We start from the raw sequence: 103,521 nt of genomic DNA, 5'->3' as shown, positions 1-103,521 counted from the left end.
TTGAATGACTTTATAAATGTTTCTCACAGTTTAATGAAGTGATGGAGATGGTCACAGTACGCATGCAATATCCCTGATTTTTGTCAGTCACACAAATTGAATATTTCTAGTAAGGTTTTCCATAAGGAAAACCTTACTAGAACCTTGCTTCCTTTGGGTGGCGTGGCTCAGTGGGCAGCGTGGTCTTCTTGTAGCCTCAGGGTTGCCAGTTCGATCCTCGGCTTGTCAAGCTCATGCCCCTGAGCAAGACACTGAACCCCAAATTGCTCCCGATGGGTCGTGGTTAGCGCCTTGCATGGCAGCTTCAGCCATCAGTGTGTGAATGTGTAAATGTGATGTATATTGTAAAGCGCTTTGGGTAAAAGCGCTATATAAATACAGACCATAACCATTTATGGTGTCAATATTTTCGTAAAACAAAAATTATACATTGCCATAACGATATTTGCTGTTTTTAAGATTGCTGTGCAGTCCTATTTTAAAATTTTAATGATTTTTAAAGCACTCAGTGATGAACAGAATCTAGAAAAAATATCACTTCATCTGGAGATTCTGGGTTCTGTTTTCTATGTGTATACAGCAAGATATGGCAAGTAAATGACACTGCAGCTCCACTCAAAAACTAAATTAGTAAAAATGAAAACAATGCTGCCTTGGAGGAATGAGAAAATGAAAGAAAAGAAAGGAACTGCAGGAGAGCAGAAAGGAAATTGAGGACAACAAAATTAACCGTTCAGTTAGAGATTTTTTAAGAACAACCAAACAACACAGTAAGCATGCAGGAACACAACACTTTTCAAACCTTATCATACAAAACAAAAACAATCCTAAATTTCTTTTAAAAACAATAGATTTTTTCAAATAAACATATATTTTAACAAGTCCTCCATGACAGCATCAGACGTTGCATGAGAGGACTTTGCAGACCACCTCTTCTTTTATCTCAGCAAAATGTTGATTTTAACATAGCTGAAGCATTGTTTTTACTCAAGGAAACACTAGAGCTGTGGTTTTCAAACTGGGGGTCAGGACCCCCATAAAGGTCACAAGATAATTTCAGGGGGTTGCCAGATAATTTTGAAAGATATATAGCCTACGTTTATCTAATAAATTTGGGAATTTTATCAGGGCTGTCAAATAAACCATTAATGAAGAGATAAATTTTTGAAATTAGCACCTTAATTTTTTTAACACGTTAACTCATAAACAACAAAGTTATTACACATGCCACATTAAAAATCGGAATTTGACATTATCTTCATGACAGAAGCTGATTTAGGGTGTGTAGGCGCCTTGTCACAGCGATAAAGCACCAAAAACACTTTATCCTCCTTATTTATGACAATTCTGACAGTTTTTCAGCCTTACATTTAGAAGATGGCTGGAAGATGGCCTATTTGATACATCACATAATTAATCACAAATATGTCGTCACATTGGGGTGGGGGTCGCGAAATCCAATGCATCTTATCTTGGGAGTCGTGGCTCAAAATGTTTGAAAACCACTGCGCTAGAGTGTATTGTCCTGATGTTCAGATACTTGGTTGAGTTTTCTCCCAATTAAAACCAACAACCTGCCTTTTAGATCCCATTCCCACGCTGCTGTTAAAAACTTTCTATGGTTTCTTTGAGTTTGAGCTTTTAAACATCATAAATTGCTCTCTTCAAACAGATGTTTTCCCATGAGTCTTCAAAACAGTAGTAGTGAAGTCCCACCTGAAGAGTAATTTAGATCCAAACAGTCTTGGTAATTACCAGCCTGTATCCAACTTACTGTTGTTAAGTAAAATGATAGAAAAAGTTGTTTTTATCCAGTGAAATGAGTTTTTAAATAATCTGTGGGACAGCCAGAAAACCTAGGGGCTGCAGACTGTTTTGGAAGAGGCTAAAGAACTACCCTTTGAGTATTGTTTTTAGGTTTGTTTTGATCTTGGTTTTTAACTTCAGTGTTTTCCTCATAAGGGTTCCCTCACATCGGGGCTGTGCCTACTCTGTCTGTGGATATTGTCCTGGTCCAGGCGGTTGATGTTTTATCCTTGAGTGTGTGAAGGTTTGTGTTTTTTTAATATTAAAAAATGGTTGTTAATTATGCAAAGCACTTTACACTGCTTTTGTATGAAAAGTGCTTTATAAAAAATAACATTTTATTTGATTTGATTTGAAGAGAAGCTGCAGCGTGACACTCAGAAGGACTGCACCATTATATGAGCTAGGCCGATACAACAGTGTTGCTCCAAGCTAGGGACAGCCAATTATTTTCTCCTATAAAATACCCAAAAGTGTTTTATTAGACTTAAGCAATAGAATTTACTTTATAATAGGTTTGTGCATTTTCTACTGCTTGCTGTAAGTTTTTGAAGATGGCTCATTTAGCTTTAGGCTTGGATGTATTGCCTTTCCTTTATTCCCCCACCCCAGAGTACTGCTGTGTTAAACCTGTTTAGTCTGATGTACTTATGTATTTTATATATATTTTTCAGTCTGAGTTTTATATATTTAATTAGCCAAATGAAAAAGAATCTTGTATTAGACACAACCAGGGAAGGACCAACTAGTAAAAGAGAAGAGGAAAAACAAAACAAACAAACAAACAAAAAAAAACCCAAAAAAACAAAAAACCTGTTGGTCAGCCTCAGTCTGGGTACATAAACTATATTTATGAAAGTATAATTTATGAAGACCAGCGGTTTGTATTGTTTTACAATTTTCATTTTGTTTATTGTATTTCAGTGGATTAATATACTCAACAAATTTGACCTTTTAAAAGTATGTCAAAAGCATGATCTTAAGCATATTTGTGTTTTTTAAAGATCAAACTGAATCCAGTCACAAGCACACACACAATTAATTCAATCCAACATCACTGATTTATGCTAAATGATCACTTCCGCTTACAAATGATGCCTGCACAATTAAATACTGAGCAACACAAGCAATTAATTCAAATCATCTTGCTGTCAAACAGCATAAAGGTGATAAATGATCCTGGCTATCACCTGAATTTGAATTCAGGTAGCCACATGCTGAAAGGGCAGAACTCCTCGTTCTGCATGGCAGGAAGGGATCGGCCCTGTTATGTGAGACACCGGAGGCATTTAAAAAAGTGACCCTCATGTTAACCTTAATGAAACATGCACACATATTTTGAGAATTATATTAGTGAAATGTTTATAAATGATCACCAAAATGGCATTAGAGTGAAAACAATCAAATCTATGAAGATGATCTAACTAAGGTCAGTAGGCAAACTGATTAAAGCAACATACAGAAATAAAACGGCATTATAAATCAAACTCAGCTGTCAATTGTGAATGGGCCACATGGCACCCTCACACTAATATTACTTTAAATGAACTGCAACTCTGAGAGGATTACATCCATGTACTTCTGCTGCTTACAGAAATGCAGCGTTGTTTCACTTTTCTTTTGTTAAAGAATTAAATATAAAATGTCCATTATTTCTGTAATTAGGTTTGCTTCATCAGCTTTAAGATGATTTAGGCCATATATGCTGACACTTCAAAAGTCTGTAGGGATTTAGTAACTTTAAGACACCCCTGCAGTTGAACTATATATTTGGAGACATGATGCTTCATCTCTTCCCTCAGTTATGCACCAAGCAGATTTCATGAAGTTATCGCAGAACATTGAAGTTAAAAATCTTTTAAAACTGGAAACTTGAGAGAGGCTGGACACGTGTGTCGTTGTACATGCACTGTGCACACACGACCACGAACTGTAGAAGGCTAATACGACAGGGTGTCCATTTTGAAATTTTAAAAGAGATTAATTGAAAATGACTTAAATGTTTATATTTCAACAAAGGCGTGTACCTTAAGATATAAAAATGTACTTAATCACTGGCATTTCAGTTTCACAGATATCTTTCCCATGGTATTTAGATTTGAAAACAGGGAGCTGAACCATGAAAATATTTATAGTGCAGATGCTCATGTAATAAGACCAGTTTCACAGTCAATAAGCACAGCAGCACAGTTTATTTCATATTTGTTTTGTCAGTTTTATTGACTTGGTCTGTAGAAAATTCAGTTGTTTAACTTGCTTAACCACTAAACCATTGTTATATTTGCATTTCAGTTTGGCAAAAACACCCAAAAACAAACATGGAGTCAAAACCAGTACAAGAACTACACAACTAACTAACGTTGCAGTTAAACACAAATTCAATTACTGACTAAAGGGCACCGTATAACACAGAAGCTACTGATCAGTTTTGAAAATTCCATCACTTACATGGAAAATAAATAAATAAATAAACAGCTTAAAATCCAATATTTACTATGGAAAAGAAATAAGACCTGGAGCACATCACATTCACAGCCAGAAGCTACTGACTGATTGTTTTGGTATAATTCTGAATGAGACCTTGGAAGTACTGCTGTGTGTTTTTGTGGGGCTGAAAAATAATGATGTAACATTTTGGCAGGAAGTACCACAACAGAAAGGAGTAGAGACTGGAGAGAACAGCCAGCCCATTAAAAGTTTGGATGTTCTTTCCACGATAAAGCATGAACACAGTGACAAAGATGATCCAGGTGAAGATCAGCAAGAGGAGGCAGAAAGTTATCGCTTTGGCCTCATTGTAGTTTTTTGGGAGATCTTTTCCCATGTAGGAGAAAATAAAGCAAAGACAGCACAATAACAAAGGCAAAATCAGAGCACAAGCTGCTCCAAGATTTAAGCCACAGAAAAGTACGGTTTGCTCTGGGTACCATGAAGTTTCATTGTAAGGTCTGGGGGGATCATAAAAAATGCTAATCAGGAAGACAGCCTGAGTGACAAATGCCCCAGCGATAAGTAGCCATTGTCCGTGATATTTCATCCACCAGCTGTGGAACTTGGGGATCTTTGCAGCCATTTTGAAAATGCAAACAATTTGAAAGGAACGCACAACAAAACATGCCAGACAAACAGTGTAGAACAAAATAAACGGGAAATATCTCAAGACACAAGAAACAGGTGTTGGCTGACCAAAGTAAAAAAACACACTAAAACTACACACACCGAGGCAGATTAAAATCAAGAAGCACATTGGTCCTCCAGCAGATCTGACAACAGGCGTGTTGTAGTTGATGGCAAAGAGAACAGACACGGCCAGACTGAGGCCCACCAAGACACAAGTCCCAACCATGATCACTATAGCACCAGTGTCTGTGAATGGTATGTACTCCACCAGCCGCAGACTGCATGATGTGCTTCCCGCTGTAGACCACTCTGTGTCCATACAGTTAATGCACTTGAAGGGATTCTCTGTTTTCACAGAAAGACAGAAAGGTAAAGACTTGGTTAAGTTAAGTAAGTAAGGTGGGTGGAGGGTGACGGGGTCTAGTGGGCATATTTGATTGTCCATCCCTCTCAGTCTTTGAAAAAAGCTTGGTATGAGTCACATGCCATCAAGTTAATAATGAAAGCCCAACTTTCTTCAACTCCAGCCCCTCATTCGTTATCATTTACCTGTGCTGTTGACATAAGTGTTGCTTGGACAGATTTCACAATTGAAGCAGCATTTGTGGACTCCAGTTTGCTTTTTTACATGTCCTCCTTGACATTCAGGGGAACATAATGCAGTTGGCACCTGTATGACAATCAGCCACAAACAGTAAGTAAAGCAAAAAAAAAAAAAAAAAAAAAAAAACCTGAAAATAGGAGCAGAGACTAGAGAGTGTAGAAGATGATGGCAGATGGGAGGGTGGTGGTGGTAGAATTAACATAACATCAATTTTTTACTGAATAATCACAAATTTGAACACATGAACAAATAAACAAAACATGGTATCCCATACATGGAACACATTAACAACTTTATTCTGAATTTTACATCATCTCTATACATATTTCGACAAAAAGAGTACTTACTTCTCCATCAGAGTACCACTGAACTTTGGTGGCATTGATGTAGAATTTGACTGATGGGTAAAAATGATAAAAGCCAATTTCCTCTGCACCACCACTTTGGTTCCAGAAAACAATAGAAAAGGATCCGAACTTTGGGTCTCCATTCTTATCAAAATGAACTGTCTGGTTTAACAGTGTAAAACTGGACTTTTTGAGCTCTTTTAGAACCTGACGTAGATACACAAAATACAGAAGGCTATTATCAGCATGCATTTACAATGGACTTTTAGGGTAGTGGTTAAACTGATATTATAAACATACTGCAAGGAAAATAATTGCTATCTGATGCTTCTCTTTGGAGGTTTTTAAAATCTGGTGTAGTAGACTGGAAACTAAAATAATGCATTTAAATTACGATTCACATTTACCAGGGCAGTGTTAAAGATAAGCGAATTGAGGTGGAGGTAGAAATCACACAAAACGCTCTCCATAAACTAAAGTTAACAGGGATACCTAAATTACAACAAAGCTTGAAAATGATTTCTAGAAAATATCTAATTAAAATAGACGGAATTATGTAGACTGTGGCTCCACATTTCAAAATTTACCCAAATATTTGAAAAGTTGACCTGAACTGCTGTGTGTCTGTTTGTTTCTATTATGTTTGGAAAAAAAGGTTGATATTTAATCAAAGTACCCCAAACCAGCAAACTGTAAATGAAAACTCACCATGTGTGGGTGCACTGTAATGTTATCACATTTGCCAGCTCCACATTTTAAGGTGTTGTGTAAAGCATGAGCAATGGCATACACAGCAGAGTAAACAGGAAAAGAGAAGGATGGATCTGGAGCAGTAATATAATCAGCACTCAGGTCACTGCAGTTGCAAACCTGATTACAAAATGTCTGTGGTTCTGCATTTCCACTAGGTGCCCAGCTTTTAATGGAATATATGTATTCATTAAAACCAGGGATTGTTATTACTGGCTGAGACACCCCAAGAACAGTTCCAATCCTTTTGATTTCTTCCATATTTTGCAGCTTTTTGTTTAAGGACCATCCATCGTCTGCTATCCACACCTTCTGGTTGACATTCAGCTTAATTGCAGATTCAATTACAGCTTCGGCATATGTTTTTGGAGCAAAAACAACGATGATTTTAACATTATTCCCCTCTATCTGTTGGAAAATTTGAGAGTGATTTGTGTTGCTATTGAGGCCCTTGTTGTAGGCTAGGCAGATCTTGGTGTCTTTAATCCTTTTAATGAACAGTTCAAGTCCATCAATGCCAAAATCATTGTCACTGTTAAGGAAAGCAACCCAGCGCCAGTTGAAGTGCAGTATGATATTGACAATCACATCTATGGTGTTTTTGTTTGGATACACTGTTCTTAGGAAAGAGGGATATTCAATTTTGTTTGAAAAGACACTGGCACTACCTCCGTAACTGACCTGTAGGTACAACAAGGGGATAGATTGTTTTCAGTGACAACACATTCTTGAATTTAGAATAAAACAAAACAAAAACAACTTTATTCATTAGAACTGCTAATGTAAATTGATCTGATTACTAAAATACTTGCAAAACACATTGGTAAATTTACCAGTGGAATGAAATCCGCCATGAAAAGTGGGGCTACAGTCAGAGTCTGAGTGCTCGTGAAAGGACCGACGACTCCAATGACTTTAGACAGATTTTTGGGTTGTTCAGCCCAAGGTTGGATCATGTCATTGACAGAGATGAGTTTTAAAATACCAGGAAAATTTTGTGTATTTGAGCAGTAGTCAAACATCTCATAACCGAGAGATACATTTGGCAGCAGGCTGGTAGAATTATTTATTTCCTCTATAGAGAATCTCATCAATTGAAACCTCCGATAGTTTGCAAGCAGGAAAGGTTCACTACAAAAGAAAAGGGACAAGATAAATGCAGCAGTTTGGCTCAAGTACACTGTTAGTTTGGAACATTTGTATAATACAAAGCTATTCAGACATTATATAACTTGCAAAATTCCTAATCTATAAGTAAACAAGATTATCTAGTGCGCATACGTTTGTAGCAAACACTTCAAAATAACTTTTCCACAAGTTAATCTACTTTTTGTCTCTTACATGCACTTAGAAATGTTCATATATATTTCAAACTCACCTGGAGCAGCTTAAGGCTTGTGGTCTGTTTTGATGGAGAGGTGTGCTAACTTGGTGAATATCAAAAAGTCCACCTATCAAATAATCTCCATCCAGCTGAAACTCTGAGGCTGGGACAGTGCATTGAGTCATAGCAATTAGGAAAAGTCCCACAAGACAGAGCGGAGCAACAAAATGTTTCATTTTTTTTAAATTAGTGTTTAACAGCCTGATGTTACCTCTAAAGGACTTTGCCTCTGCTTTAGTAAGAGACACTACTCATAGTTAGCCTCATCATTTCCATGCTTGTGGGAAAAAAATCCATATGAATAGATAGTTGGTGAAGAATAAACAAATTACTATGCAAAAGCATTGAGACTTGCTGTACTGACACGTGGTGATGTACATAAGGTTTAACAGTCTTAAAGATTAAAGATGTTTTGCCATTAAAAGTTTTCTCTTTTAGCTAGGGAAACGGTTTAAATTCACTCTATGGGAAATATTTAAAACGACTTAGAAAAATATTTCCATGTTGAAAGAAATCTTGGAGATAGGTTACTGTTGCTACCACATACAGGACGTCCAAGTAGTCACAAATACTCAAAACATCATATTATAACACTGAAGTATATGGCAGAGTTGAGCTAAATATTTTGATGGCATCACACAGATCATCAACTCGATTGCCCCAGAACACAACCCTTTGCTTCCATGAAACAGTCAGATTTTATATACACTTAATTTATTCAGTTGCAGAAATATCCAGATTGTGATATTCAATCAAAACTAACCACATGGCTTTGCAACAAAACTAAAATGAAAACCACTATACATGTACTACTTCAGTTTGCCTTGTATTTGCCAGTTGTGTCCATGATAACCAGTTACTGAAAAAACTAACAAGTTACAGTTAATAGTTATTCAAAAAGTAACTCTTTTTTGATTACTTACACCAAAAAGTAATGCATTTTTTTAGTAATATATTGAATTACTTATATATATTTAATATATATATTTAATTACTTTTTTAAAAGAACATTCTTAAAAAATTAAGTTATGCTAATAACTTAATTACAGTGTTGTATGAAATAAGTCAGTTAAAAAATCTTATAAAAATATCTAACCTTGAAATAGGGATGTCTTATAGTTATTACTGAATTACTTCATTCAGTGCATTAATAGAAAACAAGGCAGTGACATGAATCAGAAAGCTGCTCAGCCTGCATGTTATAAGACACAGAGTAATAGAAGTTTACAATAAGAGAGGGGTACAGTAGAAAACACGACTCGTGTTTGTTAGTGAATCCTAGCAAATGGATTATTGCATAGCAGTCATATTTAATGAACCTTTCAGTACCAGTTTAACATTGTAATATGTCAGTATTAGCAATGCTTAACATCATGAACCACATGGCCCTTGGTTTCAGACGCAGCAGCAGGTCCATCATCATGTCCAGATCATATCACTGAGGATGTTAAACAATGTGAACTCATGCAGGCAGTGAAGTCATTCAGTTCACAATCATCTATAGCTGATTCAAATGAAAGAATCCCAGTAACACTTAAATCAAGTTTTATTATATTGTATTTTATGTTATAATCAAGTCAAGATAATCTTTTATCTAGCTTGTATAGTGTCTGTCCTACTTGTGGCAGATAGTCAGGTCAGGTCGGGTTAATTTATATAGCACATCATAGGTCATGCTGCCCAAAGTGCTTTACAAACTACAGTAAGAGTGTGATATAGAAAAAAGACATGAGAAGAAATGGGAATTGATGGTTGCTCTGAAGATAGTGAGGAGGTTGAAGAGAAGAAAGAAGAAGAAGAACAGGAAGACAGTGAGAGGCGGAGCACTGCAGAAGAGTTTCTGCCAGACGAACTAGGACTATGGCCAGAGGAGCCATTATGTCATTTTCAGGTTAATCTAAGATCATATTTATTTTTCTTTGTGTTATACCATGGGAAAAGTATGCGGAAGAACTAAGGTGAACATAGAGGCCCACCAAGATGGTTTGTACACAGAGCCCGGAACACTGCTACACCCCCACATCCCTACAGTGTACTTTTTACAGTGTACTAATTACTTAACCTTGCATCAAAACTTTGACACAGCTGACCTAAAAGGTATTAATAAACCTTCATGCACATTTACAACCACCTTATGCTTTTTTATATATACATAGGCATGGAAACCATGTACCCTGCCTCATTCATCTACAGTCATTTTTAATTTGTGTCTTTAAATGATTCTCTGGGTTAAAAAGACACCTGGTTAGCCAAGGAAAAGCTTTTATGATAACAAATCAGTTAAATGGGGAAGGAAAATTCCTTTGAGAGGACAGTAAGTTGAGAATGATCTCCTCTATGAAGGCAACATATGTTTTTGTCATTCACCAAGAGAAATGTTTACAATTACAGAAGACTTGTCACAGAAAAACAAACACAATAAAGTCTAACAAAAAAAGATGTTAAAAATTAAATAAAATCAACAAAAATATCCTGACATCAGCACCTCTTTTGCCATCATACAGAAGAAGAAACGCATGATTGTAGGGATGGAAGTTGAAGAAGATTACAAATATGCAACTTTGAAGTCAGTTGTGTCAACATTATGTGTCTTTTTATTATTGTGAAACAATTTAGAGCCGTAAACATCTTGTGCTTATTAAGGGAAACGTTTTAATAATGTAATGGCAAGGTTTGCTGGATGAGCTGTAAATGACAGCACTGACGCAAAGATTGCATCAGGTTGCAAGCAAATAAACACAGTGTAACTCATTCATTCAACCAGGTAATTTTGGTTTAAGCTGAAATGCGACATCCGCTTACAAATAAGCTCTGCATGAATTCATCTTTGGCCACACAGGTTGTTTCAGAGAAATTCATTTGCAATCACGGTGTGGTTGACAGTGATTGATGAACAGAGCATGAGCTGGTATCTCATCAGAGTGGGTGTGTAACTCCTCTGTTGTGTAGAACTATGGGGATTGCTTTACAGGTTTATGTAGTAGTTTTGGTGCTAAGAAGTCATTGTGACATGTTGGATTTGTGCCATTTTGTTTATTTACTAGGAGGGATGTTTCTTTTTTCTCTCATTCACCTCATGCTTTAACTTCACTCTAAAACCCCCTTTCTTGGGGGAAAAGATGGAGGAGATGGGGTTCAATTATGCAAGTTGACAGATATTCTGTTAATTTTTTTTATTTTTCTGTGTAGTTCAAAACCAATATCAAATTGGGCAGTGGAAGGTAATTAAAAACAAACTTGACAGTTATTTTACAAGTAATTAGTACAGACTCAGAATAGAGTTAGTTAAAGTCAAAGCCCTCATTCTATACAGCACTTTTTTCTGTGCTAAATCATATTTATATTCTATCTGCAAGAACAATGAGTTATTCAAAAATAAAAACTAAATTTTTTTGCAAACATTTCAGTCTTCTATGGACCTTACATGTAAAATTAACCCTCTATGGCATGACTTTTTATTTAAAAAAAAGAAATGACCACTTATTTTTGGAGGAGCTTGGTGGTACCTAATAATATAAATATCATACAATTGTACAACTATTTATACCCTTGAAGTTTGTACCCTATAAATACCAGTATAGCTAAATTAGGGTACAAGATGGCCCACACAGGTACAAAACTCATAAACAGCAGTACCTTTGAAAGTACTACGTTTGTACGACTTGTCCTACGACTTGCTCACTGTCTGAAGGAATGAGTCGTAGGCCAACGATATCCTTGTTTTTTGATCTTGCATACATGTATCCATCTGCCTCTATTCTGAGCATATTTGCTCCCCTACTTGTTTGTGTTCTATGTTTATTATCAGAGAATTAGGGGGCAGCTTAGCAAACTGTTATTGGATGGAGTTGCTGAATTTGGAGAGTTTCTATAAATTTTACCGCTGTCAACTCTGTGACCTTGCATCCAATTAATTTCGTCCTTACACTCCCTGTACTAGTTGCTTTCATGATGGACGTTGTGAAAACGTAGCACAGATTTCTGAAGATGTGCACAAACAAGCTTAAAAAAAGGCAAAACATGTGAGGCAGCCATGATGGACATCCTTACATGTAATCAAAATTATATTCCCTGCCAAACTCCTCGATCATGAACATTCGGCTTCCAAAATGTTTTTAAGTCCACCTCCTGTCAGTGGTAAAGTAAAGAAAAAACTCACTATGGTCATTATTTTGCAACTAAGCACATATTCACTGTAGAATGACGTCTAAACAAAGTGCCCTAACTGCACATTGTTGCCCTTAGAAAACGAACAAAAAAAACAAAGTTTTAATATACAAGTAACAAAATTAGTTTTAAAATGCTCAAAAACACTTTTTTACATGTTCATGCATGTTGAAAAGTGATGTGCATCCTGCCAAATGGTAGCAGTGTGCACTATGTAACTGCTCCCTGAAAGGACTGCTCCACGCCCAGCTAATACGTCACAGCCCCACTTTTAATTGGACACAGACATGTCTAGTGATATTTCAAAATTTTTTCCTCCTCAAAAAACCTAAACGGGCAGTGTGAGGACCTGGTATGTGGTTTGTTGCCTGAGGGCAACACCATGCCATTGAGGATTAAGAAACCTGAGAGAGCAGAGAAAGAATTTCCCAAATGGGATAATAAAGTAATAAATAAAATTACATGAAATAAAAAACACTTTATTTAATTTTTATTCTGGCTGTTTGCCAATGATATGCATGCTGTAGGGTAACTATAAAAATATTTACTCTTCAAACAAAGTTAAAGAACTCTAAACTAAGTGATAACAGTAAAAATGGCACAGAAATCTATATGTACCGGGCTCTAGATTCAATCTATATGCAAAATGTTAGAAATTAAGTTAAGTGCTGTCTTGATGTGATGAAAATAATATTCTAGCCACTTAAAAAAAAAAAAAAAAGAATCACCCACCATCCAACAAGGGTCATGTGTTGCATGATATGTATATAACAGAAAACAAAACACACAAGATATTTTATTAAATAGGTAATAGCAATAGTAATAGATAGGTTTTGTAAAACTAACCTGTAAATATTCACACTAGCAAAATGCTTAACAACAGCTACTTCACGTCCGGGTCCATCGTACATCATTTTTAGGTTAAGTTTAGGTTGTGAAGTACTATATCAATTATCCTACAAAAATAAACCTAATCTGTACTTACATTGTGAAAGGATTTCTTAAAATAAACAGCTTATTGGATGACTGCATATGTTTAATTAATTATTTCTAAGGCTTTGTAAGTAATATGAGAGCACACTTAAAAGGTACACAGGTGTAATTTTAAATTCATATACATTAAAAAATCAGCAACAAAGTTAAGTTACAACAGAAAAAGGGGAAAAATATTAACTTCTACACACTTGGTTTCTTTTTCTCTTCTACTTCTGCAAAGCCAAATTATCACATCATTAAAAGTACCAACAAAGTTTCAAACTCATTTCTAAGGGAAGCTACTGGCTAACTGTTTTAGTATAACTCTGAATGAGACCTTGGAAGTACTGCTGTGTGTTCTTTTGGGGCTGGCAAATAATGATGTAACATTTTGGTAGGAAATACCACAACAGAAAGGAGTAGAGACTGGAGAGAACAGCCAGAGCATTAAAAGTCTGGATGTACTTCCCGTGGTAAAGCATGCTTGCTGTGGCAAAGATGATCCAAGTGAGGATGAGCAGGAGGAGGCAGAAAGTTATCGCTTTGGCCTCATTGTAGTTTTTTGGTAGGCTTTTTCCCATGTAGGAGAAGATAAAACAAAGACAGCTCAACGATGACAGGAAAATCAACGAGCCAAATGCTGCTTGAAGATTTAGGTCACAACCAAGTATAATTTTGTCTGTATACCAAAATGTATCACTAAAAGGTTTTGGTGTGGCAATGGAATAGCCTACAACAAGTATGAATGCCTGAATGATGAATGCCACACTGATGAGAAGCCATTGTCCGTGATATTTCATCCACCAGCTCAGGAGCTTGGGGAACTTGGCAGCAACTTTGAAAATGCAAACAATCTGAAAAGAACGAACAAGAAAGCATGCCAGACATACAGTGAAGAACAAAAGAAAGGGCAAAAACCTTAAGACACATTTACAAACTGTGGGCTCATCAAAGTAAAAAAACACACTAAAACTACACAGACAGAGACATCCTAAAATTAGGAAACACATTGGTCCTCCAGCAGATCTGACAACAGGTGTGTTGTAGTTGATGGTGAAGAGAACAGACACAGCCACAATGAGACCCACCAAGACCCAGGCCCCGACCATGATCACTATAGCACCAGCGTCTGTAAATGGCACGTACTCCACCAGCCGTAGACTGCATGATGTGCTTCCTGCTGTAGACCACTCTGTGCCTTTACAGCCGATGCAGGTGTAGGGATCCGCTGTTTTACACAACACATGGACACATGAGTACTTTAAAAGGAAATCAAATAGCAGCATTGTGCCTTTCACCTTTTGGCAAGCTTGACACACTTTTAAAGGTCATTTTAACAAGACTGATATATGCAGTGATCACAATAAAAAAAGCCAATATAGCTGTGTCCATTCAGTGTAAAATGAGTGTGAAACCACCAGACTTTAACTCAACTGAAAGCCTCCACCTTTCAAGCAATTGACACATTCCACATTAGTTCAAATTCATGTTGCGAAGATTTTGAAGAAAGAAAAACAGAAATGACAGATTTAGCTTTTCAAATTCTGTATTTGACCAAATGTGAAATATTGCCAATCTCCTCTTCTGTTCAGGCATTTAATAGAAAACAGAAGACATTAACGTGTAGTTTTATTAATGGCCAGAGATTTACTTTGGTCACAGTGATGTTCTTTAAATTCAGTTGTACATTTTTGCTAAATTTAGAGATTTTCTTGAAAGAAACTATTGCATCCATGAGACTCGACTAAAAAAAAACCTAACAACACGATGCATCTGTGCTTGCCACAGTTATGTTTGAATGCATAAAAAGGCTTAAGAATCAGAGGTCTAAATTAAACAAAAGGTGGCATATCCTCTCAACCTGTCTTCTTCTTGTATCCAAAACCATTTACCTGAACTGTTGACATAAGTTCCATTTGGACAGATTGTACATTTGAAGCAGCATTTGTGGATGCCTTCTTGTGTTTTTGAATATCCTGAGGAACATTCTTTGGAACAAAATGAAGTAGGCACCTGCATAAGTAATGCATTAAGCACAAAAGAAAAGGCAAATCATTACTAATACTGTTAAGGACAGCTAGTTAAATGAGACTCAAGTGTTTACAGACAATTTATTTAATTTTTAGTTTGCAAAAACATTGCACATTATATGAAGACATCTGAGTTACATTAGCATTAGTTGATATTCCTGATAATGTGGCTTGCTTCTCATAGTTATTACTAGATGTATTTTCTTTTATGAACATTTTATTTAAAAATATCCTCCTACATGTCATCACAAAAAAAAAAAAAAAAAGAAAAATCTAATTGTACAAACTTTCATTTGGGGAGGAGTGAGGGAAACTATTTACCTCTCCATTTGCATGCCATTGAATTTTGGTGCTGTTGAGCAAAAACTGGAATGACGATTGAAAGTTATAAAACCCGATTTCTTCTGCATCACCACTGTGGTTCCAGAAAACTATTGAATAGAGTCCGAACTTGGGGTCACCATTCTCATCAAACTGAATGCTCTGGTTTAATAGTGTGAAGTTGGACTTCTTCAGCGCTGTTAGAACCTGTGGTTGGAACACAAAGTTCAGATTACTGGTAGATTTTACACCCAGTTAGTGGTGGTGGGTTGCAGCCTGTATGAATTGGGCTTTCATCCCACAGATGCCATCAGATCTCATCAGATTAGTGAGTTTGGAAGCCAGGTCCTACTGTTGTGTTAAAGGTGTAAGATACTACTTGGTGCAAATGTCAGGATGCAGGTTATCTGAGCTGAACAGTGGATGTATGGGGCTGAAAATCTGAACTTATTCAGACATACTTTAAATTACATTCTTTCTAACAGCCAGCAGGGAAAAAAGTGTAGAAATCAAAGAAAAAGTCACCCTGCTAGATTTGGTTTATTTACTTTTTCTTGTAAATTTAATGTTTCAGTTTCTTTCTATTTTTTTTTAAATTTCCTCCAATAAACAAAGATGTTTAAAGCAGAATTTAATTTTAGGTGAGGCTACCTAGTGATAGACAAGTCATTACCCAGTTAGAGAACGTAGTTTTTGGTGATCTTTGAGAGATTAACACTAGAGTCCAGTGTGCAAAGAACAAAATGGCAGTTATTACTAACAATATAAACAACAAACTATAAACCAGTGGGTGATTCAATATTTACTCTATTTTTTCTTTGTACTGTGAATAAACCCTCAGATTTTTTTAACTGGACAAATTTCTTTAGCAGCGAGCCTAATCAAGTATTTTAGTATTGTGCAGGTTAAATCAAATCAGTGTAAAAGAGGAACTTTTCTTTTACCAATTTGTTTTTCTTAGAGCCATTGTCTCTGTGCCTCACATACTCTCCAACACGCTCTTTAATGTTTGAACCGTGCATTCATTACTGAATGAACCAAACAAGAAACAATCACTTTCCAAGAAAAAGGATAAATGTATCATAAACAAAACCTGAAAAATAATTCATTAGTGAATATGAATTAGATAAACTAAGTAATTTGTGCACTTACCATGTGTGGGTACACTGTGATATTTTTGTCACACCTTCCATTTCCACAATTTAAGACGGCGTGTAAGGCATGGGCGATGGCATACACAGCCGAGTAGACAGGAAAATTAAACGATGGGTCTGCTGTAATGACATCTTCAGCGCTAATGGTGCTGCAGTTGCAAATCTGATTACAAAACGTCTCTTGTTCTGCATTTTCACATTGATCCTGGACTTTGGAAGAATAGATGAAATCACTGAAACCAGGTATGGTCATTTTTGGCTCAGCAACCCCAAGTACAGTGCCGATATTTCTGATTCCTTTTTCCTTGGGGAGATCTTTGTGTAAGGACCAGGCATCCCCTGCTATCCACACTTTATTGGTAAAATTTTGACTTATTGCAGACTTAATGAGCGCTTCTGCGGTCCATTCAGGAGCAAAAACAATAATAATGTTTGCATTAAGTGTCTCCATCTGTCTGAAAATTTGAGGATAGTCTGTATTAAGATTAAGGCCTTTGCTGTATGCCAGGCAGATCTGAGTGTCTTTTATCTTGTTTATAAACAAGTCCTGACCATCTCTTCCATAATCATCATCGCTGTAAAGGAAAGAAACCCAACGCCAGTCAAAGTTTAGCAAAATGTGAAAAACCACTTCTATTACATCCTTATTGGGATGCACTGTTCGTAGGAAAGATGGGAAGTTCTCTTTATTTGAGAAGACAGAACTAGCTGCTCCATAACTGATCTGTAATGGAAAACAGAGACGTCACCATCTTCAGGACAAATGTAAAGCAATTAACATTCTTATGTGTATATTTTCAAAAAAATTTAATACATTTTCTTGTACAAAGATGCGTTTCAGGCCAGTATAGAGTTACCATAGGAATGAGATCTGTCATGAAGAGAGGTGCAACAGTCCGAGTCTCGGTGCTTGTATAAGTGCCAATCACTGCTATCACTTTAGACACATTCTTGAGTGATTCATTCCAGGGTTTAATGAAACCATCAACAGACATGAGGTTGAAAATACCTGGAAAACTCTTTGTGTCTGAGCAGTGGTCAAATATCTCATAGCCAAGAGAAACATTTGGCAGTAGGCTGGTAGAGTTACTAATTTCCTTGATGGAGAATCTCATCAACTGAAATCTCCGATAACTTGACAGAATTAAACGTTCTCTGTGGACAGAATATAGAGAGTGACACAGAGTGAGAAATTACTTTCAATACTGTTTTTACACACTTTGTATGTTTTGGGCTCCTCGGCATATTTGATCACTTGTCACTTCATAACAAACCAATTCATTTGTTCATAGTATTCACTATTTGGGGAAACTGTTGCCTCTTAAAAATAAAAATAAAAATAAAGAAATCATCAACCAAGACTAGAAACCTTACCTGGAACAGCTGATGGTTTCAGGTCTGCTGCTGTAGAGAATTTCACTAACATGATGGACATCAAACAGTCCACCTAACAAATAATCACCCTGCAGCACAAACTCTGAGGGTGTGACGGTGCATTCAGGTAGGACACGCTGAAGATATCCCAGCAGACACAGATGTACAAGAATCCCCTTTGGCATCATGGTTTGCCCCTCAAACATAAACTATTGTAGAACTTGCTTCGTCAGGGCACGGCTGAAATAGGTGGGTGGTTGAGCTTCTGTGATCATTTTCATGATCTGCAAATGAACCGGGTGCCCTAAGTGCGTAACGGTTGAAAGAAAACTTACAAATCAGTATGCAAAAGATATCATCTGATCTGCTGTTTCCAAGTGGCTGTGATGGGAGTTTGATGCCTCAATTGTGAATTTCAATCGAAGGTGAGAATATAAATGTGAAATAGGAAAAAAAATTCCACTGTAATGGTACGGTGGCGTGTTTTGAGGATGTTATATAAAAATGTGCACAATGTTATTCAGACAGGAGAGAGCATAAAATATTCATGATCAGTGTAATATCCAAATATAGTGTTATTAAGGTGTATTAAATAAATACTATAAAAAATGTTAATGTACAATCAAGAGGAAAATGTAGCTGTATCCACTTTATTGTGTCCCCAATCTTGAAAGGTGAATTAGAGGATTTAATTTGATGTTTAAGATATGCAGGCATGAGAGGTTCTAGACTGACCCAAGCAAAATGTACTTTCTGGATACACTAAGTGTAGTTTGTAATGATATTTTGTCCTTGAAAGAACTTGGAAATGTATAGTGCGCAATGTGTTTATTTTCTTTTGTGTAGCGTAGGCAGGCAGCCTGCTGCAGCTTGTCAATGATGAGTTAACGCAAACCCTTGGAGCAGTGAGAAAACTGAAACAGTGCTTCATGCTGAATTGAGACTGATTGTTTATGTACCAAGTTTGAAGACAAATTATTTTACTCTGAACAAGTATTTTCATTAGAGTACAGTTTTCTGAAATTGTTGTGAAAGGTTGATGTTCACAAGACACTAAAAGACCTTTGTCACATTTCAAATCAACTTAATTTTTTTTTCCTTTTTTAAAAATATTTGAGTAGTTGAGAAATAAAGACCCTACAGCATAACTTTGTGTCTGCTGTAACTAATTTCACCAGTTTCTACATATACATTACCATTTCCTTTTTGTCAGTATATACACTGATATTCTTGTAATAGAAATAATTTAATTCTGTGAGAAGGTGTGGTTATATGGATGAGCTGTGAGCAAAAGCACCCACGGATTTTTGGTGGCGCCTATGCTAAACTTTTAGATCCTCTTACAAATGAGCTTTGCATGACTGCAATTTTAGCCACTCAGATAATTTGAAAGATAATTTGCGATCACTCTGTGGGTGTGGGTGACAATGGTGGGTGTGCAGAACATGAGCTGGAGTCTCTGTAGGAAGAAATAAAAAGATGGGTTAACATGATAATGTACATTTTATTAATGTAAGAATGGCAGGTAAGATCTCAGTGTTATGGAGAAGATTCACACTCTAAGTCTTTTTAATATGTTCTTTTTCCTCTCAGCCTTCAGTTTGATTCTTTGGACCCAACATTACAACATAAAGTCTGTCCTCCCACCCTCCCTGGACCCCTTTTCAGTTTGCATATCGGTGGTAAAAGACATGGGACCAGCTATTATAAGGAGCTCTTGACTTGTGCTATTAATCTAATAACTCAAGTGTTACAGCTAGCAACCGGGGGTGCTGTCAAATATGGATAAATTACACTTTCACTCATTTAACAATTAGTTTATTCAGAGGCGGAAAACAAATCAGTGCCACGAAAGTAGTTCTTCAGGTTTTCAGAACAGGCTCGGATTGGTTACAAAAAAAAAAAAAAAAGAATTCGTAACACAGTTGAGGTCAGCATGCACAGTTACCACAGGTTTGAGGTCCGTCATGAAGAGCAGCACTGAGGTGCTTGTGATCATTACTGCTCTCTTTAGACAAATACAGAGATGCATCTCAGGGTTGAATGATACCATTTACAGACATCAAGTTTAAAATCCTCAGAAAATTCTTTACATCTGAACATTGGTCTAAGATTTCATTTGTTTGGTAGTAGGCTGTTGAGTTATTTCCTCAACAGAGAATCTCATCAACTGAAACCTCGGATAACTTGACAGATTAAGACATTCACTGTAGACACTGAAGAAACTACCATTTTAGTTTCAATACTGTTTGTACACTTTGTAAACAGTCCACTGGAACAGATTTAATCACTTGGTTTTCTTTTTTTTTTTTTGTACAATAAGGAATGATCTAAATAATGAAGACATGGTTTAACAAACCTGATAAGATTTTTCATTTGAATGGCTGAACAAAGATTTTCAAAACTTATAGCTGCTATAGACAGATAACCTTTAAGAAAGTACTTTTTACTTACCCTGAGCAGAAAAGGGTTTCTGGTGTTTTACAAGGAAGAGTTCAGTCACCTTATGTATATCAAAAAGTACTCCTATCAAATAATCCCCTTCCAGCTGAAACTGATTTCTTAACAGTGAATTCATTCAGGACAGACTGACTCTACCCCAGTAAGTAAAGATGAGAAAGAACTAGTGGGGGGTGGTTTTCCACACTCAATATAAACACGACAAAAACTTGTCTTGGATTTCTTCATGTTAAACCTGAGCTGGTGGATAGTTTAGAATATATAAACATAGCTTAAAATCCTGTTGAACACAATCTGGTCTTCTGTCCCCTAATAGATACCCAGGAGCAAAAAACCACATTATATTTTTAAACTATCACATGGTAATATATAGTAGATATTGCCCCCCCCCAAAATAATTTTGTTTTGTTACATTTTGTTAAAAGGTCAAATAAAAACATATTAAAAAAATTGGACTTTTCTTACCATTTTTTCATGGGTCGGGCCTTAATGGGTTAATGCTGCCCAAGTCGCTGTGAAGCACACGGTATGAGATCTAGTCTAAACCTGTTATATGCACTATACTTTTTAATATACAAATAACATTTATTAAAAACAAAAATTTTATTTATCTTCCTCACAACTGTTTACACCAACTTAAAAAATAGAAGATAATAATTAATAAATTAATTAATAAGAACAAAGTAATGAATTAAATTGATTTTACAGCAAAACTACAGTAAGTCCTTTTGGTCAGTCCTACAAAAAAACTCTAAAAAGACACCCAAATATAAGCCACGACACATTTGTACTGTTTGAAGGGACACAGCCTCTTTAATAGCATTTGGAGTGGAAAAAAAAAAGATTACACTTAAATTAAAATTGACTTTTTTCGCACAAGAAAATAACATGCAATCCATGAAAAATATTAAATTAATCATTTCTAGAACCCAATTTACCAGTTTAGCTTTCATCAGTTTCAAATGAAATTGATTTTAACACTTGCAAACATGTTGGTGGTTGGATGAAAAACAGGAAAAAAAAAAACTAAATAAAAATTATCTCAAAAAATTATATTTTAAAATATATATACTGTATATACAGAAATCCAGACAACCCTTTTGGAACACAAACTTTTTACAGGAAAATGTTCTGATCCCTTACTACAGTGCTAATCAAAGTTTAGTAATGACAGATTCCCAGCATTGTGATAAAAGAAAATCAAAAGGTTCATATAGAAAAGAATGTGTGATCGCCACCCACTTCATCCATTTGTTATAATAAAAGCTCTCAATCTTTGTTTTCTTATGTTTCCTCTGCAAAAGAAAGAGAACAACAGTTTGTTTGGAATGACTAAATTTACCATTTTTCTTCTTTCAAAGTAAACACAGATAGTAAAGAACAACATGACCTAGTCTACACAAAGCAAATGGACCTCAGTCTTTGGGGCACGGATGGGTAAATGCTCCAAAGAGAAAAAGTCAGTGGGATAAGCTTGTTTGCTAGACTGCAGCCTCAGGCTGATCGTGTCTTTAAATAAACTTGAATACCGGTTGCGAAACTTTGAAGAGAAAATATTTCTGGAACAATTCTCCACATGGTGTAAAAATCTGAGGTAAAGTAAGTTTATTTACTTGACATTTCAAGCTAAATACACCCCCCCACCCCGAATCTACTTATACACAGACCCAAAAGATTTATTTTTATTTTAGTTTACAGAGGTGCTCCACAAAAACCATGTCCCATTTCTTAAACTCTAATGGCGCAAATGTAGAAAAACTGATTTAAGGTTGATCACAGACTACAGTAGACTTGGGATTAGTAACACCCTCCTGGAATTATGCATTCAGTCATGTTGTAGGGGGCTGAAGATTTAAATGTCATCATAAAATAATCCACCTTGACACTTCTAAATCAGAGGAAACAAAAAATATCTGTGCCAAGTATCACTGATTCTGATGTTTCTGTGCCCATCACGAATGTCTTAGTTACCATAGAGAGCAACTGCCTTGGACACTTTTTAGGTAGAGCAGCATGTTTAATCACAAAATATTAAATTGTTCAATGTGAAGATTTATTTTAAATGAAATTTTACCTTACATCTAATCACATTTTTCTGCAACTAAACTTCACTAACTTTCAAGTTGTTACAAATAGGAACATGTTAATCAAAAGTTGGCAGATTGGGGGGAGGGAGCTGTACTAGAATCATCAATGAAAGAACATAAAATTACAAATTTTACTACAAGTTTTTTTCAGTGTGGTTCCCTCTTGATGACTGTTAACTTAACTAATGAGGTTAAAAGGCAAAAGGCAGCACTGAGTCTCACCTGCTACTTAATAAATGCAAACCAATCTTAAAAAAAAAAAAAAAAAAATTAATAGGCAAGGCAGTATCTGAAGATTATTTCGATCCATGCTGCTCATACTCTCATCCAACACTGTGAAACATGAATCAAAACTTTTTCATGTTATGTTTTCATGTTACTGTCCAGCTTCAACAAAAAATAAAATAAAATAAAATAAAATAAAATAAAGGAAAAAAAACTCTAATCCTTGTCACTCCCCCACTAGTTGTGACCAATAAATTTCAAATGAGAATGAGATGAAGGGTAAGTGGGAGTTCTTAGCTAGCAAAAGTTTTCCCTGTGTCTTCCTTGCCTTTATATGTCCTCTTCCCATGTGTGAAGGGCAGGTATCTGTACTTGATCATATGCTAGAGATGGTTGAAAAGAAAACAAAAATTAGTAAAAAAACCAGGGTTAACAGGCACAGAGACTTTGTCAAACGTATCTATGAAGGAAAACAAACTGCACAAAAAACAACTTCCCCTGTGTAATAACATGTAGTTAAAAAATGTACTGAAAAAAGGAGGAAACTTCATGAATATTAAAATATTCCGTCTTATCAAAAGGTTTAATGATTAATCCTTTTGTTTAATTTGTTTTCTAAAATGACTGCATATACTTCAACATTTTAGATCTAGTTAATGTCCATAGAACATAGATGAGCTTCTTGCTATTAGCAGCTAATTTTATAACCTTCTAATAGACTGCAGTGTTTTCATTACACTGTCATTGTTAGCCTACTGCAGCCAGTCAATTTATACAGAGCATGTACTGTAGGTCTGTCAGTGTTTTACCTTAATCTGCCTCTTCATGGTGATGCAAAAGAGCATGATGAAGTACATTACAAGTATAGGCCAGAACACTGGCACATTGAAGGCATCAAAAAATGTGCAAATCATGGCGATGACGATGCCTTTTGTTGCTGAGTGCCTGGCGAGAAAAGACAAATTTCAATTAAATCAATAGAACCAAATTTATGCTATCAAAGGAGCATACTTTGTCAAGAACCGTGAACTCTAACTCAGTTATCCACTGAATGTGTCAAATTCAGCACTTCAAAAGCTAATTAAAAATGCATTCAGAAAAACAAGCCTACACATACAGCTAGCCACAAGGACTACCTTAAACTTTTAGAAAAACAAAGAGTGTGTGGTGAGAAACGCTGCATTTAAGCGTATCAAGGTGATTCCACAGTAACAAGGCAAAATGATAACTGAAGATGATAGTAGGATAGTAGGAAGAATGGTGACAACGCAAATCTCCCAAATCAGGAGAAGAAGCTGAAGCAAGTGCATGAATAGAGTTAAAATCTAACTATTCATTAAAACTCTAAAAGGTCTGGATTTATCAGCTTACTTTTTAAACTATATTGCATAGTGGAGTGTCTGATAACACTGACAAATGTTTGACCTTTTTTCCAAAAAGGAAGTGTGGAATTTGCATAAGCACAAACACAAACTTTAAAAACATGCTACAATGCTGAGCTGCAGCCTTAATGCAAAATAACAGACAAGTTCCTCTATGTACACTTTTACATAACCACTCAAAAAATCATCAGCTGCTGTTGTGAGCTGCTGGTTTCATATACATATCCTGTGTATAACAAGGACACACCATCTCTTAGTGTCAAACGCAAAGACACCAACTATCTCTGGTTTATGCTAAGAAGCTACATCCTCTTCCAAATGAGCTCTGCATGACTTATTTTTCACCACAGAGGTCATTCTAAAGGAAATTATTTGCAATCACTCTATAAATGAGGATGATAAATGGCCAGACCCTGCGCTAGACTCTTACCAGAATTTGAATTCAGGCAACCTCCTGATGAAAGGGCGGAACTCCTCGTTCTGCTTGGTAGGTAGGGATGGGCCATCATCTGCAGGAGAAAGAGGTTACAGGATGACAGAGTGCTTTCCATATCCTGTAACTACTCCAGTATAAAGGACAACACTTGGTAGCGTACATTTTTACTCAGGCTTCTGATGGAATTTAAATTAAGCATATCTGAAATTAATCAATAACCTAAAAAAATACACATCTTGGGAGCACCCCTAATCTCAAAGAGCCTACAAATCATGACTTATACAACAAATAAAGAAAACTGCTCTGATGTAATTCTCTGATGTCAACTTGCCTTCATCAAGCAGTGAGGGATCCACTTTTGGCGATAGAAATGCAATGAACAGGTTGAGATGGTAGATTCCCAAAGCGTATGTTACAATATACCACCCCTGAAAGGCAGCAAAAGAAATCACCATTAAAAGTATTTCTGAACAGGCAATAAACACTGACAGTGTTACTAAAGTAGAATTGGATACACCAACAAGCAAGAGTATTTTCCATAGACAGAAGAAGTACAGCATCTAACACAAAAATACAAGGGCTACTGTTTTGCTTTGTTATCAAGAAATATTAACCTACAACCACCTATCACTTTGTTTAAATAAATGAATGTATGAAGTAATAAATTAATAAATATATAAATGTTTAGAATTTTTATATTCAAACCAACTTTTCACCTTGGATGACTAGTGCAAAAAAACAAAGACACTGAAATCCAGTTGAACAGAGGAAATGATTAGTTAAATAATTAGCAGAGGTGAACTTATACCTGTATGAAACAAAAAGGGGCATTCCCAAGTTAACATGTAATGGCAGCATTTATTGGTGTGTAATGTATGCAAGACTGCCAGTATTGCTTACATTTTCCATCTTCTTTGTGAAAACGATGATGTAATAAATTAGAGAAAAAAAGTACCTGTAGTATGTACACTCTGATCATGTAGACAAGAGTAAGTAGTAGAGTAACTGCCCATCGCACCGCATAGAATGGTGTTGACTTGTCAAGCCATGACTGATAGACCTGTTATAAGTAATAAACAGAAAGAAACAATGCTAATAGATAGAGAATACCACCAAGATTTAATCTTATATAAAACACCACATCTAAAAATGAGTGTGGAAGCATTCCCACATGTTCAACATGACTTACACTTAATAGATCTTATGATGCATTTAAGATTTAAGTAACAGACACATTACCTGTCCAATCCCTGTGAAAAAGGCAGCGACTACAGATGGTTTGCCATGGATTGACTCTCCAACACTGTCCCCTTCTGACATTCTGCCAATGCAAACAAAAATGTTTTGTTAAACAGTAGAACAGAGGTAAACTATTTAAGATTTAGTTTGTCATCATCTATTATGCACAAGTCTAGTGTAACCCACTTTTTTTAGCATAACTTTACAACAAGTACATTTTACTAGCTACTTAAAACAAAACCCATTAATTAAAACAAATCAACAAATTAATTGAAAGGAAAAAGGTGTTCATTTGAGAACACCAGAAAATAACTCATCCACTAGAGAGGCTTAGACGGTAATACACAATATATTAGCAGAAATTGAGTCCATTGTTTGTCATTTTACCATATACCATGGTTAGTCTCTTGTACTCCATTAGTTATGAAGAAGTGAAAGCAGATTGCCAGCTATCGGAAATTAACTGCATCACTGGTATTTATTTAGCCTGGTATCAACCGTAGGTTATTGCTCCAAACTCCACATATAAGAGACATTTTTATAGTCTGAGCAAAGGGTCCATGTCTAGCTACTTAATTTAGGGACTCTGGAATTTTTAGATTTTATAGATTAAATCATTAATGTTTCGGTATCGTTAATCCCCAAAAGTGCAATTCCCACTTTAATCTGAGGTCATCTTTTCGATTATTTACTAATCGTGTTGACGTGTCACAACGATTGTGTAACAATATAGGTTTAATTTTAATATTTTAACCAACCCGTGAAAACTATATGATAAAGGACAATCCTGGTTTTAGCTAGCTAACATTGGCTACATTGCTAGCTAACGAGCTTAGGTTGTCAGATTATCTAGTAAATGTATTTCTCAAACTCGGTGACTGGCAAACCAAAATTAATGTCAAAAACATTTTTTTTGAGTGGTACTAACGTTTCGACAGCTATATAATTTTGAAACATTTACATTGGCTTACAAATTAGCCATAGAAATGGCTAACTAGCCATGTAAATGTGCGTTACCCTCTGGCCCGAATTACAGCTTATATGGGTTGTGTAGTTCTTGTGAGGCTTCCGTAAAAGACAATCGACCCGAAAATGAATAAAAAAGAACTACATTTCCAAGAAATCACGGGGAACGTTTAGTAAAGGCTGGTAGAAGAAATTGTAGTCCGTCAGTGTCTCTTTCCTTTGCAAGCATACGTTAGCAGGACATCTTCAAACTACAAATACCAGTACTGCATTTGGTGGGTTGACAACTCACTTCCGGTGATGCGGTACTACGTTGGCAACAGCTAGCAAGTTAGCACGGTTACAAATAAAACTACCCTCTAGTAATGTGTCTGTAATGACTAAATTGCGAAATCGTTTAGAATTTATTTCGCTGATCCTAAACCCATCAGTCAATGTTAGTAGTGTAAGCAATTAAAGTGGAAATAAAAAAATGACGGTCCTTTCTTACCTGATACTGCCGCTGTGTCACTACCCGGCTCTACCTAGCTAGCTACACTAGCCACTTCTTTGCAAACTGGTGTGCACACGTCAGTACTTCCGCAAGAATCAGAACATAGAGCAGGAAGGTTAGTAGAGCCTCGAAAAATGCAGCACTGAAGTTCGACTGCACGTTATCTTGTGGACTGGGAACGAATACACCATGCAGAAAAATGTAACATTTTAAGTCTTATAAAATTAAAACGAACAAATATACATTTCGATGCACAGCTCCTTAAATGTTGCAATTTACATTTCACATTTCTAATAAAGCTCAGACCATACGTCGAAACTCCTTTTATTATTTTGAAAAAGAGACATAAAGGAAGGCAAATATTTAAAACAAGCAATGTGCTTAACCACAGAAACAAGTGACATTTATGAACAATACATAAGTACACATCATACATCTCTTTACAACAAATAATTATAAAAAGAAACAGGACTTTTAAAACAAAACAGTTTCTATTTACATACTTGAAATCAATAATACTGATAATCCTATTTTAGTTCACCCTTTAAGCATTAAAGTGCTTCTTGTCTCACCAGTTTGTGGTTAATGGGTGACAGTATGGGTTTTCTTTATAAGAGGGGTCCTTAGAAGATGGAAAATAGTTGGAAGTACTACAGACATAAACATTTAGTCTTGATTATTGGGAACATAGAAAGAAAAATGGAATGTTTTTATTAAATATCTACAGAGGTGTCATTAAAGACATGGTACACAATTTGCCATAATCAATACAAGAGGACCTTGCCCGGCAAGGCTTTTCAAATACAGTGAAAGATAAAAATGTCCTTTTTTATAATGTCTTGATGAAAAGGGATGCATGCAAAATCTATTTTCCCACATATCTAGTTAATTCCCTGATATAACAATATAATACTGTTTATGATGTCTTGTCTTTAACAGTTTGCTAGTTTGATACTACTCAAAAATTAACATCATAATCTCTACTTTTGATCAAAAACTGGAAGCAATACTCAATTTTAATATGTGTTAATGTATACACTATCAATGCCAAGGCAATCAAACAAATCGTAACAGTGAAATAATAAAAAACATACAGAACCAGAGCTCTTCATATTGCTATTACAAATACATGTCTTTGTTTTTTGTAGCTATGAGTTTGATTTACTATTTGGTTCTATACATTTAGTTCAAACAGAATATTATTTAAGATCTAAATATTCATTTCAACCACAGCTAATCCAAACCATTTACAAGATAGGGTTAGGGTTAGTATATACATCTGTACAAGTGAAAGGAAACTGAAAGGAAAAATAAATAAGTGTAACCTTTTTTTTCCCTTTACTTTCTTTTTTTTCCAAACACAAAACTAAATCTTGCAAACTGACTGTGGTGGCATGCCTATTCTGACATTTGTACACTGTTTAAAAACTAAAAAAGTGTCACATTTTATTGCACAATGCACCCAGACATAATTTCTTCACACTAATCAGTGTCCCAAAAAGTATTGACTGGATCATTTGTGATAGGCATTGCATTAAAATGCTATTACAGATGTGAGACAACTTTTGTGTGGCATCTAATGCTCTTGGCTGTAAATAAAACAATTGCTAAAGCCGAAAAGTCAAACTGCACAATAAAGCGCCTTTTCACTCTGAAAGTATCAGACATGCAAAATGGAAGTTGATTCTCTGGAAAAATCACTGCTCTAAAATAAGACAGTGACACCTAAGAGCACACTGAATGACACTACTTATTGGTAATAGGATGATGCTGACATAAGTAAAGCAGTCAGGTTATCCTTTGCTGTCAGTGAACATCGCTTTCCATGAATTCCTCCTTGATGGAGTGCTTGCTACGTGACACTTTGCAGTCAGGCATGTCGAAACCAAAGTCAGCCCATTCATCAGCAGCTGCTGCCATTCCTGACGGCCCAACAACACCAGACCTGTTGGGGATAGTGATGGTGTGGCGAACTCGAAAGTGCACAGCCTCCATGACACGTTGACGTTGAAGTTCCCCACCCGTGGTGCCAATGGCTGCCATCGCAGAGGCAGCCATGTTGTTGCTGGAGCGAAGCAGCTGCTGGCCATGATAGTCATGGTGATGAGTAGATGTGGGAAGCTGAAGAGAAGCACCTTGTTTCATGTCCTGCAGGCCTCTCCAGATGGCAAGACGGGACTGTTCGGGTATCTTCAGTGCACCCAAGTCCTGGTAAAAGCATACAGTTAGCCATGAAACTAAGGGTGCCCTGGCATCCTTTTGTGTTCAGATACAACATATATTTGGCTTACATCTCACGACACTGCTCTGGATTATATCTAGTAATAAAAAGACATACAGATTACACTAAAAAATATTTCTACCTTTTTATCCTTTTACATTGTCAACATTTTACTGGTTTTCACTCTTTGTTTTATATGAAGCTCATTACACAAAATTGTTATAACACAATTATTATTTCTAGTGTGAGATTCAAAGTGCAGCAACAGAGTGGTTACCTCCAAAGAGAGAGTTTGGAGATGGTAGACAGACTGGAGGCCTTGTGATGTGAAGTACTCAATGAAGTTCTGACAGCCCAGACTGGTGAGAAAACTGTGTGGGGAGAAAGCAGGGCTGCTTAGAGCACAGCTACAAAGCTGCAAGTAGGACTAAAGCATGAACATCAAAATCATGAGAACTGATGACATCAATAGATAATATCCTAACTTGACAGTTATCAGTTATGACTTTAGACTAAAGCAGGACACACTCTTTTGTCACATCTCATAATGCAATCAAACATGTTAACGTTTATTTTAAGACAGAGTGACAGATTTAGTGCATAGCTCTAGCATCAAGTGTTCAGACATTCATTTTGATGGATGCAGTTAAATCAAAACCATAAACATGCATTTACATGAATGATTCATGGGGCCGTTCTTGCTTTGGTGAAAAACCTTTATTATAAATACATGAAATGTTAAAGTTTTGATAACATACAAAGTAAATGGAAAAAAGTCTGACTGTACAATGTAACTGCTCAATTAACAACAATCTAGAAAACAAACAAACAAAAAAATGGACAAAGTCTACTGTAAAAAAATGTCAAATTTTTGTTAACAGGTCCAGTGACTGGATTGATACATTATCTTAAAAAAATATATATAAAATGGAAATAAAAACAGCTTTAACTTAAATAAGATTTAAACATTTCTTTTAAAGAAAAAAAAATGCTGTAGTGCATTGCAAAGGGTGGCCATATATACAGTGACAGTGTGAAGGATTTAAGATCTAAGTGTATGACATAATAATCCCTGTAGCATTGTAGTCAAATTACGAGCACAAAAGAACCAAAATGAACTCTTACTTAAAACAATATTTACTTAACTTACTCCCATAACACAATCTTTCCTTTACTGCTTTTTCCCAGTTTAGTTGCAATGTGTATATACAATATAGTCAAACTGTCATTTCACCAGCAGACCTGCATTATGGCAACAACTAAAGAAGTAAGGAGTAATGCAACTGCAAGTCTTTACAACGCAGCTACTATTACTTCAAACTGTCTGTATAACACAGCACAGTCTAAACATATTTAATGGGATTAAGCAAATTTTAACATGGCCAAACAAAGAAACTGTTTTGGAATCAACATGCCACTGATTAGCATTTAATTCAACAAGTGCACCTGATTATCTGCTGGCCTTTTACAGGATAAAGGAAGGAGTGTCACTGCAGGGTGAGGTACCTGACAAGGCTGGGGTCAGGGTTATACGGAGGGGGTGGGCTGCAGTGGGAAGCAGACACTATATTCTGACTGCTGTGGCCACCGTTCATCTCACCATTGGCCTGCATGTGGTTGCTGTTGAGCATGTTTGGACCTGTGGAAAAAAGGGAGGGTGCTTAGTAACAGATGGGTTTGAAACAAGGACCATATTAGTGAATAATTTGATTTGAATCACACACCACACACATACATTAGACTCACCCATATGAGCTATGGAGGGGTTGACGTTCGGGTGTTGCTGAGGATGTTGTCCCACCATCTGATTGACTGAGGGTGGCTTGCTAAGGCCTCCGTGCGAATGCATCTTGTTCATGCCGGACAAGGGAGAGTAACAGGAGGGGGATGTTATATGGCTCCTATTGGAAAGAGAAGGATGTGGCAGAAGTTATAGAAAGAATATAAATGCTACTGAGTTCATAAGACCAGTTTGAGAAAAGGAAAATTTAAAGTTTCTTGAGAGAGTTGTTCTGTTCTTATTAAAGTAAATAAACATATTATGAATGTGTATAATCCCCCCAAACGCTGAGATACAGTAAAATACAAAAAAAACATAATGCAGATATGATCAAATTAATAGAAAAAAGCAAAGACAATTCTACATGTGTTCCTTCCACCTGTTCTCTATAACTGCTTGGTCAGTGATCAGTCCATCACTAGGTTAACACGTGTATCTGCGTGTTAGAATGACTCACGGTCTCTGCAGCAGCTGCTGTTGTGTCTGTTGTCTGTAGGACTCCACCAGTGGCTGAGGCACCAGCTCCACCAGCTCCAGACTGTCTTTAATTTTCATCAACAGCTCAAAGTTCTCCCGACCACGAACCTGATCACAAACACAGGACATACAGTAATCTAAGCAAGGCAGGGAGAAATAATTGCTGAATCTTTGTTTTCAAAGTTTGAAGAATATGTTTTTTGTTCTTAAACATTATTTCTTATTTTAGTATTTCTTTAAATTTGTTTAGTATGGTAAAGAAATTCTTACAGGAATATAGTAAATCTCTTCTTCTCCATGCCGCCGTTTCCTTATGTTAATATTTGGACTGGGAATATTTGGTGGACTTTGTTTAAAGCCTGCAGGCAACAGAAACAGAATAAAGGAGGCTTCATACAATCTGATTCATTTATTCACCCAACAACCATCCATAAAAATCACTGGATAAAAGGCCACTGGATCTCCAACTGTTTAAATGTGTTGGCAATTTGTATGTATCCATTAGTTTCTTTCAACTCACTGCGTTTGCTGGCAGTGCCATTTTTGGCCACACTCTCGTTGAGAGCCTGTTGCTCCCTGAAGTGGTCCTCATCAGCTTTGCGGTCTCGGCCAGGACATGCACATATCCGGCCCTCAAATGATCTTCTGCCCAACACTTGGCCACTGCAGAGATGAGTTGAGACAGAAACATTTTTTATTAAAGACTGGTACCTCACTTCTTCTGTGCTCTGGTCAAAGCTGTCACCCTGAAAGAATGGCATGAGAGTAAGAACAGTAGCATATGATAACTTTCTCTTTTATTATGCTCACATCATTTGAGAATTTGTAAAAACAAGCTTGAGAAAGAATGTTTCAAAGAGCCGAAAATGCCTTGTTTAAGTCAAAAATGTCTCTGAAAGGAGGTGTGTGAGTCATTAACTTACTCTCTTGTTTCCAAAGTGATGATGATGAGGATGGGTCTCCTGTTCATGCCACCCACACAACTGCTGTTACACATAAAATTGTAGAGGATAGTTGTAAACTCAGTCCCCACCTGAAACACAAAGCAGGACAGTATCTAAGCTGACCTCATACTTATCGAAGAATTTCAGCATCTTTTTTGTTCAAGTCTTTTTAAACACCAATTCACCACCAGAGGGACGTGTTGTAGTGCACTTTGATGTGAGAAGAGACAATTGTTCCTTTCATTACCCTCCTTAGGTGCAATCACAGACATGATTATTCTTATGCTTGCTCAGACATGCCTGGCATCTTTATTTTTAGATGTGCCTACTTCACAAAAATAGTTTCTTTGTGCTAAATGTGACGGCTAAAATGTTCAAAATTTGGGGGACTTCTTTTAGATAGCGAGATAAAAAAGCAAACAGAACAGAACAAAACAAAACAAAAAAGAGGGCCTTTAATTTTAGTTAAAGGCCCTCTACCCAATTGTACATTAATAGCACAATTCAACAAGGATCCAGCTCTTAAGTTTAATAGTAAATATTCCAGATAATTATAAATTGTGTTCAATTCCTCATGGTATTACAATGTGTCTCTGATGTATAGAGATAGCGAACTGCCAACCTGGGGAGCTTCATAGGGCACAAAGACACTTTGCCTGCCCGTGACAGGATCATCCACATACTGACAGAGGTTGTTCCCCTCCACCCTGATCAGGTGACTGGCTGGGGCTGTTTGACCTGAGGGGGGGAATGATGAGAAACAGGTGAGTCAGTTGATCTAAGTCAAATCAAAATTTAGATAAAGCACCAAAATGGCTAGTCTGAGGAAAGACAACTTGAGCATATTTTTTATATTTTAATCTTGGGTAAAGGTGTAATATCGGGGTACAATCAGTTCAGGTCAAAAGACAAGTCTTGTTGATCATACCATCATTGAAGTCTCGTCCTAGTTCATGATTGGGGCATCGTTTGACCACTTCAGTGACGTGCTCAGCCTTTTTGTAGACTGGCATGGCTCTGATGATGCTGCCATGTGGAGGAGACGAGGACAGCTTAATCTGGATTGGGCATGTTTTGGCAATCTGACAGTAAAGCTTCTTCAGCAAAGGAGAGTACTGGAAAGAAAAGGAGCACACATACAAAACCCTTTTAAATAAGGCATTTAACTCGTACTGTAAATAATCATTTCATGTTTGTGAGTAAAAGTAAAAATTAATGGGTAGAAACAAGAGTTCCCTGAACCAGACATTTTCAAAACGTAAACTGGTCTCTTGCAGTCAGTTGATAGACATTTTTCTTCCTGTGAATGTTAACTCCCAGTTTACAGTTTATGCAGTTTGCGTTGGCTTCTACTCAGAAAATCTAGACAATGCAGGACGATGGGAACAGAATTAGTATTAGTGCAGAATGAGATATGCACTAGTACACAGTATGGTATTTTTCTAACAACATCTGCAAATGATTCAAAACATTGACATAAATCACCAATTAGTCTAACATGCATATTTCTGGGCCATGGTCGGAAGCCGAGGTACCCAGAGACAATCCATGCACGCACATGGGGCATGCAAACTCCATAAACCAGGAGCCTTCTTGCTGTAACCACTATAGTGCCGTACAGCCAAAATTATAGTTTAAAATTTTGTAAAGGTGCTTCTGTATATACAATACCGATATCGGTATGTATATACATAACGGATTTGTGGATATTATTGTCAAATCCTGCAAATGGTAGAGTGTAAGTAAAAAAAGGGTTGGAAAAAAACACAACACATATCCTTTGTTGTCATTCACTAACAGGTTAAATTGAAAATATGCTGATTTGTGTAAAAGCCAAGTCTTCAGTTATTCCTCAGTTTACAAGCGTTTATACATGCACATGCATGCATATGTGTGTGTATGTGTGTGTAATTGCCAGAAACAGATGATTCAAAAGAAATCACGAGGAATGGATTAGTCTTAACATGCCCCAACACAATCTTTGACATTGCAGGAAAAACCAAGAAGTCTCTTATGTCCTGTGCAGACTTGCTTTGATGGGCCTGAGCAAAAGTGCAACAGCACACCCAATGGCGAAATGATAGTATATTCAGCTTCAATGCAGCATATAAAATAGTTTCAGAGAGGTGAATTGAGCCTTTTTTTAAGTTTAATAATTGGGATAAATAGCACATATTAAGAAAAAGAGGGAAACAAGGCACCTTATCAAGATTAATGTCCAAAAAATAATCGGCATTCAATTTAACCATAATCAAGAGTTAAACTAAATCCTTTTTCAAAGTCTTTCTTTTGCAAATCCATTGAGACAGTGCAATCTCTCTTTTGACTTACTTTACATGAGGCACAGAAGCTGAAAGTGCCAACCACTTTAGGCTACAACCTCACCAATGAGTCATTTCATTCAAGACTTAAACCCAATAAGAGTTCAAATTTTTATGATTTAGAAATTAAAAGTAGAAACTGAAGTAATAAGTTCAGAATACTTCGTGTTTAAAATGTTTCCACTTACAGTCTAGACACAGATTTGCTTCTAGCCCAATGATGACTGGGAAGAGTTAGTCCTATAAGTACAGATAATATTATTTGTTGTGAAATGATTACTAAACCCTCTCACAACCACACACACACACACACACACGGAGCAAACTCTCATATGGTGCACTCTTAGTTATGAGCACTGCCTTTAGGGTAATGGAAATACCTGTGCACAGCTTTGCCTGTTCCCACTTAACTGTCCCTAACAAGTCTCAACAGCATGTCCATACCATGAATAAATAATTTTCTGGCAGCAGCCAGTCAGACGTCTTATTTAGAGATCTGGGGACTTTTCATGTTGCAGCAATCACATCATGGGAACTAATCCACTGGTTTGCTTTCCAGCAGAATCACAATATAACATTATCTCCTTTACCATTTGAAATGGGAAATATAGAAAATGTGAATTAATGGTGTCATGATGAACATTACTGGAACCAGTGGTTTATATAGATATGATGGCTGATTAATTCAGTGAATAAAAAAAAAAACAACAAAAATAAAAACAGTCCACTGGCTTTGTGTTGCCATACTTGACTTTACTGGGAAGGAAAAAACCCTGCAAGGGGAACAAAAAAAGTTTATTCATAATCAAAGTTTGAAGAATGCAAAAAACGGCTTTGAAACATTTAGCTTTCTTTAGATTCAGTAAAGTTATATAATCATATTATTGCACTCATATACACTACCGTTCAAAAGTTTGGGGTCACTTCCCTATTGAATCCCATGGCAAAGTGACCCCAAACTTTTGAAAAGTAGTGTATTATGTAAATAAATCAGTACTGTTATTTTGACTGATATGAAATTCCCTTTCCCTTTCTGCCCTAGCATCTATTAGATGGCTATTTAAAGCAATATTGTCAGAGAAGATGCGGTCAGAGGGGACGCATTAGTCAAAGATCTGAAATATCTGATGTGTATATCTGATTCACATCTGATTAATAAAATCTTGGGCCACTGACAAAATTTATACAATCTAAATCATTCAAATATATTGACAGTTTTATGTGAAGTCAGACTAACTCTGATGATGTATCACCGATGGCTACTATCACCAAAAGACTTTTAACTCTTTTTCAACTTAGTATACTGGGAGTACCTTTTTCTTTTTCTTGACATCATCATAGTCTGTTTTAATAAAGAAACTAGAGTTCATACTGAGTTATAAAAATACATGGCTATATGGGAGGCCCATGTAAACAGTAAGCTGAATGCTTTTAATGAAATAAAAAACGTCAAGATATTATCCCAAGAAGTTTATATTTGCTCTTAACTTCACATAAATACTGCATAATGCTCTAACTAGATGTAGTCCATTTTTGCAACTGTGCCACTGATTGATGCATCAATCCATGCTTCTAGATGGAGGACCAGTGGAGACAGGTTGGGACAGGCTCCTGCAGACAAGGTGATAATTGTCAGACCATCACCCATAAATACAAGCAACAACTTGCCTGCTGCAAATTTATTTAATAAATCTCAAATACATTAATGCACATGCATACACACAAAGAGCTGACCAAGTGTGAATGCTGCACACATCCATAGATTTGCTTTCTCCACACTCTGCAGTCATACTTGATTGAAATCATGAAGTGCCTCTGTGTTGGTGTTGAAGGAATCATACGAGCAAATTAAGATGTGAAAATGATAAATCCATTCACTTTACCTACTTACACTTTTTGAATTGTATTGGCAGTGATTGCACAGGCTGTGAAATCTGTACAAGGTCTTTACCAGAACACAAATTTACTGTTTTTTCTGGACTGATAACAACCCAGTCTAGAATATCTCCAAGCCTGTGCTTAAACTGAACACTTTTAACGAGAGAGGAAATAAGTAAAGGCTGATCTCTTATAGCACTAAGTCTCAGCCAAGTCTAATAGCCCTTGTACATGCAGTGCAACAGTCATACAATCAGGAACAAATTATTAATTTTTCCTTGTGTGTTGCCACTGACAAACCACATCTGAGAAACCAAATATGTGTGAAAAATCTCTCATCTTGTGAGTTTTACCAGATTCCACGTTTGGCAGGAAGAGTAGTGGTGATGTGGCTGTGGATGATGCACTGGTAAAGCAAAGGAAGGATGAATTGTGCAGGACGTGTTAGGACCTGTGTTCTAACGGAGAGACGCTAATAGCCGGGAAGAGCAGCTTCTCACAAGCCACTGTGCAGTGCATGCTCAAGCCTGCATTTCCAGCACATCACAGTCCCCCCCCACTCCTAACACATGCGCAGACACCCACATAGGCACTGAATCTGAGAGTTGGATAGAGGTCTAATAATTTGGCAATGCTGAGGTGTTACTGTAGACCTCATTTCCAACCCCAGTGACGCTTGTCTGCATCCAAGCCAGGGCATCATTTTTAAGGGGCAGGAGATCATCAGTGTTATTATCACTAATGCGTGGTGTCTTGAGTAGACAAGGTGGGATTACCAAACTAGCTTAACATGGACTTGGATGGACTTACTGTATGTGGAAACATTATGATGAATGAGAAAAAAGGATTGCGTGTTTTTTTTTTTTGAATGGTGAATCATGTGTGCATTAAAACTTTAGTTAGCCCTGAAGTAAGAAGAAGGGATTTGATGAGAAATGTTAGATGCAATTGATGGTTAAATTTCATGTAATCTTTCAAAACAATACATGCCACCCATGGCTGAAGGTAGCAGGGTGGGAAGGGGGGCAGCTGGGAAACTGATTATAGTCAAAATGCCCCTGTGGCATTTGGCATTCCCCACTGCCTAAGGCAACAAGGACTGGGTATGAAACTCAGAGACTTGGTGACTCAATCTTATCCCTTCATGACAACCCTTTTTTCCAAGCAAGCTTAAACCTGAACCTACTGAATTTGGCACAAACACACACACCTCTATCTACATGCACATTTCAGACAGACGCACACAAGTCTTCATGCAAACATATCCTTTCTGGGCTTCCATAACGTAACAATTATGTGTCTCCTCCTATTCTTAACCAATCATATAATCAGGCATAGTGGATGCATTTCCAGCACATCGCAGTGAACTCCATAAAACTTAAGATTTTTCAACTCATCTCCCCCTCTTTTTAATTCTCTATACTTAATGGCAGATGAAGCAGCCAAATAATCACAGGTTTACATTCCTTTTATTGCTGCCTCATCATCTTTTTGTTAATCTGTGTGCCAGTCAAGCCTCATTTGTTTCTTCTCTAGTGGTTTAACACAAAAAGCTGCTGTGAACTGAACAACTCAGGTAGGGGAAACCAACGTTTTCCTCTTCGTTAATGAAATTATAATAATTTTATAGTATTATTCAGGCAAATCCATTCAAAGTTTTTTTTTTTTTTTTTTGTACAGCTGGATCGGTTGGCAGCTTCCCTTTAATTTGAATCAATTTAAATATTTTGGTTACCTTTTTGATTCTGAATTTTTAAGTGTTTTAAATGTATCTGTGTGCCTTCTGTGTCAGTGAGCTTAGGACAATGTTCCACCTCAGTGGACAATAAAGATCTATTCTATTCTATTCTATTCTATTCTATTCTATTCTATTCTAAATAATAGTATTAATTGGCTTGGCAGAGTAGTCATGTTCATATTAAACCGAGCAGGTTAAAATAACTCTGACGCAAGTTTAATGTTGATATTGTTTTGATCATCTTTATTAATCAGCCAAAAGTTAAATCACATTAACGTGATTCGTATAAGTTTTTATTAGTTATTTTATTGATTTTGGCAGATTTTGAAAAAATGCCAGTAGGTCATTTAATATATTATAACTAAGAAGAAAAAGGTGAATACAAGTATCTGGGTTGTCTACACCTGAGCTGGCTTTACTTTGTAGTATTTAGGTGGCATATTGCTGCCATAATCCTTAGACTAAATATTGTCAGATACATAGTCCAATAGATGGAAAAGGTTCCAGCAATTTTTAATTTCCACTGAGGTTTGTATCTTATTTACAGCGAATCTCAGTGAAGTACTGGCCATATCTTTCTGTTTTTTTGTTTTTCCTTTAAACAACATGTATTTTTGAACCAATTCTGTCAGAATTTAAATGTACTTTTTTCTTTAACTAAAATCTCCACATTTGGCTCATTGGATTGATTCCTCACATACACAAATGTTTCTCACTGCCTTTTTCTTTCAATTCTGTTTATGCGGAGTGGCTGTGAGAAAGATCTAAGTCAAAAGATGTGAGGGAGACAAAGGAGATGATAGACATATTTCAGGACAGGACGTAGAGAAACTTTAGGCGACAGAGGAGACAGCCATGAGTGTGTGCTAAGACCAGGAGGAAGAAAGAGACAGAAAAAGAAAAGCACCAGGTCAAAGACCACCACTCTAATGTCTAGAGGGAGATCCTGTTACATCATGAGGGCTGAGTAAAGGAGCCCACCACGCATGGTTACTTCAAGCAAACACAGCTTTGGAGGACTTAAGTTTAACACAAAGTTCCTCACCAATTTGAACTCACACAGACACTTCAAGACACACACACACACACACACATACACACACACACACACACACATAGAGGGAAGGAAGGGCAGTTTGCCTCCCATTTCTCTTGTTTCAGGGAGGTCAACTGTGTGACAGTCAGAGGTGACACCTTTCCAGAATGAAACTTCTTATCAGGTCATGACAAATTGCACAGCTCCTGTTTCACCGTTCTCTCACCACCATCACATTATTTGATTGTTTATATCTTTGTTTAGGTTACTCTGAGTTGTGCAGCCTCTAGTGCTATAATAATATTTATGCTGTTTGCAGATATGCATGATATTCTTCCTGATCAACAAGTACATGCCCCTTCAACAAATCCTATAAAGTAATTCCTGCTATAAAATAACAGACAGCAATAGCAAACAAGTTACATATTAACAGTCGTCTGTTAATGTCAGTGTTAACAGTTTTATATTATATTATATTATATTATATTATATTATATTATATTATATTATATTATATTATATTATATTATATTATATTATATTATAATAATATATCCATGCACTGATTTAAAAAAGCAAGAACTTCTAAAGATATATGTCCTTTAAAGCAAAAATACAGCCTGCATCAATCTTTATTTATTTATTCTTAAATTCTGTATCAAACATTGTTTTCATTTATGGACTGTTGAATAGAACTGTCACAAACACTAACACACACAAAATAAACTTTCTAAAAAGTTACCAGCTCAAACTTTCTCTTTTATGTGCATCACACAGATTTAATGTGGTGAGTGGAGAAGATCAATCACTGAATCATACTCAACTTTCGCTTGCACACAGCACGCCTGCACATGTGCAGACTTGAATGAGCGTGTGAGAATGAGCGTCTTTGTGTGAATATTGATGTGCATGTGAGGTAGAAAGAGAGAAGGCACTTGCATGTGCAGACACAGACACAATCGCTGCTCATCAAGGCCACAAAAGTATGAGTACTCACGGTCCATGTGGCGGACTTGGCAGTGCTGGACTGCTGGAAGGACACCTGGAAGTTGTGCGGCCCCGGGTAGTCGGTATTGGAGGGGATTGCTGGGGCAGGCGAAAGGCCCTCAAAGGTGGAGTTGGGCTGGGAGTAGGGTGAGGGGGTGGGCACGGCTGATGAAGAGGCGTTTTCGGAGCTGTAGGGGCTGGCAGATGTCGCACGGCTCCCCAGGCTCTCCATGCTGCTGCTCAGCAAGTTGTACTGGGACTGTGGAGAAATGAAGAAGGAACAGTATGAAGCAAGCAAAGAGGGAGGGAGCAGAAAGACAGAGGGAGGACACAGGTAGAGGTGTGAGAGAGACAGGGGGCTTGGAGGCTTATGGAAGGTCAGATTACAATGGGAATGGAGTCTTGAGTGCTCTATGAGTGTGATGATACATGTGTAACTTTCTAGGTAGGTGTCTAGGACCAGTACTGGGAATTATCTTATCACTTCCAAATGAGAAAAAGCATCATTATAACACTCAAATGTGTGTGTCAGTGCGTAAATAAATGAGTTTAAGTGAATGGCAGCTGTGGTGGGGTCCCTACAGTAGTCTCCTTGGGGCTATATGAGGCAAGTTGTAAAACATGGACATAATATGCTTTCTGGGTAATTGCCTGCCATTCCACAATTTTCCTCTCTGGCATGTTTGTGAGGAGTGAAGCTTTCACACAGTGAAGACAGACACTTGTCAAAGTTAATGCTTTCTGTGAGGACCATAGTAAGTTGTAAACAAATTAAACTGTTAAATAAAAAACTGTTTTCTGATTTCATGTTGCACTATCTGAACAAAAAACATGCACACAACAAAAGAAAACACACCAGTCCACTAGTCATTAACATCAAATGGTCATTTTTCTAGGGAAAAGAAAATATAGTCCAGTGTCCTAATATGAAAAATTCTAATTCAAAATCCAGCAAATAAGAGAAAATAACATAATAGATTTAGATTATGATAACAAAAAAAGTATATAAATTTAAAGATTAATCTCTGCTGCTTCTTCAGTGCACAAGTCAAGACACTGCAACGGCTGGCAGTTTCAGGCAGTGCATTACAAGCAGATACAGTAACCCAGCAAGCAAACAAAAGTCAGTCTTTACCTTCTTTTTCACGTAGTACATCCTCTAGTGCATCAGCCTCATTTGTCAAAATCTCCAGTGAGTAAAAAGTCCAAACACAACAAAGTAAAGCGGATGCAGGAGCATAGCCTAACCACGGAGTTTAAGCAAGGTGTGCATCAGTGGACATACAGTACCACACACAGACACGTGCTGCCAGGACAGGGAAAAAGGTGAGAACTGGTGTGGAGAGAGAGAAACGATAGACTGAGATGAGGGGAGAGAAGCAGAGAAGGAAAGAGGGATGGGAACCCAAAAAATGGTACGACATTCTAATTATGACATGCCCGGACATAGACGGCAATGCCGGGGTGCATGTACACACACGCTCCAAAACACCTTGTAAAGGCCTACGCTAAGTAAACACTGTCTGCTCCGACAGAGAGCACAAAATTGAGAAGGAGAGAGAGAAAGGGTAAAAGCAAAAACTCATGAAAGAATAAGGGTTCAAAGGTCAACCCCCCCACCACGTTGTACTGAAAAACAATAGATTAAAATAAGCTATGAGGTCTCAATGGTTTTATACACAGAGACTAAAAACTGTGTAATCCTCAGGATGGAAATCACTGTCATTAATATCTAAATATGTTGTATTAAACTGGAAATATGCACCTCTTTGGCTGTTTTGTTTTCTTGAACATGCAACATTGTTATTTAGCTAAAAGACTATGTCATTGTGAAGGAACAAAGATCTTGATGTTTAGTTTGGATGCACAGTTTTCCAAAATTTCTATTTGCTCACACTTTGTCAAATAGCTATAAAAAGGTTATGAAAATCCTATTTCACATTAAAGTTGTCATGGAGAGTAACAAAGTGCATTTACTCAAATACTACACTTAAGTAGCTACAGTTATAAGATACTTGTACCATGTAACAAAACTACTTGGTCATGGCTTGGTGTAAAATATGCCATGTTGGCCAGGCCATGCTTGTAACAGAGATAACTGGATCTGATGAATCTGCCTGGTAAAATAAAAGTTAAGTAAAATAAAAATAAATATAAAATTTGAAAATTTGAATATGTGATGAAGTTGGAGACATGCTGGACTTTTCTGGTTTGAAAACTAAGAAACACTTAGATAAAACGGCAAGCACTTGAGTTTAACAAATGCTGACGTGACATATTTGTGGCGTATGGACATGTACATTAACAACAATTTCTGCTGATGACTGGGGTCACTGAATACAGATTTTTTTTTCACCCTCACCAAATTCTTGCTTCATTGTTCCCGCAATCTAGCATATTGATGAAGCTCAGAAAAAGCTGTGATAAACAGCTTTTTTCCCAGAGCGTCACATCCTTGAACTCTGCTTCCATAAAGCATTGAGCCATTTCCTGTGAAACTGAGTCTGTGCAATAATTTTTGCTGTCCGTGCAATGTTAAATTTATTTAAATTTTTTTTTATTTCATTATTATTTTATCAGTAGTATTAAATATAATTTATATTTAATTCCTATGTTTGGATAACATCAGATTTATTTTGTGCCCCCGGTTCATGAAGCAAAATATTTCAATCTATCTGCACTTTCAGCAACTTGGTGTAGCTCCGTCTCCAAAGCCCTCTGAAACCAAATGATTATATTGTGTCTAAAATGTGATACTACAGGTTTTTTATAATCACATTTCACCAAATGTGAATGACATTGCCTTCCACTACATAGATATTTTTATATTTATAAAAGAATGATAAAAAAAAATACACACATATATAAATATATGTATATATTTATATGTGTGTATGCAACCTTCTTGTGTATATATATATATATATATATATATATATATACATACATACAATAATATATTGTTTTCTCACAGCTGCATTAAGCCAGATGTTTCATTCTATTGATATTTTATGCTTACAGCCAGTCAAGAGGCAGTAAGTGTGTGTTTTTAAATTACTGCTATATACTCTGGTGTGTGAGAGCTTTTTACATTTTGTTTCTAATATGCATAATTTGATTTTATTTTATAAAGCACTATGTTTTGCTTTGTGCATGAAAATTGCTTTACAAATAAAATTTGATTTGATTTGATCCATTGACTCACTTATGTGTGCATGACACTTTAGAGCTGGGTTCAGAACCATTAATGCCTGACAATCTGTTGTTTACTTTTTAGACATTCAGGGAACATTTCCCCCCAAACTGTGCATACTGAGCCAATCTCATGCACGACAAAAGCAAAGCTGAGATAAAATTGTGCTTACTCCACTCAGTATCTCGGCTGATATGTGGGGATGTTCATCATTCTGATGTCCCTCTAATATCTTACTGTTTTTTCACTTTGAAGTCTTCCTGTAACGGGTATTATGAAAGGGGCTTTATAAGCACAAAAGAAGCCCAGGTGTATGTGTCAAAAAAAAAAAAAAAAAAAAATTAACACACACATACACACACATCATCATACACACATGCACTCACAGGTGTGCTGAGTCTTACCTGAATTCAGTCCACAACAAGTTGAAACAGAGCTAAAACCTCCACTCCCATCGCGTTAGCAAATGTGTGTGTGTCTGTATGTGTGTGTGTTTCCCTTCCCAGCAACATCTGATGTCCCCTATGGGCTGTCATCTTGGTATCTGCCACTCAAACACAAACTTAAAGGATCAAAACATTTAGAAAGGCAGAGAAGCCTGTTGCAGCTACCTTCACCTGTCAAAATGAGTGAAATACTGTAGATAAAGGGAGTATCGTCCTTCTAATGGTCTGTTTTACAGCCACTCATTATATCAAATTCTGTGTCAGAGAGCACAGCTTCTGTCAACACAATTAAAAACATGAAATCCCATTTTGTCACGTGGCTCTATTAGAATAAAGAAACATGTAGACCTGAATGAATGGCATGGCATTATATTAAAAGTAGACCATGTCAAACGGATGTCAGCCCTGATAATCAGAGGTGAGGACGAGGTGAGGTAAATGTAGAGTTGTGTGCAGGAAGATTGCCCCCTGTTGGGAATATTTTGCTATGTACAAGAAAATATGTACCATTCATTTTAGGCTCTCCTAAAGAATATGTCTTTGTTTCATAAATTTGAGCTAAAAGGTTCCACCATACTGCTTCTGGTACAACATCCAATTAAAATGTCAATTTTTACTTAAGCTTAAGTTCAAAGTGAAGCAGCCATGGTCACTAATGAGTGCACTTTTAAACATCACGGTGAGTCATGAACATACCAAGATTCATTCTTTCATATATTTAATTTTCCATTCATCCATCCATCCATCCATCCATCCATTGGTTATACCCACTTACCCCAATGCAGAGCCATTTAATTTTGAAGACTTTTAAAGAGGAGTTCATTGTCTACCTTGCAACCAAATAATATGTAAACTTTTCCACTACTACACCAGTACAACATAATTTTTAAACATTCATAAATTTGCCAACTTGTGCACTTACCGCATCACATAGCATTGCAAAGCTTCTGAAAAATTTGAAGTTTTTCTGTGATGCTTCTGTGCCTTGGCTCTCTAAAGGCTTTGGATGTCAAGTGACTGTAAGAGCAGAGCTCTATATGGCCAGATGACCTTTCTGCAGAACAGGACATGATGGAGAATGGAAGACGTCCTGCTTCTATTTTCCTCCACTTGTTTTACTTAGACTGGGCCTTCTGTGCTTGCTGAGCATCTCATAAATGCTGTCTCCGCCTCTTTTTTTCTGTCATTACTATTCATTAACCCACTGGGCATGCCCAATCTTGCCCATTACAGATTAAATTTGACCAATATTCAGGACTGATAGGGGAATAAAAAAGTGGTTTGGTTGCTAGAGACTTCTTATGTCATATTTGATAGACAAAGATTAATAAGTGTAAAAGATGAGCCACTGAACATCAGTGCTCCTTCCTTATTCATAAAAAGCTCTTTGTCTCTCTGTGAATGCGAAGTTTAGCTGCAATGCAACCTGTGCATTCACCTGCAACCATATGTGCATGTTTGTTAATGCATGCACACACACACGCGCGCGCACAGACACACACACACACACACACACACACTAACCTACAGATGTCTCTAAAGAGGAGCAGCAGGGGATCTGGGTTTAGGATTTAATGAGCCCTCACCCAACACACTCACACACTTGTACACAACTCACTCCACAATCCCAACAGGCCACTCAGTAGAGACACAGAGAGGGAAAAAGCTGCAGAGGAGAGGGAAACTATATAGGAGGGAATCTCCTCAGCACTGGAGGGAAAAAGCAATGAAATGAAACAACAGAAGATCAGGGGGAGGGGGGTTATCCCCTGATGTGTATATGTGTGTACGCTCAAAGTAACAATGAGATCCTATATAGAGAAGAAAAATCTTCAGGTAAAAGAAATAAGTTTCAGCTTCTCAAGGGAAGATTGAAAAATTGAGCAGCGCGCAGCACAAGCTCATGCACCTACCATGACGTTGTCGTTCATGTCTCTCATGTGGTAGACGTCCATAGAGACCTCTGCAGAGTTGCGGTGATTCCCCGGTGTGCTGGTAGAGGGCAGTGGGTGTTCACCTGGGTGGCTGTTTGGGGGGAGCTCAAAATAGGTGCTGTCTGGCTCCCTGTAGCAACAAAATACCAAGAATACAAGCTGATCAAAGAGGTGAATTTTAGAGTAATCAGAACTTAAGTGTGCCTTTGTGTCTGCACAGAACTGCAAGCAATTTGGTTAAAGAATGTGCCAAGATTTGTCTTTTACTTCTCAGTTACACAGTTAATCAAATGCTGCATGTGCACAAAGATGAGAGGTAGCAATGAGTGGCTGAAAAGGTAGACATTATAATATGTTTCAACTTTATAATAAAACCAACATGCTTTTAAAATAATCTGTTTGGTGATGACACATTCATATGTGATTTACAGATAACGGCCTGACATGCGTCGCCTTTTTTAATAAAACAATGAGGCAATTTGCACAATAGAATGGAATGTACAGCATCCATTAGCAGATGTTGACACTCACAGGGAGCTCCACAGATGCTCAAAGGTCCCTCCTTCTTCAGCAACGGTGGACTGGGACATCTTAGAAGGTAGGTAGCCTGACGAGGGGCAGATCACTCTGCAGAGTACAAAAAAATCTTAAATGGTTCCTTCATTGTCTTTGTGCAAATTGTGCATTTGAAATAAGAATAAGTAAATAAACAATTAAAACAAGCAGGTTTCAGTTCGTGGTCATTTCAGATAAGAGGAAGAAGTTCAAAACACACACACTCATCCAGGTGTGATCACACTCATGTAGTCCCAGGGAGGTGGCAAAAGGTACCAGGGGGGCCTGAGCGTGCCCAGGCCTGCCTCTCTCATTGCCAACTCATTCTGAGGGGAAGGTTCACCTCCTCAAAGTCTGAACATCACATCTTCTTGCCCTCTTTCAAAATAACGCCTCAAATACGAATCTAAAATGAGTTCACTAGCCATCACGGACTTAACAAAGAATACAGAAAGATAGGTGCTGCAGAGGGCCCTATGAGGCTATTTTTCATGTGTGATAGAAATGCACTCACACATCAGTCTTTAGATGAAAATGAGCTGAAAAATATTTCATGAAGGAAAATTAATCCATGTGATAACAGAGACTCAAACAGACAGGCCTACCGCGAAAGATGATAAAGAGATGTCATGGGGTTCCTTTGAGCCTCCAGTTTGACATGCCGATGATCACGTTCAACAGAAAATCCTGTCGGGCATATTTAATCGCACAAAAGTTTATTAGCCTGTATTCACAGTTGTGCACCACAGCGAAGCGTCACATCTCCTTAGTAACCCCTCTGCAGTACTGCGCAAGCAAAACTGTGGCAAAGGTGCCCGGCTAGAAAGATGCATACTGCAACAAATAAATACGTGCAAAGCCTTAATGATTATACAAATTCTACGAATTTGCCAAAAGTGTGGATCAGTTCCTTCTGTAATTCCTTCGGCTACTGTAAACTTATCTCTAAAGAACAGCGGTCTTTTCACTTTGGTCTGTACTGAATCGATTGAAGATATGCACTCCAGTAAACATCTAAAATGACGTCATGGCTGCTGAACAAGGGCTGTTTTCCTTCTGTTCTTTAAACTGTTATTTTGGCCACTTAGTTTGCAAACATTTCATTCGTGCCATATCATCCAATATATGTCATAAAACAAGCTTTGAACAAACACGCCTAAAGGCCCTGCAGCATGCACACATCAGTTCCGTTATTCCAGGTTTTCTTCAGCAGCTGTCTGGTTACGGATTCCCGCTGTTCTCCAAAAATCTGTAGCAGCAGAAACAGGTCCCAGAGCTGAGCCCAGACCATCACGACAGCAGAAAATAAAGCTCATTTGTATTCATCAGCAGACACTAACTTTAGAATTATTTTATTGAAAACGTTAATCAGTTTTGTTGTGCTGTAGCAGGTAAAATCACACACCACACAAAACAAGAAGTTTTCGATCTAACACTGGCATCACTGGCATGAAATAGGCTATGCCTTGGTTATTTATTTCTTTTTGAATATTAATATTATTGCACTTTTCTGCATTAAATTCCACGCAGACACACCCGTTGTTTCGTCTATAAAACACGTCCTCTGCTGGTTCTTTGCACCACACCATCCTTTTAACGTTGACTTTGTTCTTCTGCGATTTTCACCTGTCTCTATTTTGCGCCTCCACTCCCGGGTTACAGCGCCCATGACAACACACATACATGCACACTGCCTTCCCACGGGCCATTTCATGCGAGAAATACAGTCCCAAATGACAAGAAATTAATTTGAAAAATTCTATATACCCCATTCTCCTTAGGCCCTAGTGAAACATCTCATATGAAAATTGAAAATGTTGTAATTGTTGATTCTGTGTTGTTCGAAATTGCTTACATAGAACCCCATAATGAAATGTATTGAATACATAGTTTTTAAAGATAAAACAGACATTTTTTATGTGAGTTCTACTTATAGCCTATTTTTAAATGATCGCCAGCTTCTAGTTTTTTTCCTTTGAAAAGACAGAGTTATTAGCGAGAAAAACAGACGAAAAGAACCAATAAACAAACAAAAATGTATAAAAAATAAAATAAAAATCAAACAAAATCCACATACATATCCCTGTGCAATTAGTCACAATTTAAAAATCTTTTGACGGTATTAATATGATAACCTAGATCTTTATCTCCAGGCATCTTGTCTGTATTCTGCTCTGACACTACATAAAACATCAAATCATCATCTATAACACAATAAGTTATAACACACACACACACACACACACACACACACACACACACACACACACACACACACACACACGCAACTCATTTCAATATAAATGTTTTAAACAAAAATCTTTGATTGTGCCATTTGGAGTCTTACAGGGTGGATATTTTTGTCGTTATAGAAAATAAAGAAAAGAACGCCCAAACAAACAAACAAAAAAGGTAACTTAGCCTATTTCTTTCTTTCTTTTATTTTATTTTTTACATTTTAAATAAATACTGCCCCCAAAAAAAGAAAAGAAAAAGGTTATGTCTGAAAATATATAAGCCTACTGTCTCCTAAATTTAAAACCCAATCACTACTTAAATCACACTGATCATTCGATATAAACAGGCCTACCTGAAGGTTATTCTTATTCCAATCCAAACATCCAAGAATAATGTTGCACCGAGCACCTGTCTGTTTACCGAACATACCAAGAAAGTGACCCTCCATAAAAAAAAAAAAAAGCTTCAAGAAAAACAGGAAAAGAAACAAAGAAAAAAAAAATAAGAAAAAGAAGACAAAAATTGACCGAATTTTAGTTTGATAACAGTGACTGGAGATGATTGACTTTTCGGAGAAGTAATATTAACCGGAAACAGGAGCAAAACTGATTTGCATGCTCTTCAGAGAAGTGTGATCTTTGCTGAGCCAGACGGAGGAGGAGGTGAAGCGTTTTTTTTTTTTTTTTTTTTTTTTTTTTTTGCTCTGAAAGGTGCAGAGAGGCGGTAGCGCGGTTTGGTCGCGCTCAAGCGGGAAACCTTTTCAGCTTAGAACACTTATAAAATGTGATTAACACTCAGGCTATTAGATTTCTGTAACCTATTAAAGCAAATGATCTAAGCCAGGAAATAATATAATTAAATAAACTGTGAGGGTCTGAGACTATGTAAAAAATTAAATATGTATTACCTACAAACAGCAAAATTAGAAAATAAGTAGAATGTAAGAGAAAATATATTAGGCCTAATTTCTGTAGGTTTGTTTTAACTTGTACACTCGCACGCGCGCACATACATTTTGACGCTGACGCACAGACCAAGGGAAGATTCGTTCGTGAACTACATTTCCCAGAAGGCAATACGGCTACTGGTCGATGCTAATTGGACAGGACCAGTTTTTTTTTATTCATACAAACAAACCAGCAACAGTTGGAAGTAAAGTGTTGTGTTACCCAAAGACAATCATGTGGAGAAAAGCACTTTTGTGAATGATCTGTGGAACTTGACGCGTCTTTTGATTAATCAACGCCAACAAGGCATTTGATTTCAGAATGTCAGAAGTAAGTAAGACTTTGACGGTTAGCTAGCATTATCTGCTGAATTGTAGCGCTACATGCTAGTCGTCCAAGCCGAGTCACAGATAACAGGTTACAACGGTTAATGAGCGGTGGGCTATACACTAGCTTATTTTAGTAACAAGAGAAGAACACATTTACGAACAGGTTTAACAAGTTTTTGAACGAGGTAAGTATGTTTTTGTTGTTTTAAGGCAGCTAGCCAAGCTAATAATGTTTTCTCACATTTAGATATTTATTGTTGCTCACAGTGACCTGAAGTAGGCTTAAACAGATTTATATCATTACACAGCTTCCCTTTATAATGTTTCTGTTTATTTTGAGAAGAAAATGGCTTTATATCCCCATGTACCCAAAATGCTTTGTGTAAAGGGAAATTATTTTAAAGACTTGTTACCCCATCTTGCGTCAGTACTTAGAAACTACATATGAAAAAAAATGTCCTGTTTAAAATGTAAAAGAAAAAGCAATTACTTTATACGTATATGTGTGGGTGTTTGTAGATATATGTTGGTTTGTATATGTGTATATGTATGTTGTTTAGGGGGGTTGTTTAGGGTGATAGAAATTATGGCATATACATTTTATAATTGCTGTCATGATTGAAAAATAAAAGTAAAAAATAAATGTTTTAAGATGCAATGAAAAACATTTTTCCATATAAGAACGGTGTTGGAAGATGAATTTCTCTGAGGTCTTCAAACAATCCAACCAGCTTTGCAAAGTTTCTCCAGATGGCAAATATTTGGTAAGTCTTTGAGTTGTGATTTGTTGTAGTTGTGTGATTTGCTTAGTATAATGCAGATTGACATCACCTTTACCTGTTAAGTTTGTAGCGAACATATGGATGAAATTAAAGAATTTTCTTTACCTTTTCTGTCTTTCTGATTTTTTTTTTGTTCTTTCTCTTGGTCTGCATTCATTAGGCTACCTGTGTGCAGTACCGACTGGTAGTACGAGATGTGAGCACCTTGCAAATCCTGCAGCTTTACACGTGTCTGGATCAAGTATCACACATGGACTGGTCCTCTGACTCTCTCTTTATTCTCTGTGCGATGTACAAGCGAGGACTGGTACAGGTAAATTATGAGAAGTGGAGGGTTATGTGATGTAGCATGTGCTACTTTCAGGCTTTTAAAAATGCAATGATAAATTAGCTCTTCAGACAGAAAATTGTTTATACTTTCTTCATTAAAGTATTAGTATTACTGACTGATGCTGATGTGTTTACGTATGGACTTTGTATGCTTATTTAGCCACTCAGATTGTGTATGTTTACCATTTACGCTTTCCAAGTAAAAATGCACATGGAAGTTATGCCTACAGCAAGAAACATGCATGTGCCAAGATAACACCATTAAAAGGATATATGCCATTATTGTCAGTTTCCCTTAGTTGTGAAAAAGGTGAATGAAAACAGTTAAGCAATAATAATCACATTTATTGCAAATAAATTTAATTGTTGACTGATGACCTACTTGTTGGGTAATTTGCTTTAACAGTTTTACTGAATGTGTATGTTAAACTGTTAAATATTAGTTAAATTAAACATATAATTTGTCAGTGTGTTAAGTTTATTGTTAAGTTAATTTGCAAAGAAATTCTTACCAGGAAATGTTTTGCGTGCCACTTAGGAACTCTGGTCTTTGAGTTTTTTCCAAATTATGTGACATGTGTTCTATTTATATTATTTTAAATTGTTTAAAAAATAGAAAAAATGTAAATCATTGAATTTATAAAAAAAAAAAAAATCAATAAAGTAACAAATTAAGTAACTTAGAATATTATTATTTTTGCTGTAACAGGTGTTAATGTTTTAAAATAGCTGTGTATGCTTATCATAGCGTAAATACCTTACCTATCAATTGGTATCCAATGCCAGTCTTTCATGGTTCCAGATTCCTGTGTGTTTCTTGGTGGTTGAAATCAAGTCAAGGAGGTCATGGGATGTGTGCGACTGATGTCTTTAGTAAGGTCTGATCACTACCCTTCTGTCACTCCCTGGCCTTTCCCTGTCTTCTTCTCCAGGTGTGGTCTCTCGAACAGCCGGACTGGCACTGTAAGATTGATGAGGGCTCAATAGGACTAGTCTCCTCACGCTGGAGTCCAGACGGACGTCACATTCTCAATACCACTGAGTTCCATGTAAGTGCGAAGTTGGTTTGTGCATGTGTGCATGCATTCATGCACATGGAAGTGTTTTTAAACATATGCTTGTCTGGTTTCAACTGTTGCTGGCTCATAAGGAAGGGGAACCTGAAAATAGCCAGACACCAGAGCCTTTCTTGACTGACTCTACAGCCCCCACCTGCTGCATGTATTCAGCCTGATTTCATTCCACCCCTCCTGTTAGTGTCCTGTCATACATGGGTCTCAAGTACCTCTTAGGCATGGGTGCAATGTGTATGTGCCCTACTGATGTAGGGTTGTTATTTTACTGGACCACAAGTCCTTTTAATGATGTTATCTTGCCAATAGAAATAGAACAATACAAAACTTGACAGTTGGGGGAAAAAAATCTATCTATCTATCTATCTATCTATCTATCTATCTATCTATCTATCTATCTATCTATCTATCTATCTATCTATCTATCTATCTATCTATCTATCTATCTATCTATCTATCTATCTATCTATCTATCTATCTATCTCTCTCTCATCAAAAATGATCATGTTACTTTAATTTTATGAAACCTTGAGCTATTTTGTGCAGTGATATAAATACTAGGTCGCTCTTTAGAATCATTCAAAGGATGAAAAGCAGTTTCCCTTCTTAATGTTTGTGATGTAGAAAATACCACTACACGACTTAAAGCAGTGATTCAGGAAGTGTATAGTTAAAATAGAAGAGTTTTAAAATAAAATGTGAACACACTGATTGCGGTGCAAAATTGATACAAGCCATTGCATTAATTAATTTAATTAATATGGGAAAAAAATCTTTGATCGAAAACTCATGTATAAAAAAATAAATAAATAAATAAAAACATCAGTTAGAATGGAAACGGTGACTCCAGTGGTGAAGCATTGAACTGAAGCATGATTTCGTAATGATTCATTCTAAATTAATTTGATTTTACTTCATACCACATTGTGGCTAACTTTACAACCTAACAGCCTCTTTGTTTGGTTTTAAATCTGTTAATGGTTTTGCACTGACACTTTAAGGTTATAATGCAAGTTATAGAGAGAAAATTACATGAACACATTACATTATTTTCTCAATTAGATTAGTTTTGAATCAAATCATTTATGGTCTTTTACTCAAAGATAAATCTTTTTATATGTTAAACCAGATTTATGTAAGACCTTCCTTTTTCTATTTTTGGTTTATGTCACGACTTAATGTATGCAGTATAGCGCCCGCTTTAGACTTTTGAGGATTTCATTTTAATTTCACCTTATCAGATTTTTCATTTGACGATTAATAGTATGTCTTCATTTGATTCTTTTATTTTTTATTTCATTATGCATTGGAAATAGATCGAGTATTTCAATCAGGAAAAAAGAGGAATATTTACATTCTAAACTTTGTGATGGAAACTGTATTCAAATTGTTTCATGAACACCTGGACATAAATTAATATCTGCATATGCTAGTAATGGCACAGAATGAAGCTTTTTGTTTTTCTAAATTGGGATTAAAGAAATTATTTAGTAAACAAATCAGTCTGAAGAACCCTGAATCAAATCTTGGGCACAAGAAATGCAAAGATAGATCAAGTCCATCCGTATTGTTGTTATATCTTCTTCTTTTTTCTCTCTTTCTCTTTTCTCTTGTTTGTGTACAAAATGAAATTATTGTCAGGTTTTGGTATCTAATGTGGAGTTCTTGCAAACTATTGTATTAACCTTCTTAGATGACAAGGACACACGTCTACATAACTGCAACCAGACAGATTTATTCTGGGACACTGAATATGACGTCATCAGAATTATGTAAAAAGGATAGATTTATAGATAGATATTTGCAGGAAAATCTCACAAGCGGTAGCCCAGCTTATATGTTCTTCATCATATATATATATATATATATATATATATATATATATATATATATATATATATATATATATATATATATATATATATATATATATACACACATACACACATACATACACAGACGTGGACAAAAGTGTTGGTATCCTTCGGTTAATGAAAGAAAAACTCAATGGTCACAGAAATAACTTGAATCTGACAAAAGTAATAATAAATAAAAATTCTATGAAATTTAACCAGTGAAAGTCAGACATTGCTTATCAACCATGCTTCAACAGAATTATTTAAAAAAAATAAACTCATGAAACAGGCCTGGACAAAAATGATGGTACCCTTAACTTAATAATTTGTTGCACAACCTTTTGAGGCAATCACTGCAATCAAACGATTCTTGTAACTGTCTAAAACTTCTGCACCTCTCAGCAGGTATTTTGGTCCCCCCCTTATAAGCAAACTGCTCCAGTTGTCTCAGGTTTGAAGGGTGCCTTTTCAAGACGGCATGTTTCAGCTCCTTCCAAAGATGTTCAATAGGATTTAGGTCAGGGCTCATAGAAGGCCACTTTAGAATAGTCCAATGTTTTCCTCTTAGCCATTCTTGGGTGTTTTTAGCTGTGTTTTGGGTCATTGTCCTGTTTCAAGACCCATGACCTGCGACTGAGACCAAGCTTTCTGACACTGGCCAGCACATTTCTCTCAAGAATCCCTTGATAGTCTTGGTCGTCTCTCATTAAGTCCACTTTGGCTCAAACAACGACGAATGGTGCGATCCTTTAATCTATTTAGAAGTTTTTCTGGGCTCTTTTGTTACCGTTCATATTATCCATCTCTTTGATTTGTCATCAATTTTCCTCCTGCAGCCACGTCCAGGGAGGTTGGCTACAGTCCCATGGATCTTAAATTTCTGAAAAATATGTGCAACTGTAGTCACAGGCACATCAAGCTGCTTGGAGATGGTCTTATATCCTTTACCTTTAACATGCTTGTCTATAATTTTCTTTCTAATCTCTTGAGACAACTCTTTCCTTTGCTTTCTCTGGTCCATGTTGAGTGTGGTACACACCATGTCACCAAACAGCCTTATATATAGGCCCACTAACTGATTACAAGATTGTAGACACCTGTGATGCTAATTAGTGGACACAACTTGGATTACGATGCCCCTTTGGTCACATTATTTTCAGTCTTTTCTAGGGGTACCATCATTTTTGTCCAGGCCTGTTTCATGAGTTTATTTTTTAAATAATTCTGTTGAAGCATGGTTGAAAAGCAATGTCTGACTTTCATTGGTTAAATTTCATAGAATTTTTATTTAATATTAGCAGAGGTAAATTGTCTGCAAAACTACACCCTGACTAATAAAGACATGTTTAGTTATTTTTTTGTGACTCCTGATTCTCAATTTTATATTCACTCCTTTGCAAGCATGTGTGCTGTAAGGGGTGAGAAGACATAGTAGCTTTCCGTGTGGAATATGACAGAGGCACCTCGATTGGCCATGTCTGTCATACTGAACCTGACTCCGGGACTCATTTGACAGATTGCTATGGTTCAACACCTAACTGTGTCTGGTCTGGAGAAGGGAGCACAGAGTGCAAGTGTCTGTGACCTGACTCATTTATGTCTGCTTGCATCTTCCAAGATAGAAAAAAAATATATGGATAGAAAAAAATCCTTCTCCTTCCTGAGAGATGTTGTTTGCACAGAACAGTACAGCTAACAAGTCTGAGTGTAAATTTACTTGCAGTCATAGCATGTTGGAGCATATGCTCAAGATGTGATAACAGCAATTTCTTCACTCTGTGACCTCTGAACTTTTTACTGTCATGTTTTACTGAGATATATTGATCAACGAACAAGTAATGTTTTTTACTAGAATATCTTTGACAAAATCGTTCTTCCAGTTTCTCATTTGCTCACAGTAACTTTCTTTTTCCTCTTTGGGTTGCATCCAACCAAAGAGATGCATTTGAGTAAAAATACAGTCTGATGAATGCAAGCTTGAAAGATGTTAACTTATCTTGACATTCATTAACTTCTTAAAATTCTTAGCACATTGTAATAAGGACAGTTGTTAGTTGCGGCTCTATTGCATTGTTAGAACAGCTCATTGGGTTTTCTGTGAGGCTCATTTTTACAACAGTTGAGGCATCACGTTGTTTCTTGTACTTATCCAAAGTGCAGACAGTTTAAAGCGTTTAGAATAATCATCTAGATTTCTTTTGCATTTTCTCAATCATTTTGCGATCAATTTTCCATCTTTGTAATGAATGAATAAAATATTTCTTTTAATGTATTTTTTCCTTTACCAATTAAAATTATTTTATACTATTCTTCCTCCTGAATTTGATGTGAAACCCTTTTAAATTGCCATTGTGTACGAAATATGCTATAAATAAACTTGCATAGCCTTTATGTATCAGAGGAAATTCAAATGCATATAAGATACCCAGGCATATTTTTAGGCAGTGGAAGTGGTTGTCCAAGGAAAATAAAATCACACGAGTTTTTGAGGCTCAGAAATGTCAGTATATTTATGGCTTAAACTTTTCTTTAAGTCACTGGTAGTTTAGCTACATATGATTAGTAACTCACACCACAATAACTAAGATTTGGCATTATGCTTTCAAAACGAGTTATCACTGGATTGTTCATGTATTGCTTCCTCTTCTTTGGTTTTGCATCCTTTGCCACAAATGTAAAAGGAAGTGGAAATAAAGAAAAATAAACAGGCATTTATTAGGGCATTGCCAACTGAACTTACCTTCACCCCAACCCAAGATTTCATTAAGGCATTGCCAGGCGGGTGTTCATTTCAGGCTTATATTTCAGCCTCACTCATAAACAGCCTGCTATATTAACTTGTTTAGGGACAGCTGCCTGAGGTGTGGATCATGCCTCTGTGTAAGTGTTTGTCTGTCTGTCTATGTGCCAGTAAATCTGTATCGCTGGCTCTGTGTGTGTCTGGCTGCCTCTGTTTCTTACTTTTTAAAACTCTAACTAGAGTGATTTGTTGGTACACAATAACTTATCACTTCACAACTAGCGTTGTGGCAGTGAGAGAATAGTTTATTGGTCTGTAGTGTAAACAGAAGACTTTGGGGCAGCGTTGGACAGACTACAAGTTAGGGCTGTTAACCAGTTTGCTGGAAGTGTTCTGGAGCACCGTTCCTGAAAGGCCTCAGGATATGTTGGTTTCAGTGACTGTGTTTTTGCAGAAGTTATAAAACAGATGTTGTAAATTACTGGAAGGCGCCATATCACAGATTTAATAGAATGTCATTGCTCTAACCAAGCCTATGTATAGTGAGACTTTACACAAGTCATCTCCTATTTGAATTCCAATTATTTATCTGAGGACCTTGCAAAATACCACTGGCGCATCCATGTTAATCTTTCTTTACCAACTGAGAGGTGACAAACCGTGCGTGGAAAAACTTCAGCCAAGGACGTTGCTGTTGTTGACTTCTTTAATGGTTTTAACATCGTTGGGATCAGATTAGCAGTAGAATTCTTGGCTGGTGCAGCTGAAGCTTTGCTAACGTGGAGCATTGTTGGCAGGAGTGCTACTGTAAACTGTAAACGTGGGCAGCTGATGCTCTGTGACATGGGACAATAGCTCACCCATACCCTTTGTGAGCTGTTAGAGGCTCCAGTTCCTTGGTAGAATCATGAGACTGTAACAGGAGAAATGGGCTATATTGGTTTGAGATAGCTCCCTATGTGGCATGCCAACAGTCTAATCCTCTGCTGACAGATAGTCCTATATGGCATCAAGTGCATCTGCACATTCTCTTGCATTCAGATAGGTGTGTAATAAAAATGGTTGGTGGATATGATTTAGTCCAAGTTTCTGTCAGTAACTTTAGTATACAACTTATTATAGTGTATCATGTTGCTTACAAGTTGCTCTGTTGGGAATGTTCCCTATTTGTGTTCTGGTTATGAATATGTGCTAATCAATACAAAGAAGATGTAGTAATCCAAACTGGCATCTGGTAAAATAGTCTTGTTAACGTACATCAAGTCAAATGTAGTACTTTTGAATACCATCACTCCTTTATTAGAAAACCCTTAAACCTTAGCTACTTAATAAAGGTTTAAGGTAATCTTTGGAAACATCTTGTTTTTTTCAATAGCCCTTATTCATTTATTTAAGGAGTAATCCAACTACTACAACATAAACATCTGTTTTTTTAGAGGTAGAAATGTCCCAATTCCTAAACTTCCACTCTTTGGTGAGGCTACTTAATTCTAACTGTAGCTTTACCAGTTTGGAATTTTATTGCGTACCAACCCATATGTCCCTCCGATTTTCCTCATGCTGCTTTTTTCTTTAGCTAGTTTAGAGTTACAGTTCCTAACAGCCTTGAAGTCTCTGCATCCCCCGTGTGTTGGGTTCAAAGTATCTAGGAAATGTAAGTGTGTTTGTGTTTCAGTCATGTTGTCACTGGTTGTCATGGCACCTTGCCTGAGGGGAAGTCCAGAAAGTGTGCAGTGAGGTGTTATTACAGGGCCTACGCAGCTGGGTGTCTTGACCCAGCGGAAGGGTCGACACTTTAGCCCAGTTAGGTGACAGACTTGTTCCAGTTCAAATTTCTGTCTGCATACTTTGATGAAAGCCTACTCACTTAAGAAGTTATAGCATTGCACATTTATAAAAATAAAAGACAGCATTAATGGTAGGCTGCAATTTCCTTTTTTCTTTCACTTTTACTCCCTTTTAGAATACATCCTTGTATTTAAAATAAGTTAGTAATGTATAGTATTGTGTGCCAAGATGAAAGTTTTGAGAATAACAAAGTCTAATACTCCAAACTTTAAATAACCTGTTGAATAAACCCAAGAAAGTTTTTTTTCTTTTTCTTTTCTATTACTTGTTAACATATTAAATGTAAAATTGCAAGAATCAGCTCTGTTACAGCTACTAGAAGGAAATACTCATTGTCTTGATTTATCCAATAGAACAACATTTAGCTTTTTTTTTTTTTTTCTTTTTTTTCTTTTTAGGAAAAATCTGATATTTTTAGTATGCTGTCAGATATATTTAACTTATAGTTACTATGACCTTCATGCAGCCTAAAAGTACATAAGCAAAAGGAACCCAACTAAAAGTTTAAGTACAATGTTTGAGCTTTATAATTAGGGTAAATATATAAAAAATAAGAAAGATAGTAGTTCTTATTTCCCAATTTACTTCTTGGTTGTTTCCACAATTTGCAACCCACTACATATCTACATCATCCTTTCCTGTGCAGAACAGTTTGAGGCACGTCAAAGCATACATGTGGATCTCTAAAAGAAAAAAAAAAGGCATTAAATTTTTGGCAATGCTCACATTAATGTTGTTTGAGAGATGGCAAAAGGAAATGCATATATTAAATATTTGACAGTTTAATGCAGAAACTTCAAAAATACCCATATAAGAGCTTACTATTAGCTGGTAAATTATTAGTCAGAAGTAAAGGTGCTCTGGTTGATTGGGCACTGATTGCTATTGCTTAATGCCAATCTTTAATAACTTGGTTGGCTGACTGACGAAAGTGGAAAACTATAAGATTGTGTAAGTTAATAAGTTAATCAATATCTTATTTTTTACTAGTAGATCTAATGGTTTACAATTACGTGTTTCATTAAATGAGTGTGTTGAGGTGTATGCTTGAGGTTTGTGACAATGAGGTTTGTGACATCAGGCTTAACTCTGTCAGATACAACACAGCTGTTGCACCAATTAAAAGCTAATATAGAAGCGATTTAGACCAGTCAGTGGATTTATTGATCAGTCATTTTCTGATGGGAGTGCTGGGTCTTATGTTTATCTCTCTCTCTGAAACTAACCTGTTTTACAGCAGTGAGGGTTCCAGCATGAGGGCAATATTTTTATGCGTCAATTCCTTCTTGATAACCAAAACTGACAGCTTTGTATGAAAATAGCTATGTTGAAAGATAAGGTCATGATTTGTCAGCTGCTCATGTATAAGCTGATGACCTAGAATTATGTTAAAAGTAGTGCATAAGAAGAAAAAAAAATATATATATATATTTGTGATTGTATCTGTATCTATTGTAAATTCTGTGATCAGTGATAGGCCCAAAGGTCCTCATCAGACACCCCTTAGTCAGGAAATGGTGTCATGTTTAAAGATAAATAGATAAATAGTTTATTTAGCGAGTGTCTTGTATCATTATTTTTGAGAACCATGCATTGTTTTATTGTTTTTTTTTCTTTTGGAAATGTATTGTATTTCTATATTAGTGTAAGCCTTTTACCCGTGAAGACAGATTAGACCAAACCTTACAATAACATCTAGAAATCTGTAGTAGATAAAACCAAAGATTATGTAACAGTGTTTTAAGCTCTGCTTGGTGCTTGTTGTCATCAAAAAAAAAGATCCCACCTATCAAACTGGTACCTGAAGAGAAACAACAGAATGATACCTGCTTTTCTGACCATCAGTGCTGCTACTTTGTGTTTGTTGCTCTTACTTTTGGTGATTTGTTAATTTATCACACTTCTAGCAAACATGTCTAACATTACGTCTTGGTTACAAAACAGACTTATTTTATATTCATGCTGTGCTGAGATGCTGTTTTGAATTTGGAGATTATTTTAATTGCAAATCAAATTTCTAGTTTAACCAATGCATTTGGTCCTTGACATTGACTGCAGTCTTTCTACATATGTGTTGACTTTCTGTGGAAGTGCCCCAATATACAACACTCTACACACTTAGCCATACCATCATCGGATGGAAGATGTGGGAGTCTCGTATTGCCTCTTGGGTATTAACCTGCTTAAAGACATATGACAGTCTGTCTGCAGCCTTTTAAATGCAAGGACGTCCATGTTTCTGGATCTCCATATTTGATGGATACATTGAGGTGTTGATGAGCAGTTTAGAGCTTTTGTGAAGTGACAGCATCAGTAATAATTTTTTTATTAAAGGTCAGTGCTTAGTTAGTTTTTATAAAGACTAAGGTCTGCCTTGCCTGCAAGACGCATGAGTGTATTTATAGTCTTATTTTTTAAAATTATGTTATTAAATAACAAAATAATTTACTATATATTTTTTCCACTTTCTTTCCTCTGTTTCTGGCACAGCTGAGAGTTACTGTCTGGTCTTTGTGCACCAAAGCTGTGTCTTACATCAAGCATCCCAAAGCATGTCAGAAAGGTGAGTATGAGAATAATATTGAGTGTACACTGAAAAAACTATCAGAGTACCTGAGGACATGGCCAGCTGAGTGCCTTGGCATGTCCCATTAATCACATGCTGTTCTTCACCTTGTGGCACAACCCAGGATACGTGGCCAAACTATGGTCGTCTCTGCTGACAGCTGTGCCCCTCTTCAGTAAATGGGGCATGCTCTTCATAACAGGCCTGTCAGCAACTAGTGGAAATATGATTGTCACTGACTCCTCTCTTTTCCACATGCAATACTATGCCCCTCTGTGACCCATGTTTCTTCAGAGTTGTCATATAAATAATACTATTACAGTTAGATGCCACAGACTTGATTATGCCACAAAGAATCTAATAATTACATTGGATTAAATACACAAGAGACATTGAGGCTATGCATTCAGTTATCAATATAGATAAGGATGTTTTTTTACCTTTTTCTCCACCGAGACATAGGAGTGTATTGATTAAAGATGCAAAGGCTTTTTACTAGATTTATTTTTCCTCAATAAAAAAATCTTCTTTTGAAAATGTATATCATGGGAAACTAATCAAAAGAACATAATGAATTCCTGCATTAACTGCTTTATCATTTAAGGTTTATGCTATTACTGTGAACGTTGGATCAGCATCGACCAACTTAACTTTTCATTACAGTGTGCTGTTTCATTGACATTGTTGTCGTAAAATATTTATCATTCTTGTAATGGCATGCAATGATCTGAGAGGGTCTAAGTTTTTCGACGTGGGTCAGATTTGATAATGTGACTATGTTGAAGGGCTGGCTGTGCCTCCCAACACATTTTTGAGCCATAAGAAAGATCGATAATAATTTTATTACCAGCTGTGACAAGTCACCCTGTATTGTTTTCACCTTGTGACCCATGGATTCCACCAAGGGTGAATGTGTCTTCTTCTGCTTGTGACTGCTGGTAGTAGTTGTTGAGACAATGCTTGCCAACTGGGAAAAAAAATTTTCCACAGAGTGTTTAAGACATCTGTAAGCGATGGCTTCCTATTCCACTAAAAATACACTTCATGTTGAACAGAAGAAATGAGGCAGGCAGGAAGTTAAACTCAGGAAACTCAGGGTAGGGACTCTGGCCATTTTCAAAATTACAACACAGTTCGGAGCATTGCATGACTTTACTTATAATTAGACAACAAAACAGGTGGCGCAAGACATTCAACCAGTTAGATTATCTCTACTACACATTCTTAGTTATCTTTTTACCAGAATTTATTGTCACAACAGTATTACAACTGTGATGCTGCAGGCAGATTTTTATGTGGCTCAAGAACTCATGGTGGTTGTACCTGGAGTGATCTCGTCCTTAGAGGGTCTATAATTTTGACTTACTTAATAGTAATCAATTTAAGACATGATTTAACCAAATATAAACCACACAAACGTCTCAACACAGGCACATTAAATTAGAATTTTTTTTTTAAATTTTCTTTTTATATAATTTTAGGACAGCCACAAGCTCTGAATAATTTGACTTGTTATGATAACTGATGAATTTGGATAAAATGTTATAACTTGTGGTTATGTGTAATTGTGACTGTCACACACAGGTATTGATTTCAGCAAAGATGGATGCTATATGGCCTTGGCTGAACGTCGTGACTGCAAAGACTATGTTAGCATATTTGTGTGTGACGACTGGCATTTACTGAGGGTAAGTAGGATACTACTTCAATTTTTTCTTTTTACATTAAGCTTTGCTGTTATCGCGATACAAATTTATAAAACATTTAAGAATGATAGACAAATAAAAATGGAAGGAACTTTGAATGTATTAGCAAAAATGTATGTGATGATCAGCCAAAACATTTTGACCACCTTCCCACTATGGAGTTGAATGCAATTTGATATTTAAAATGGCCCCAGCTCCCTCATGGCATGGAGTCCGCAAGGATTTTGCCCAATTGTATTAAGTCTAATAGGTTGTAAGGTTTTGCACTAGAGATCGGATATATGTTTCTTTTTAGCAATTTGGAGCTGAGGCCTCAACTTGAAACATTGTGTCATGATCAACAAATTGTCTCTGTTTTAATCAGATTAATCACAGTTTACAAATTAATTGATTTAATAATTAATAATTAATTGATAATTAATTTATCACCATTCATGACTATGCATGAAATTTGACCATTTTTACTGTATTGGGTGATGCATACTTGGGTTTTTCTTCACATTTTTACATTAAATGAGCACTTTAGTTGTAATAATCAGTTCAGTATTTAATAAAATCTAGACCTTAAAAATGATATATATATATATATATATATATATATATATACTTTTTCTAGACTCAACCCTGCATGTCTGAAGTATAAATTTATCTGTCTTCATAGATGTGTGCTTGTCTGTCTTAGATTTTACAGCTGTCACTAGCAAACCTCATTAATACTGAGAAGTAATATGAAATGAAGGCAAACAATATCTAACTCAAACAGGCTGCTGCTATCATCATGTTTCATTCTTCAGCTTCACGTGACAGTGACACGGGTCTGATTGACATGAGACTGATAAATGTTGCCTACTTTTGCTAGTGCATCCAAAAACAATACTTAGGGGTAAATATGTGACGGTGTGAACCACCAACCACTAGTTTCCTCCTTCTCGCCTGAATTATAAACAAACGCAACAAGAGAGAAAAGCCAATCAGCTGATCACGAACAGCCGCCATGATTCACAACAGGAGAGGGAGGGGGAGAGGAGGAGGCTGCCGCAGATACGAAGAGGAAAAACTACTGAAAAGTTAAAAAAAAAAATAATAATTTTTTATGCAATTAATTACATAAATTAGTTACACCTTTAACATGTTATTTTTGACAGCCATAGTAGAATTATAACTTTGTAAAACTATATTTGTCATAATTGAGATTAACTACATAGTCTAACAACCATATTTTCACAGACTCCTAAAATTAAAACTGTTGCTGACCAAGATAACAAGCAATTATCTGCTAATCAAGATTTAATGACAATGCATTCATAAGCACGTTGAGACTGGCACAATTCTTTTGATTTAAAAAAAAACTTGGCAGTATCAGTAGTGATTTATGTTATGTTGCTTTTGCAGCTTTCTGGTCCTAGATTTCAGGTTTTCTTTTTCTATAAATATGTGTTCTAATTACATTTATATAAAACAAATTTATGTCTTTCACAGCACTTTGAGACTGAGACGCAGGACCTTGCGGGATTGGAGTGGTCTCCCAACGGCTGTGTGCTGGCAGTCTGGGACAGCTGTCTAGAGGTTAGCTGGTTCCTTAGCACACTTAAAGATTTAATAGTAGAGGACAGAATAACTGTAACTTAAGATGTCCCATGAAAAGATATAATGAAATATTAGCAAAAATGTGAAGGGTGTACTCATTTCTTTGAGATACTGTATGCTTGAGTAACAGCTATTGAAAATAAGTAGATAGTACCATTGTTGGATGTGTATATATATATATATATATATATATATATATATATATATATATATATATATATATATATATTCGCTCTTCAGTACAAGGTGTTGCTGTACTCTTTGGATGGCCGCTTGCTGTCAACCTACAGTGCCTATGAGTGGTCACTGGGTGTCAAGTCTGTGTCCTGGAGCCCCAGCAGCCAGTTCCTGGCCATCGGCAGCTATGACGAAAAAGTATGGGCAATATATATATATAATAACAATATATATAAAATATGATACAAAAAAGAATTTGGTAAATTCATACCTTCCTGTCAGGTACGCATCCTCAATCACATCACATGGAAGAAAGTAAAACAGTTTGAGCATCCTGCAACCATTGACAACACAAAAGCTGTGAGTATTGTTCAGGCATCATTATGAATCTATGTGATGAGATTATTAAAAGTTTGGTTGCTGCTTGTTTTCTAGACAGTGTATAAGGAAGTTGAAAGAAGGCCAACTGTGGCCAGTGATGAGATGTCTCTACACAACGTCACAATGGGCACAAGCCTCTTCAGCATTCAGAGCAAATGTATGTCAGCCATATGCATTTAGAAAGCAGTGTTTATGTCTCTGAGGTCAAGTAACTTTTTTTTTCTCCACAAACTTTAAATCATTGCTCATCCAGATGAGATCTGTCCCTTGCCCTTCCAAGTCCCTGTGGTCAAACCAGATCCCGACCGAGCCAACCCCAAGATCGGTGTTTCTGTCCTGGCGTTCAGCTCAGACAGTCGCTATCTCGCTACTAGAAATGGTAAGACTCCTAATGGCTCCCCCCCTTTTTTTTTGTTTGCCTTCACCCTGATTCCAGAGAGCTTAATACAATATCAAATGGATCTCCATTTTTGGTCATAAACATTGGTTTTGTTTGAATTTTGTTTAAATATTAAAGGTCCCATATTATGCAAAATTCACTTTTTAATGGTTTTGGAACAGTCATACTGGTCCCCCCGCATGTGTAGGAGACCCGTAAGTGTGAAACTCTTTCAGGCGCTCTCTCTCCCCCCTGCTCCACCTCTAGGGAAGTAAGCGCTGAAATGAGCTTGTTTGAAAGCGTGTACGTTATGACGTCATAAGGGACAATAACCACTCCCCACAGAGCGATGGACCCGTCTACCGGCTCTCAAAGCCCGCCCTCTAAAAATCACCTAGCGCCCAGTGTTTTTCCCTCTTCGGCAACCCTCGTTAGCGGACATGGCTAAGCGACAGAAGCACTGTTCTGTTTGTGGCTGCATAAATGAACACGAAAACGTTTTTTTTACTTCCATCCACTGAACCCACGAGGACTGAGTGGATTAATTTTATTTTTGGAGGAAATGTACCCGGAAAACTTCCAAAGGTTTTGCATGTCTGTGGCCAGCATTTCAAAGAGGACTGTTTCCACAACATGGGGGCATGGAAAGCAGGCTTCGCCAACCGTTTGAAGCTGAAGCCAGGTTCAATACCAACTGTCCGTGACACAGCTGGAGAGGTAAGAGCTGGCAGTTATTTTATCGTTTCGGCCTTATTAGTCTGATAGCTTGAAAATATATTAACCTGTCAATCACCTCATGATGGGCGATGCGATGGGCGGAGCCAACAGCTGAGCTGCTCCACCAGGGTTCCGCCCACCATAAACGGCACATTTCTGAAGCTGCTAAAAAGAGGGAGGTGAAGAGAAGCCGCTGCACTCAAACTGAGGGTCGATTTGTCCATACCATGGCGGAAATATTTCATTTAGATATTAATGAATGGTCTCAGATTGGGAATAAAGTGTATAATATGGGACCTTTAACAGCTCTGTGGGCTAAAAAATGGGTTGTGAATGTGTATGTGAATTTTCATCACCATAGACAACATGGCCACTGCTGTCTGGGTGTGGGACCTGCAGAAGATGAGCCTGGAGGCTGTGCTGGAGCAGACATCAGCTGTACGTTGCTTCCAGTGGGACCCCCGACGGCCCCGGCTAGCTCTGTGTACTGGAAACAGCAAACTGTATCTTTGGTCCCCAGGAGGCTGTGTTTCTGTTCAAGTCCCCGCTGAAGGTACCATACCAGTTTGCAGATCCAGTAAATAGTTCCTGTAATTTTATACTTCACAAATTTTGATACTAATGAAAAGACTTGAGTTTACAGTGCACATAGTTACCCGCAACAGTATAATCTGTTTCTTAGGATGCACAATAACTCTTTTTATTTCCCCTTAAACATGTTATATGTAAAGGCCTTATCACAGTAACCCCATTTCTCTCCTGTCAGGTGGTTTTCAAGTCCAGTCTTTAACCTGGCATTGCAGTGGAGACTCTCTGATCCTGCTTGGAAAGGAGCAGCTTTGTTTGTGTTACATGGACACTGACCAGGAAGAAAAAAAGTAAAACACGTGTATCTTTAGAATGGCTAGTTCTCGTTTCAAGGTGCATGAAACCGCTCACATATATGCTGCACTGAAGACCAATGGAAATCTCTTATGCTGGATTGTAGATGCTCACCAATCCTTTGAGGTCCCCAGTGCAGGTTTCTGGGACCTTTTTTCTTGACACGATTTAAGCATCAAAACCAGATATGACATTCCTACTCAAAGTCATTGAGATAAATATGTTATTAGATATTTAAACATGTACTGAAGCACTAGAGGCAGACACTGTGAGAATACAAAAGTTCACAAAATTTGTAGGTTTCACTATATTTTTGTAGCAGTTTTATATGTAAATTTCTATTGTCTATTTGGAATAAAGTCTTTTATAAATAATGTTCTATAAAGAGAGTTGACTGTGTGTATGTTATATGTAAACTGTCAATTCTATTAAAGTTATTTGCATCTCAGACAACTACTGAAAATAGTTGAAGTCCAGTTAAACAATCGCGATTTAAAAAAAAAAAAGCCTTTCGGCTCTGTTAAAATTGCCTTAAAACAACCGTGAGACATGTTTTCTTTGTTTTTAATTAGTCTTGTAAAGCAATTTTCATAGCACAAATTGCATCATCTTTAACAAACTTGCAGAAGTAACAGCTGGTACCTGCAAAGACCAAACTGAAATGACAATAAGAACTGAAACATTAAATTAACTGGTAGTATTAATCTGCATTATTTGGCCACAAGCCATCTCTTTGTTTGAAAGTTTTAGTTACAGTCCTTCACGTCAGGAATGCCAGTATATAAATACACTCTTACAGTGTTTCACCGACAATTATGCAGTGCTATTCTATTCTCATTTGAGTCTTTCTTAGGCGCATACCACCATACCAGATACATGTAGGCAGAGCACTGCTTCTCTAACAACACCCAGAGTTCCTGCCATGACAAAGTCATGTCAAGCATTTATTAGTTTCCACTGTGCCTGTGGAAAATAATAAATGCTATGAAAAGCAAAAAATATCTTTAGTCATTTTAACAAGATATTTATCTTCCTAAATAAATTATTCCAAAACTGGCAATTAAATGTTTTCCTATAAACATTTATGAGTTAACTTCATCAGAATATGTGCAGATAAATAAAACAACCACTTTTACTCAGGATATTTAAAAAACACAACTGTCATGCAAACTCAACGTGCAAGGAACATGCACAAGACCAGACAAAGTTGTTGTGGGACGCAATTTGTTGCCATGGTTCAGCATGACACTATAGTTCGTAACCTTTGGCTAGACAATAATGTGCTATAGAGTCAGATTTAGGAAAAACATCACCTAAATCCTACTCATAATATACACAGCTTGCATGGTTAATTATCTAATGTAAAGCTTTATCTGCATGTTGTACTTGTAACCCGTCTAGTATTATCCCCCTCATTATTGCAGCTTATTCCAAATGTGTAATTAACATAAAACCAAGTTGCAGGATCACTAAGGCAACTTGCAAACAAAACTGAAAGTTTACAGGGTCACTTTGCATAAAATATCTGACTTTAAAAAACCTGTCATCTAGCACTGCAGGTCCCTACTCTGAGCTAAGAAAATTAAATATGAGCATTGACAAGAAAGAATAGGCCAGATCTGACTTTTTCATTTCCACTGAACAAGTCTAATTAATGCTGAAAAGTACATCCCATTTGTTAGTTTATTGTACTCTATTGGCTGTTTACAACGATGTTCATATATCACTGCTAATGTAAATAACGCAGTCTTTCATTTCAAAACAGTGTAACAAATCTGGAACATATTCTTATCTGAGCTTATAGTTTCACTGCTCTCTCCTGGCAAATCTTTTCGTGTTGCAGAAAACATTTAACCCTAAAATTCTCATTCCTCTTCCAATCTAAATGTCACAATAATTTCAATCAAAACTGCTGTAGACTTTTATCTCCCATGAATAGATGTGAACATAAGGCTGTGTTTTAGATATATGATGGGAGGCAACTCAGAGCACACGCAAAAGGAAAAAACAAACATCAAATGAGTCGACAGTCCATACAGCGCTGTCCATCGTTTACCTACAGCAGGCTGAACACTTGTCTTACACCAACTGAAGGAGGTGTGGACATGTCATGGGTTCAACTTACACAAATAAGACGCATTGCACATTACGCTGTAGCCTCTGTCAGACAGTGCAGTGAAACTGACACAAGGGCTGGACTATTCAGAAACTTGGAATTTAGAAGCCAATCTTGCCACGTGTCATGGAGTAGCCAAGCTTGGCTTCGTTGTTGATGAAGGACATAATGCCCAGATAGGTCTCAATGAGCAGGGGTCTCTCAAGGATCAGAACCCCGTTAGCCCTGCCAGGAATGGGGTTCTCCTTATGGGCTTTCTTCACCGCCTGCACCAGCTGGGTTCTGAAGTTATCCAACTTGGGAGGTAGGAGAAAAAAAAAAAAAAAAAAAAGGAGCAGACCTTTATGCATTTATTTACTTATGATTGTTTTTTAACATTTAGTTTATATCTTTTTAAAAGGACTAAATGTCTAAAGTTAAATCTTGTGAACTTGCTGTTTAAAGTTGAATAATGAACACAATTCATAATTAATAGGCAAAAAGTCCCATTTTTTTAAACAAAGCAAGCAATCTGAATAACAAAATATCCCAAGAAAACTGCCCCAAATACTTCTGTTGCCTTGTAAATAAGAAGTAATAAACACATAACTCTAAGCAAGCTTATTCATACACAAAGTCAAAACTACACAGATGTAAGTTTTCTGAATAACCGTCCTTGTTTAGGAGGATGAATGATGCCATTAAAGCTGCAATCACTCTGTTGTCTCCGGTTGGCTTGTGACTGCTGGAGTTGTTTTTGTTGCTTTTTAATGGATGGAAGTGCTGTTCTACTAATGTCCCAATTTTTTGGGCCTTTTGCCTTGCACATCAAGCTTTTAGTGTTAAAATGTTTGCTTAAGTGAAATAATCTTGAAGATGATTCACGTATTACAATATGATTCACTAATATTTGTAGTTTTATTAAGCCAAAGGGATTGTACCTGACAGAGAGAGGCCACCTTCTCATCAGCGCTGGACATGGGATGCTCTGTGAAGGTGGCATAGGGCATTTCTGTGGACCAGGGGTTCCAGCGGTTAAAGAAGGAAGCCCGGGGGCGTTTGTCCCACTGCACACGAATCCCATAGCCCTCTCTTCTGCAAGACAACAGAAAATCAAGGATCTAGCGAGAACATCGTCACCAAAGCAACACAACAAAGCAGAACTTGTGTTATACTCACATGTTTTCTTCCAATACTTTCTGTATTTGCTTATCTTTTTTTCTTACACATCATTTTGCACAAATTTTGAAACATGACTTTATCATCATACCAAAAATAATTTAAGGTTTGAACAGTTTACAACTTAGTAGCAAAACCAGCCTTTAACCATGACTCCTGCTACTTGTATAACTCCGCTAGAATGCAAATGAATTCAGGATAAATAGTAACATGCTGATGGTGAGCTGCAAGTGTTGACTTACTTGTTGAGGGATTTGGGTGGGAATTCAAACTCGCCCACTGAGATGGTGTCCACAGCGTTGAGAGAGATCCTTATAACTTGCTGACACAACAGATTAATGAAATCATACTTGCAGACCAGCAGAGACCTGCACACAAAAACAAAGTCTGTATTTCCTCAATCACCAAAGTTAAAGAAAATATTAAAAACTATAAAGGGTAAAAAAATACATCACAGATAACTAATCCTTTGTCAGTTGTTGACTCCTTACTTAATACACAACCTAATGAAAAATATCACAAATTTCCAATTCTTACAATTAATTAATGATCAACTGAATGTAGATTTATGTGCTAACGCTTATCCTCAATAAGTTCTCAGTGAATTAATGTTCATTCACACATTAATTCTTATGCTAGCAAACAAGCTAGTTTTCAGAAATATTCATCTCAGCCCATGCCAGATTATTATCTGTCAAAAGAATCTATATTTAACCATTTAAACATAGTGTATAATCCATTAATCAGAAACACCTCCGTTTCCTCTGCAGGCTTGTGGTGCTTCTAATAATCAGTGAGTGATGAGAGTGTTTTTAAAGTTTTACATTAGGTGCAGTTCTTTTCACAGATAAACTCAAACTAGGGAAATTAGGGTCATTTGGTTTGTGTAGTAACATTCAATGAACTGTCAATGGCTGATTTACTCAGTGTGAAGTAATCACGACTTGATTGTTAGTTTATGGTGACAAATGGAAAACAGAAAATAAGTGTGGGACCAATAAAACTCACCTATCTGTTATTAGCACAAGTCTCTCCTTCTCATTGTTCCAGTGGTCAATTCTGCAGAAACATGACAAGTTTGTCCTTTATGACAGTTGTGGAGCCATGTCTTTGCTAAAGCAACCTTCATAAAACTTGAGATGAAATGTGTATGTGATTGGAAAGAATCCTTCATTCAGCCTCTTGTTTCAGGCTGATGAGATACTCACTCTGCCAGCAGCCAGACGCTGAGCACCTCCCCGTCCTCAGATGGGAGCGCCACAGTCCGGATGTCGCTCACTGCCTGCTCAATGGTACCTGGCTGAGATCAGCATCACACCACCGCCAAGCATCAGCATCATCTCAGAAACCAGCGTCACTTTGATGTATTACTGTAGTTTTTAGTACACTGCACTGATTCTTAAACGTGGTGGTACGGTGGGAATATTGGTAAATGGTTGTTTTCTTGTGGAATTAAGAACATTAACATAAACAACTCACCCTGAAAACGAAGTAATCCTTCACCTTTGCTTGCATCGTGGGGTTTTGTACATGGAAAGGCGTAAGCGTTTGCAGCGGGGGGCAGCAGGCCACGGAAGCTGCATGTCCGAGGCTTAGGCCGGTCTCCGGCGGCGTGAAGGCGACCTCAACCCCCTCCTCTGTTTCTGCAGGGTGGAGAACAGCAACACCCGGACTCTCCGGATCCATCGTGTCGTTCAGCTGAAGCATGGCGAAGCAAACGATGTTCGAGGAGGTTCTCGACAATTTTCGCCTGCTGTTAGATGAGAAAACGTGTTTCTGAAGACGCAGACTCTCCCATTGCGCAGAAATAATGTTTTGGTCGTGGGGGTAACGAGGAAGCAGTTCCTTCTTGCTTCACTTCCCCCTTTGATTTCCTTCCTCTTAAAGAGACATTCATCCAGCTACTTGTAGAAACAGGTGTTTGGAGTGGACGATGCTGGCTTAAATAGCGGTTAAAATCTGTCATGATGAAGTATAATTTTTTCAGTTGGTCAGCTGATCGTTTAAACTTGAACTGCTTTGTCGTGAACAGTCACCAAGGTTAACGAGCTTAATCCAATAAACTCTGCATCTGTTTATTATTTCATTATTAAACCATTCAAAACGTTCATTGAGGTAAACAGACTACACGTTTTCAAATGATGACAGCTAAGGTATTTTATGAAGAAACGTGATTAATAAACCACCTTCTTTAAAAAAACAAAAACAAAACAAAAACAATTCCAATAGAAAAGTTTGCCACCTGTAGCATGGCATATGTTGTGTATCAGTAAATCACCTGATTGGATAAGTGGTAGAATATTTTAATTAGTTTTTGTAATCCAACCAATATGTGGTATTAAGGGGAAGATATCTAACACAGGTTTTGAGCTAAAACAAACTGATATTGCTACTCAAGTGTTTTATTTATTTATTTATTAGCAAGATTTAAAGCGTATGTATATTTTTTTTCAATTTCATAGAAAGAATTTTGTTTCTAAAATCTCGACAATATTATTTGCTTAATCAAATAAAATAAACAATATTGTCAAGATTTTAAATGCCTATTGAGAAAGATGAATATCATGTGTTACACAATTTTTGTAAGTAATGAACATTCCCTGAGTTTCTGGCCACAGTGTTAGTTAGTACTTTCTAATAAACTCTTAATTTATGAAGTCTTTGTGTAAAAATGTGCTTTCACAAGAGAGAGTTGTTGCAAACTCTCAGTCCAGCTATGCTGAGATTGTCAAATTTTTTTTTACCAGCTTTTTCTAATATTAGTTCCATCTATTACCCACCACCGGTGGCCCCTGCTGCAGACCAACAGATCAAATTGTGGCGTCAGAATATTTTACAACAGCTCCCTCTACTGGTAGCACTCAGTAACTTCCTTCAGATACTTATGTGGAAGATTATATATACACAGATACAAAAGGAATTTAAGGAGTCAGAAGTAACGTTGAAACTATGCTGCAGTGATCGTCAATCAAAATGAGCTTTTTTTGTACTTTCAATTTTATTATTGTTATTTTTATGACTTATATAGCTCATGCAATGTATTATTGTTTCTTTGGTGGCCAGTTGTGGATCGTTGTGATGAAACACAGTAACAGTACTTCTGAGTGCATGTATCTTTTGACTGCATCTATATTTAATTTCTTATTTAGAAATTACAAAATTTATAAAAAGGTAAAATTATTTCAAATTTTTGAGATTACTGTAAAATTTACTCTGGTTGTTTTGTCATGTTTTTATTATATTACTCAACACAATCCTTCTTTGTTTTATGTTTGCTGTATGAATAGATACCTGTTTTGGTTTTGGCAGAGACTTATCAATGAGAGAAAAATATATAAAGCTGTAAAAAGATATATTTTATTGCTTTGGCCTTCTCTGATGTGCTGTTGCTTTTTTAAAGACACGTGTTCTAAATGAATCACTTCATGTGTAACTTATTGAGGAAACAAAAAGAGAAAATACCTTCTTTCCTAAATAGGTTTCTGGTAAATCTTGGCTAATGAGTTTACAACCAGTTTACAGCCCTTTTGTTGTTTACCACTATGACTTTTTCCTCAATGAGAATGGAGAGTTATTTGTCCTTGGTCCGGGTACAACTGATTTATATTTGAGCTGACTGATATTTTTAAATTTAGACCACTATTTTATTTTACTATGACTATGCTTAAAGTTCCATCCTCTTTGCTTTTTAGCCCTTCTCCCAATATTTGTATGGGTATAAGCAACAACACTAGTTGCTTTATGTTTTGTTAGAATCAACAGGCTTCCAAACTCTGCGCATGCCTCATGGAAAAGACACTGAGCTCCTTTGGTTAAGAAACATTGGGATTTTATGTATCTGTGGTTTTTGGAAACAATGACCAAGCTTCACTTTTTACATACTTAACATGGATTTGTTTTTTTAGAAATACTTTACAGAAATTAATTATCCATTAAAACACAACTTGACAGTCTCCCATTTCTATTAGTAAGTCAGCTGTCTTATGGAGAACAACTTGATGTTTTTTTTTGTTTGTTTTTTTTAATTAACTTCATGATCAGTTTTGGTCCATCTGATCTTGTTTTAGATGTCATCTAAATACAGGTCCATACATGTAAATGTTGCCAGAGCCTTTGCTTTTCAGATGGTTCTATATTAATGTTTTTTTTTTCAAGATTAATAAAATGTTTAAATCTGACTTATCCAAGTATGTTGCATAGTGACAAGAGGTTGTCAAATATAAATATTTTCCCAAACTTTTGAAAGGATGTCACGCAACCTTCAGTGTATATTGAGAAAGCTTTTGCTTGTTTAGGTTTAGGCTCTGGTTTGGCTTCTGATCACAGCTTGTCTAAAAGAAAATTTCCAAAGTGGCTTTCCTTCATATGCAAACAGATATACGTTCTCAATGAAATATTAAATATGCGTGCAACAGTAAAAGCTGTAGCCAAGAGATGTATTTCAAATTAAACCTGAGTCAACTGAACCCCCTCAGGCATTATCATGTAGAGTTATAGGAGTCGTTTTTGATGCAGACTTATGCAGAACTCGTAAACTGGGTTAGGTCTAAAGTTAATAAATCATTTAGGATAATAAGGAGGGTTAGCCATTTAATCTGCACAAAATGTCTCCTCACTCTTTATTATAGTTTGATTTATCCGTATCTTTCTACCTATGATATGCTTTTGGCAAATACTTTTTGGGCCACTTTGGGCTTCATCTATGAAATGCTTTCAAATAAAACTGAGATTTTATCATTTTTGTCCTCAAAGTTAACTCAAAGGTCCAGTCAGCAGGTCTTTATCTTCTTTATTTAAGTACTAGGTACAATAAAATTTTATAAGATACAGAGAAACTAAATTATGCAATGATGTATTTTTTTTTTATTTTACAGGCAAGTTTCCTAATGTTTAAAAATATGTTTAAAAGGCAATTTGTTGATTTATAGTGTTTATATATTCACACAAACATTGCTTGTTTTTACAGTTTAGATGTTTATTTTTATGTCGACTAGTATTACCTCATTTATCTTTCTCTCATACTAGTTTAACTACAAGTTTAAGCTTGAGAAGCCTGACTTTTTCTGTTCTTTATTGTCAGTTGTATTCATTTCTGTTTATTTCAAAATGTGCTAAAAAGAAATCCCAATTTCAAGAAATAAGACCCACAGTCAAAGCAATTTATGTCTGAGTCACTGTTTAATTACTGTTTGCACAAATGTTTAGATTTTTCATTTTTGGGTTGACCATGAACCATGACAGCTATCTTTTTCTGGCTATTCACACGTTAAGATCAAAACTTCAACATGCAGACAATAATATGTAATTTATCACTAAATACTGTTTTGTTTTTTGTTTTTTACAAGTCCAAAGTAACAAGTCTTATCTCCTGCACGTTTCTAATCAACAACTTTGGTAATCATTAGTCAATCTGTCAAAAAAACAAAAAACAAAACACTATTTAAGTCACACAGAAACCACAAAGTTGAACTGCAGAGACTGACACTGCAAACTGAGATGAGAATGTTTTTTTCACTGTTTCTGATAATCAGCTTTTTCTTCACAGCTCAGCTACAAGCAGAGTCTGACAATGAAATTATTGCACATTTAAAGCAAACTGCATCGCAGGGAAGAGAACTGGGAAATGTTTCTGAACATCAACAGACCTGTTCATATGACATTCCTGCTCTGCTGAAAGAGATGATCGCCTCTGTGGCTGCACTGAAGGTCGAGGTGAAGTACTTACAGAGAGACAACGAAGGTATGTTGGTTATGTCAACAGAGATGACTGAGTGATTTCTGAATGCTGGGATAAAAAAAAAAAAAAAAAAACAAAAAAAAAAACAGAAATTCAATAAAATCCCCCCAAAAAAACAGGAGGATACAGAACAAAAGACAGAAAGACATACTGGATGCTGGAACTTTTAATTGCCTATATCACTGGTACCATATCACCAGATCTGTTTTGATGCTGCCATTAACTCCTAGAATCCAGAAATGAATTTAGCATCACAGCACACACATAACCAGCCAGGCTGTAAAACATATTACACAAACTGAATGAAACAATTCTACATGTTTTTATGTTGGAGCATATTTATACTTAAAAAGGGAGACTCACTAATCCTTTTACAGCTATCAGCATGTCTGAGCATAAGATGGCACATTTAGCTGTGTCATGAAAAACAGTAGCCAGAATGATGGCAGGACACCCAAGAACTGTCATGAACATTTGGCAGCTGTGTTCTGTTTACCTCCAGTGGGTTCCTCCAACTCTATCTGGTTCTTCATCTTTAAAGGTGGAATGTGATTATTGGTTGTTCGATGTGCTGCTAGCTACAATTTGTACCTCAGTCATAAAAAAAAATTACTTGAGTTTTGAAAGCAGTTTATCTGCAAAGTAAAGCAATTCAATAAAACATCACAATAAAAAAACTTCTTCCCAAAAAGAGGAAAGTTAACGTTTTCAAACCTTTGTTGTTTTGTCACATTTCAGCCCAAGCAGCTAAGATAAACGAGCTGGAATTGCAAAAGACAGAGCTGGAAAGGCTGAAACTACAGTACCAAGGTATTGCTTTATATCATATGTTGACAGTCTGCAAATTGACTAATAACACCACTAATAATCAGAGACAACAGAAACTTGTTTAGTCAATAACATCTCCTCTTCATTTGTTGTCTATATTTAGATCAAGAAAAAAAGATGAAAGACCTGGAGTTGCAAAAGTCTGAGCTAACATAGACGTGTCCACATGCACAATCAATCAAAACAATAGAAATGCTAACATATCTGTTGCTACAGCACCACTGTATCCCTTGGGTATTAAAAACATAATAAAGAGGGATGAAAATAACGCCAGTGAACTGGAACGTCACTGGACACTGGATCCAGCACATCCACTTTCATCCACCTTAAAACACACATTGAGAAGTTAGTCCCTGTAATCTGAAAGCTTAGAGCCACAGCTGTGTAAACATTAGCTTGTTCCTACCTTTGTACTAAAATAATGTTATCTCCGTTCGACTGGCTTCACTAAATGTGTTTAGAAGAAGAACGAGACATTTACTGAACAGTTTCCATAAAGTGTGACTTTGCCATGATGACATTAAACTGGGATCAGAGCTGCTGTAAACACGGTTTTACTGGTTCTGTTTATTAGAAAAATACAGATGTAAGGAATAGTTATTGAATATTGGATTTATTTTAATAAATTAATTAAAATATAGATTTTTTATTCAATTTTAAAAAGTTTAAAATGAATATTTTCTGTACTCATCTTGCAGTTATTTCAAGACCTTAAAAAATTATTGAGTTTTCTGATGCACTATTGCAGGGATCAATTGCAGTGGGGACCTGTTGACCCACTGTCCTGCAGATTTTACATGTTTAGTTGCTGCAGTACACCTGAGTCAAATTATTAATGGGTCATTAAGAGGCTTGTGCAGAACTTGACAACAAGTTGCCATTTGAATCAGGTGTTGCAGCAGGGAAACGTCTAAAACCTGCAGGACAGTTGGTGATCCCTCTACTGCTGTGCAGCATTAGTACAGCTGTGAAATTAAATCCTTCAGTAATGAATAACAATGAATACAGTGCTTTATTTCACATTGCATTTTTCTGCATAATATAATTTCAGCACAGGACGGAGAACTGGCTACTATTAAAACCAGAGCAAACATCACAGAAAACCAGTTGGAGGTTCTGAAGACAGAAGGAGAAGGTTAGTGGAGTTAGCAACAAAGTTAGTGTTACATCATTTGTATTATTGCAGCATCAGTAACCTTAATACAGCTGTTTCTATTCCACAGTGAAACGTGTGGCTTTCTCAGCCTCTTTGTTGGCCTCTGGATCAGGAACTTTTGGACCATTTAATGCTCACACTAATCTGGTCTTCAGACATGTTGTTACAAATATTGGAAATGCCTACAACCCACATAGCGGTACTTACATTTACACATTTTAATTATTAATTACATTGTCTTTGTACATTGTACATTTGTAAATTTTTTCTAGATGATTCTTTACTAAAAGAATTTAATTATTATGCTGCTGCTACTTCGTCTGATGATGAGTGTTAATAATAATAATAATAATAATAATAATAATACAATGATGATCATGATGTCGTCCTACAGGGTTTTTCATTGCACCAGTGAGAGGAGTCTACCAATTTCAGTTCTACATATTTGGACATGGACATGCTTCACATGCTTCAGCTGCTGTGCTGGTGAAGAATGGAGAACATGTGTTCATAGCATATGAATATCAGCCTTCTCATGGTGCTGCAAGTTCTAACGGAGTCAGCCTACTGTTAGAGGTTGGAGATGTTGTGTTTATGCGTCTCTGGGCTAACGCAAGGATTTTTGACAACGGAAATCGTCATAATACCTTCAGTGGCCATCTGCTTTTCACCATGTGAAAAACTACAAACACTGCAGTAGTGTATCATCTTATTAGTACTAGTTTATTTGTTATTAAATATTAGAACTACATGATAATTTCTTAACAAGATCATTTTGATTGATTTGTCATTTCCATCTCTAGATTGCCAATGCAATGTACAGTAACTACGACTAATGGACAACACTTTATTGCATATGTTATATATTAAAATGTCTTTGGCTTTCTCATGATATTAGGAATTCTCTTCTTCATTTAAATCTAGATTAGCAACAGAAGTTACTGATGTTCTCTTTGTACAAGATAAAATCAAACCAGCTTACATTGCTTTCTGGTCTTTAGACTTCAATTTTCAGATTTTTATTTTGTTCTGTAGAAACTGTAGTGTTCATTGACTCCTTATGCTGAGACAACTTTTTTCTCTGTACTCTGAATTAAAAAATATTTTCCCTATTTTTAATTTCTTTTGCCTTTTGTGATATTAACTGATCATACTGTTTCCTTGCATTACTGGTGACTGCCAATTAAAGTGTCTTATGGTATATTTAAAAACTGGAGCATAAGATTCATGGCAACATGATATATACAAAATGATGTTGTAATGAGGAAATATGGCATCAGGAGCCACTGTTATAAATAAGTTTGGTAAAATGAACTACTTTATACCATCACCATACTTTACCAGAGACTACAAACTGATGAAGAGGACTGGTTCTGTGCTAGGGATAACTCTGGAGCTGCTGAAGCTGATTGTTCCTGAGAAGTATGCTGCAGAAGCTACTGAAAATAATGGAAAATTCCTGACATTCTCCACACTACACTAAAGAAACATCAGTGTGTGTTCAGAGAGACTTTGTCAAGATTCTTGCAAAACAGAAAGGTACAGGGGAGCAGAAAGGTTTCTACCAGCAGCCATCACCCTATGGAGCAAGGAATTATCTATTTATTTAGCCTTTATTTAACCAGGTTAGTCCCATTAAGATCAAAGATCTACTGGCCAAGAGGGTTGTAGCATAGTTACAATAAAACAATAAACAACATACATATTTTACAACATTAATCTTTTATTAATCTGTTTTTTCTTATTGTAAAGCACTTTGTGATTTTTATCTGTGAAAGGTGATATATAAATAAAATTTCCTTCCTTACTTCAATTAAAACTTGCTCATTTAAAACACATGCACACAGACAAGGCAGACTGCAATGATTTTCGCCAGAGCTTTGTTATTAGTATTTTATAGGTTGTCCTGTACAGCGTCATAGCAAGCAGAGTGATGATCCGGTTGCTGCGTTGTGCCAAACAAATTCGCTTTGCCAAGGGGAGCTTTATAGAAATTTTTTATCCATTGAGAACACAACTTGATAGTCCCCCATTTCTGTCTTACAGTGAACAGCTTGATGGTTTCTCTTTATTTTTTTAATTTTATGACCATTTTTGGTCTGTCTGATCTTGTTTCAGATGTCTTCTAAAAACAATAATCCCAACAGTAACAGTAAAAGTAACCAAAAAAAAAAAAAAGTAATCCAAAGCAACTTACAAAATAAAGGAGTAATCGGAGACATAAAAGAGGTCAACATAACAGAACTCTACTTAAATAACTTGTGACAAAAATAACTCAAACAAAGCGAACAAACCAATTAAATAAACTGCCCTAACAACTGGGACACAAGGGTAAACCAAAAGCGGCTGATCAGCCCAAACAAAAAGACACAAAGGGGTAACACACAAAAACATAACCAAGCTACAAAGGAACACCCCCCCCCCCCCCTGATTCTGGTGTGTGGTGTGGTCCAGATAGTTGGCTCCACGCTGTGGCCACCTGCTGGTTCCCAAGCAAAGGGACTAGAGCCACTGAAAAGGCGCAAAAGAAAACAATTGATTACACCACAATATAACCCAAAATGTGTGCCAGTTTTAGAATATATGTGATAATACTTATTAAAATAAACTGTCAAACAGAATCATATAGTGGTCTGTTAATTAAATCCAATATGAAACCAATATATAAGTGTAGTTCTGTCCTCTGCAGGTTACCACTCATGTGTGACTGTAAATGCAGCTAACACACCAAGTATGTGTGATGAAATTGTGCACCTATGCCCAAGTTAAAATTGCTTGATGATCTTGTATTAAAACAAAATGACTTACAAAAAACTATATAAAAAAAAAAAAAAAAAAAAATTATATGCACTACCTCTAGCACTACGTGGCAACACCTGGGTCCAACTGGACTCACAGCAGTCTGACTACCACTTAATTATGTCCCATCTTGTTTGAATTCTTGCTTGTGTTGCTCTTACTCTCAAATGTAAGTCGCTTTGGATAAAAGCACCTGCTAAATGACTGTAGAATAGAATAGAATAAAAGTAGAGTTGTAGAAGTAATTTTGATGCAGACTTAAGCTGGAGAGAACATGTAAACTGGGTTAGGTCTAAAGTTAATAAATTAGGATAATAAGGAGGGTTAGCCATTTAATTTGCACAAATGGTCTCCTCACTCTTTATTATAGTTTGATTTATCCCTGTCTTTCTACCAGTGATATAATTTATGCAAACACTTTTTGGGCCACTCTTGAAAAATATTGGTCCTACAGAGGCGGTGATTTTAGGAAAAATCCCTTATAAAAGAGAGAATTTGTTTAACTTCAGCAGAACAAGCACTGATTTCAATCAGGGTTGGTACAGTCAGTTAGGTGAGTTACTTCTTGAGTTTCTGTCTTGGTTTCGGGTTATTGTTTACATTGCTAGTGTGGGGCTCTGTTGATGCATTGTACATGGTACAATGTCGTAGCGTGATGTTACAACCACAGTCACCAAAGATCTTGGAATCACTCCAAGCTAGTGTAGCAAAGTTACCTTGATTCAGCGGGCAAGTTTACATGTGATCATTGATGTTGTGCTCTTATGTAAATGTTACTGTTGTATGTCATGATTGTGTCTTATTGTGTTGTTTTTCCCATGTCTTATGAATTGTTATTAATAATTTGATCTTAGTCTGTATATTGTGCAAAGTTGTAATGTCATATGATGTTTTTATCTCTTTGACCTGCCAGGGACTACAGATGTAAAGTAGCCTTCGGGCTAATTCTGGCATATTTACATTTATATATTCATGAATATGCATTGTCCCTTTGAAATAAACGCAACTGAAACTGAAGTTTACACAAGGACACAGAGCTGATTGGTTGACATGGAAGTTAAAAAAGCCTACCTCATCAGCATACACTCAAGGGGAATAATTGGTGAGGAAAGGTAAAAATGTGGAGGAGTGAAGGAAAGTAAATGTGTCCATTAGGAAAAGTGGAAATGTAGGAAGGTAAAAATAAATGCATAACTAAATAAAGGAGGAAATAAAAGTAATGGGTGAGGAATTAAATAAAATGGACTTAGGAAAAAAATAAATGTGGAAATAAAAAATAACTGAAAATAAAAAACAAGTGTAAAAATAATAAATTGCTGTGGAAATAAATAAAACTATGGGAATAAAAATAAAGTTGGCAAAATAAAATAGATGAATACATTAACAACTAATAAAATATAAAAAAATACATTTAATTATTTATTTATTTCCTTATTTATTTATTTATTTCCTCATTTATTTATTTATTTTTTGATTATGACAGTTTCGGCCCTTCATAGCGGCATGGTTGTTGGTCTGAGTGTTTACTGGGATTTTCACACACAACCATCTCTAGGGTTTACAGAAAATGGTCTGAAAAAGAGAAAATATCCAGTGAGCACCAGTTGCCTGGACCAAAATGTCTTGTTGATGTCAGAGAATGGGCAGACTGGTTGGAGACGATCGAAAGCAAACAGGAAGTAAAATAAGCACTGGTTCCAACCAAGGTATGTAGAATAGCATCTCTGAACACACAACTCGTCCAGCCTTGAAGCAGATGGGCTACAGCAGCAGAAAACTACACAGGGTACTATGATACAAGGAAAAAAGAACAAGGATAGGAAACAAGAAATTCCCATAAAGACAACATTGGACGTTGAAGCACTTAAAGCTCTGAAATTACTCATAGGACACTTCAGTGAATGTTAACACCGACCAGTAACACCAACAGTAAGAAGAAGAAGAAGAAAAGAAGAAAACGCTGTTGTTTTCCAGCCGGTACACACTTCAGTTTTAATTTACCATTTAACAAACAGGTAATGTACTTGGTTTTATAACATTTTTACTAACATGTAGTTAAAAAAAGTACTCTTTTTTTTCTTCAAAAACTTTACTGAAACCTAAAATTACTCTTCTGGGCTTGGTTGCTCATTCTCCACCGTCTTGTGCGCAATAAATTCTGGGAGAAAAGAGGCCGTGAAGGATGCATCACCAGCAGCTTTTGTTTGAGGCCAAACAAAGTGCGGATTTGAAGGGTGAATTTGGAGGCTCTTCTAATTCTTCAGATTGGGACAGTGCTTGTCGCACCACGATGACATATGTAGCCGATGAATCCGCACTTTGAAGTGTGCAGACCCTGAACTGGGAAACCCCTTATGTGTCCATGGATTTCTATGCTTCAGTATTAAATATTCAATTTCCAGGTCTGCCTTTGCAAGCTGATACTGAAGGTGGACTTTACAGTGTTACTTTGCAGTCATCTGGGCCCGGTTTTGATGATGCCCCTAATCAGGGGGTTATGCTCACTGCAGCTCCTCCACGGGGGTTGTGGTCAGCCCGAACATATAGCAGGCTTAACAGTAATTAAAGATTTTGTGTCTGTGTCTAGGTGCATGATGCATTCAGTGTATCATAAAACACACATATGCATAGAGAGACAGTAATAATCAGTTGGGCTTACACCAGGAGACTTTGAAAAGATTTGAAAAAGACTCTATAAAACTACCAGCTCACACCTGCTCACATCTAAAGACAGTCTCAGTTTAGTCTCAGACTGAGATTTGACAAAGACTGTGAATCACTATTTACAAGACTACAACTACATTCTTTCAGCATTTTTAGTGATATGTTGGACAGTTAGTATGGAACAGGGCTGATCTGCTCACAGCAAAGCAAGCAAGGGGAGAGTTTCCCTACAGGATCAATAAGGAATTACACATCATTATTAAGTGTGCCTTTACATCTCCACCAGGTGTTACACCAACTCATCAACATCTGGAGGGATGAATGATTTTTCTATTCTTCTCTCATTTGTTAGATCATTATACTATGACACATAAATGATCCACAGCAGACATTTACTACTTAATAACTGTAATAAGAGCCATAAGAGGACTAAGAGCCATAGTGTGGTAGCCTGAACAAACTTTATTGTCTACTGCAGGTGCCTATTAAACAACATATGCCAATGCTACAGCATCATCTACTGGTGATCTCCAGTACTGCACAGATACGTGACATCTTCCTTTTTGTTTTTCGTATATATATATATATATATATATATATTAGGTTTTTGTGTTTGTTGCACACTGCACATTGCTGTATCACATCCTCAATTTCTTTGGCCATCCCTGGCCAAAACAGGATATCTCTGGCTCTTTCCTTGCTTTTCACAATGCCCATGTGAGATTCATGAATTTTCTCCAGCATCTCCTCTCCCATCTTTACTAGCACAATCAGTTTTGAATTTTTAAACACAAGTCCATCAGAGTATGACAACTCTTCTCTGAAAGTCCAGTACTGTTGTAGTTCCTCTGGAACCTGTCTTCATGACTCAGGCCATCCATTCTGTATTGCTGCTATGACCAGTTTCAGCCTCTCATCTTGCTGTGTGGCCTCTTTGAACTGACTGAGCTCTTCTGAAACTGGTAGCTGTTGGGTTATGTAGCTCACATCCAACTCCTCCTACTGTGTGGCATCTGGGAGATCCTTCAGGCTGGCTCTGCAATGTGCATTTCTTTACCAGGCTTATACTTCATCTGTAGGCTGTATTTTTGAAGCCTCATTAACATCCTCTGCAGCCGGGCTGGAGCCTTGTGAAGAGACTTTTTAAAAATAATCTCTAACGGTTTGTGATCTGATTCAACATGCACAGATCTACCATACGGGTATTGGTGAAATCGTTCACAGCCAAAGACAATAGCTAGCAGCTCTTTTTCAATTTGAGCAAATCTTTTTTCACAGTCTGTGAGTGACCTGGAGCCATATGCTACAGGGTGACTTTCTTTTAGGCTTACTGCTCCCAAACCACTTGTGCTTGCATTAACTGAGAGTATGACAGGCTTTTCTACATCACAATATTTTAGCACTGGTGTGTTACTCACAAGTTCTTTGAGTCTTGAGAAGCTCTTCTGTTGTTCATGTTCCCAGTGCCAGCTGGTTTCTGCCCCCAGCAGCCTCCTGAGTGGTGCAGACTCTTCTGAGAGATTTGGGATGAATTTGCCACATACTGCACCATTCCCAAGAACCTCTGCAGTTCTATTTTGTGTTGTGGCTCTAAGATATATGTCTGGTTTCAGTCCATCTTTGCTCAATACATGTCCGATATAGCTTATTTCAGTGAGTCCAGTTTTGCATTTGTCTCTATTGAGTTTCATGTTTATTGTTCTCAGTCTGTCCAGCAGCTTTCTCAATCGGTTGTCATGTGACTCTTGGTCTTCACCCCACACCAGAATATCATCAACCACATTAACTAACTTCTTCCTGTCCTTCTAGGTGCTGCTCCAAGCACCTCTGTCTGTTAAATCTGTACCTTCCCAGTGGTGAGTTGAAAATACAGAGTTTGAAGTTCTCTTCATCTAACTGGTAGCCATGATTTGCATCCAAAACAGAGAAAACTTTTGCATTAGGCATTTGATACTACTTCCTCCACTGTCTTTAGAGGATAGTGTTCTCTTTTTATAGCCTTATTTAAATCTTGTGGATCAAGACAGTCACCATGCTGCTCACCCAATCTGTGGGCTCAGTTTGTCTCTCTATGACACCAAGACTTTCCATTCGTTTCAGTTCTTTCTCAATACTTTCTTTTAAAGCGACTGAAACTTTCCTTGGCGGATGTATCACTGATAAAACTTCAGGATCTACTTGAATATGAATACTCAACGAGTAAGACAGTCTCATGTCATCCGTAAGTTTATGAAGTGGTTAATAGACTCATGTAAAAGGTAATGAACAAGAAGAAAACTACAGATAGCCACTACATTAAGTAAAACAACCCCGCTGCTTCAGAGCAAGACAACCTCATTGCCACCGTAAGAGCCAAACTTGTAAAAAGAAAAAAAAAAGAAGAAAAGTTGCATGGACGTTAGCATGCTGTTTTGACAACGTGTCTAACTCAGCATTCTGAGGAAATAAGACAACAAGGATGATTGGTCTGTTAAAGATGAAAAATACTACGAAAGCCCACAGTGCTTTATGTCATAGACCTAATTCATGAGCACTTGTTGAACAAGAACGACATGGCGGACGAAGGGCAAGCTTCCAGATCCAGGACGCAAAGCTGCAGTAGCAAAGCTAGCCACAAGAGGGCGCCTAAATACACAGAAAAAGGCCTGGAGGAACAACTGAGCAGGCACATCAATGTAAGAAGATCCAAACTGTCACAGTTAACATCAAAGACTAACAAATTAACTGTCTAATGAAAGACAATGAGAATCCGGACACTGATAATGAACATTTGAATGTGTGCCCAAAACTTTTAAATGAGTTTATGCAAGCAAATGATGATGTACTGTTGCTGCTACCTGAGGATGTAAAGGACAAGGATCAGTCATTTTGGTTCAACCCAAAGAAGGAGCAAATAAGTACTTTTATGGCTGAAGTTGAAAATTGGATAATGGCATCAAGACAGAAGTGTCATGATGAGGATGTAAATCCAGATGATAGTGTGTCCGTAACAGCTGGACTTACAGAAAGAAACAAAGCTGAATCCTGTAAGATTGGGACTGCTATTAGTAGCCGATCATCAAGATCTTCAAGATCATCAAGATCTTCATCTATAGCATCTGCTTGACAGAGAGAAAAGGCAGAACGTGCCGCTTTGCTTGCACGGGCAGCATCTCTAAAAGAAAGGCAAGCATTGGACATTGAAGAACACCAACTCAAGCTAAGGAGAGAACAGCTTGAGATTGAGACAGCTATTGCTGCTTCTACTGCCAAAATAAAGGTGCTTGAAGATTGTGAAAATGAAGAAAGTAAGATAAGTGTTAGCTTTCATGCTGGATTGAGTTTGCCAGGCAGCCAACAGCTGAGCAACCATATGCCAGATGTTAGTAATCAACACACAGAACAGTCACACATAAAGGACAATCAAGTGAAACATCAAGATGACATACAGCAACCTGACATCAACAGTAATGCAGGCAACCTGTGTGAAGTCATGCTGAAACAAAATGATCTCACTAATATGTTGGTCAAACAGCATAAACTGTCACATTTACCCCAAAGAGATGTTCCTGTTTTCAGTGGAGATCCACTTGAATTTAAACGTTTCTTAAGGGCCTTTGATCACACTATTCATGATAAAGCTGATAGTGACAGTGACAGGTTATATTACCTTGAACAGTTTACCAGAGGTGAAGCCAGAGACTTAGTCAGAAGCTGTCAGCACATAAATCCTCAACAAGGCTACAAAGGAAAGGCCTGCTGATAACGGTAAAGAACTTTCTCACCAGTCTTCCAATGCTTTCCAGAAGCCATGTACATACTGTGAAAAGCAACATACCCTGGCAGAGTGTCACAAAATCAGAAATCAGTCTTACAAAGAGAGGTTAGAGTTTCTAAAAGGAAAGGGTCTATGCTTTGCATGTCTGACGCAAGGACATTTAAGTAAAGACTGTAAAAAAAGAGCATCATGTGAATATTGCTCTAAGAGACATCCATCCATGCTTCACTGTTCTAAGGAAGATGACAATGAAGCAGTTGAGAATAGACAAAGAGATACTGGAAACACCACAAACAGAGAACCTGTGCATCTTTCAGGAGGAACTTGTGGTGCTACTGGGGCCGGAAAAGACAGCCGGGTATTGTCAATTGTTCCTGTTTCTATAAAGCTGAAGAAAGGCAGCAAGACAGTAGAGACTTATGCGTTTATGGACAATGGAAGCCAAGCCACATTTTGCTTTGAGAAGTTGATGAGACAACTTGGCATTGAAGGAAAGAAAACTCAAATCTTACTGTGCACAATGGGACAGGAGAAGTTAATTCAACGCTACCATCTTTCAGGCTTGGAAGTGTGTGGTTTGAAGGAGATAAGCTACATTAATCTACTTGATGTTTACACCAACTCAGACATTCTAGTTTCCAAGGACAACATTCCACTGCAGAAAGACTTGGAACGTTGGCCACACCTGCATGGAATCCATCTACCTCACATAGATGCAGATATTGGACTTTTAATAGGATGTGATGTTTACAGAGCTATGGAACCATGGTAGATCATCCACAGTGAGGATAATGGTCCATATGCAGTTCGAACAATCTAGGCTGGATTGTTAATGGTCCACTCCATGAAGATGGCAGCATCACGCCATCAGAAAGGAAACAAAGTTTTTCTGTAAATCGCATCACTATTGCCACTGTTGAAGACCTGCTAAAACAACAGTTCAATTATGATTTCCCTGAAAAGGCCAGTGAAGAAAAACATGAAATGTCAGTGGAGGACATTCAGTTCATGAAGGGCATTACAGTATCGGCCTTCCCCGAGAAACAAAAACAAAGATGCCAAACAATTGCAATGTTGTTATGCAAAGAGCAGAAAACTTGAAAAGGAAACTTTTTAGGAACAAGGATTTCCACAAAGAGTACAAATGCTTCATGTCTGATTTGTTGTGTAAAGACTATGCAGTTAAAATACCACACGAAGAGTCTGAGTCTACAACTGAGAGAGTTTGGTATATACTTCATCATGGGGTATATCACCCACAAAAGGGAAAACTGAGAGTAGTCTTTGATTGTGCATCATCATATCAAGGTGTGTCACTGAATGCAGAACTTTTGCAAGGTCCAGATCTGACAAATACTCTTATAGGAGTGTTGACACGATTCAGACACGATTACATTGCCTTAATGTCAGACAAAGAGGCTATGTATTATCAAGACAGAGGTGGAAAGATGGAAACTTGAACGAGCCATTGCAAGAATACAAAATGGTGGTGCATTTGTGTGGTGCAACATCTTCTCCCAGCTGTGCCAACTTTGCACTGAAAAGGACGGCTGAAGATGCCAAGGACAAAATGACACCTGCTGCAGTGAATGCAGTTCTGAACAATTTTTATGTGGACGACTGCCTTTTGTCTGTATCAGTTGAAAACCAAGCATGCACAGTGGTAAGAGACTTGACAGCACTTTGTGAAAGTGGAGGATTCCACTTGACAAAGTGGATGAGTAATAGCAGACTAGTTCTTGCCTCTGTCCCTGAAACGGACAGAGCAAAGGAAGTCAAAGAGCTGGACCACAGTTGTGATGCTTTGCCTGGTGAAAGGGTTCTTGGGGTTATCTGGTGTGCAGAGTCAGATGCTTTCAAGATAAGGATAGGTGCAAAACACATGCAACAGACAAGACGTGACATTCTTTTGTTTGTAAGTGCTATATATGATCCTTTAGGCTTTATGTCACCTGTCATTCGACCAGCAAAGATGATCCTACAAGAACTGTGTGGCAGAAAATTCTCCTGGGATGAAGAAATCCATGCAGAACTGGCTCAAAGATCAACGAGGTGGCTCTCTAATCTCACAAAACTTCAGGACTTCACAGCGAAAAGATGTCAGGCTCATTTTGGAAAAACCACCTCTGCACAACTGCACCACTTTGCAAGTGAGAAAGGTTATGGGTCTTCTCCTACCTTCAAATGTCAAATGAAAGAGGAGAAAATCACTGTTCATTTATCATTGGCAAGTCTAGAGTTTCACCAATAAAGCAAAAAACAATTCCACAACTGGAATTAACAGCAGCCACAGTTGCAGTGAAAATGGACAGACTTATGAAAAAGGAGCTACAAATGCCACTGGAAGAATCGACATTTTGGACTGACAGCACTACTGTGTTGAAGTACATTGCCAGAGACAATACCAGGTTCAAAACATTTGTAGCAAATCGAGTGTCACTAATCAGAGAAAACACAAAGTCAAGTCAGTGGATGCATGCTAACTCTGAGTTGAATCCCGCTGACCATGCGTTGAGAGGAATGAACGCAGATGTGGTTATCAAGTGTCAAGACTGGATTGCTGGGTCAGGGTTTTTCACAAAGATCAAGAAAGACTGGCCAGTTGCACCAGACATGAAAGAAATACATAATAAATAATAATAAATTGTGTTGAAGTCAAGGTAGCAGGGAGTTTGAATGCCACAAATGTACAAGAGAATCCACTCAGCAAGCTCATATGTCATTATTCAGAGTGGCATCGACTAAAACGAGCATTTTCATGGATGTTAAGATTCAAACACCTGCTGTACAAGTTAAGCGCACACAGAAAGTTTCTCATATCTCAAGTAAATGATGGTATGAGTCAAGAACAGAAAACTGAAATGGTTGAAAGACAAATGCAGAAGTTCAGATTGCCTATCAAAGAATCCATGCTCACTACAGAGGATGCTGTAATGGGAGAAATGGAGATCATCAAACTCTGTCAAAGTCAAACCTTCAGTGATGAACTTAAGACTCTTCTGAAAGGTGACAAACTTAAAAGGAGTAGTCACATTGTCAAGGTTGATCCTATTGTGGAAAATGAGATTTTAAGGGTTGGAGGAAGACTGCACAAATCTGCTATGCCAACAGATGTAAAAGCATCCTGTGATTCTTCCTAAAGATCACCATGTTTCTACACGGATCCTCAGACATATACACCAGGAAATAGGACATAGTGGGAGGAATTACACACTGTCCAGACTAAGAGAAAGATTTTGGATTCCACAAGCAGATTCTGCCTTCAGAAAAGTACTGAAAAATTGTGTTATGTGCAAAAGAATCTCAGCTAAACCTGGAGAACAAAAAATGGCGGATTTGCCACAAGATCACCTAACATCTGACGAGCCTCCGTTCACCAATGTTGGAATAGACTATTTTGGGCCTTTTGAGGTGAAATGTGGAAGGAGCAAGGTCAAAAGATATGGTGTTTTGTTTACATGTCTTACTGTCAGAGCAATTCACATTGAAGTTGCCCATTCTCTTGATATTGCTGCATGCATAAATGCATTCAGAAGGTTTGTTGCTAGAAGGGGCTAAGTTATGGAAAGCCATTTTATTCAAAATTAAATAAATAGATAAATACCTAAATTATTGAATATATATATATATATGTGTGTGTGTGATACACTGGTGTGGTCAGAGTGCCTACTTGTGGAAAGTGAATTCTGATTCACCACCTGGAGTCCTCCAACAGTACTCACCAATCACAGTAGAGCTCCATCTGGTCCAATCAACTTGTCAGGTCATGAATCAACTGGGTTCAGAGGTCAGGACGGCTAGTTTTTCAGCTATGTTTTAGCGGACAATATGGATTACTTTAGAGAACTGAGAGACAATATGCTGTCCTTTGCTGACGATATTGAGGAGCGTGCTTTGTCATCAGATTGTGTTTTGGCCGCAATTGAGAACTTTGTTGAGATACTGGGCCGTATAAGTGCACTTCAAGACATTGACTTAGATGAAGAACTAATAGATAGAGAGAAATTGAGCACCGAGTAAGTGTACAAGAAGTCCAAACACCAAGCGCGGGAGTGGGGCGCCCGCCTTTGGATATACCAGTTTCTGTGCTCACTACATTTGCGATGGCCGGTTTGTCAACCCATGAAATTGCGCATCGGTTTGGTGTGTCATCCAGCACAATACAGAGGAGACTGTCTGAAGAGGGGTTAAGGTAAGAAACAAGAAAAAGTAAAGTCTAATATATTTTTCTTCGTAATACTAAAACAACTGTTACAGCTGCTTTCAGAAACTGCCTATTGAGATCAGTCTAAAATACTGAACAAAGTGTCTTGCTTTACAAGTAGAACTTCTGGAGATCTAGTAAGGACTTCTTCAGCAGTAGGATTAGGTGGAGATGGGGAGAAAGTGTGGTGTGCAAATTCACCTTGCTGGGAGAATGACGGAAGAAGGCGAGGAATGGGAAGCTGAGTGCAGTGTTGACAATGTAATTTTCTCAGCACCAGCAGCTTTTCCCATTTACTCTGTCTAAAACTTAAACTAATATTTATTTATTTATTTATTATAATAAATTATATAATTATTTATATTAATCTATTTTGATAAATTATTTTATTCTTATAAGACTATTGATCAGAGAAGTGAGATCAAAATTAGGGATGAAGTGAGTCTGACAACATAATGAAATGGAAGTAAAAAAGAAAGCATTGCACTTGCTTGTTTAAGTTCCAGTAAAATTTAGCTAACATTTGTTGTTTCTTGAAGTGGTTGATATATTTTTTATGTATTTCTAACAGTAATTTATTTCTAACAGGAGGTCAGACTTATACTCTCTAATTACAAATGATGATTTGGATGCTTTGGTAATGGACATCCAGCGTGCTCATCCAAATGTTGGCTACAAAATCATGCTAGGACATGTCCGATCCAGGGGCATACACATTCAAAGTAAGAATGAATTTTAAATAGTAAATCTCAGCTAACCAAAATAAATAGGAAATTAGTTTGTCAGTTTATGTATATATCTCTACAAATTGTACATGTTGCTGCTGTCAGTTTAAGAAGTTATATACACTAGTAGTCTTTACACTTGTTTTTTTTTTCATAACACAGTACATGTTGCATCTTACCTCAGGAGTATTGTCTGCAATTGCAAAATCTAACAGGGCATCGATTAAGGGCATCAATGTGGCGAGTTGATCCAGAAGCGATCTTGATGCGACGATTAACCATCCAGACTGCAAGGCGGCGTCAGTACAATGTTCCTGCTCCCAACAGTCTATGGCATATAGATGGGAATCACAAGCTGATTTTGGTACTGAATGGTGTATCATAATGTAGTAACATGGTGGCCTACAAAATTGTATCTTCAATTGTTAGGACTGCAGTTCTCTCTAAGCCTTTGTTGAATGACCAGAGGATCCTTTTAAATAGTAAATGGAAAACATCTGCAGGCAACTGAAAACCACTCCTCATGAAGAAGTTATGAAGAAGATCACAGGCTTTCCAGTCACACCATTCTGTCACCCTGCAGCTCAGTCATGGACCTTAACACAGACTCATCCCCCTACCATCTACTGAGGCCTCCTCCACCTCTAGCCGGGTGGCTCTCGAGGACCGACGTTGGCCACCCCTGGTCTACACTGATGCTGTCGTTCATGAGATACAGAGAATGGCCAACATCGCCCCACTCAACTTGTTCCACATGACAAACAAGGACACCATCTTGGATAAGTACACAAGCCCAAAGGTTCAGCTCCATGTTGATAATTCCATTTAATTCAATTCAATTTAGCTTTATTGTTATAAATGCTGAGAGAGAAGAAGAGGATTACAAGTTAATGATGCCAGTAATGTTATACATGGAAAATGAAGAGCAAAGACATAAAAACAGGAAGGAGGTGCTCAGTGCATCACATGTTACAAACAACATGTAAAATTGGGCAATTTAGCTGAAGTGTAGTTACTCTCAGTAAATATGTTTTATGACTTATTTAAAGCACCTGGCAATTTTGATATACTAATATAATGTTGTGCCTCCTTTTTGCTGCGTGTTTGTATGTTAGTCCACAGGCACCGATAAACAGTTAACAGTTCAGAAAAATCTTAAACAGGTGTCTTTCATGGTTGAAAGCATTAATTCCACATGTTCTTCCCTTAAGAATGTATTTCTTTTTTTTCCTTTTTCTAGAGGAAACCCCTTTAAACCCGTTAAAGTTGTGAACAAATCAGCTTTAAGGTTGTTTGTTTTTGAGCATTTGTTGGCTGATATCAAGACTTCAGAAGGAAAGTTCTACCTTTGACACAGATTTCAGTTTAAGTTGACATAACAGGTGTTTATTACAGTCGTATAAGTTGTTGTCTCTGGTCAATGTTGCATGTAATAAAACATATTATTTAGATTAAGTTTATTACTTGGATTGTTGAACACTGATTATTCTATTATGCTGGCAAGTTCCAGTAAAAGGCAGCCAACCCAGTGGTGAACGCAGCACAAATTATGTCTTTTTCTGCCAATTTTTTTCTTTTACTAACTTTTCTTTTGCTAACCTAGAGGTGACTTTTAGTTTTTCATGTGCTAAAACACCAAACTCTGTTCTGTGGACCAAATTGTCAGAGCTCTAAACTCATTTTTCAAATCAAACACTTCTGGCCAAACCCCTTAACATGGTTTCGGTAGGCACAGTTTGCAAAACTCATCCACTCTTTTGCAAAACCTTAAACACATTCTCAGTCACTGAACACTTTCCACACTGTGATACACTTGTGTTGCAAAACTCTGCAAGAGTCAAAGATGTAACCTGCACACACTGTTGCTTCCAGTACAATGCCATGTTCAGATACCTGCTGTTACTGTAATAGCTGCTACTTTTACAATTCTGTTAACTATAATGTATAGTACATTAGTCTAGAGTGAATTTACTGTAAATACAGCATTTCAGATGTCTGTCTTTGTGTCACTTAATGTACTAAACAACATTTAATTTATTTTTATAATGTTTGAACTGGCCAGATCCTGAAAAAAAGATGTGATGATGGAAAGTAAATCTCAGTGACTTGTGATTGTGCAGCAAAGTGCCGAAGCCGAGAACGGCCATTTTCGATCATTATTTTTTTTTAATCGTCATCTTGAGATGAGTTCATTTTCTTATCTCAAGATAACGAAGTTTGTTTTCTCGAGATAACGAGATGAATAAGGTGGGCTTAAAAGTAAGGGGCCGTTCCCACGACGCCGGATCGCAGCAAAACCGCAAAAGTACTTTAGCAAACCACCTTTTATCCCCACGAAGCCTGGGAATAGCCTCCATGAAACTCCATGTGACGAACACTCGGCGATTCCCAATCCACCCTTCCTCAACCTTTTTTATGCTTTGTAGTCAATCATTTTTTGGAGAAGAAGCTCAACTTCTTCATTAGTCCAAAGAAATGTTTTCTTTTGCTTCGCAGTGAATCCTCAGCTATTTTCTCTTCTCTGCTTCCAATGTCAACTTCCTGCAACACGCAACGAGCCTTTCTCTGCGCATGCGTTGTTTTGCTCTAGCTTTGGAGTGTTACTCTTTAGCGCCCCCCTCAGCCTTGTAGTATGTACTACAGCGGTGTCTTGGGGATTTTGAAGCCTTTCTCCTAGTTTTCGCCACAGTTTTCATACCGTTTTCACACCTGAATCGGCTTCTGTGCCATGTGGACATATAGCCTAAGTGTGTGACAGATTATCAAAGCAGACCCCGTGACAGCTGATGGGAAGGGCTACAGTCATGGTGTTTATGTGTCATTATGTAAATGAGTGATTGGTAAAACTTAACAGTCAGACAGATTACAGCAAGGTGCAGGGAAAGAAAGAAAAAAAAAGATTAAAAAAGATAAAATTGATTACATAAAAACAGCAGGAAAAAGCTCAGATAACGAAATAAAGTTAAGATTTCAGATGCAGATCTGGATTTCTAAATAAAAACTAGTGAAATGCAGCAGAGAACAGGTGGGTCTTCAACCTTGATTTAAATAAACTGAGTGTTTCAGCTGATCTGAGGCCTTCTGGGAGTTTGTTCCAGACATGTGGAGCATAGAAGCTGAATGCAGTTTCTCCATGTCTGTTTTTGACTCTGGGAACTGATAGAAACTGGATCCAGATGGCATGAGGGTTCTGGTAGGTTCATACTGGGTCAAGAGGTCTCTGATGTATTTTGGTCCTAAACCATTCAGAGCTTTATAGACCAGCAGCAGAACTTTGAAATCTATTCTCTGACGAACAGGCAACCAGTGTAAAGATCTCAGAGCTGGACTGATGTGGTCCACTCTCTTAGTCTTAGTGAGGACTCGAGCAGCAGAGTTCTGAATAAGCCGCAGGTGTCTAATTGATTTTTTAGGTAGACCTGTGAAGACACTGTTACAATAATCAAGCCGACTAAAGATGAACGCATGGACTAGTTTTTCCAAGTCCTGCTGAGACATCAGATCTTTTACCCTTGATATATTCGTAATGTGATAGTAGGCTGACTATGTAATTCCCTTAACGTGTTTCTCAAAGTTAAGGTCTGAGTCCATCACTACACCCATATTTCTGGTCTGGTTGGTGGTCTTTAGGTGTATAGACTGAAGCTCTGTGGTGAAACTTAATCGTTTCTCTTTGGCTCCACAAACCATCATCTCAGTTTTGTTTTTGTTTAACTGAAGAAAGTTAAGACACATCCAGTCATTAATCTCCTCAATGCATTTCCCAAGAGCCTGTACAGGGCCTCGATCTCCTGGTGACATATATCTGTGTGTCATCTGCATAGCTATGGTAACTAGTTTTGTTTTTCCTCATGACCTGTGCCACTGGGAGCATGTAGATGTTAAACAGAAGAGGCCCTGGGATGGAACCTTGGGGAACTCCACATGTAATTCTTGTCTGCTCAGATGTAAAATTACCTATTGACACAAAGCATTTTCTATTCTCTAAATAAGATTTAAACCAGAGTAGTGCAGTGCCAGAGAGGCCCACCCAGTTCTCCAGTCTTTTAAGTAATATATTGTGGTCAACTGTATCAAATGCAGCACTGAGGTCCAGTAAGACTAAGACTGACATTTTTCCATCGTCTGTGTTCAAACATATGTCATTAATGACTTTGGTCAGAGCTTCTCAGTGCTGTGGTGCTGTCTAAAACCTGACTGGAAGACATCATAGCAGTTGTTTTGTGTTTAAAAAGTCTTTTAGTTGATGAAAAACGGCTTTTTCAATTATCTTACTTAGAAAAGGAAGATTTGAGATCGGCCTGTAGTTGCTTATTTGTGTCTTGTCTAGATTGTCCCTTTTTAGCAGAGGTTTGATAACAGCTGTTTTTAGAAGTTCTGGGAAGACGCCTGAAAATAAAGATAAGTTAACAATCTGTAACAGATCTGGTTCCAGAGTTCTTGAAAAGGCCTGTGGGCATGATGTCCAAGCAGCAAGAGGAGGAGGAGTTTTTTGCTGCTAATGGGATTAAACTGTGTCATGGTATTTAAGCTGGTTTTCAATGGACACGGTATATTTATTGAACAAACTGTTTGTCTGATATTCTGGATTTTTTCTGTGAAGAATTTGGCGAACTCATTGCAGGTCTTGGTGGAACAAAGTTCAGGTGCTGTTGACAGAAGAGGATTTGTTAGTCTGTCAACAATAGCGAATAAGACCTGAGCTTTATGATAGTTTTTGCTAATAACGTCAGAGAAATAGGACTTTCTTGCATTCCTCAGTTGTAGATTATAAGAGTGTAGTTTCTCTTTATACATGTTATAATGAACCTGTAGATTTGTTTTTCTCCATCTGCGCTCGGCTTTCCGACTCTCTCTTTTTCCATTTTTCACCAATGTGGAATTTCTCCATGGAGACCTTTTCCTCCCAGAGACAACTTTCAGACAGGCCCACATCACACACAGTAATTTTAGAAAGGTTCAAACCCTTCGAGATGAGTAAATCTAGAGTGTGTCCTTTAGTGTGTGTGGCCCCTGTTATATGCTGAGTCATCCCAAAGTTCTCCAGATTGTTACTCATGTCTTTAGTCCCCTTATCCTGAGGGTTGTCTACATGGATGTTAAAATCACCAACAATAATTACACAGTCAAAGTCTACACAGATTAATGCAGCAGTTCACTAAACTCATCATGAAATCCTGCGTAGTACCCGGTGGGCGGTATATATTCAGAAACATTGACCTATTTTTAGCCTTTAGCTGAAGAGCCACATATTCAAAATAAGTAAAATTTTCAAAAGATAACTGCTTACATTGAAATGATTCATTGAGTAGAACTGCAACCCTCCTCCTCTCATGTTCAGTCTGACCTCACTGATAAAACTGCGTTGTTATCTTGGTTTAACCAAGTTTCTGTTAAAAACATAAAATCAAGGTTGTGTAGAACCATGTTTCTCACATCTGGGTAATCAGCCACGGCTTCCAGAATTCTCTCCTGCGTGTCACTGATCATATCTTTAGGAAAGCAGAGGACTTTGGTGTTCTTTCCACACATCCACTGAACATCATTTACAGTAGAATCACCAATAATCAGAGTTTCAGGCCCAGCCTTTAGCTTTCCCTGTGGCCTTTTCCTTTCTGACCAGCTTTTAGTCCAGGGATTGATGGCCGTCCAATGAAGATCCCGAGTCCTCTGATAGTGGAGCAAATCTGTTCTGTAGTTCCACATTCAGGTGCTTTGGAGGTTTGTTGTTAACCTTCCCAGTCTGGGTTGTCCAGCCCTGTTTCCTACCATGTAGAGGGTAAAAGAAGTCAGTCAGTCTCATCATAGACTTCAGCTGGCTGCGCCCGGCCTGTGATACGTTGTCCTCCCTTTTCCAGAAGGCATGATTTACTTTTTGGCTTTGCACCAAGACAGTTCCAGGGAGGATTTTTACCCGATGATTTCTTGTAATTCACAGAGGCTGCTTCTTTTTTTAGTAGTGTTATCTCTGCTTTTTAGCCATCTGTTAGCTTGCTCACCTCTGCTGTTGTGGGTCAATGACAAGGTTGTTTCATTTCCATGCAGTCCATTTACTTCAATATTGACCTCAAGGCGGCAAACCTTCGCCTCCAGCGCTGTTATTTTCTTAAATAGGTCTTGGTAGTCATCTGTGGAGATGGAAGGCATCTTGTTGCTTGTTAGCCTAGCGTTAGCACCTTTCCAAGCTACTTAACTTTAGCTGAGTGCTACGTGTAGGCTTCAGCTGTGTGTAGGCCACGCACACGGAGCGCTGCAGATAGAAGAGCTATGAAAAATATTACGGTTTCTGGTAAAAATTTTTTAGTCCCAGCAACTTATAGGTATCAAAAAACTACTGTGGGTGGGTTTTAGATAAGAAAGAGGAAAAATCAGTGTACAAATCAAAATAAAAAGAGGAAGAATGCAGCAGAAGGGAGAGCAAACGCAGGAAGCGTCTGTACAGCAGCAAAGCAGGAAGACTACCAACATAGAAGCAAAATCAGATGTAGGCTTCCATAGCAAACAACTGGCCAAGATGGAGTTATTCCTCTTTTTCACATCCCTTCTGCAGAGGTTTTCATTCTCAGCACCAGCAGGAGAACAGCCCAGTCTGGAGGTCTTCGAAATCCCAAACCTTACCGCCTCTGTGCCGTACCACGTTAAATAGTCATCCTACACTGAATAAGTCTCCTTCAGCACAGAGAACCATGATGTCCCATCACATTTACAGAGCACAGATTAACCCTTTGAATCCTGAGCCTATTTTGGCCATTTTTTAATACTTTTGATTTTGTCTCTATATACCACATAAAAAAATGTTTCACATGCCCATGCTTGGTATCTTTTTTTTCAGCACAAATTCATCTATATGAAGAGATAGTTATTATTTCACTACAACCTACTTCATCAACATATTGGACCAAAAAATACACAAAAATCATTAAATTCAAATTGAGAAAAAGTGGTATTTATTACAATAAAAACCACAAACTTGCTCACTCAACTGTTTTGGAACTTGAAAAAATATAGGTTTCTAATATAAATATCTAAATGTAAAATTGAAATAAAGTATTACTATATACAAATATTTACAAGAAAAACATGTATATTCATAGGCGTTTTTAGCTGAAACTCTTCAAACACACAAACTTCAGCTGCAATTCTTCAAAAAACAAACAAATTGTAAAATAATAGTGCAGTCAACTGTAAAGTAATAGTGCAAATGTAACACTGAGAGACAATTGAGATGTAATCAAACTATATACACATATTTTACACTATATACAATGGGCTGTAGTTTTTTTATTTACACATGCCACTCTGCAAAGCAATTTCTATCCACAATAACACAGAGAGCCACATCACAAGCTTTGCATTTCCAAGGGGTTAGGTTTCTCTTTTTGTCCACTTGGTGGCAGCGTTGGCAACTCCTACGTCCTTGTGTGGCTTTTTGGCTGGTGTCTGTTACCACAGCAATGGGAACGGGAATGTGGTCTGCGCTTCTCTTGGCTGGTCTGCCGCTCCTGTCCACCCCACACAGCTGGGCCACCAGCTCAGTTTGGAAGTCCTTGTGTGACATGGGCTTCTCCTGGTTTGCAGTTTTGATGTCACAGTGGAGAAGGTAGGCATTGGTGGTGGCAATGTCCATGAGGTGTAAGAAGTGGGTGCGGTACCAGCATGCAGATTTGCGGTGGGTGGAATAGTACTGCAGCAGCTGGACGGACAGGTCAACACCACCCATGTGCTTGTTGTAAGCGATGATTGGGGTAGGGCAGGAGATCTGTTTTTCTGTCCAGCGTCCATCCTTGCCCTTCACCCTCCTCTTGACCGTCTCCTCAGAAAATGCTGGATGAATTGTGGAGCACACTGACACCTCCCTTGTGTCCATCCACTTTACAAAAACCAGGGAGCCCTCCCTGATCCACCGTACTTCACCTCTCTCTGATGTTTTTGAGAGAGCATTGTCTCTCTTTCCTGGGCACCCTCTCCTGTTGTCCCTGTTAGTACCACAGGCTCCAAACTTCATCCCCGCCAGCTTCAGGAACAACTCAGGGCTTGAATAGAAATTGTCCATGTAAACATGGTAACCTGTTCCAAGATATGATGGCTGGATAAGGTCAATTACAACATCATATGCCACTCCATGCACCGTCTGTGTGTGCTTCTTTCCCACATAAACATTGAAGTTGACCGTGTAGCCATTGCTGGAGTAGGCCAAAACAAACAATTTAATTCCCCATTTTGTTGGTTTGTCCCTCAGGTATTGTGTCATCCCAGTTTTTGCCTTTGTGGCCACCATTCTTTCGTCCACAGCCAATTCCCTCCTCGGATGATAATGAGCCTGGCAGGCACTGAGGATGTCGTTTATGAGGGGCTTCATCTTACAAAGCTTGTCGTATGAAGGAGTTCCCTTCCTGTCATCATTTTTTTTTTTATCCTCCTCCGGGTCACTGGGGTGGATGTTTGACAGCAGAGCCCTGAAGCAGTCCCTCGCCATTATGGTGGCTGGAAACGGCACAGATGTGATCGCATCCTGTTTCCAGTAATCCCTGATGCTGGGCAGTGACACCAGGGATGTGTAGATGAGGAGGCCCAGGAACTTATAGAGCTCCTCATTGTCGACATCAGCCCATCTATATTTTTTCCCCATCTCTTTACTGTGTGCTGCTTTTTTGTTTGTGTTAGCACACAGTGTGTGCATAGTGGTGGGGGAAAAATATAGCTGAAATAGTTTCAGCGGTGAAAAGACTGCATGGCTGTCCACCTGGGCTCCTGGTGGTCTCCGCGGCATGAATCTGCTGATTTCTGGGGCAGCGTCAGGGTGCTGTCCAGTTCTCCAGGGCTCCAAGCGATGGTGTGGCTGTGGAGATCTGGACCTCGCTTGACTGCTCCTCCCACGCCCTCTCTGTGTAGGCCTCTGCCTAGAGGGTCCACTATCCTCACATCTGTATACAGACACATGAAAATAATATTTTAGATTTTAGATTATTGTTCATATGCACATGATGGATAGTGAATTCAAATGTGGGCGCTAAAATTCTGGCTCAGACTCTTCTTGTAAAAATTTGTCTGCTTTTAAATGACGAACCTGGTTATTTACAGAATGTAACATCTTGTCTTTTTATCTCCATAAACTGCACAAGTCTCACTCTCATAGTGACTTGTGAACATTTAATTTCAGGATTTGTACAGAGAGTTGATCTCCTAAAACTCTGACCAGACATTTAGAATTTCTCTTCTATCCCAGAGACAAAGAAATCTTTTTGGAAATTTAAGTGAAGTTTGCATTGATTAATCTTCACATGGGCTTGCTTCTGTTGAGTTGTGTGCATTTTTAATGCCATGCAGTTTGTGAAAGCATTCTGTTCTGATGAAGAAATAAAACATGATAAAGAAGAAATTTCCAAACATGACCTACAGTAAAAAAAAAAAGAAGCTTTTTTTTGTATTCTGATAGTTGAACGAACAAGCTAAGATCAATATTGTCAAAACTGGCACAGAACTAAATTACAGCTTTGATATTATGTATTTTGGTACTTTGCCAACTGATGTAACTGTTATGGGCAAATACATTGTAGAAATTCTTGTGGTTAGAAAGAAAACAACAACTAAGAAGCCATCAACAAAAGTGCAGTGGATAACTATTGTATAGGATCTGTATGAGATGCAGAATAAACCTTCTTAAGGCTTTATAGCAATAAATTAGAAAGCCAGAAAACTCATTTCATGAATGGTTTGTACAGAGAAAAGAGATGGACACATTCTCATTCAGTCACAGGAAAAGAAAGTCAACTATTTACATTGTAATTTCATGCCTGCTGGTTGCCGACATGACAGTAAAATACAGCATGACATCTAGCTTATGTATCTTTTGGTTGCTGGATTTCTCTTTCAGAGATGGGAATTAAAGCAACACCAGTGAACTTTGGGAGATTTTCCCAATTTGCTCCCACTAACAAAGGCTAATCTGTGATCCGTCTTGCATCCTGTCTCTTCTCTGAGCTCTGTCCTGAAAGCCTGTTCACACGTGTCTTCTTTCTTTCTTTCTTTCTTTCTTTCTTTCTTTCTTTCTTTCTTTCTTTCTGAATTAGCCATGATGCACATCCAAAAACAGCTAATGTGTTGATATCCATTTGCTGGTGTGTAACACAGTGTCATAAAGCAAAATGCAATTGACATGTGATGGTCTGTGTTAGAAGAAAAAATAAAAATATATATAGTTAAGTGCAGTTTCTCGGCCTTGGGACACTGCAGGACAATACAGCTCCAGGAGTGTGTGTAATGAATAACATTATGCCATCAAAACGAGAGAGAAGCATGAGGTCAGATAGGTAAGCCTGGTACACACATAACGATTATTTTAATCTTATGGGATTTTTTATCTGTTCGAGACCTCACATGTAAAGATAAAAAATCCGGCATTAAACAGTTTTGATCATGTGTGTGGTGTGTGCCGATAATCTAATCACAGAACAACACTCACATCATAATGCTGTCCCACAACTCATCTACAACCTAAACGTAGAAGAAGAACCATAGCAACAACCGGCAAAAGAAGAAGAACCATAGCAACAACCGGCAAAAGAAGAAGAACCATAGCAACAACCGGCAAAAGAAGAAGAACCATAGCAACAACCGGCAAAGGAAGAACTTTATTTACTTCCTTGTTCCCCAGCCAGCTCGCTCTCTGATTGGCTACATTCCGTGCCACGTCACCATCCACGCAGTCAGAATGTACGAGTGTTCCTCAGAAATCGGCTCTGAAATATTGAACATGTTCAATATTCCCCATTGTCAGCTTTGACCCGTTTCGGAGCGGATTATCGAGACAAATCTGTAGGAACGTTAAAAAGATTTGAATTAAAACCTGCAGCACGTTGGTTAGATATAGCTCACTAAACATATCTGGACGTTGTGAGTCGACACTGGGTGATACCCCCGTGTTTTGGAAAATATTAAAAGTGTTTCATTTCATCTCTGAAAAAGAACTACGTGTCGAAGTCAGTGAAAGCAGCTTGGGAAGCCATCGC

At 37.3% G+C, this 103,521-nt stretch overlaps 8 protein-coding genes and 1 long non-coding RNA gene across 13 annotated transcripts; 2 read left to right on the top strand and 7 right to left on the bottom strand.

Moving 5' to 3' along the window:
• Positions 1-4,208: 4,208 nt before the first annotated feature.
• LOC121651676 (taste receptor type 1 member 1-like) lies at positions 4,209-8,187 on the bottom strand. The gene is made up of 6 exons (XM_042004036.1): positions 8,006-8,187; positions 7,461-7,758; positions 6,586-7,308; positions 5,878-6,084; positions 5,476-5,596; positions 4,209-5,271 (listed from the first exon to the last, which is right to left on the bottom strand). The coding sequence occupies exons 1-6, from the start codon at positions 8,185-8,187 to the stop codon at positions 4,349-4,351; spliced, it is 2,454 nt and encodes an 817-aa protein (XP_041859970.1). The 3' UTR covers positions 4,209-4,348.
• Positions 8,188-12,700: 4,513 nt separating this feature from the next.
• LOC121651612 (taste receptor type 1 member 1-like) lies at positions 12,701-18,292 on the bottom strand. Its single transcript, XM_042003949.1, has 6 exons — positions 18,033-18,292; positions 17,516-17,813; positions 16,657-17,382; positions 15,505-15,711; positions 15,046-15,166; positions 12,701-14,381 (listed from the first exon to the last, which is right to left on the bottom strand). The coding sequence occupies exons 1-6, from the start codon at positions 18,236-18,238 to the stop codon at positions 13,453-13,455; spliced, it is 2,487 nt and encodes an 828-aa protein (XP_041859883.1). The 5' UTR covers positions 18,239-18,292; the 3' UTR covers positions 12,701-13,452.
• Positions 18,293-21,280: 2,988 nt separating this feature from the next.
• Positions 21,281-27,426, bottom strand: rer1 (retention in endoplasmic reticulum sorting receptor 1). Of its 2 annotated transcripts, none has more exons than XM_042003951.1 (7): positions 27,318-27,426; positions 25,862-25,943; positions 25,578-25,682; positions 24,954-25,050; positions 24,617-24,695; positions 23,614-23,749; positions 21,281-23,187 (listed from the first exon to the last, which is right to left on the bottom strand). In XM_042003951.1, exons 2-7 carry the CDS (start codon positions 25,940-25,942, stop codon positions 23,098-23,100), a joined length of 588 nt encoding a protein of 195 aa, XP_041859885.1. In that variant the 5' UTR covers position 25,943; positions 27,318-27,426; the 3' UTR covers positions 21,281-23,097. The 2 variants fall into 2 exon arrangements, with proteins under 2 accessions (XP_041859885.1, XP_041859884.1); XM_042003950.1 differs by lacking the exon at positions 27,318-27,426 and having other exon boundaries at positions 21,281-21,787; positions 23,133-23,187.
• An 892-nt stretch (positions 27,427-28,318) lies between these two features.
• On the bottom strand, positions 28,319-47,513 carry tp73 (tumor protein p73). 2 transcript variants are annotated; one of them, XM_042005004.1, is made up of 14 exons: positions 47,436-47,513; positions 46,807-46,902; positions 46,255-46,405; positions 40,713-40,961; positions 33,671-33,857; positions 33,365-33,480; positions 32,722-32,831; positions 32,319-32,461; positions 32,069-32,157; positions 31,779-31,906; positions 31,288-31,442; positions 31,048-31,180; positions 29,819-29,912; positions 28,319-29,528 (listed from the first exon to the last, which is right to left on the bottom strand). In XM_042005004.1, the coding sequence occupies exons 1-14, from the start codon at positions 47,459-47,461 to the stop codon at positions 29,127-29,129; spliced, it is 2,079 nt and encodes a 692-aa protein (XP_041860938.1). In that variant the 5' UTR covers positions 47,462-47,513; the 3' UTR covers positions 28,319-29,126. The 2 variants fall into 2 exon arrangements, with proteins under 2 accessions (XP_041860938.1, XP_041860939.1); XM_042005005.1 differs by lacking the exons at positions 46,255-46,405; positions 46,807-46,902; positions 47,436-47,513 and adding an exon at positions 41,838-42,082.
• A 2,663-nt stretch (positions 47,514-50,176) lies between these two features.
• Positions 50,177-67,815, top strand: wrap73 (WD repeat containing, antisense to TP73). Of its 2 annotated transcripts, none has more exons than XM_042005099.1 (13): positions 50,177-50,345; positions 51,026-51,108; positions 51,287-51,439; positions 52,389-52,505; positions 61,464-61,536; positions 63,124-63,227; positions 64,725-64,811; positions 65,073-65,207; positions 65,292-65,369; positions 65,445-65,547; positions 65,644-65,769; positions 66,848-67,039; positions 67,253-67,815. In XM_042005099.1, exons 2-13 carry the CDS (start codon positions 51,040-51,042, stop codon positions 67,366-67,368), a joined length of 1,353 nt encoding a protein of 450 aa, XP_041861033.1. In that variant the 5' UTR covers positions 50,177-50,345; positions 51,026-51,039; the 3' UTR covers positions 67,369-67,815. The 2 variants fall into 2 exon arrangements, with proteins under 2 accessions (XP_041861033.1, XP_041861034.1); XM_042005100.1 differs by lacking the exon at positions 50,177-50,345 and adding an exon at positions 50,352-50,529.
• A 101-nt stretch (positions 67,816-67,916) lies between these two features.
• Positions 67,917-72,572, bottom strand: tprg1l (tumor protein p63 regulated 1-like). Its single transcript, XM_042004975.1, has 6 exons — positions 72,122-72,572; positions 71,851-71,942; positions 71,651-71,701; positions 70,885-71,010; positions 70,405-70,558; positions 67,917-69,780 (listed from the first exon to the last, which is right to left on the bottom strand). Exons 1-6 carry the CDS (start codon positions 72,347-72,349, stop codon positions 69,586-69,588), a joined length of 846 nt encoding a protein of 281 aa, XP_041860909.1. The 5' UTR covers positions 72,350-72,572; the 3' UTR covers positions 67,917-69,585.
• Positions 72,573-76,106: 3,534 nt separating this feature from the next.
• Positions 76,107-79,475, top strand: LOC121651462 (complement C1q-like protein 2). Of its 2 annotated transcripts, XM_042003696.1 has the most exons (5): positions 76,139-76,382; positions 77,118-77,189; positions 78,259-78,342; positions 78,431-78,562; positions 78,758-79,475. In XM_042003696.1, the coding sequence occupies exons 1-5, from the start codon at positions 76,139-76,141 to the stop codon at positions 79,039-79,041; spliced, it is 816 nt and encodes a 271-aa protein (XP_041859630.1). In that variant the 3' UTR covers positions 79,042-79,475. The 2 variants fall into 2 exon arrangements, with proteins under 2 accessions (XP_041859631.1, XP_041859630.1); XM_042003697.1 differs by lacking the exon at positions 77,118-77,189 and having other exon boundaries at positions 76,107-76,382.
• Positions 76,157-77,356, bottom strand: LOC121651466. The gene is made up of 3 exons (XR_006012438.1): positions 77,334-77,356; positions 76,876-77,161; positions 76,157-76,427 (listed from the first exon to the last, which is right to left on the bottom strand). It is a non-coding gene; the product is annotated as an uncharacterized LOC121651466 (long non-coding RNA).
• A 20,322-nt stretch (positions 79,476-99,797) lies between the features above and the next one.
• Positions 99,798-101,141, bottom strand: LOC121652075 (piggyBac transposable element-derived protein 4). Its single transcript, XM_042004617.1, has one exon. It carries the CDS (start codon positions 101,139-101,141, stop codon positions 99,798-99,800), a length of 1,344 nt encoding a protein of 447 aa, XP_041860551.1.
• Between the last annotated feature and the right edge of the window lie 2,380 nt (positions 101,142-103,521).

Source organism: Melanotaenia boesemani, chromosome 13, assembly GCF_017639745.1.
Source record: "Melanotaenia boesemani isolate fMelBoe1 chromosome 13, fMelBoe1.pri, whole genome shotgun sequence".
In the NCBI taxonomy this organism is placed as follows: Eukaryota; Metazoa; Chordata; class Actinopteri; order Atheriniformes; family Melanotaeniidae; genus Melanotaenia; species Melanotaenia boesemani.
This window is presented reverse-complemented; position numbering and strand designations above follow the sequence as displayed.

Excerpts from the sequence above, each read along its gene's own strand:
- LOC121651612 (XM_042003949.1), bottom strand. The coding sequence starts at position 18,238 with ATGTTTGAGGGGCAAACCATGATGCCAAAGGGGATTCTTGTACATCTG. Across the intron at positions 15,712-16,656 it reads TCACAGTGTACCCACACATG|GTTCTAACAGCGCTGAAGAA; the intron begins GTAAGTGCACAA and ends TTCCAACCACAG. Across the intron at positions 14,382-15,045 it reads AACTTATGTCAACAGTTCAG|CGGATCCCTACACCTGCATC; the intron begins GTAAATGGTTTT and ends TGTGTAAAACAG.
- LOC121652075 (XM_042004617.1), bottom strand. The coding sequence starts at position 101,141 with ATGGGGAAAAAATATAGATGGGCTGATGTCGACAATGAGGAGCTCTAT.
- LOC121651462 (XM_042003696.1), top strand. The coding sequence starts at position 76,139 with ATGAGAATGTTTTTTTCACTGTTTCTGATAATCAGCTTTTTCTTCACA. Across the intron at positions 76,383-77,117 it reads CTTACAGAGAGACAACGAAG|CCCAAGCAGCTAAGATAAAC; the intron begins GTATGTTGGTTA and ends GTCACATTTCAG. Across the intron at positions 77,190-78,258 it reads GCTGAAACTACAGTACCAAG|CACAGGACGGAGAACTGGCT; the intron begins GTATTGCTTTAT and ends ATATAATTTCAG.
- rer1 (XM_042003951.1), bottom strand. The coding sequence starts at position 25,942 with ATGTCAGAAGGGGACAGTGTTGGAGAGTCAATCCATGGCAAACCATCT. Across the intron at positions 25,683-25,861 it reads TTTTCACAGGGATTGGACAG|GTCTATCAGTCATGGCTTGA; the intron begins GTAATGTGTCTG and ends TACTTATAACAG. Across the intron at positions 24,696-24,953 it reads TCCCTCACTGCTTGATGAAG|ATGATGGCCCATCCCTACCT; the intron begins GCAAGTTGACAT and ends TTTCTCCTGCAG.
- wrap73 (XM_042005099.1), top strand. The coding sequence starts at position 51,040 with ATGAATTTCTCTGAGGTCTTCAAACAATCCAACCAGCTTTGCAAAGTT. Across the intron at positions 61,537-63,123 it reads TCCCAAAGCATGTCAGAAAG|GTATTGATTTCAGCAAAGAT; the intron begins GTGAGTATGAGA and ends TGTCACACACAG. Across the intron at positions 65,208-65,291 it reads TCGGCAGCTATGACGAAAAA|GTACGCATCCTCAATCACAT; the intron begins GTATGGGCAATA and ends CCTTCCTGTCAG.
- LOC121651676 (XM_042004036.1), bottom strand. The coding sequence starts at position 8,187 with ATGAAACATTTTGTTGCTCCGCTCTGTCTTGTGGGACTTTTCCTAATT. Across the intron at positions 6,085-6,585 it reads TTACAGTGCACCCACACATG|GTTCTAAAAGAGCTCAAAAA; the intron begins GTGAGTTTTCAT and ends TATCTACGTCAG. Across the intron at positions 5,597-5,877 it reads AGTGGTACTCTGATGGAGAA|GTGCCAACTGCATTATGTTC; the intron begins GTAAGTACTCTT and ends ATTGTCATACAG.
- tprg1l (XM_042004975.1), bottom strand. The coding sequence starts at position 72,349 with ATGCTTCAGCTGAACGACACGATGGATCCGGAGAGTCCGGGTGTTGCT. Across the intron at positions 70,559-70,884 it reads CCACCCAAATCCCTCAACAA|AAGAGAGGGCTATGGGATTC; the intron begins GTAAGTCAACAC and ends GTTGTCTTGCAG. Across the intron at positions 69,781-70,404 it reads AGGTGGCCTCTCTCTGTCAG|TTGGATAACTTCAGAACCCA; the intron begins GTACAATCCCTT and ends CTACCTCCCAAG.
- tp73 (XM_042005004.1), bottom strand. The coding sequence starts at position 47,461 with ATGACATCTCTTTATCATCTTTCGCG. Across the intron at positions 33,858-40,712 it reads CCAAGTCCGCCACATGGACC|TACTCTCCTTTGCTGAAGAA; the intron begins GTGAGTACTCAT and ends TTTTCTTTCCAG. Across the intron at positions 33,481-33,670 it reads AGGACGAGACTTCAATGATG|GTCAAACAGCCCCAGCCAGT; the intron begins GTATGATCAACA and ends TCCCCCCCTCAG.